Here is a 143,459-nt window from a genome sequence, read left to right as displayed (position 1 = left end):
ATATGTTGTTAGTCCCCTTCTTTAAGCAGCTGTCATCTGGTAAGCTCAAGAATAAGCTCAGATGACCTGAGCTCTTCAGGTCACCAGTTCTTGTGGGTTACCAGAAGGAGGGCTGTTGAGCCACCCTTGCTCTCTCAGGAAGCTTGCACCTATGTGTGAATCCTATACAGGTCATACTGCAGCCCAGCCCCTCTAAAATGACAGATAAAATCCCTTTGCACAACAGATAAGGCATCACTACTGCTCTACTGGTGACTCTTTAGGGCTGTATCCCTTGGAATATCTACTCTTCTACTCCATCTTTTGCAGAGGAGGATTTTAGGTGGAGCAGAGTAAGATGAAGCCTCTGAAGGAACAGTGTCATGAATCAGAAGATTTTGTTGACTTAGTCATTAAAAACCTTTTCCTCAGGGCAAGACCATGTTCTGAAAAGAACACCAGGAGAGCAGTGGTCTTCCTACCACCTTCACCTCTCATTTTCATCCAAAGACATTGGATGAAACCAAGGCTGTGGTGGAAGAGCAGAGAAAGATGGGGAAACCTCCTGTTGTTTTGCCAGCATGAAAATTCATGCCAGCACTTTTTGCCACCACTTCCCCCCTAATCCCCAAGCTTCTCCTCCTCTCTATTGTGTTTGCAAATGCCAAGGAAGCTCAGCCTCAAAGGAAAAGAGCAATAAGCACATCTCCTCACCATACCACATCACTTGGCACAGCACGGCTGGCCCGCGGCAGGAGGTGAGCTGAAAGCCAACGTCTCGGTGCTGCAGCACGTTAGCATGTCAAGCTGGGAGGCATTTGGCTTCAGGTCAAGGAGACAAGCGTTCCCGGCAGCATTTGAACAAACACACCTACTCAGCTCCAGGTGTGCTCCCATAAACACTTCCGCTGGATGCACCCAGATAGTCACCAGCTTGACTGACAGCCCTGCTACAGCCGGCAGCGCCTGGCAGGGCTTGATGGAGCCCTTTGATAAGGATCTCTGGGCATTCCACCAAAGCCTAAAGAAAAAACCTGTATGAGTCAGCAGAAAGGTATGACCACAAAGGGCCTCTGGACATGATTTGTTGACTTTCACCCACCGAATGAGCGGGAGGGTTTTCTTATTGTCTCTAATGAGTTTTGGATCAAGGTTTAATCACAAGGAAAAGAAAATAAATAATGTCGATTATAAAAGGCTCTCCTCCCCCCTAGCTTCATTTTTTAATGTGATTTAAGAGTGCCCAAGGGGAAAACGTTCAATCCAAAACCCATTTGGGATTTGTATTTTAAGAACATACAGGAAAGTTATGAGATGCAGCATGTTTTGAGCTTCTAGCAATTCAAAGGCAGATTTTCAAAGGCAGAGTGAAGCTGAGAGCATGAATTCCTTTAGCCAGTGCAGGAGAAATACCTGCATATCCTGTGCACCCCTATATGGAGTCAACAAGATATAAGAGATAATAAAGCCATTATCCCATAATATGCATGAGAATACACTTACGGCACAGATCTATCAATGACAACTACTTAGTTCTCTGGAAGTTAACTCTGAGAAATTTCAGTACAGGAGTATCAAGGATAGGAAATTGAAAATCATCATGCTTCCCAAGAAGCTGTGACACACTTGTGATTTCAGCCCACCCAAAATGCTTGTGATAAATTCACTTCAAATATAGCCATCTGGTGTAACTGTATGGCCTAAAAAAATGTCTCAGTATGCTCCCAAAACAGCAAAAGCAGCAGCCTGTTGGGTGCTGCAAAGTTTTATGATGTAAAGCAAATTGAAAACAAAAGCAAGCTGGAGATCAAAGATGACCCTGAGGCTGATGGACTCTAGCATTCATACAAAACAAGGCTCCAAAGGACCTGAAGGGGTCATCCAGTCCATCTGCCTTCTCCAGACCAGGGTCTGACTCCCCTGCACTGTCCCTCAAGGACTGCAGAGAAGAAACCCCTTGAAATACTTTGCAAGTGTTACTCACAAAGAGCTCTTTTCTCCTCTGTTAAGATTGCTATAATGGAATACAACACTCCAGACCCCAAAGGATTCCTGGCTGCACATGCAAAAATGAAGCTTTGTGAGAGGAGCAGGCTGCCACACTCCCATTGCTCATCTAGTCCATTTGCATCAGGAGTCCATTCAGGTTTGCATCCAACACAGCAGACCCCCAATGCCCCCAGATCAAGATCAAGAAGGTGAGATGACAGATACTAAAAGACACTGACATGTTGCTTTTGGGATGGTGGAATTCTTCAGGAATTCACAGTGACACAGTGACATCAGTTGAAACGAGGAGGCATAACATTTTTGATGGGCTCAATTGAAAGCCCATTGCTGTGGATAAGGAATGCTGCTGCTGAGTTTGTGTGAAGCCTTGCACAGTGTCCTGAGCTTCGGTTAACAGGGGAAGTCCAACTGCACAAGACTGAGATCAGTATGACAAAAAATACACATTATGTATATATTTTTATATATAGTATAGTTTTTTTAGTATGACAAAAAATATATATAATATTAGTTACAGAGTGCCACATCTTTTGCATCCTGACCTTCAGTGGTTCTGGTTTTACTAATGTGCTATGGCCTACAAGGTAGAAAATATTTGTGCATTAGTATAGTTCTAGCAACACATAAGATGGCCCTTGGCAAGAGCAGAGCAAATGAAAGCCTCACTGAAACCAGGGACAAAGATCCCTTTGACTTCCCAGTTGTCTGTTGAGACCATCCCCAGCTGTGGCATCCCACAGCACCTCCTGGACTACTGCGGATAATCCCCTCTTATAATTTTTATTATTTCTGGATTTTTTCTTCCACATTGACACATGCTTTATTGACAAAGGAAAAGAGCTAAGGAGCGTATAACTTTAAATGCCCTATAGGGACAGGCTGTATTTTTATGTGGCGTTTATGTGGTTTGGATCAAAAATCAATGAAGCAAGTGGTTTTGAAATCAGAAAAATTACTATGTTGTCTTAAAAAGTGAATCTTTCCCTTCTTTAAAAATGCATTTATTTAGCTTTATTGTTTTCCAGTTTTTGTCTTCTGAGGGTATAAGAAGAGTTGACTTGAGATTTCTAGCCAGTATAAAGATGTATTGTCCCATAAAGAGTATATTTATCTTGGATTTTACCTTGGTCTATATTTACCTCCTGGGTCAATATGGATGAGCACTGACCTCAACCACAAGTCAGAACGGGTTTCTGCTGGCAAGTCACTATAATATGCTTTGAATTAAGTTACTGAAGTTACTTTTTTTTTTCCCTGCAGTGCAAACTTGGGAGGAGCTGTGGGTAAATCAGAACATTGCAGTTAGAGCCTGAAATCACTTTGAAAACAACTGGAAACACTTCATGCCAGAAACAAGCTCAAATTGCTTCACTATCTGTTGACTCTTTTACAGAGACACTATTTTGAGAGGGTGCAGTCATAATTCAGCCCAATAAAGGAAGATATTCCCTATTTCTTGGCACTGGTTATCAGCATCACATCTAGTGGCAGGGTAGGGACACTCTCAGGTTCAAAGGTGGCCCTGTCCTCTGCAGAGAGGGGGCAGAGGTGCAGGTAGGGACCTGACTGCTCTGTGGTTGGCATGTTTACATCAACGCTGGGGGAACACAGCACATCCCAGAGGAAGGACAGCAGGTTATGTTGAACAAGGAATGTGGGATTTGAACAAAAGGACTTACATTTTTCTGGCTGGTGGGAAGATCATTGATGTGAAGTGTATGTGCAGTGACACCAAAGGTTGTGACACAGCTGTCTGCACTAGCACAGCTTTGGGCTTGCTGAGTCATGTAGACCACCTAGTCCTGTGGTCCAGAGTCATCATCACTATAATGCAATCCATGATCCATGTTTCACCAATCTTTCCGTACAATCTGGATCAGAAGGAGCTCTCAGGATGGTTAACATTGGGTATTCCATAGTAGTGAATCAAGCTCAAAAACCCCATGACAGTAGTTAAATAGAATAAAAGTTGGGATTTTATTTTTAATACCAGCTTTTATGGGTTATGCCTTTGGGCATTTTTTGGTGATTTTTTAAAAGATTTTTCTCAGACAGCCTAGGCATTTTTACAATGAATATTGAGATTTTCATGCAATTGTTTACCCCCCGTTGCAGAAGCTTTAAAGGAAAGACCGAATGTTGCATGATTCATAAGAAAGGCACCAGAGCTGTCAAGACCAGAACTTCAGACCCATGAATCACCCTATCAACTACATGGGATTTATCAGCAAGGACAGAGCACAACACAGTGACAGACCATGACAAGCAAGAGTTGGGGGTGAAAACACACTCGCAACACAAAATCGGGGGAGCAGAGAAGTGATATGACATAAACACCCCGTTTGTGGTTGTAAACACACAGTAATCACTGCCATTAGCATCATAACAGTTTCCAGCCCCAGGAGGAGAGCAGTGCTTGCTAGCTCTATTAATTTATCCCAAAAACTTCAGCCTGCCCCTGCCAAACACCCTGGCTGTACATGGCCCCTGAAAAGATACAATCAGAACAGGCCCTTATTGTATTCCAGGGCTGAAAGGCCAATTCCTGCTTGAGAGATGAAAAGCAATTAATCTTGAATGACTGTTTGTACAGTAACTCTCCCCCTTCCCACCTCCTGGCCCTGATAAGTGGCTTTGTGCTGAGCAGACAGGAGCCCATCGGCTCCGGAGTCCCTCCTGGCAGCTCTTAGACCAGGAAAAAGAGCCCTTTAGCATTAAATCTGCAGGGGCTGTACAGATTTTGCCTTCCTGCTCAGTGGGAAGAGTGGGGGCACGATGGCAAGGGTCTGGCAGCAGCTGCTGCTGCTGGCGAGGACCTCTGCCACTAGCATGGCCAGCAAAGCATGTCACTTCTTCCAGAGAAGGGCTTTTGGCTCGTTTTCAAGCCCTTAACTTTGTTGATGGTGATTCAGACACCGAAGCGATGGCTGAGACTAACAGTCAGTGCTCAGATCAGCAGGTTAGCCTCTGTGCATGCATTTGTATTTCAGCATTAGCAGTACTTGCTCTCACCTGAAGCCAAAAACTGCCTATAGACACACAAGCATACACAGATACTGAGCAAAGGATCTTGCAGTCTTAGATGGAATAGAAGAATAAACTTCTCTCCAAAAGCAGGTGGGTCGTCTGAGATCCTCATCATGCCCTGTCTTCTACACTGTGCATGCTGTTGTTTATGCAAGCAAGGATGCTGGAGAGGGTCTCTTCCTCAGGGAATGCAGTGATAGGACAGGGAGTAATGGGTTCAGACTAACACAGGGGAAGATGAGGTTAGATATGAGGAAGAAGTTCTTTACTGTGAGGGTGGTGAGGCACTGGAACAGGTTGCCCAAAGAAGTGGTAAATGCTCCATCCCTGACAGTGTTCAAGGCCAGGTTGGACAGAGCTTTGGGTGACATGGTCTAGGGTGAGGAGTCCCTGCCCACGGCAGGGGGTTGGAACTAGATGATCTTAAGGTCCTTTCCAACCCAAACCATTCTATGATTCTATGATTCTATACCCTGGTTTGGCTGGAACAATCACCATCAGCCCAGACCTAAGCCATTCTTTCATTACTACTCCAGGACCAAAGGGTGTCCTTATATCTCTCCAGATCCATGTTGCCTTTGCTTGGTGTCTCAGGTGTTTAGGGACATAGGACAGATCCATCCTGATGTTTGACACCAGTCTGGCCTCTTGGTGTCCAGCAATAGCCTTTCATAAAGCAAGAAAGAGAACCATGTTAAAAGTATACTTTTTAAATCTTGGACCTTCATCACCCTCTTTCTAAGGCTTGGGCCCAGGAAGAAAGAAGGGCCATAACTGGCTTCTGTGTCTCACACCTAGGAGGAAGCTGGATAGAGCTAGGGATTTCACAGATCAGATTTTCCACAAATATTTCTCATTTTCTGAATTCTCTGCATTTTACACCGGAGGAATAACCTGAGTCCCCAAATTCTTGTTCCCACACTCCCTTGCTATCATTTCCACCAAGCCCCAAGCTCTCATGATGGGAAGGCACAACACAACGTTGTCAACAGGCCATCCTACTCCTTAGGGCAGCCAGAGGTCGGGCAGGGTATGTTATTTGGGGGCTACCACATCCATTTCCATGGAGCCAAGGCCTGGGAACTGCAAAGCATTAGTTTGGTGCTCAAAATTTCCCATGGTTTGCATGTGCACTCAGTACATGTCAGAATTTGGCCCTTAAATACCCAAAGGAAAGGAGGTCATTTCTACGGCTTTTACCATCATTTAAGTAGTGCTATGAGTCCCCAGAAGAATAATTCAGCATTGAATAGTCATGAGAAGACAGTTGAGCTAACCTTGCCAAAGGCTCTTTAACACACTGATTGGAATGTTTCTAAAATATTTTAAAGATAATAAATAATATATACTCTTGCTAGGTGAGTTCTGCTTGGCCAGTGAAAGGGACCCAAGCCAGCAGCATCCAACTCCTTACAGATTCTGCAAATTCTTTACGTTTCAGCAATGATAAATCTCGACGGACTTGTGGAATTTGTCCCTTTCTGTTTGCTGATGATAAATTTCTAGAGGCAGATCATTTTGCCACTGCCTGCATCTAAATTGACTTACGTGTGAGCTGGGTAAAATGTGCTATTCCTGGAAGATTACATTTCCAGCTATCATTTTCTCCCCAGATTTCTTCCCCTTGTGTAAAGGAAAGCCAGCCACGCAAACGTGGGAAGTCCCATGTGGGACGCCCCTGTAGCCTAGCTGTCCAGTAAGTTGTATTTAGAAAGGAATCAACAGCCAGCCACCGATAGGAGTTGGACTGCCTCCAAACTCATTTATTTCCAGTTAGTTCATCACACTGTGTGGTAGTGTTCACTGTTGACTAAAACCAATTATTTTTCATGCTTTTAGACTGAGCCTTCTTAAACACCCCAAATGCACATGCTGTCAGACCTGCATTGCCTTTCTCACAGAGGCTGGGGATCCTGGACCTCTTTGTGGCTTTGTGCCTGGAGAAGTAATTGGTCTTACAAGGGTGTGATCTGTGACAACAGGAGCTCATCGGTGCACAGCCTGGGAACACGAAGGAGAGGGTCTCCTCTCCTTGCTGCTGATTTCTATTGAAGAGTATTAAATATCCATCAAAAAAGCATGTCCCTCCTGCACTACATGCTCCTCAGGCTATGCCTTTTCCAGAATACACTCCCATTTAAATTTTTCTTCTATTTATACTACCTTCTCAACAAATCATTATGAATTCACAGAAATAAGAGATCCAGAAGGATAGAAAGTCATGTATGTGAATCTTTCAGGGTCAGATTTCTTCCTATGACATGAAATTTTCACCATGGCTTTATTATCTCTGCTTTCTAACTCCTGCTGCACTGCTCCAGAGCGTGCTTCAGCAGAGTCACTGCTGAAGCAGTGATAAAACTTAGCTGAAGTCACGGGAATCCAAGTAGCCCCAGACCAGGAGGAATGGGGTAAATCTGGGGGGAATGGATTCTGCTTACCTTAGCAGTTGTACCTTGTAAGTGCCAAGCAAACCAGGCTTCCTAAAGCAAGTGTCTACGCACCTCCTGTGAGGACAGAGAGGAAAGTACTTTAGAAGTCTATGATGTGAGGGTCTGCACAGCAAAGAGAGGTAACTGTCTTCACTGGCTATGCAGAGCCATTTTCACCCAGTGTAGGAGGATTAATCCCCAACATGCTTTAGGCAGGTGGACTGGATTCCTCCACCAGTGTTTCAAATGAATTCAGAATTAATTACATGTATTACATGCATGGATCCTTCCAGCCAACAAGTGTTACCAAGAATCACAAATTCTCATTTTATTTCTGTCCCCAAGACATCAACGGGAACCTTTCCATCAGCATCAACAAATCTTGAGTGCTTTATATCCCCATAATGATCACAGCTATTTCTCTAAGATTCTGAACCAGAACATCACTTGCTGTCAGCTCTCCAAAGTTTTACTACCACCTGCAAGCCCCAGCAAATTCCAGCCACAACTGTCTTTCACAACATCCGTCTATGCATCAGTGAAACCTACAGCTTGTAAAAAGCAGATGGAGCTCAACAAAGGCAGATGAGACATCTGAGCAGTGCCCAGGGGCTCTGCCATTTCCAAACTGCCTGGTTTCCCTTTCCAAGAGCTTGTCTCTTCTGCACGCTCCCTCTGCGTGGGACGTCTTTGGGGTGGATGGCTTCCAGCTCCTGCGGAATACAAAGGGCAGGCACATCTGGCAGAGGGGCTGCAAGACATTCATAAATCATGACCGATCATGGTGTTGCTGTGACGTGCCGCAAGGATCCCTTTGAAGAGCTGTACCCAGCTATAATTTGATAAACCCGGCATCGCTTCTGCTGCTCGTGAGCGGAGCGAGGGCTGTTTCGGCGCCTCACAAGAGCTGCGGCTTGCATAGGGCTGAACGATGGCGCTTTCCTAGTTCTCCTTCTCTCCAGATGAACTTCCCACAAGGCAGGAGAGGCACCCTCTCCACCCACCACCACAGAAACATATGAGGTATCAAAAGAAATCGAGACGACAGCCACACTAATAAACACTGGGGCTTTCTGGCATCTCTGTAACCCTCCTAGACTGATGCTCATTTTTCCTGATGTTCAGGCAGCCTTAGGAGACAAGCCACTCTTGCTTGCTGCTTGGAAATCAGTGGCCTATTCTGCTGAAAGGAATGAAATCTGTCAATAAGTCATTCCCAGCAGGACTTCTGAAATGGGACTGTCTCTGCATAGTCCAAAGGGTTGAAAGCATGAGGTGGCCCATGTTTAGCACAGATCCTTTTAGACTCGATCTACACTATAGGGGGAAAAAAAAAAAGTTTGAATAAATTTGAAGCTTCGCTTTTGCACAAGTATTAAGCACCTTCTGCCTGCCTATTGTCTCCTGATGTCAAAGGTTTCTCTTGAAATGGTACTGGTATGTCTCAGTCTTCTACTTCTCAGTGTCCTGTTCACGGCTGGTCAAAACAGAGAGGAGTTCAGTGAAAAAAATGCCCAGTTTCCTGGAGTTTCTTGGAAGGAAATTTAAAATTCAAGTGATAAATGTTATCAATATTTAGAAATATGAAATATTTCAACCAGCTGTCACAGACTTTTCCCTATCTGAAATGGAAACATTTTTGTGGTGCATAGTGGTGAGAAGAGTGGGTAAAAGAAAAGTAAATAAAATAAAGGCAGGTAAATAAAGGTCAGGGAATAAAAGATAGATAGATAGATAGATAAATAAAGGTCATTCTCATGATTCAGGCACTGAAATGGGCACCAACATGGGTGGTTCCATGCCCGACTCCACTAAAGACTTACTGAGTAACTAACTCAGGGACACCATCATCTGTTTACCAGGGACTCCGTCCTTTATAGCCTTTAGAAACACATTTTATGCCCCCTTTCTTTACTGAACTGGTGTGTGAATAAAATATTTTGTTGATGCTTAGGCCTTGCAAAAGAAAGACACTTAAAAAAATTTCCTAGGTCTAAATGTTGGTGTTGACACAATCAAATGTCTCTAAGAACAGAATATGCACAAAACACAACATTTTTTTTCCATGGGAAACAATGCATCAGGGTTTTGGGGGTTCTTTTTGCCCCAGTTTAGCAAGGACTGGGATGCTGCACTCTCTCATTGGCTTTATATCTGGTTTCAGTGGTCTACAAAACAGATTTGAAATTCAAAGAGTCAGTTCTCTCCACCTCCACCACACCTCTGCTGATACAACCTCACTAACTTCAGAGATGTTGCTCAGAATTGCATCCAGAGCAAAGAGAACTGAAAATGGCCCACATTTTAGCTGAAACAAACAGCTGTGATTATTTCTCTTTAGAGCTCTTGCCCTCCTCTGAGCAGTAACACAGTGCACGTTGTGGGGGGTGACTCCCAGATCTTCCCTTCATGCATGAACTTTCCACTCCATTTAGCTCCCTGACTTGTTTATATTTTTGCTGAGAGTTTGTTAAGCAAATAGGTATGGATAAACAATATTTTCCTCTGTGCCAACAGTTGTATCTGGATCACTGGTGCCTTGTACCTTGCCAAAGACAAGAATGTTAAAAATACATATATATTAAGAATGACTTTTCTGTTCTGAGATGAAAGAGGTGTGTCTGTGCCGGTACTCCGGCTTTCCAAGTTTTACAGACCATGTGGGCTGTGGTTGAGATCAAAGATATATTTTTCCCCAGAAAGCCAATAATGGGAGGTTTCCATAGTGATGGAAAAGATAATTCTACAAAAAATAAAGTCTAAATCCTCCAGGTTGCATCCAAGACTTCTCCTCACTCGGCTGCTGCAAGGGAGAAGTCAGCGCAGCTCTGCTGAGTGGCAGAGGAACCACTCCGTCATGTGGTCTAATTATGTCTTTTTTTTTGTGTACACCACTCAGTCATATCGTCTAATTATGTCTTTTTTTTGTGTACTTTCCATGTATAAATGACTTTCAGGATTGCTGTCAGGAATAAGCGACGCACTACACTGTAGTGGTGCCAATTCTCATAATGTCATTATGTTTTGTCACAACTGGCACTCTTCCTAAACATCACCTCTTTGACTCGGCCAATTGAGCAAGGATCTCGGCTTTCACTGAAGACTCAGATCTCTGGCCTTCAGTCATGCAGATCAAGGCTGGCAAACACGACCTGAACGGACCTCTTTAGGGCTCAAAAAAATGGACACAAGCAAAAAAATCCATTGTTTTTCAGTGACATATTTTCTGCACCCACATTGCAGCAGGAGACACGGCTCAAGGGCTTGGCATGTCCAAGCGGTCACGGGAAAATGCCCATTCAGGCAGCGTGCAGGGCTGCAATCACACGTGTGCATGCACCCCGTCCACACCGTCCTGCAATTTCAGTGTCCACATCACTGTGTTCTCAGCTGCTGGAAACAGATCCTAACTGCTGCTGAACAAGGGGTTTCCATTGCAATGTTTTTAATTGAAAACATTGATTCTAATCAACCGGATAATTTGGGAATGTTTTTTCAGTGTGTTGCATTCACAAAGCTATTGAAAATTTGAGTTAGACACAAGAATATTTGATTTTGGTGCTTTCTAAAGAGAATTTTATACAGTTTTTGGTTTTGATGATTTACAGCAGATGGGGTGATTTACCCTTTGGAGCTGCCTATCTTTATATGGACTGCAAAGAGAGCTTGTCTTTCAACAATTTAAGTTAAATGATTCTCTGTTTAAACAAATTAATTTAAATGAAATTATTCTCACTCTGTAGCTACATTTCGATAATTCTAAAGATACTTTAAAGCCTAAACCATAACACTACATGCAAGCCAGAGCCAGCTGTTTGTCACAATGGCTTTTTAAAAGAAATCAGAATTTCATTTGAGTCAGTTGAATGAAATCTTGATATTTTGGCTTTCATTCAGAACAGAAACATCACCTTACCACACAGCCCTGCTCTTTTCATGGCTATTGGATGCATGCTACCCTCCTTGCAATAAAGAGTACTCATTAAAATGGCATTGATGTTAACAGGTTGAGTTCCAGTTCTTACAGCAGACAAGCCCGACACCTGGTTGTCTTTTCCAGGCTTTTGGCTAGCAGGCAAATAAATTGGAGAGACCAGCAGTATTCTGAACAGCTAAAGGTCTTTATATACTGTGCAATGCATCTGTAGAAGCTAGCTCAGAAGTAACGGGCTCAAACCTCAGCAGAAATGGTAGTCAGAGGGCTTGCAGGGCATGTGTCCTATGCAGTGAGATCTGCCATCTAACAAGAAAGTTTCCTGTGAGTCTTGAACAGAGGCAGTTAATCAAGGATTACTATAGGGCACGGTCACATCCAGTGGATGGTCACTGCAAAGTGGATGGAGAACTAGCCGTGCTCTCTTCAGCCCACTGGGGAGTGTATCCTGCACAATAAGAGACATTGCCCCTCACAGGACTTGTCCGCAATACAAACAAGGACAAAGATTTCTGTGCCTGGATGTGCAGTGTGGATCCAGACATTTCACTCCTGAGGTTGCCATGAACATTATGGATGCAAAACAGCCTGCACGGAATTTCTCTGCAGCCAGAAGTTGCTCCCTGGCCTGGGTACTACTAACAATAGGGATTAATCTTTTTTGAGAGGCTGACATCTGTCTTCATGCCACATTAAAATATATCCTCCCTTTCCACCACTCAGTAAATGGAGAAATCTTCTTCGATTGAAGAAATAACATTTAGGATTGATTACACAGTGCCAGTTCGTTGGGGTTTTTTATTTGCAATTGTGTAATTTTAAAAATCCAAAACAAAACATGATTTATGAACAACAAAAATCATGTTCTATTGAGGTTCATTTAGAAAATTTGAGAACTTCATCTTTCCTCCAGCATTTCCTTCAGGATTTTTAAAAATACCTGTGTGACTTAGTGAAGTACTTGCATTTCAATGGGGTTATATTTCCCAATGAGAATGTTCCTTGGCATTTGTCCAGCCGTATCTAATTACTTCTGGTTTATGTGACTAAGGAGGAATTCAAGCCTGTACATCCTATTAGTGATGTCTTTCACTACCAAAGTTTAATCCCACGTAGCTTTCTACTGTTTGTTATTTATTTTCAGCCTATGCTGAATAAACAGCAGAAGCAGCGTGTTTTCACTGGCATTCTTTGGTATGAGTGTTTTATTATTCAAAGCATCTGACACTGTACTCTGTTCTGCTTCAAAGCTTATTACCTGACTATAATTTCTTTTGCTGCGTATTAGGTATGCCATTGCTCCTGAAAAGAGGTGCCAGGCTACAAGGTATAACAGAGATCTTAACATGGTCTGTGCTGTGAGATTCCTCTGCTTTCATTAGCATTTAAGTTGAGATTTTCAGGATCCGAGATGGATGGTGTGTAGTTTCCTTTGCCTTTACCTCCTTGTTAAATCATGTGTAGAAATGACCTTGCTTCCAGTTCCTCTGTGAAGTTAAATATTAATTGATGCTCCTCAGTTAACAATTTGCAAAGAGTTCCTTACACTTCAGTAAGGTCAGAGCTTAGTTTTAAAGCATGAGGAGAGGGGAAACGGAACTAAGGCCAGTTTCTGCCCAAGATTTGACCTCTGACGCAGTCCAAGTCTCTGTAACTCAGTTTCCAAATCTCTAAAATTGGGATAAGCATCAGATCAAGATCAAAAGAAGGGGAAAAGATTTAACGGGCCTTTTCTTGGGTCTTTCCAAAGTGCAAACTTCATCATTTCAGTGATATGGCAACGCTTGAAGCATGTGTAATACTCACTGATCTCATAAGACTCAGTAAAATTCAGCCCATTGATGTCAATATGCTGTTCTATGAGCTGTGAAAGAGCTGCTGAAATGTAAAGTCCTATTTCAAACCACAAGCAGAGTGATCATAAATAAGTGTTTCAGGCGTATAAAAGGCAATTAAAGGATACTTCCACTGTCTCAATTGCTGTGCAGCAAAGCGGCTTCTCAAACTGCAGGTCAAGACCCTTAGGGAGGGTGGAAGAGGCAGGGAAAGGATAGCAAAGGATTAGGAGAGTCATAACATGATAGTTTATCTCCATTTTTAAGCATTTAATTTAGTATGAGCTATGTTAATCATAAAAAAACCCAGAGTCAGTTTAGGAGGAAATAACAGGAAAATAAATACTAAGGACTCAGACCTCCTGCAGTTCAGAGAAGTGGGCAGCTGAATTTGTCAGCTGCTGGTTCTGCAGCAACCATTACAAGAGACCGGTCAGGACGTGCTGGAAGCTTTTGAGCTCAGGAGGGGCACGTAGAGAGTCAGCAATAAGCAGGTGCTCACTTTCCATCCTGAAAAAAGAACAATAAACACTACACAAAAATAGTGGGTTCAAACAAAAGACACTGTTAAATTGTGGGACTCCTCAACACTGGGTGCTCTGGATATTAGACCTTCACCTGAGTTCAAAAAGCCATTAGGCAAATTCACGGAAAAGAAAACAGAGCTATTAAATATAAGAGATACCTTGCAGATAAGCTGCAAATTACTGGCAAGAAGGAAAATGTTATTGAGAAGCAACATCACATCTCCCTTCATCATATGGTCCTCCCCAGATCACTAAGACACAGGCTTCTAACTCAGTGGATGCTCTCTGACCACCTCTTCCGACAACTGATAACCTTTTTCCACTAGGAGCTACTCCATGCTTTCTCAATATAGGACTGAGAGTTTACACCTACAGACAGAAATTACTCAAGGCATGTCTTTCACCTTGGGATTATTATACTGCTACTGGCAATTAGAGGTATTTAGCAGTTCTTGGCTAATGTAATGACTTTTATATCTGCAGTGGAAACAGCTGTTGCTGCTCTGAAGGCAACAAGCAAGATGTTGCCAGCAGCAAACAGAGGAGCTGATGTTGCTAACAAGCAGAGTGCATCTGCGTGGAGTTAGATAGAAGCTGAGCTGCATTCAGAAAGGCTCTATGGAGGCAGGCGTGTGTATGGGAAGAGGCTGGAGCAGGTCCTGCTTGCAAAATGAATCAACCAACCACGCTCCCTGTGATGGAGGTATGGTTTCATAGAAGAGTTAGCACAGTGCAGGGAGGTGGGGAGGTGTGTGCAGGGTTGTGATTTTTATTTGGAGACAAACCTATAATGACAGGACAAAGGGTGATGGGTTCAAACTAAAACAGAGGAAGTTCAGGTTAGATATAAGGAGGAAGTTCTTTACTGTGAGGGTGGTGAGGCACTGGAACAGGCTGCCCAAAGGAGTGGTGAATGCTCCGTCCCTGGAAGTGTTCAAGGCCAGGGTGGACAGAGCCTGGGGTGACATGGTCTAGTGTGAGGCGTCCCTGCCCATGTCCCCTGCCCACTAAATGATCTTAAGGTCCTTTCCAACCCAAACCATTCTATGATTCTATGCAAGTTGCTGATCACTATAATGTGCTTGGGTGGCTGTACACCCTCACTGGCTGAAAAGGCTGGTGCAGTGGGTGCTGGACCACAATTCAGCATAGCGGTATTTAATTCCTGAATCTAACATGGTTTTTGCTTTTGTCACTGAGTTGTTTATTCTTTTGAGGCCTCAATTTCCATGTGAGAAAATGAGTCTAACAGTGTGTCGTATGGTGTCCTGCATGTTCCTTGTAATGTATTTTGGCTGTCATGGTATCTCTGTGCAGTGCCCAGCACAGTGGGGGCTAAAATTTATCTAGCATAACTAGGCACTGGTGCAATAATAAAGCAAATTTCCTACCATAATAGATAATTTGTATATGTAAAACATAACTTGGTTGAGGACAATTTGGGGTTTTTTAATTGCCCCCTTTCACCTTTATTGCGGGAGATGCATTTTGATTATTTCTTATATGAACACCCCTGTAAAATCTAGCATCCATAGTAAAAGCATACAGAATACTAGGCAAATTATACCTCTTTCTTGTCTGTGTTTTAAGCACTTCTATTCCCACTTGAAACCTTTGCAAAACCTTCTCCTCCCACACAGGAAATAGGGTTTTTCAGCTCCTCAGAGGCTCAGACTTCCTAAGAACTGTGCACCTGGGTAAGTTATAATTTCCATATAGCACATGCATTTCCAGCATTTCCCTAGGGCCTTTTCTCTGTGGTCATGAGATCTTGTAAGAAATGTACATGTGCATGGTCTGAGCTGCCAACAGACTAAGCACGAGGGGATAGACTGTATTAGAAATTTAAGTGTTCTTTCGGGAGACCACAGTCTGATTTTGGGTTACGTTGAGCTAAATCAGAAGGTGCTCCTGTGAAATCACTCCCTGTGAAATGAATGTACGAGTTGGAGAAAAATTAGGCTAATGGGTTTAAGAAAAACGTAGCCGAGTCAGGTTAATGTCCTGTTTGTGCCTCAGGGCTCTATATGGGAATTCTCTGCAATTTCATCCATCACAATAATGAAGGCACAATATCCCAAACCCTTCTGTAGACAGCAGCTTCTGTCAATCAAGTGTTATATTCGTCCTAGAGTTATCTCAGTAATGGTATCTTTTTGTTGTTTTTCGTCTGTTTGATTCAGGGAAATTGCCTTGAGCTGAGCTGATCCTAATCTCCTGTTGGTGCAACTTTCTTTGCTCCAGTAAGGTTGCTCCCAATAGATGTGGAGTAAGGGAACACAGAACCAGCTCCTACGTGGGTTGGGTGACATTCCAGGTTCTTGGCAGCTGAGAGATTTATAATCAAGGGAGGCAAAAAGTTAGAAACCACATGTTGGAACAAGAAGTAAACATCCTGGGTTGTATCCGATCACATAGATGTTGTAGGGATCTGGTCCACAACGGACTTGGAATCAGGGACAAAAAATGAGCTCTTAAGTCCACAAAGCACTGATGTTTTCCACCTATTATATTAAACAGGAAATTAGTGTTGAGGGGAACTTGCAGAATCATTAATAACTATTGCATTTTGTGGGAAATCAAGTGGATATCCATCTCCCTCGCTGTGCACTGTTCTCCTGCTTGCATGAAAATTTTCACGCTGTGGTCATGTCAAGAGCTCAGCAGGTACATTCCCGTCTAGTGTGTGATGAGATGGTCTGGTAGGTGTTAGAGTAGAGTCAATATTTTGAGGAATAAAGTAAATGGCAGCCTGTTCTCCCCACAAGACTTTCTGTCTGAATTTGCAGACACACACTGAAGAATGACTCCATAAAGAAGATGCAGAGAGCTGCCACCTCTGTGTTTCTTTCATGGCTCCTGTGTTGTGAAAGCTGAGAGCTGGGTCCTGCCACCCCTGCCCTTGGAGCAGCATCTTGCTCTGGGAGCAGTCCCCAAGTTTCAATCATGCTATTCATGCAGAATAAGGGGGCAACATCTGGCCTTATGTTTTACAAGGGCTTGGGGTTGGGGTTTTTTTGCTTTGCCCAAGCTTGCTAACAGCCCCAATACCAAGAAATCAGCATCCTAAAGCAACAATTCTGCAGTTTCTGTTAAAATGGCTGCTTTATAAATAAAACTTGCTCAGTCTCAAGCAGTCTCCATGTTAATGATGCAGTTACTTGGAGGAGAGAGGGGGATGAGTCTTCTTTCTTTGGCCTGGGAGTAAACATAAATTGCTATTTCATGTAATAAAGCCAGCCAGATCAGGCCCGAAGAGAGTGGGTAACACAGGAGATATGGTTATAGTTGTACTAATGAATAGAGATGGTGAGTGTCACGACAGTATCTGAGGCATTTACCTACCTATGTACAACTGTAAAACCATCCTCTAGCAAGAAAAATCATTCTTATTCTGCTTCCCTGGCCGTTAAAATGTTACGAGGCTTGCGAAGCTGACCTGTGGAGCAGGGAAAACTGATAGCAAGAGTCCCTAAGTAATGACAAGTCATTATGAAGACATTATTTCTCCAAGTATTTTAGAGAAGGTTACCATAGAAAGGGAAGTTCAGCTCCATCCCTTCCTTTAGTTACACGAATGATTTAGCATCAGCTTTTAGCCCTGGGAAAGCACCTCCTTTAAATGGGTCTAGCAGAGCTTTATTAATGCTCTGTTCATGTTCAATTTCTTCATGCAAACTGTCATTATTAGTCAGCAACTGCTGCAGACGTGGGACATTCATCAGGTTCAACTAGGCAGAAAAAAATGAGTTTGCTATATTAAACCTAGCTCTTTGAAGCAATGTGAAATGAGGTTGCTGCCACCTCGGGTAGCTCAGGGCAGCCATGTCAACATCCTAAAGTGCTGCAGAGACTGGCAAAGTGCTGTCTGCTTGCTCCTAGCCACAGCACGGTAACGTCATCTCCCCCAGGTCCACTGTGGTGCATACCCATCAGCACTGCTGTCCACAGCTCCCGTCCTGGTCCCAGCAGGTCACCTGCAGCCTGTGGGCCAGTCCTGACCCTGCCTCAGCAAGGAATTGGAATGCCTGGCAGCAACACCAGCATTTCACTGGGCAGACTTTCCCTTTAGTCATCTGACATCGAAAGATGGGAAACATACGACTGCAGAAGCTTACTGCATGCATTACTGGCTCCCTCTGGTTCTTGGTTTGTCTGTCCTGCTCACTGAACATAGTCAGAGCTCTGCAAACAGCACCATTGCAAGCCTCCATCACTAGAGAAAGGATTAAAACACACACACCTCCCCTACTTTATTCCTAACCTTAGGTTTCCATCCCTGATGACTTGGCATATGAAGGCAATAGCATCTTAATAGCTAGTGCCCTCCAAATATAAGCAAGGTTTGCCATCTGGAGGAAAAGCGAACATCTCTTTCCCTCTCCATCCATCTGAACAATTGGTTCAGCAGCTGTTTTAAAGCTCTAGTGGAAGCATAAAGGCCCAAGCAACAAGATTATGTAAGGAATTGGTGTAGATGCTCATCTCTGCCTGCATCTATGCACGGTGTATTGTCTGGGCTAGGGCAAAACATGTGAGCCAGGAGCAGAGGCAATGTCAGATGGTCACAGTATGAACTTCTTACAGCACTGCTCAGGACAAAAGGCCATGTGGGATTGATTAGAGTATAAATCCTCCATCAGAACTGGCCAGGAAGAGGAGCAATAGCAGATGAGTCCTTAAATTCACTGCTGGATCCCTGCTGCTATGGAGAACTCATCCCTTGATTACTGTGAACATCTCTGCAGGCAGCAGGGTCTGTGCAGACCTTACAGGTTTCTGTCTTCCTGAGCTAGCAGGACACACTGTGATCTGTACAACATAAGTGTATGTTATCTCACCTTCGAATTGTGCACCAGTTAAACCCCTCAGCAAAGGGTCATCTGGTTTCTTGGGTAGATGCCAAAGACAAGAGGGGAAGTATTATTTGGATGGAAATCCCACAGAATAAACCCCAGAAACTATAGAGAATAACAAGAACAACCTTCCCCCCAAATCAATCTCCTGCAGTCACCCTCCACAGCATTCACTTGGAGACCAGCAGGCTGCTTGAAGTGACAACTTTCCTAGGAGATTTAAAACCAAAGTTCCTTCTGACAGCTTAATCCCTCACATGTATATAACACTTCACATGCCCGAATATTAACTGATTCATAGTTAATTAACTTGTGGTTATAAATTTCCCCTGGCACTTTTTGCAAGACTCAGGATGTAAATATTAAACCAAGTGTCCCAGGCAAATCACAGCACTGTAAGAAAAATAATGGGGCAGATCATCACCTGGGCTAGTGCAGCTATGTAGCTTTACTTGAGCCCAGGGCCTGACCCACTAGTTCTTGAATTCATTAAAGCAAACTGCAATGAATGAACTGCAGAGCCCCCTCCTATACCGAACTCCGGTAATTAGTTGCCTGCTAAGGCAGGGGATGTGGTATAAAATAATATGTTCACATTTATTCAGATTACTATCATGGCATAGTAATCATGTAGCTAAAGAAGACAAGGTGGTTCAATTGGTGGAATTGAAGGTGTATTGCAAAAGAGACCGCTCTGTATGAAGGCTGATGTTCATAGCATGACTTAGCCCTTTGCTTGAGCAGGATGCAAAGCAAAGGGAATAACTTACATCCAAAAAACCCACCACAGGGTAGCTTGTTTTCATTTTATTGAAGCTCAGGTCAACTCCCTAATGGGCTTTGAGAGGGAAGGTATATGATCTTAGCTGCCTACCTGTGAGGACTATGAGCATACCTCCTCCATCTTCTGCCTTGCCTCATGTCTGCTTGCTTCTTTGGAGACCTTCAGGAATTTTCCAGAGATCTAGTTTCCCTTTGACAAGTGCCAGTCCAGTGAAACCAAAACTATTCATAAGGATTTCCAATCCATGTTTTTTGACCTGGGAAGGAAAGATTTTTGAAAATATTAGACAGCTACACACACACATATGCCCTCCTGCATCTCTATAGGCATATCAGCCACATTTTGGCTTGTACCTCTACACTGTTAAGCCTACTATTTAATGAACCTGATAAATACTTTCCAGTAGTTCAGTGGTTTCTCTTCCAAAAGTAATTTGTGGAGGGGTCTGATAAGTACCTTTGGCTTTCCAGGCATCTAGTCCCTCTGCAGAGTGCTGCTCCAGTAAACCTAAATAGTTGTGTGCAACCACAGCACTGCTGAGTTTGATCCTTGGAAACAGTCTCCTTTCTTTGCTGTGACTTCAGAACAACTCTGAGGCTGAGGCACCCTTTGGGTATCCACCCTGACATCAGGCTCTGGCTTACATCAATTTGTGTCACAGGGGAAGAGTTTGAAGTCTACCAGGTGCCATCAAGGACTTGAGACTCCTTTAGTATAGAATGGATTTCCAAAATCACAACAATCGTTTCGCGGGGCCGCACAGCAGACTGATACTGTTGTTCTTAATTATGGTTTATTCCCTTTGTACAGTAGGTTTTGCACAGTATTTCAATCTATAGTCTCCCCTTGAAGTAGCCTTCCTTCTTCCATGCCACCTGCCTGGAGATATCTGTGAAGCTCTTGTTTACTGACAAATGCTTACTGAGGACGGTTGGACAGAGCCTTGGGTGACATGGTCCAGTGTGAGGCGTCCCTGCCCATGGCAGGGGGCTTGGAACTAGATGATCTTAAGGTCCTTTCCAACCCTAACTATTCTATGATTCTATGATTCTATGGCAATAAGAATGGATATAGGAACTAGAGGGCTTCAGACCTGCGTAAATTACTAGAAAAACAGAGAAACATTTTTAACAAGAGCAAAAAGATTTGGGGTGTATATCTTAAAGGAAGGATGCATGGACCCTGGTCAAAAAAGTTTTTATCTTGGGGTGGTTCAGGGTGGGTGAGAATTTCATTGATCCATCAGCACAAGACCCAGTTCAGGTGCAACTGTGCTGGTATAAATATGTTTTAAGGAAGAGATGTGTGTTTGCTGAGGGAGGAACTCAGTTTTTTAACTGTTTAAGATGCTACTTTGCATCTGCTTTCTATCACTCCTTTATGAAGATAACATCAACAGAAGATCTAGCCAAACAGACCATGCGGACACTGCTCGCCTGCTTTGTCTGCAGCAGTTTAAATAACCATCCAAAGTAAGCTGAACTCACCATGCTAACTTTGCATCAAAACCAATGAAGGGCTTTCACATACTGATTTGTGCCAGATTTGCTAGTGGAAACACTTGCCAAAGAGCAAGAGGTCTTCAAAATAGTAGTGTTGCCATGGATGAACCCTAAATTTGGACTTGGACCTTCTGCTAGTTGCTGTGGCAAAAAAAATATGACATTTGCTGCAGACAGTTTCTACACCAAGTATGTTCTAAGTCCAAAGTAAGAGGCAACAGGGAGATGTAGGCAGAGTGGAAAAGGATGAGACATTACCAAGCAGCATACCAGAAAGCAATCTCTATGTGTTAATACTCACCAGTTATCAAACTCTCTGGAAGAGCCATGGCAAAAGTGAGTTATAAGAAGGGATTTCAGTGACAGCTATAACTGGCCAATGACCACAGCTACTTCCTCACTGGGAGGAGGAGGATGGCAACTCTGCAGCCCTAATGATAGTGGCAGAGCTGATAACGGTTCCCTTTTTGTGTGGAGACAAAGTATAAAGGAATATGGTATGAAACAATGAATGGCACAGAGATGGCACACACTCTTATCCTCTCTTAAAGTGCAAATGCATGAGAATAAGACAAAAGAAAACAAAGACCTTTAAAGGAGAAACCCCCTTCTTTTTATATATGGGTGTTGGTAATCTGGGAAACTTACTGTTGCGTGATTTCACTGGTTAAGACACAACAAAACTGAGAGAAACAAAGAAGGATTCTGATATTCTTACTGCACAAGGGAGCATCCGGTGTTGCTGAGAAATGAAATGGTATCAAGTAAGTATCAGATAAGGTATATCAGGAAGAAACACGTCGTCAGGGCAGTTTGCTCCATAAGCAACTGTCTAGTCCCATGTAAAAGAAAAAAGTCTTTTCCTCGACATGGGACAAGGGTGAACACTGATATCTAACAAGGCATAAACAGGAATAGAAATGTCCTTTGCAATTAAAACAACGGAGTGTGCTTGTGTGGATTCTCAAGTGTCTAACAAAGCCTGAGGTCCCAGTGCAGTCTATCAGTAACCTTATTAACACAGCTTCTCGTTATCCAAAAACTTATTCATATTTGTAAGAACACAATATGTGTGAAATTTCTACTTTTCTCTTACATTTGAAATTGACTTGTGAGTTCAAAACTAGTTAGGGAACACACCTGCTATATAAACATACACACACAACTCACTATGCGATGGCACAAATATTGTTCTGTCATGAGACCAGACTGAAACACAGTGTGGGCACAAGAACATCACCCCTTTGGCCCCTTCCCACAACTGGGACCTGAATTCACAGCAGCATTTTACACTTACACACCCAGAGGGCATCCATAGCTATGCTCGGGCCAGGGACTGGGATGGCAGGCAGGGACCAGATGGCTTCTGATATCCCAAACCAGAGGGCTGGGGGCATGAGAGACGACACACGAATCTCCCTCCATCCGCACCTGAGTGTTTCTTTGTACAGAGCAATTTTGGGGTGAGGGACTTCAGTCATCTCCCACATCACCGAGAAGATAATTTTGTCCCCATGTGCTCGGGGGACATGTGCTGGAGGACACAGGCTGTGATTGCCAAACCCTTTGCAATCCCTCTGCATAGACAGAGGGATTGCTGCATAGACAAACCCTGGCACCCACCACTTTCACAACAGGGCTCGCCAACCTCCCCTTCAATCTACACTGGAGCCATCACTCAGTGATTTGTGATGTACTGAAATACAGTTTACATTGCAAAAAGCTCTAACATGTCCCTGGAAAGCAATTAAGAGAGAGTTGCATATGAGCGTTAAGGGGTTTGCTTCGCAAGCAGATGTCCTCTTGGCGGATGCACCACCGACCTCTCGCTCTGGCAAGTTTAGCTCCACCTTGGAGCCACAGCAAGGAGAGGGACCATCTTGCTCCTGATCAGCTAGGCTGACTTTTATTAGGCCTTTCTCCGGAAATAAGCAGTATGGTAAAGCGAGGTGATCTTCCCCCGCGGCTGCTGGTGTGGATTATAGAGCTGGCAGCAGCAGGAATGCATTAAGGAAAGCTCCCAGCAATGGGTAAGTTTTAAAATGAAAGCTGGCTCAGTGTTAATGCACAAGTAATGTGTCCCAGCTGTCTTTAATAAAACAGCCAGCTGAAACTCAGCATCATAATAAATGGAGCAGGGATTTCACAAACATCCTGGCTGCTCAGAAAAAGACTATCTTTTTTTTTTTTTTACTTCTCTTTTTTTATTTTTTCCTCGGAGCTTTATTGAATATTTCCTGTTTTCAGCTTTCCAGAAAAGTCCTCAGAAGCCTCCCTCCTGATGTTTTTGTGCTGGCAACCTCATTCTTCAAGGCTCTCTCCTGGTCCTGGTGTGATACAGAAATGAGAGGATTTGTGTGGACCTGGTGCCTGGGCAAGAAATGCCTCTGCTGCATCTGTGGCCCCATCTGGTTTGATGCCATCCCTGAAGGCATGGGGTGGCACAATGCTGATGGCAGTCCCAAACATCGGGTAGTCTCACAAGACCCCAGAGAGGAGTCTTCTGACCCATCGCATTCTATTTGCAGACAAGATGTGGAAGAAGTTTTCTATAGCTGGGAAATCAACCTTGGAGCATCAGTGATTTCTGCTTTTGCCACTGATTCAGGCAAAGTCACCCTGAGGTGAGACCATCAGAGCTGATCAAGGGTTCAATAACTCACACAGGAACAAGCCCCTGAAGCAGAACCTGACAAAGCAGCTGGGCTGCATTTCATCCCATTGAACTCAGGTTGGCCTTTAGGTCCTCCCAGCCAGTGGAGCAAAATAGGCACCTTTGGGAACAATTAACCTGAATTAATTTGAGTTTCTTTTTTAAATCAAATCTAACACATCCTAGAAACATGCAGATGTGACTGTGCACCTCTTTTGTGCCAACAGCTACATCCATCCAATGGCTGTGTCCAGGCCAAGTCTGAAGAAGGAGAGTCTCCAGCCGTGCCGGTCTTTTTGATCATCCAGGGTTCTACAGCTCTGTCCACAAACTCCTCTGAATGAAGGAATTGGAAGAAATAACGTGCTTTTTCCTCAGCTTTTTTTCCAGCTTCTAAAGACCAATCAGAACTTGAAATCCAAAATGAGGGATGGAAGCTGCCTCGAAATTCTCACATGCTCCTGCCTCTGCCTAGCAAGGAAGCAGGATGCCTGACCTTCAGCTGAGGTACATGGGCATTTTGCCAGTCAATAAAATCAAGTTTCACCAATTAACTTTCAGTAGTGGAGGGTCTGGCTAGAAGTACTCAACTTTAATCTTAGGTAATGTGTGACAACTTTCAGTGTGCTCATTCCAAACGTTTAATGGGCTTCAGTATTTCCTATAGCTCTGTAATATCTCCCACAGACATATAAATCATCTCTGTGGTACAGAAAGAAAGAAAAATCTCAAAATGCTGACTGTAGCAGAAGTAGAAACATCTCATCACCATCTCATGGTTTCAACGGCATGTGTCCAAATATTTGTAGAATTCAGGCTTTGCCTATTGTTTAGAAATGCCTGTGATTTCTATGTTGTTATCTAGATAGCCAGCTAGGGATCCCTTCATGATTTGGAATTTAACTTCATCTTGTCTTAACTTTCCAGATCTGACAAGGGTGTTGCAAGGCATAGTTAATGTCATAAGGTGGTAATTAATAAGTCTTTCAAAACACAAAATGCCACCTAATGCTGAAGATTTATGGGAGCATTCCTGAGGAGCTAGTCTCAACTTGACCTCTCTAGATCATAAAATTATCATACACATCAACATGAAATGGAGGTGTTCTCAAGTGTTCATATTCAGTAACAGACTGGTGAATGGTGAAGGCTTCAGTTGATGCTTTTGGCTACCCATAAATTTCTGCACGGTCTGTACCATTCTGAGGGATGTTCCAAGAAAATAGATTGATTTTCTTTCCCCCACAGTCTTGTTTTACTTTGACTCCTCAGCATTTTCTTTTCCTAAAACAAGGTATCAAAATATCTTGGGTGGAACTATTCAATACCTACTGTGAAACAACTTGCCAAAAAACATTCACTTCAAACAGTATTTGTTTGGAGTACCTGAATTTTCCTTCAGCCTCAGGAATTCTGCTTAGCACAACTCCATAATATTTTGAAATGGAAACAAAACAACTTCAAGATTAATCAGCCAAACACAGTGCATTTTTTACATTGATCCTGAGTAACTGAAAATAAGTTTTTCTGGAGTTTTCTCAAATTTTTTTTTTTTTTTTTTTGCATGGGTTCGTCCTTTTTTCTCCTCTCTAAAATCTTCTCTAATACCCTCTTCGAACTTTCAGAAAGGTTACCTTCCGTTTATGAACAGACTGAAGATAGTGTAAGTACTTAGCTCTCCTCAGTAACACATGCCTTGCCTGTTACCAGTATTTCTAAAATAGCAATCAGTGAAATATTTTATATTTCAGGATCTTTTCCAAACACAGTATAGCCATTCCACAGGGGTGATTTAGAGTAGCTTGTACTCTTTAAATTTCTTTAGTCCATGCAGTAGCCTGACCCAAAAATACAGAAAAAAAAAGGTATTTCAACTACCAGCTAAAAATATTTTCCCAAAAGAGTTTCTACACAAGAATGACTTTATGTCAAAAATATGACATTCTCTCAGGAAAAGGAAAAACAAGACAAAAACAACAGCAAACTCTTTTGAGAAAATTTTCTATTTCAAATTTTAAAGACAATATCCTTACTCACTGTTTGAGCTGTTTCCACCTGAGGACTAAAGAAAATAATCATTTTTCCTGCTGGAAAAGCATGTTGGGGGGGAGGGGAGAGAGAACTCTTTTTTTGTCTCTACCTTAATGCTCCCACTCTAACAAAAAAATATGCCAAAATCAAGATGAAATACAAAGACAAGAATCAGAGATCATTCCCTCCATTTTCATTATGTCACAAGGTATAAATTACCTTCCCAAATGTGAGAGCACTTCTGATAAAAAGCAAGTCCTGGACAAAAAATGACTTAGCCTTAAAATGAAATGTTGTCTCAGAAGGAAGGTTAGATTTTGCTGAGGTCAGACTTTCTCTTTCAGAGCTTTGCCAATCAAGCTACTACTTTGCTCTGCAAATTGCCATTGAACTCACATCTCAGGCAAGTAAAACATTACAAAATCAGCCTAGGAGCCCGCCTGGGACAGGTGGACAATTTGACCTTTGGAACAGTTGGGTCTTTTCATTTTCCATTTCTAAAGCCTAGAATTAAACACTGGGCTCAACGAAATAACCTTGAAAGAGGCCTTCAGATAGCACAACCTGTGTCTGTTGTACAGTAACTCTTACAGGCCTGAAAAGGGAACAAGCCTCTATTGTTTTTGATGCTGCCCCTTCCCCCAAGATTTCTGGTCTGACACATACAAAGCCAGGATAAAGGAAAGAGGCTGTTATAATCCTCCTCTGTATCTCCATTTTATGGGCTGAGAACCAAGGTCCCATGACTTATTCTTGGATGCACACACAAAGTCTGTGCCAGTAATGGTATTTAACCGAACTCTTTGTCCTAAGCCAGTGTTTTAGGAATAAGACCCATTTTTCCCTCCATAGATTTTTTCCAAACAAATACACATCTTCAGACTGTCCCTGCTCTTTTGCTATGGCACACCATCCCTGTCAGCCACTCCTTGGCATCTGCCCAACCAACATGGCCATCACTTGTCAGCAGCTTTGTCCCCCTGAGAACATTGTTATTGTCATCTGAGATCAAAGGTCCCAACTGAGAAGGACGCTTGGTTGTTTTAAACATCACCTAAAATTACATTTCTATAAAATAAGCCTTCTCATAACGTGAAAATTTTTCTAGGGCTGGCACGTAACCAGCTTTAGGTACAGTACATCCTTGGCTGTGGATGAGTAATTGCTGTTCACACAAGTCATCATTTCTGGGAACAGGGAGACAATGGTGCCCTATGGCACCAAACCGTAGTTCTTGGGAAAAGTGCTAGTTGTGATTGAGACAGACACACTTCCTTTGCCAGGCTGGAGACAACGCTGCTAGTTCAAAGCACTGTGAAGAGCAGCAGTATCATTCTCTAGTGAAGACTTGATTTGGCAAAGACAGAGATTAAGCTGATGTCTCTCAAACTCGTACTAAATAAAGACAGACATGAGTGATGGGAGTACTTGCTCAGTCTCCATGATGTTTATAACATTGTTTTTATTGCAGGAGATACTGCTAGTTTTAACTCCATTCATACATAGTTAATGGTCAAAAATACTTTTTCCAGATTCTCCAGCAGTCTAAAGGGGAAAGCTCATACTTATTTTCAGGAAATTAAAGAATGGGATGGCCATATTAAGTGATTGTTTAGATACTTCCACATTCATGTGTCTTGTCACAGTTCATCTTGAACCTTCATATATCCATACTAACATTAATGGGATAGAAACTGGCCTGGGTCCTGTCATAGGAGCTGTGCTGTGATTATATCAATAAACAAGCCCATCTTTTGTAAGTTTTTCTATATTTGTTTTTGTTCTACAACTGAACAAAAACCAAATTTTCTAAATTTGTTTCACTCACAGGAAGAAAAATATATAACAGCTCATCCTGGACTACAAAAACCTCCTAATAAGAACCATAGCTCCAATAAACCAGCTTTTAGTGACCTAAAGAAGACAAAGACCTAAAGAAGCACAGTGAAAGAAAAGCTGGTCAGAAGACTTCAGACAAGCTGCAGAGGTGAGACCCTCCACAAACAGTGCAGGGGAGGACAGTGCTGTCACTGCATCATCACTCCAGTGGCATTTTTGACTTTTGGGCCAGTGTATTGGGGTACAGACTCCATCAGTAGGGGCAGAAGGCAAGGAAAAGGCAATTTCCCCTTATGCCACTCATATTTAGTCAGGGGCATGGTCTAATCCAGGGGAAACAGTTGTGGGTACTGTAGTAGCAACATCATAGCTGGGACAGGGTCTAGCTTCAACGCCAAGGACAAAGAGTTTCAAGTAGACCTTCCTGTACACTCTCAAACCAACTTTGCCTGAATTGTCTTGACTACAAGGGCTTTTATTTTTTGTTTATTTGCATGGGTTTGTACTTCCAAAGAGTTGGGTCAGAAGTGGGAGCAAGGAGAAATTACACACAATGCTGTCCTAGCAGCGTTTCCAACCACCAGCTCAAGGGAGTGCAGGAAAACTTTCAAGAAGCCCAGTTTTTAAGAATAGAAGTGTTCAGATAAATACTGACCGCACCGAGGTTTAATCACTCTAGTGCAGAATGGGGAAAACAGGAATGGAAAATGCCTCTAAGATAATCCAAGTTCATTGCCTGCCAGGATAGGATTGTGCCTCTTCTCTGTACTGTCCAGACCTGGTATAAAATTCCTTATGAAGAAACCTACAAGCTCATTCTGGGAGGACAGCAGAAATCCTCATGTTCTCAAGGAAGGCAGCTGCTCAAAGCAGGGGCTTTTATGCGTTTGATGCAGCAATTAGCACTGGCAGTCCAGCCACAGAGTCCCTTCACAGAGTTATTTTCTTCTGGAAAGGGACTTGTGTTTTATTTGTTTTCCCCTGTGCTTCTTCATTTTATACCCAAGTGAAGACAGTGCCTGTTGAACTGAGCTGCCTTTTCTATTACTTCACCATTTCCATGTCTTTTCCTTCTGCATATTGCTGAGAAATGATCATCATGTCCTCATAGGGAAAGATTAACACCTCACTTTACTAGCAGTTGTCCCGAATTTCCCTTTCCTAATCTTTTCTCATTGCTCCTCCATGTACCTTCACAGCTCCTGAGGGAAGCTATAAAGAGAGAAATATTCCTTTCCTTCCAGAAAAAAAGCCCAAATTAACGTTTTCCATTGTCTGTATGACCCGTTGTCCAAAATTTAGGTCAGATTCTCAGCCAATAAAAAAAACTCACAAATTCATACTCTCTGTCAGTCATTTCATGGCAGCTGAGAATTGATGTAAAATGGGTCTGAGCAGAAAAATAAGCTTCTGGTTTTGGACTATCCTGGCTGCACATAGACCAGTCACTTTCAATGCTGCTAGAAGTAATCATCTCTCAGCCAGGATGGGCAAAGAGATTGTCCAATGCAAAAACCTGGGTGTTGTGTATATTAATATAATCTCTAGACATCCGAAGTAAAACAAGATGCTGATGGAGCAAGCCTAAAAAGCTCTAGGGTTAAAAGAACAAGTAATCGGTCTCTCAGAAATGATTTTTCTTTTCATAAATCTTTGTGGCCACATTTATTCTAACAAACTACAAGGCCATTGACATCTACCAAAAGCATTTCCTGCCCTTCTCTCTCAAAACACACACATTTCTGCTTGGAGTGGAAATGCTGCAATGAACATGTGTTGCTCTGAAGCAAATATACTGAGGATGTATAAGACATATAAGCAACATGGAAGCCAAGAAACATGATGGATAAAACAGGCTGGATTTTCATTGCTGGTGGCCATAACAACACACGATAGAAAGCGTAATAAGTACAGTGTTTCCGAGAGGATGTGATGTTATGGATCCAGCAAAATCGGTAAATGGCGTCTGCTCTTCAGTTTGACCACATAATAGCTAAACTGCCCTATTTTCCACACTGCTCAGCTAAACAGCTTAAATTGGACCCTCTCAAAGGCTAAAAGGAATCAATTTCATCCTAAACAATTCCAAGGCCAACCTCACCAAAGCCTTTTATTCATGCCAGTTAAAGCCGAAAGCTTTATGTCGCTGGTTATTGTTTTATATTCGCCAGCAAAGTGAAGTGTGATGGTCTCATTCCCCTTGATCTCCTACTGCAGAGGTGGCCAGCAGATGATAACTGGGATTACTCAAAATTGGGGAGCTCCCTGGGTAAAAGTCCTCCATTACTGGTTCATTTCGGTGCAGCTCTGCACCCTTCTCATTACGCGGAATCTATTCACTCCCTGGTCTGTGCTCCCCTTTCAGGGGCCACTGTGCAGAGCATATTGCTGACCAGTTCCTGGTATGTTCTTTCAGCTGGTGAAAGAGCTTATTTAAGAAGAAATTTGAACATTTCTGCTCTGCCAGGCACTGGGTGAAAATACGCTAGTAGATGCTTTGTCATGAGCAAATCCAGACCAGAGTTTTCCTCTAGGTTCCTCGATTTCCAGTTATGAGGTCCTTAGTTTTCAGACGGGTAGGTAAAAAATCATTCACATTTTACAGATGGGGAAACTGTGGTGGAGAAAATAGTGTAAGAAACATGCCCAAGATCAACAGTGCTATTTTTTTGTGGTGGAGTGAAGCATCAAGCTCAGATCTCCTGCCACTCAATGGGGTGCTTTCACCACACCACCCTCCTTCCTTTGCAAGCCTGCTAGAGCTGGGTTAATGGACAACACTTCAAATCCAGTGGCATCCCACAGAGAGCAAAACAGTGCCCAGGGTCGGCGGCTGGATTGCTAAAATGCAGAAGTGAGACACACACATCACACACATCTCCTGCAGAAAGACAAGCATACGGTCAGGGCTGGGGTGTCCCACCACCATCTAAGGCATAAAAAGCTAAAATCTGGCTGCAAAGGAAACTACGCAGACAGCTCATGGAAACCACTTGCAAACAGTCCTGTCATCCAGTCCAAGACCTGACAGATCAGACCACCCAGTCCACCACATACCTGATGATCAGTAGGGGAGGAATTCATTTCACCTCATTTCAGATGCCTACAAGGTAGAGCTGGCCACCCTCATGCTCTTCAATGGGTGATTTTTAAGGAGGCACTTGTCTGATCTACTCTAGAGGTCTATTTTAAGAAAAACTGAATTATACCCTGGATATAAAAAAATAGAAATGACAGCTGCAGAGTCCAGCTCAGATGGAAATATCTATATTCCATGCATCCACTTTTGATCACATGTATCCCACCCAACATGACAAATGGGAACAAACACACATTTAAGCAGAATTCTCTCAAAAATCTGTGAAGTGATGCTTAGTCCTGAGTGGCTTGCTTTTATTTTATATATATTTGTATATATCTTTCATATATATCGAAATGTAGTGCCATATCAGTTGGCCACAGAACAGAGATGATACTTAGGATCATGGGCATGCTTCCATTATGAAATATGCTAATCCAGTTGAGTTGCTTTGATGCAGTCCTGCTTATCTGTGGAAAAAGTTCATTTTCCCCTAGGCATAGAGGGAATCAAAGCATAAAGAAGAACATCTCCGGATCTTCTTGGTATCTTATTCTGGTTAACTCTATGCTCAAAAAACCCTATTTGTGGTCATTTGGGGTTACACACACAGCTGATTTGTGGCAGCTCTGGGCTTTCTGCTACCATCTCTTTACTTCTTCTCTGGTGTTTCTGGCACATTTGCTTTTACACACACAAAATTCAACCAAAACAATACCCTGACCCTGGGTTTGCCTTCTGCTGCCCATGAAACACCCACCTCAGGCAGTACAGATGGGTTTCTGAAGAGCCTCGGTATTCTTCTGTTACTTGAACTTAGACCTATCTGTCTGGAGCAGAGGATGACTGTAGTAGCCAGAAGTTCAATGATACTTTGCAGAAGTGATCAGACATGGGTAAAACAAGTAGCAGAACTTGTCCTCTTCAGCTCTCGGTCTCCTCCTGAATGGTCCTGGAACAGACCCTACCTTCAATCACTTCCTATTCTGCCAGACTTTAACTGTGTGGGCTGAAATGTTATGCTCCGGATATCTGCTGCAGGCTAAATGTTTCAAGTCAATTTGAGACAAAATGTTTCAGGAGATTTTGTGCACAAGGCAAGAGAAAAATGCATTCTTTTGCCCACGTTAAGTGAGCTGTTCCTTGAATAGCAAGACTGAGGAAATGTGGTTTCACCTCAACACGCAGCCTTTGGCTGCTAACATAACCCCCCTGAAATCCCCTTAATTACACCCATGCCTTCTGCTCTGCCCCACCAGAGAAGCAATAAAATACACCATGGTTTGTCCTGAGCCATATGCCTACGGACAGACTGGACATGATGGATTTTGACCTCTTCTGCCCATTTTCAGGTCACTTATGCATGTCTCTATCCTTTACTCGGCCATCAAGTTTCACAGAACTTGCAGGAAATTTATTGTATTGGAAATATTCCTCTTTCTCTCAAAATTGGTTTGTAATTAGCCAAATGATTAAAAAAACAGGAAGATGGATGGGCAGAGGAAATGATCACATAATCCTTCTTTTCACATAGGTTAAAATCATTATTGGACCTTTATTAGTGGCATTACTATCTCTGCTTACAGCCCGTTCAATAGCACGTTGGTGTATTAATGTGTACCTATATACTGAGGAGAAATGGAAATTAACAAAAGACCTAATTGAAAGCCTCTTGGGCCAAAGGTAATTATTTCAGTACCTCTGTGGAACTTTAGATCAGGCCCAGAAAAAGGAAAAAGGCTTGGAATGTGCCTTCAATTTGGGTTTTATTTTGAAGAAACAAAACAATAATAAAAAGAAAAAAACCCAACAAACTAAAAACCCAACACCAAAAAAACTTCAACTGATTTTTTTACCAAGACAGTGTTTTCCATAGTGTTTCTAGGCTCATCCTTTCTACTTGGGTAAAACCACTCTGTGTAATTATTTTCAAAAATCCAGGAAATTATCTCTATTAGCATGATGAGATGCATTAAAGTGTGATGAGTTGCATTAAGGCGAGAAGTTGTGCCCTGGGGCAATGTGGGGAAGGTGCAGAGGTGAATGCATTTAGAACAGCTGTAAACAAAGATGCTAAACAACTGTAATAGATTCCATGTTTACAGCTTTGCTGGCGTCCACAAGGGGCTGGGAGGATGTGTTCATGACAGTGACAGAAGAGGTGTTTTTTGGGAAAAATGAGTATATTGCCTTCCAAGTTTAATGGCTTTAAGGAGTCCAGCCCAGGTGTTCGTTGTGGGGGATTAATGTGCCACGTGAAACCCAAGCAGCCTCTGGGAGTCTGCTCCACACACTCACCTGGTGACTTGGGGCAGGACAAAAGAACCAGCAATCTGGTATTTGTTTAAGTATGGAGATGCCATGCTGGATGTGGCCAATGAGGCTAAGAGAGTGCTGAGGGGCTGAGGGAATGTCAGAGAACACCTCAGTTTTACTTTGAAGTGGGGACCCATTTTTGATGTTTGCAATAGGAAAAAAGCAGGTATAAGATACCCTGACTCTCCATGCAGGTGAGGATGAGGAGCAAACACAGCACCAACTTCTGCTTCACTTCATTGTGAGAGGAAGGTAGGAAGCCTCACTCTTCCAGCACTGAGGTTTCCTAGCTTTAGCAGGCCATGTGCTACTAGGAATAACTGATCTTATTCAAAGCTATTGTCACATCACAGCACTGGACTTACACCGTACTTCAGAAATAGTGGGAAGGATATGCAAAAGGTGAAAGCAGAGTTAGACATGAAGCAAGGATTTTCTTGCTTATGATTCCTCTACGTTTGAGTTTCACCAGATGAAAAACTTTTCCTATGTTCTTCACCTTAGTATCTGTAGGTGATTCAAATGGAAACTCTGTCCCACTTCATCTCTGAATTTGTCCTACATTCTTCATATTTTCTCACAAATCTATTTTGAGCAGCAGCAGAAAATAGGATATCACTATCCAGGGTCTTACAATACATAACCCTGTGCTAAGGCCAGCAGATCCCTTCTTCTGTAGTCACCTGGCTGCATCCAGTCTTTTCCAGCAGTGCATGAAAATGGAGAAGTCAATGAGAGTCTATGAAATTGTTTGAAGAAATAGAATCATAGAATCATAAAATCATAGAATAAAATATGAAATGCCTTGTAGCTTAGAAGAGGGAAGTTAGTCATCACTGCTCAGCCCAGAACAGATATTCCCATGTAAGATACCAGCTAAATATCTTTTGGGCACTCAAAGATGAGGCACCAGTATGAAAGGAATTTTTGACCTTTGGGTTAAGTTGAAACAGGTAGATGAAGTGCCATGGAAAAAATGTGTATTGACCACTCATCCCCTTGCACTACTTGTAACGGGTGCCAGGAAGACAACAAATTCCAGCTGGTCATCCAGCTCGGTTAATGAGCCACAGAATCCCACTATACAAACCCATTGCTCTGTACACATTATTTTGGCTGACGAAATACCAGCAAATTAGTTCAGAAACTCTTGGAGAGCAAATTCAATTCTCCTTCCACCGTCACAAGAATAAACACACAGGCAGGCCGTTTCATGTGCCCCACAGTGCCTGAGATGCTCATCAAAATGAACAATTCATCCTCCCGGTGTTGCATGAAGAAGTCCCTGCTCCCTGGTGACTGCATAGACTTCCTGAATACAAGAACATGCATGTAATTACCAGCAGCCCTAAGGTTAGCATAAATCAAAGTGAGAAGTCAGCTGCCAGTGGCACTTCAGATGCAATGCCCACGTCTCGAATGGAGCTGAGCTAAAGCAATAACCCCATCCAAATCCCTGAATGGGCCATGGCTTGTAATGGGCTGGCACAAAGCTACATTATGCCACAAACTGCACCTGCTTCTAGAGCTGCAGTAGCAAATAGAGATGCCACCTGGCAAGATGGCATTTCCTGAAGCCTGCAATGATGGGGAGAAAAAGAATTCCCAACCAACAGATGGTGCCTACAGAAATGGGAGCTATATGAGAACAACAAAGGGCATTACAGCAACGACAAATACACTGCTCTCAGCCCTCTCTAAACTGTCACGCACATCCTTAGTGGGTGGTAAAGACAGGCCTAATTTCAGGTGCCTTCTCACCCAGGAGAAAGGGATCTTGTTTTTCAAGTTCATTGCTCCTCAAACTGTATGAAAAAGATTAGAATCACAAAGACCCACTGAGCAGTGTCTGTCCCTCAGCATAAAGACGGCAAAAAATAAAACCCAAGGACTGACAGTGCTAGAAACAGGCCATCTGCAAAGGGATGTAAATGTGACTGTGCCCCCAAGTCGTGGCTTATGGTCTTGGAAAGCAGAAACACACTGACTGAAAGCATGCAATTAGTGCCAAGAAGAATATAAAGTATGGGAATACAAGAAGTGGGGAGATGGTCGAATTTGCAAGATGAAAACAAAAGTTTGTTTATCCCAATGAATCCATTGCAAAACTTGGAAGTGACAAACAATCAGAGATGCCTCTGCCATGGGTTATTGATTCTGACAGTGTCCAGCTCCAGTTGCAGGCACCAGCTACAGAATAAATGGCCTGAAAGGAGACTTACTTCCTGACCCACAATAGTTATGTCCTGAAACATGAGAGTTTATGTCCTTCCCATAGCTCTTGTTTATCTAGTCTTTAAAGTGTTGTGATTATAATGCTGGATAGTCCTGTCATCTACTGAAACAGCTCCTCTTTCTTTCCATACGGCCAATTATTTCTCCAGGCACAACCCTCAAGATTTCACAATAGTGTTGAAATAAGAACTGTATCTCAAGGATCTGAAAGAGCTTTTCATGTCATGGACAAGATCCTGCCTTCCTTGGCAGGAAATGACCCAAGTTCATACTGATGGAGCCTCCAGAGTAGCAGTCTCCTTGGAGACTGAAATTACCTTCCCATGGGAAGGAAAGGAGAAGGTTGCTCCAGGTACCCAAGGGACAACTGGTAAATATCATGTCTCTAAAATTGTCCACAGAAAAGTCAATATTGGTTCATAAGTGGCAAGATACTCTAGAAATTATCCCTGGAGCATCATCCAGAAGAAGATGACCATTACTGCTTAACCTCTATTAGTGTCATTGACCTGCAATCCCATGGGGTTCTCTGCCCCATGCGGCAGGCTGTGATCCCAGGACCTTTATGTTGGCAAAACAGAGGCAGACACAGCTCAGCTCTGCTCACCTTTTGATCCCATTTCCTGAACTCTGGTAGATCATTTGGGAATATGGCAAAGGATTGCCTTCTTTTTTTGCCTTACACTCTAGAGAAGGAAAGCATCTCAACAGGAAAAGCTGGAGCTGCCTGGTCAGTTCTAAGAGCTGCAGGTCCTGTATTTGTAGTGGCATTATCTGCTCAGGGGGGTCAGTCTCTATAACTCAGGCAGAAGCTCTTCCCACTTTGACCTCCCTTTAGTGCAGCAATTAGAGTACCAAGAAGATCCAGCTCCCCATTGTCCAGTTGGCTTTAAACCCTGGGAAGTGCCAAGCTGGAGAAAACAATGGCAAAAGAAGTCCACAGAATGTCATACTGAATCCTGGTGAGTGAGGCAGCAGCGTGGTGCTGTGGTGATAGACGCATGCTGTGCAAGGAAGGGACAGTAAATCCCTGAAGTCCAGGATCTGGTGTCACTTTGTGCTGTGTTACCCTTTTGTGATCACTCCATTTCCAGCCCATTCTGACCACTGGGCACTCACTTTGGAATGTGCCTTATTTGGTTTCTGGCTCTGTAATAACCACAGATGTCTTTTCTGAAACAAAACAAAACAAAAAGGTGAAACATCTATGCCATCATCTCCACAGGTTTTAGCTAACCCCAAAGACCTATGCAAAAAGTGCAAAGGCCAAGTCTAGATATTTCCTCTCTTTTTCCCCCTTTCGTGCTATGTTTTGTTGCATGTTCCATATGTCCAAACATCACTGGGAAACCTTTGAGCCTTCCCTTTCAGCTTCTGCCTAATCCATGAAACCAGTTAAGCATGCTTCATCCCAACCTCTCGGGTGTTAGCAGTGGTCTCCTTTTGGATGGATGACCCTGGTGTCCTATTAAAGAGACCATAAAGATTAGTGTGATATTTACACATCCTGCTTCCATGTGGCATGCTACAGACTATGCATAATAAATACAGCTACATGTATCCTCATGTACATAACTTTCCTCATCTGGTTTTCTCTCAACAAGGAATATCTATTTGTTGATGTCCTCACTGCCTCCACGTGCCACACACAAAGCCTTTCTGTTCAGCATTCACACAGACCAAAATCAACAATCATCTACAGCTTGGGTTATGGCTTTGGAGAGACATCTCACACGTGTCTGGGTGGAAGACCTAACACTAAATCATTGCTCTTCCCAGAAGGATGCCAAGGTTTTCTGTATAACTCAGTATATGTCCTGCTGGGGAAGTTTCACATCCTTCCATAATAACTGAGAAGAATAATAATAATTATTCTCCATAAAAAAGAAGCGGAGAGGAGAGGAGAGGAGAGGAGAGGAGAGGAGAGGAGAGGAGAGGAGAGGAGAGGAGAGGAGAGGAGAGGAGAGGAGAGGAGAGGAGAGGAGAGGAGAGGAGAGGAGAGGAGAGGAGAGGAAGGGAAGAGAAGGGAAGATAAAGACGAGACGAGACGAGACGAGACGAGACGAAGAGAAGAGAAGAGAAGAGAAGAGAAGAGAAGAGAAGAGAAGAGAAGAGACGAGACGAGAAGAGAAGAGAAGAGAAGAGAAGAGAAGAGAAGAGAAGAGAAGAGAAGAGAAGAGAAGAGAAGAGAAGAGAAGAGAGGAGAGGAGAGGAGAGGAGAGAAGAGAAGAGGAGAGAAGAGAGAAGAGAGAGAAGAGAAGAGAAGAGAAGAGAAGAGAAGAGAAGAGAAGAGAAGAGAAGAGAAGAGAAGAGAAGAGAAGAGAAGAGAAGAGAAGAGAAGAGAAGAGAAGAGAAGAGAGAGAAGAGAAGAGAAGAGAAGAGAAGAGAAGAGAAGAGAAGAGAAGAGAAGAGAAGAGAAGAGAAGAGAAGAGAAGAGAAGAGAAGAGAAGAGAAGAGAAGAGAAGAGAAGAGAAGAGAAGAGAAGAGAAGAGAAGAGAAGAGAAGAGAAGAGAAGAGAAGAGAAGAGAGGCACTTCAAATGACAAAAATCAATCCAGTTCATGGAGTGGAATAAAATAGTAGGAGCTAAAGACAGAAGAGTTGGCGTAAGGGCAAAAGGAAAATTATCACAGCCCCAAAAATGGATCCAGTCACAATGCCAGATGCAACACAGGAATAGTTCAGATCCAGAACAGAGCTTTCCAGTTCCTATCTATTTCTGGGATAATCAGTTCCATGGGGGAAAGGGAAACAGAAACATTATAAAGTTTATCTAAGGGTTGGAAACACACCCAGCAGTTGACATAAGACAAGAAAATGTGCTATCATATACCAACCCCTGTCTCTGCTGGCTGATCTTAACTAAAATTCACTGTCTCTGCTTTTCACTTCCAAGCCCAAGCTGCATGACTATACAGCATGACAACCTCTTTGAATAGGGAATTGGCTCCCATTCTGGGTGGATACCTCCTACCTAAACTTAGACATCAATAAAACAGGTGTCACTAGCTTCCCTTGCAGATGGTGAAGAGAAAAAGGCTTTCTCATGAGTTTTAGGTGACTGTTTCATAATGTCTCACTCTATTGGAACTGTATTGTCTGTACTCTTTCCATTGCCTATAGCTCTGATGCAGGCACCCACACTGTAAACTTAAACACTGGGCCACCTAAATCCAAGCCTATATGACTGACTGTGTTCCAAGGAGCAGAGTTTCCATCCAGGACCTCAGTATACAGCAATAGCACAACTAATGTTAGATATATCTGAACACACTGAGGCACTGGGTTCACAGCCACCATTTAGGGACCCAGCTCCTAACCTGAACCAGCTAGGAAACCACTGGGAATCTGGGGCCTAAATGCCTTTGTGAATCAAGATCCAAATTGCTGACTTACTGGAAGCACCAGCAATGAACTTTACCCACCTTCCAAAGGCTTCAGCGGAGTTGTGGTTTCATGCTCCCTCTAACATCCACTGCTGCTGATCTGCTGACCTCAGGGGTCCTGGGATGCAGCCCACATTTGGGGCAGGATGAGAATTGTTACAATGGCCTTTTTCCCGTTCCCAAGAACCAGCCTATAATCACAAACTGGCAAACCTCAGGAAGTTTGGTGTGCCATCCAAAAAAGTTCATATGAAAACATTAGGGACAGGAACCAGGATCCAAATCTGCTGAGAGCAAACAGGGCTTCTTACCATAGCAGGGCAGAAAGCGCTAGTAACAATAGGCATTTTGTGGTGTTTCACTTGGAGCCCCAACTGGAGCCAAGGAGCACACACCATCTGCAGACGTATTTTAGACTGCAATGAACCTTTTTTTTCCTTTCTACATACCAGAGTGAAAAAAAGGCTGGGAAAAGGCTCTGGGTTGTCACTTGCATCTATTCAAATATAGCTAGTCAGTCACTAATGACAACCTACATTGAGACATGTCCAAAACACAAACCAGCCCTTTGATGGAGGTTTTTAGAAGTCTGAATAATAACGGTTTGGGGTTCTTTCTTCCTCTCTTCTTTTTTCTTTTCCCCTCAGTTCTTCAGGGTCCCCAGATCAGAAGCAGGAGTGCCAAAACACGAGGGGAACTCCCCATCCTGCCAGGTTCCCTCAAAGCAATGAATACTGTTATTCTTCATGCTTTCACCAAGCCCTCTGCTCGCTTTAATTCCCCCTGTCCAACGGGGGCTGCAGGCACATGTGTCTCCCCAGCTATCAAGGCAACATGTTAGTTTGCCTGTGTGTTAGTTGTCACAACCAGTGACAGGCAAACTTCAGAAAAGTGGTAACTGGTAAAGCTGGAATTAAACATCATTGCAGGGCATACAGCCCCTCTTGTACAGCTGACCTGACGTGTTTGGGGGGAATTTAAGTCCTTCTTTAGATCTGTCCTGAAGAGGGACCTGTGTGTCCAAATAGTTGTTGATATATTTCTATCTTAAAAGTAATCTAATAAAAAAATCTCTTTACTCTACAAACTTGTATCTTCTGTTAAAAACTAGACTACCACCTCTCAACCTTCCAGGCATATAAGGACTTTGATTTTGGAACAGAAAAGCTATTGAGGTACTGCAGTCTGGGGTACTCCATTGGATGCAGGCATAGCTTCTTGTTATGCTGCTGGGTCATCAGTCCAGTGAGAAAGACACTGGCACAGGTTGCCCAAAGAAGTGGTCAATGCTTCATTCCTGGCAGCGTTCAAGGCCAGGGTGGACAGAGCCTTGGGTGACATGGCCTAGCGTGAAACTTCCCTGCCCATGGCAGGGGGGTTGGAACTAGATGATCTTACGGTCCTTTCCAACCCAAACCATTCTGTGATTCTATGATTCCATCTGTCTAGAAACATCTGAGAATTTCCTCTTTTGCTGTTCATAATCACACTCACGCTTTGAGTACAATTCAGAGAAACACAGAGTTGCCACATTTGTCAGAGGGTCCTGAATGTGAGGGGAGCCTGTTCCTGCCAATGGACCCAGAACTCCCCACTGAAGTCAGAGAAAGCCAAAATCTTCCCCTCCATGGCCTCTAGAGAATAAGGATCACCTTCAAATCCCACTTGCACATGGAGGTGAAAGCCAGAAGCCAGGCAGAAGGTGGTCTTTGACAGCCAGCTCAGCCAGTGACTGTTTCTTGTAGAATCATCTCAGAATTTCCACCACTCTAACTGTTTCCTGTAATTGTGTGAGGGAACACAGAGACAGCAGATACTCCGGCTGGCCTGATAAGATTAAGCAAGTTCCTAAACAGCATCGTTCCAAGAGAGAAATCAAAATGCCTGACTTTGTCATCTCCTTATACCCTCTCCCTGAGTCTGAGTAGGAAAAGAAAGCCTCAGATATTTCTAGTTAGTATTTTAAACTTTTCCACTACACTAGCTAGGAAATGGTGCAGAACTGCTCCAGATACTCAGTGCTAATTGGGCCACTGAGTGCAGGAGAGTTCACTGAACCAGACTGAGCCAAGCAACAAATTGAGGCCTGCATGACCTACTGAAGAGTCTTTTCATCTTTATCTTTTTTATTCCACTCTTCCTTTTAATTAAACAGTTTATTTTTCAGGATAAAGAGGAAATCCCAAATGCCATTACTTGGGAATTTTCAAGCAATTATTGTCTTGCAGATTCTATCCCTGAACCCTCAAGGATTTAATATGGCTCAGTATTGGCTAATGAACATTTGTAGACTCATTTGTAGAATAAATGTAGATTTGTAGGAAAGTCCTATGGGTCTGAAGGAAGGCCTGCATGGACACTAGATCATCTGAAACCAGTAATAAGTGGACTGCAGCAGGATCAGGATTAATCCCAGTATTTTATTCCTGAAAGCAGGGAGCTTTTCTCCTCCAGCTTTCCACAGATGTCATGAACTCATGCTGTAAGGATTTTGTTATCCCAGCAGACAGTCATAATGGCAGTTGGGTAGCTACGATTAATAGCAATAATACAAATAATTCTGATGGACATCAAATTAATCACAACCTCATAAAAACACCTCTCAAACTGGAAACAACTTTGCACCAGCCAGGTTAAAACTAAGAAATATTGTCCAACTAGTCATGGTAGGTGTTGATTAATTCTGATAAACATGGAAAATGTGGCTTCTCTTTCCATCATGATCTGGGCCATGGTCATAAGTTCAGACAAGCAAAGCTTTGGTATAAAACCGCACAGGAGTCCTGACAATTCAACAAGAGGTTTTTCCTTCCACTCTCTATGTTTCTATGTCTATTGCTTTTTCTCCCCACTTATATTTAGCACACTTAAAAGAACTGCAAAATAAGCTTTATTTATACCCATAAAATAAATCCAGAGGGAGTCAAAGGGCTGATGAAGAAAACTGCACAAGGCTGTAAAGGCAGCAGATCTCCTTGAACACTGTGAATCCAAACCAGAATCAACATGTTTGTTAGTCTCAGACGATGCATGGGCATAACATGAATGAACTCTAAACAAAGAGTGCAGTGGGACATCTATGTGTTAGGCACAGAGGATAATAAATCATAGCTGCACTTATATCATTATGGTCATCCCAAAGGAATTCAGGATTACAGATTAACATATGGAGATATTTCCACCTTCCTCAGTAAAGAAATTGTCTCAGCCTACATTATGTCAAGAGAGAATAACAGAAGTATGGAAAAAAATTGTACCCAGCTGAAACTAGGGGAAAACTCGGTACAGAATCATAGAAAAGGGCTTAAAATAATCCCAGGAGTCATGTCCCACCTTCTGCTGCCCCAAGACTGCAGCCTGGCAGAGAAGGACTTGGGGTTACTGGTAAATGAAAAGCTGGATATGAGCCAGCAGTGTGCACCCACAGCCCAGAAAGCCAACCATGTGCTGGGCTGCGTCAAAAGGAGTGTGACCAGCAGGTCGAGAGCAGGGATTCTCCCCCTGTGTTCTGCTCTAATGAGACCCTACCTGGAGTCCTGTGTTCAGCTCTGGGGCCCTCAGCACAGGAAAGACATGGACTGCTTGAGCAAGTCCAGGGGAGGCCACGAAGATGTTCAGAGAGCTGGAGCAGCTCTGCTGTAGAGTGAGGCTGAGAGGGTTGGGCTTGTTCAGCCTGGAGAAGGCTCCAGGGAGACTTATTGCAGCCTTCCAATAGTTAAAAGGAGCTTATAAGAAAGATAAGGACAGACATTTTAGTGTGATAAGACAAGGGGCAATAATTTTGAACTGAAAGAGGATAGATTTAGATTAGATATTGGGAAGAAATTCCTTACTTTGAAGGCGGTGAAGGAACTGGTTGCCCAGAGAGGTGACAGATGTGCTGTGACTCAGAAGTAAAAAGCTTCAGGCAAATATTGCTGGGCTAAAGGGGCAAAGTCCCAAGCCAATATATCCCAGGATCTGAAGGAGGAGATTGCTGGCAGGAGGGAGGAAAGGGGCCTGGAAATTTTCCCAACTCATCCATAATACCCTTTCTGCAAATATTTCAGGGCCTCAGAAAACATTGGATGCAGTTTTAGCCCTCCATAAAAATAGCTGAAGCAAGGAGTAGGCAAGAAAGGGTGCTGCTCTGTTCCGCTGTGCTTCTTGCCATTACCTGGCAGAGTCCTGGCCTGGCCCTTCTCAGTCCATACCAGGATTTGGCAGATAGAGGCAGAAAGTGACATCTTGATAACATTCCTAATGTTGTTTTCTTTCAAGGCTCTGTTACAGCAATCTATGCTTTTGCTGCTTCACTGCTTTAACTCCCCTATGAACTCTGAATCCCCTAATTATGAAATCACAGACAATACAAAAGGAAGCTCTTGAACCAACAGCAGTATTTTGGCTGCTCCAGCAGACATGCATTTAGACCAGCAGCTAATCCTCTTAATAATTTCTCACCACTTCATCTACAGAGTGTCTGTCTAATCCTCATAGTAGGATCTCTAGGGCCGTTCACTTCAGAAACCCTGTAAAAACAGAGCAGTTTAATATGCTTAAATCCCCAGCCAAAAAGAGAGCTAGAGAGACATTCCATGTCACCACAAGAGCCCATCTATTTTGATTGAGACAGGAGTGGTGACTGTGCTGCATGAGTGCTCACCAGTGCCTGTCTGGGAAGGTTAAGCAACGATTTCTAACTCATTAAACATTATTCATCTATTTTGGTGGCAGACGCCTAGCACAAAAGTCACGGCAAAGGTTTGTTTTGCCTGTCTAATCCAAACTTCCCACCTTCCTCCTTGTATTTTGGCCTATGCCTCATCCCCCAAGCTGGAGATGCTCCTTCAGGAACATGATAAGACTTGAAATGGGGAAAAGGGCCCCAGGGCTGTGCTGGTCTGATCGGGTGGGTTACCTCAGCTCCTGGTTTGAAGTCTGCATTACGGAGCAGCTATCGCTGAGCCCAGCCAGAACACAAGCTCCAACTCGATCTCAGTGCTCAGCCAAGCTGGGAGAAGTGAATCAGGAGGGGAAGGATTTGGAAAGGAGTAAGTGGAGGCTGGAACCAGCTCTCCACCTCTGTTTAAAAACATTGCCACTTCAGCCGATTCATACGGTACCAAAGTCCATCTCCAGTGTCTGCTCCTCTCACTCCATCACCCTGGGCCCAAGCTTAAAACTTGCATCAGTCAATTTTACCCTCCCAGCTCCTGCTGGGACTGCTAATGTCAGCAAGATGTCATGCATTCCTACCAGGGTCTCAGGTACCTCCTTCGGAAGAAGTGACAGGACCCTGGGCAGACATCACTCATTCATTTATTGATTCTTCCATTTCACTCTTCTTTTGATACGTCCACCCATGAAGGCAGTTTGAATGGTGTACAGGTCAGGCTTGGTGTACAGATCAGGCTTAGCCCACAGCGCCCCAGTAGGTGCCTATCTACCACAGTGGCCAATACTCAGCAAGTGATGGGCAATTCAGGGCACTTATTACCTAGCTTTTCTGCCCCAGAGAAGCTACTATGATGCTAAAGCTGCTTCCTGTAGGTAGACAGTTTGAATACCGCCCATCATCAACACTATCTGGAAGATGTGATGCTCCCTTCAGTCTCTGAAACTGGAAAGAAATTTCTGAGCCTCTCCACAGTGTCCTGTGTACCAACCCCCTTCACATCCAGGGCAGTAAAACAGAGCAATCTGCACCTTTCACCTCAGCCATCTGTTTTCCATTTTCTCCTTTAATCACAAGCAGATTTTGGCTATCAAGTGTGAAAGTTTAGCAGAGCCAGAGACCCCTGCAGAGGAGGAGATCCAACCTCAATGCAAAATTCATTTTGTGCCTGCTGATATACCTGATCCCTGGTTTGAAAAAGGGGATTTGCTGAATGTTTTACCCCCACCGAGAGAAAGAAAGAGGGAAGATTTACACTCGCAGGAAGGTAGTTAAGCAAATACCAGCAGTACTATAGACAGTCTCCCCCTGCTTCAGGAACAAAAACCACCTTCTCTGTGATAAAAAGAAACACAAACCACAAAGAGAAGTGTGCATGGTCCCTGATTCACCCAGCTCAATGCCAGCTGACCTCTGCTGGCTTTCCTACGTGCTCTGCATTTGCACAGCACCTCGCACCAACATCCTACAGGATGGGTACCAATGGCTTAAAGCCCACCAGCAGAAAGTAGTGAGGGAGAAGCAGGGATGCATGCTGACTGCACAGGCAATCCAAGTGTAGATTCCCATTGAAGTTCCTCACAGTGGGATCTGTGAACACGGGATGTGTCACTAGCTGGAGGATGCACATGCATAGTCAGTGCAGTCTTTGAGGCAGAGGGTGGCTTCTCAAAGCCAAATCTAACACAGGGAATAATGCAGAGCTTTCCAGCCCAGCAGGAACAGCTCCCCAGGTGGGACAGTCTCCCCTGCAATTGTTTTCATCTCCCCATGGACTGCTCAGTCCACCAGGTAGGAGCAGGATGACGCGTACATGGCAGGACAGGTCTGCTCTGAATCATGCAGCAGAGCACAGAGGGGAGGCTGATGAAGCAAGGAGCAAATTCCTCCATGCCTAAGGGAGGAACAGATATGTTAAAAGACATTGGGATTTTTTTTTAGTTTCTTTCCCAGTTGTCAGTGTCAGCTTTGCTTTCTCCACTCTTTTTTATTTTAGTCAGGTTACATAGCTCCAATCACTGCTCAGCTGGGCATGTCCATACACAGGGGAAGAAAACACACTTTCAGGGTGGTGCATTTGATCACAACCCCTCACACACACACCTCATGCCTGTGAGAGATGGGGGAGCAGAGGACCCCTCCTCCTGGGACAGGCTTGTGCGAGCAAGACTTTGGGGACTCACATTCTCCTCCCAGCAGTCTGGTCCCCTTAGGACAATCCTGCAGACAGCGATAGCTGCTACTACTTGTTTTCTCCCACCGTGCCTGGCAGCATCCCATGCATTCACTTTTTGAAGTATATTCCCAAGGCTATGTTGGACATATCAGCCACCACCCACCCCTGGGCTCTTTGAATTTGCTGACACGTTTTTCATGCTCAGCATACCAATATCTCACAAGTTCTATCCAGCTTAAAAAGCTTAATTCCTCTTACTCGTGTGTGTGTTCTTCTGATACTTGAACTATTTACTATTTTTGCATCTGGCAAATGCATTGAAACCTGAATTCTAGAAGTCTCAAATCATGGAAACAAATATCTTCAATAGTATATCTATGTGATTTCTAATAATCATCTCCTCTGCAAAGTGTCCCTTCTCTGAACCATTAGTTAGCATCAATATTATTGCTGTTAGCATTATCTCTGTACGAAGTCAGTCCAGATTAGGATCTTATCATGTTAGACACTGCTTTTTGCACAAAAGAACAACTAGTTCTTGGACATTGAATAGAAAAATGTGGAAAATGTGAAGAGACTTGAAAGGGACTTGGCACAGCCACTTGTCTCACTGGCTAGACCATGGCAGCAATGATCTCAGGGTGTGTGTGAAGGTACTGTCAGCAGACACAGGGTCACTCATTTATCAGATCTGCCCTCCTGGCCCTACCACACCTGAGCTGGGGATGAAATCTCCCCATGTACATGGAGTTTCAGAGAAGTTTAATTAATCTGTGGAAAAGTTTTAATCATCTTGTGCTTCATCTAGCATTGACCACCCATTGCATTCTAATGGGGTGAAGGGTGAAAATAGTCTAACAGTTTAGTAAATCTGTGCCTCAAATTATTTTGCCATGCAGTGAAATAATCCCACAGGACTAAATAGTTTTTACTGCCTGACATTTCCTAGGGTTAACTTCTCCTGAGAACTGCAAGGACTGAAACAGGCAGGTACAAGATTATCACTGGTGTAGGTGGGAAGGATTATTGTAGGAAGCTGAAGTGGCCATGGGCAGGGAGATGTCTGTACTGAATTTGCTGCTCTGGCTAATGAAAGTGCTGAGGCATCATGCCAGTTGTTGTCAAACTTACACTGCTCCTGTGTGATGAGCACTTCCCATAGCAGCACCTCCCCTGCACACAATGGCATTCCTGAAAACTGTTTGCTTGCTCTTCTGCAAAGACAAGACAAATGGCTTGTCAGCAATGAAACAGCTTTATCACCTGCTGATGTGATGGTCTCAATGGACACTGATCCAGGAAAACAGCAGTTTGCTGGAGAGGGAGGATGCTGCAGAGCCCTACCAACAGGCATCACCATGAACCACCCGCCCCTGCAGGGTGGGACTCTGGCCTGCTTTAGGCATTGACCATGCAAAAGAGACTCTCTGGCTTGACTTCTTGGCTCAGACACATCCCTTTCCCAGCTTTTCCCTTAAATAACCTGTCTGTGCAATGGTCGGTTCATTGGCAGCAATAGTCACCTATGGAGCAGCAGTCCCCTATCAGTCTCTAGAGAAGGGCTCAAAAGTAGCTGTGCCTTCTAGAGCCACCCCAGTCCCTTGAGAGGGCTGTATGCCCAAAACCACTTGCTCAAATTACCACAGTATTGGCCCACTAATCCCAAATTAAATACACAGGAAGCACAAAAAGCTTTCGAGAGAATCTGTGTGTGCAAGTGGACTCAAAGTCACTTGGGAATGTCACCTCTCTGGATCTGTGCTGGTGTGGGGCCATGGCCCCACCAAACATACAAAGAGACTTAAGTGCATTTCCTTCTGTGTCTCCCCATGCTCCCCACACTGTGAATATTGTGCTTATAACCTGTAGCTATTATGAACCTGGGACTTTGTTCTTAAATGTAATGTTTTCCTTTCCAAGGACAAACATAACAAGCAAGTTTCTAAAATGCTGGAAATGCTAGGGAATAGTCTGTGCTCAAGGCAACAGTCCACTCATGTTGAGTGCTGACCATCCTAAATTGGTCCCTTGGTTCCAGGCTGGGAAAGACTCACTGATTCTGGGGAGCTCTGATGCTGGAAGAATGGCAAAAGAAGGGGACTCATGTGGCATTGAACCACCCTGATAGCATAGATACCCCCAAACTCACCCCATTCAGAGGGCCACTTGCAAACTCCAAACACAGCAAAGATGCAGAAGTTTGAGAGGGATATCAAGAGATGGAGATGCAGCACCAAAGCCTTTCCCAACCATGTGGCCATTCAGTAAAGATGTGATCAGCAGATCAGAGCAACTTATATATGTAGAAAAGCGCTGGCCAGACACAGCTGGGGTCCAGCTGCTAGACAGCCACACACTGCCAGTTACGACATGGACAAAAACATGCCCTTGTTAGATGCTTTGCTATTTGCTGCATGGAGTAAAGGGGATAATGATCTTGCTGCTGAGTGCTAGAGAGGTTAAGGGTCCTTGGCTGATGGGAAAGGCATATTCTGGAATAAACATGACCTCACAACTCACTAGTATTTGTGAACACTGAGGCAGAGCAAAAAATCAAGATTGACCCTCAAACTAGGAATCTCAGAGGCAAATGAACTAAGCCATTTGTTTTGTAAAGCCCTGATCTGGTGTTAAACTCTTGCCAAACAAGGTAACGACAAACACACCAGCCATCATCACTTGGGGGCCATGAAGGAGGAGGAAGAGGCCCACAGACGAACACTAGGGCTGGCGAGCACCTTGCTGGCCAAAAGAAGCCTCCCCTCAAACCTCATTGAAATGTGAATTCTGCCCTTGTGCAAGGCTTGAAATGTGAATGTTTCCTGACGTCCCACACTGCTATTAAAAATAAACCAAAAAGGTTTTCAACAAAGCAGCACTTTTCATATATGCCAGGAAGAAAATGAATTAAAAATGCTTATCTTTGTTTCTTCCTGACAGTATCACATTGATGCAAAGCAGCGAGCAAACTAGAACAACAATCAGTGCTCTGCAAAGAGGTGCCCATAACCACACAAGGAGGAGGTTTTGTTCCTCACCCTTGGACTACACTCACTAATAATCTGGATTTCCACCCACATCTCCCTCCCCACCATGGGAAAATCTCAAGGTCTATTTGCATGCAATGGCTTTTGAAGGGAGCAAGCTCTTTAAACCATCCTTGACACTGTAGAAAAAACAGGAAACTTTAATTAAGGGAGAAAACACAAAAAACCACCCACAAGGCATTTTTTGTATTTACCTTCACTAAGTGCAGAAACGAATTTCATCCCACAAGAATTTCCAATATTTTACTATTTGTTTCTCTTATGACTTGAAGCTTTGAAATATCAAAGCAATTTCACAGAATGAAGTGTTCTGGGAAGCAGCATTTTCTACGTCATTTTGACGTGTTTCAGACTTGAACTTGCACCTGGCTGAGCTACCAAGAGGTCACCATGTTCCTCGTGGTCCCAAGCTCCTTTACAAACCAGCCTCAGAACATCCAAGACTTCCCACTCAAAATACATCACCAGGTCCCGCAGCACAACACAGAAATACAAGGCAGAGGGCAGTAGTTCATCATGGGAAATGGAGTCCAGCTAATGATATGGACTATCTGAGAGAATGGGACATCAGGTCTTCAGCCTGGAGAAGAGAATGCTCTGGGGAGACCTTATTGTGGGCTTTCAGTACCTAAAAGGGGCCTATAAGAAAGATGGGGAGACTTCTTAGCAGGGTCTGTTGTGGTAGGATGAGGGGTGATGGTTTTAAACTAAGAGGGCAGATTCAGGCTGGATGGAAGGAAGAAATTTTTTACAATGAGTGTGGTGAAGCACTGGCACCACACTCAACTAGACTATGACACCTTCAACTAGACCAGGTTGCCCAGAGAGGTGGTGGATGCGCCATCCCTGGAGACACACAAGGACAGGCTGGATGTGATTCTGGGCAACCTGGTCTAGTTGAAGGTGTCATAGAATCATAGAATCATAGAATGGTTTGGGTTGGAAAGGACCTTAAGGTCCAGGTTAGTTCCAACCCCCTGCCATGTCGCCCAAGGCTCTGCCCAACCTGGCCTTGAACACTGCCAGGGATGGAGCATTTAGGACTTCTTTGGGCAGCCTGTTCCGGTGCCTCACCATCCTCACAATAAAGATCTGTAGCAGTTGTATTGGTCTGTCAGCACTCCAGAGACATCCCCACCTCAAACTGCCCAGCAGAACTGTATCCCTCCTGCCTTCTCCATGACAGAGATGGGCAGGAGAGGGGGGCTGTGGTGGCCAGTACTGGGAATGCTTGTCCACACCACCGTGTCCTTGTCCTGGATCCGTTCTGGAGGCTGGGTTTATCCATCTCTTCCCTTCATCCCCTCAAGAGATCAAGCTTCTAGATTAAGCTTGTCGCTTAAGCTCTCGCTAAATCTGTCCTCCTTTTACAATCATTTGTCCCAGTCCTCCCTCGCAGAGTTTTCCAGAGGAGATCAGTGTCAGGGAGCAGAGCAGTGAGGGGGACCACCAGGAACAAAGTCACCTTTGGAGGAAAGGGGAAAAATCTCATTCTCAGCACAGAGCTGTAACAAAAAATCCCAGTGGTTCAAGGGCTGTTGTGCCTTTTCCAGTCTCAGCATCAGATCTCACACCACCTGGCAGAAAAAGGTGTCAGAACTGATTGTGACTTTTAATTCTTCAATCATGTCTGGACTAAGAACTGCTATTGTACGTTTTCCATGTCTGATACCTCCTCACACATTGTTTCGTGCTCTCCAACCATTGCCTTTCTGGGAATTCAGGTGACCTGTGGCTTGTGCAGGAATTTACTTGCCAAACTTTATTCTTCCAGACACTTTTGGTATCAAGAAAAATAAGCCCCACTCCACACACTCAGCCTTTTTACCTTTGAAACCTCAATTTCTCCTGGAGCAAGCATGGATCTGGAGCTGGCGAGGACCACACACAGCTCTTCTAATATCCCAGCCTGATGAACAAGAGGGGGATGGAGGAGACAACCAGCACACTGTGCAGAAAAGAAGGAGACAAAATACAGCCATCAACAGGAAAGGACTGTGAAGCCCTTGCTCAGATCAAAAGACCTATGAAAGTGAGTGGAGCTTTTGAAAGAATAAGGACAGAGGCCCATGATCTGCATCCTGGAACTGTGAATGAGAGATTCCTTCAGGCATGAACCCCATTTTGTCTATTGCTTCTTCCCAGACCCCTTGCAGGTCTCTCCATGGGCCAAAGTCCTTCGGGCAGCCAGGGACAGAGGTGGGCTTCCCACTGCCATCTCAGCCTCAAGCCTGGTCCAAGCCCCTTGCAGAACTCCTGGTGGGCTTTGGCGACTGTCCGCAGGGCTTGGGTATAAACAAATGTGTTGCATTTCTATGAGTTTCCTGGCAGGCTGAACAATCACACCCTGCTGAGTTAGGATCACAATTGTTCATTTATTATGGACTTACCTTCTGATGTAACAGAAGGCTTAATTTCCATCTTAACTCATAAGTCAATATGTCACTGGCTGCAAGGATGCATCTAGCCAAGGGCTGGAAACAATGCATTGGACATCATTCTTGCAGAAGTGCATCTCTTGCAGCAAGTACTTTCTCTGCTTACAAACAAGTCGTGCTTTTCCTGGAATTTTCAGGGTGTAGGAAGGTCTTTGATACACAGTCTCCATGATCACAAACACACTGCATGTTAGGGGCTTAATAAACAACAAGAATCTGTTTCGCTTTCCATCAGATCATTTCCATCAAGATAAGACACATTCTTAGGTCCAACCAGTGGAAGGTTTTACTTAAGAAAAGACTGGGAAAGATGTCTGTTGCAGCAAATATCAGCTGATATTAATTGGGAGAAGACCTTTATCTTCTACAGTACTATGCTAATTTAAACCAGATGAGATTTCCTTGGACACCATGGTGGCAGGATTGTTGCAAGAACCAGGACTGTTTGTAAGAGCAGACTCGCCTGACCAGACCTATATCCTATAAATGATGTAACCTGGCCAGAAAGCACCTGACTTTCTGACAAGGTAGGTTCAACTGGTCCCAGTGCTGTGAGATCTGCCCACTCAGATGTCTGACCCCATGTCAGGCCAGGACTTCACCTCTCTTTCTTTGCCATAGTGCCAAGAACACTCAGTCTTCTGTGCTGCAAAAAAGCTGAACCACATGGCTTTCTCTCTAGCCAAGCATCAAGGAAATTGTGAATTCTCAACCTTTCAGTAACCTTTAAATAATGCACAACTTATCTAAGTTAGGACAGATCCTGTCATTTTACATCACAGCAAATTCATCCTCCTGATGAGGAGTCATTCCATGCAGGGAGTAATTTGCTAGTGTCAGGGCAATAGAATTACTTTCCATTCCTGCAGTAGCATGAAAAAACATATTTGTGGCATTGGGTCCAGGGTTTTTGGCTCCAAAAAACTGTTGTCTCAGTTTGATTGAGACACAGGGAGTGAGTGAAGACATCAGAGAATCAAAAGATGCTTCTCAAAGTATGTGATCCCTCAGGACAGTAGGAATCAGGGTTTCCAGATCCAAAGTCTCCTAATAAACTCCAGGAAATAAATGTCCAAATACACTTACAGACAGGGACAACAGCAGTCTGAGCCACCCTGCTGACTGCTGGGTCCAGCTTTAGGTGGGGGTCCCCTTTGGTATGCAGTCATGTAGAGAACGGTACCATGTTGGCTGACAGAGTAAAATCACTCTTGTCATCTGCTCCCTACCTACAGTTTTCCAGCATAATATTACCTCTCACTTTTTTTACTCTCTCCCTAACTAATCTGTTACTTACACAATTGTTTCCTACTTCTGCTCCTAGACTTTAACAGAACCTATATTCCCACAATGCTGAGTGCCTTCATCTCAACTTTGATGCTCCATGCTAAATGAACTCTTTCCCTGGAGTCCTAAATGACAGTAGAAAACATATTTCCTTATATTGGTTCTTGAGATTGCCAGTTTTCAGGTGTAAGGAGGGTCAGCCTGCAGTGAGGACCACCTCATTTGCAGAGGCAGCACTAGGAACAAGAGCAGCAGAGATGGAGGACAATGAGGAGACCTCACAGAAACCCTGCCCAGTAGCTGAAGGTGGCACCAACACCTCACAGCAGCAACTGCCACAGGTCAATAGCAGCATTTGTAAGAAAACTCTGTTTCCCATGTATTTTCCACCTCTGAGTTCAGGTGTGTTGTTGATGGCCACAGTATTACAGCTAAACAGAATAGAACATCCTTCGGTAACTTTAAAAGCAGAGCCCTTTGACCCACGTATCTTTTTATCTGTCATGTCTTCCTATATCATCTCCGATACCATCAAACAACAGCATCTACCCACAGGCAGGTTCTCTCACTGCATCTTTAAAAAAGAAAATAAAGAACTAAATTCCCAGGGCAGGCACAGAAGCACCAGAACTAATTTTCCAGCAGATGCAAGAGACCGTCAGCTAATGTAGGAAATTAAATGTTTAAGGAAATTATAGAACGAAAATATAAACTCTTGAATGGGATCCAAAACCTACAAATTCCATCATTTATCAAAAAAAAAAAAAAAAAGTCCAAAATAAGCCTGAAATGGTGTGGGGATGGCTGAATGAAAGGCTATATTCAGGCAGCAGCACTGTTTAGCTTACTTTTTGGACCTTTTCCCTTTATTGATGCTGTTGGGAGGCCCTCATTCCAAAACCTCTAATGCCGTCGTGTTCTAGGATGAGTTACTAAAAGCAACCATTCTTCTGCATATGAAAACATTCGATTATTTGCATGTTTGGTGTCTTTAATGCCTCTTTTGTGCCTCTGTTTTTTGTAGAGGGAGGCAGATGAGGGATCTTGAATTTCAGCGGTATTCTGATATAAACTCCCTCTGAGAGAGAGAAGGCACAGAATAAAAAGTCTTTGCAAGCCTGAAATGGAGTCGAGGAGGGCTGGCTTTCTTGCTTTACTTGAAGGAACCAATGAAGGTGTTTATTCAGGATCTGTGGAGTCCTGCCAGCCCTTAAATAAAGACTCAGCCCTGAAGCTGCAGCATTACCTAGCGTTCCTTGAGCCATGTGACAAGAAATGCCCAATCTGAACCATCCCAAACTGTTGCTGTAGTGGCACAAATACCAGCGCTGTGCAGAGGAACAGATGAAGGGCTCAGAAAGCTGCTCCATAAAGCATCTCCACACAGAAAGGGGTGACGTTGTGCAGCGCTAGGCAAATGGTAGGTCACAGCAGTCAAGTCCAAGCCTCCATGTGGTCATCTTGGCTCTCTCTTACGTGGGCTAGAAGGTTACATTACAGGAAAGCTGGAGGCACTTGGCCAGCTGTAGACATGTTACTGGCATAGGAAATACTTCAAATACTGTGAAACTTGCTGCTACAAGGCATTACCAAGACTCTGGGTATAAGCTTGTTCCTTAGCATGTTGGATGATGTTGAAACAGTGGTGGTAGGGGAAATCCTACCCTTCTGTAAAAGCAAGTTAAATCTCAGTTAAAACTACTGCTGAGCTCCATTGTGCAACTGCAAAGGGGTAGGAGCTCACAAAGAGCCAGCGGCCACAGATCAGTGGAGAAGTGGTAATTCATTATGCCATGATAATTCAATTGCTTGTGATTTTCTTCCCATAACCAACAAGCCTAGCAGGAATCCAAGAGAGAACTGCTTGCATTTATGGCTGACAAGATTAGCTGGTCACCAGAGCCAATATTAAACAAACAAATAATAAGAGGTTTGGAAGAAATAAAAATCCTCAGGGCTTAAGCCAGTGAATGGGGATTAGGCAGAAATTTTTCTGAGGTTCAGTTATTCCTAATCTCTTGTGGCTTGTTACATCTGCTGCCAGAGCCTCTAGCTTTTGCCCAAGAGGTACTGGCTTAGACAAAGCACTATCCAGCTTCACCATAGGCAGGAATGGGTCTGCAAAGGACAGATGAAGAACACCTTGTCCGTGTGAATCCTCAGTGGTCCTCAATCACTCAACCCTGTATCTCTGCATCCCAGTTTTGACTCATCAGCGTTTAGCGCTCAGATTTACTCGTCAAGGTGCTCCCACAGCGTTTTCTCAGCCCCTCTGACTTGCTCGTTTAACATCGCTTTTATCGGAGCTCCTATTACCGGCGAATAGAACCCGGCTTTGCTTTCCTGGGCCAGCAGCACCATCTACAGCTTGCTCCGATATGTGCAGCCTGCTTCTGCCTGTGGGGAGGTACCTCCTCCTTCTATCCACAGCTGAGAACAAAAAGAGACAAAAATAATTTACACGTGTTTAGTGGAAAAGAGAAGGTGGCAGACTGAACAGCACCTCTGGGGATAGAAAAGCTGATATACAGTCATCTACAGCTAGTGTATTGTACTAAAAGAAGGAAGGTAGTCTTTGTACAGTTAGAGGCAAAAAGGATGTGATCTGTAGCTGTTCTCTCGTTCTGAGGTAGCACTGTATGTATGTATGTGGAGAAGAAAGCTCTTCAGCCAGGGGGTATATGAGCCTTGCGTACTGCTTCCATGTTGTAAAGAAGAGGAAACAACTTGGGTAGAGTTATAGAAGCAGCAGGTGACAGAGCCAGGACCAGATCTGGTGGGCTCTGCTTACAATTTCCCAGCCAACAGCAGAGTCGTTGCTGCTCTTCCAAAGGGTCACTGCCTTCAGTGTCCTAAAAACATCCATCCAGCTCAGAACAAGGGCCCATGGCATTGTCCCTCCATGCACCTGGTGCTGTGCAGTGCTTCCAAGGGCCACTTACAGGGCAAACATGACCTGCAGGAGAAAACCATGTGAAATCACTCTAACAGGCCACTGGAAAAGAGCAGGAGAAGACCAGGGCATAGCCTCTTGTGGCTCCCTGCAATAGGAAGAAATTTGTAAGACAAAGCTCTGAGATTATGCTGGCAAGCAGAGCATGCTCCATATTCACAGAGGAGAACAAAAGTGGGGGGAAAAACCCAACTACTTACTTCTGTCTTCTGATTTAGGGGAAAAACCTTCCTTACGACCCATCACTTTAAACTCACTAGGCTGGTCTTTGAAGGACTCAGATGGATAGGGGACCTGGTACTCATGAGGTAGTGTGCTGCTTTCCCAAAAACGATCTGGAAACATCATATCCTGAAAAACGGGTTACCCAAAGCACTGAGGTTTGTACAGGAAAGGACAGTCCTACATGGCCCCGGTGCTACACGCCACCACTGAGGACATTACAGCAGCTGTGTACATCTGCATCATGATACACATAGCAAGGCAGGAGGAAGAGCTGAGTGCACACACATGAAAAAAGAACAAAAAGTGTCCTAATCTATCCTGCCTGGTTTTGCAACAAATCTATGTTTTGCTTTGCTGTTGCAGGAGACATGGACCAGCGAACCCAAGGGAACAGATAGATTTCTCCCTCGTCTCCTCTTCCTTCCTCTCCTCCGCAGCAAGTAGGATGTGCTGTACTGGCAGCAGCTGAGCTAGACCCCATTGGCACTCATCAGACAAAGCTCTTGGGAGCACAGGTTGTATCTTGTGGCTACATCCACACTAGTAACCTAGGTGGAAACAAGACAGCCCATAGTCCCATGGGTGTCCGTGGCCTCCCGCAAGATGCTGCGGCACAACAAAGCAACATGGGCCAGGAACTGCTTTCCCAATAGGCAGTTTGGATGGAAGCCTCTGCCACTCCTGAGGAATTGCTTTAAACACTTTGGGGAATGCTGCTATATGCAGTAATACACTGCAGTCTTGAGTAGCCAGGAGTAGCAATGACCAGGTCCCACAACTAAAACTGCAAAGTAAAAGTTCCTGGCAGGAGGGAGCAGAGATTTCCCAAGAAATGCTGAAGTGCCAGGACCACACATCTTTGATCGTGTTCACTCTCTCTCTCCGAGTAACAAGGGACTGTATGGGAATAAATCAGCATACTAATGGGGATGCTAATTGCAGTTGAGTCTGGGATGGACTAAAATCTGCACATTCCTTTTAATTATGAATTCTACAGCCCAATTCAAACCACACTTGGAATAGTTTGTGAGAGCAACTATTCTTTTAAAGATCAACCACCCTTTCAATGGTTTTGATATTTTGATTAAAATACAAAGGCAGATAACAGGACAGATCTCAATCTCTGTACCACAGCATAATCCAAACTACCACCCTTATAGTGGAGGAGTCATTCAGAATAACTGAGGTCAGGATAGGGCCCGGTATTTGAAGTATGCCTTTTTAAGCAGAAATACACTGCTGTTCCCATTTCTCCTTGGCTGAACAACGCTGCAGTGACAGTAATTGGCATCTCAATGCCTGTGTGCAGTGACCACATTCTTGAGTGAACACAGGCCTATGAAGTGTCTGTAACTACTTACCAGTGTGTGGATATGTATGTATATGCTGCTTTGTTACCAGTCCTCCCTGTGCAGAAGAGCTGAGGGATTACCAGTTTTCCCATTCCAATTTCCCCAGTCCAGAAGAGCTCCGCAATGGGATTTAAACACCTTTTGCTTTTTCTTTTCTTTTTAGGCAGCTTAATGAAGAAAGTCTAAAAGAACTGAAACATTCCCTCACACCCACAGTGTAATACATGGCCCAGAGCCTTGTCTTGCATCTCTACCACTGAAGACTATATGAGCAAACCAGTATCAAAGATCTCTCCATCATGGGAGCCTGTCTCAGGAGGGGATGATCGACAGCCACATTTATGAGGGTGAATGTCTCTTACAGGATTCTTCTGAGGGCAAGAGGAGAAGTGAGAAACCAGATTCTGGATCTTCCTCACTTCCTTCCACAGTCTTCTCATTTACTTCTTCAGGCTGAGCTTCCAGCCCTCGTGGTGTCTCGCAGCAATGACTTCCACAAGTCAAACCAGCACTCCTCGTTCAGTCCACTGCTTTCTATGAATTACCCACAGCCTTTGGTTATTTAGTGTAGTCTAAGTGTCCAGTCTGCTTTCTCTTGTCAGGCCATCCTCCTGACAGTAGCTTTTTTCCTACCTTTATTATGATGGTCATTATTCTCCAAAGAGTGAGGGTGTACCGACTGGAGACAGATTATCTCATCTGTCAATGCATAATATCTGAATCTGCATTGACTGAGAATTTCTTGAGCTGGAGATATTTCCAGAGGCAGAGAAGCTGCAATAGCCTGTAGGGAATCATTTTAATTAACCACATGCTTTCCTTTTTTTCTACTGTCTTTCCATTAAACCCTTCATAGGTCTCAAAAGCACCTCACTCGGGTCCTCTTCAGCCTTTGGCTGTGAGGTCTCAGCCTCAGGGCCAGACACTGGTCTCACTGGCACAAGAGCAGCATCCAAAGCTACTCCCTCCAATTTCTCCAGCAAGAGGCTGCTCCAAATCCCTTCTTCCCCGATGCACATGTGGTCTTTTCTAATGGCTTTCTGTATTTGTCCTACACACTTCACACCTTCATTCACCCAAAACATTTGCCTGCAAAGTAAGCAGTTGCTTTGGCAAGTTTCCCCATTATAGCCTGTTCTAATTCCTTTTATTCAGGAGAGAGTAGAAAGCTCCAGGGTCTTCCATCTTGGGTCACAGCTCAATCCTGAAGATGATTTAATTGTGGCAAAGACCAGAGCCCTTGTAGCATCTTAATTTGTTAAATGGAGTGCTAATCTTCTTTAACAAGGGAGCAGTAATAACACTGGGGTATGAACACGCTTATGCACTTGAAACATCTAAAGTCACATCTCTGTAGGTCTTCTCCCCTTTAGAGAGTCAGGGTGGGAAGTTATAGTTCTGATACACTACATATGAATGCCTAGGAAAACTTGCTCTTCAGTTTTGTGATATGCAGGTATAGGCAGAGTCTGGCTTTGTTTCTTTGGCAGAAACCTTATGGCTGGCTGAAACATCCAGATGGGATCAGAGAGTCCCCAGGGACCCTGGGACAGTGGTCTTTGGTGACACTGCTGCAGATAGATGGGGCACAGCCCCATGGGGACATGAGAAGGGAAAGGCTAGAGGGCAAGAGGAGTGCTGGGATGGCTCTGGATTCCCCACTCCAGTCAAACCTCCTCCAAGAACTGTTTGCAGGGATGTTTCAGATGATTATGGGACTCAGCCCTGCCTTGGAGCATGTTGCAAAAACTGTCTTTGAGTTTCCCCTCATCCCTTCTGGTGTTGTGATTCATCCCATCCTAAACAAGGATGCCAAACAGGATAAGTCCCCTCTGGAAATGTCTTTCTCTCCCCAGTGACCAGGCAAGGGGCAAGACAACTAATTCACGTCAAGCATGTACCCAGCAAGATTACCTCCCCACATCTTCACTTCAGCTTAAACGCGAGTTGAAAAGCATTTGCTTCCTAACATCTCACCAAAGAAAAACTTCAGCTGATTAAAAAACATTAAGCAGAAGGACCTCACCTCCAACCATGGCTTCAAGAGCTTGCCCTGCCACAAGCATGGATGGAGAACAGGCTCCTTCCTGCACCCAGCCCACCGCTTCCCCAGGCCCAACAGCTCAGGACACGTTTACAGCATGGATGTACCCCAAGCATTCCACTAGCAAAGTGCAGTGAAGTGATTTAACTCTCGAGCAGTGATTTAACTGGGCAAGCATTCCATAAAGTAGCAAATAAGTGGGTCAAAAGTAAATAGTAGGGTTTATATAGTTGTTATGTTTATTCTGCTGAAGTGTTTTGATGCCAGATTGTAGGGGAAAAGGGGAGGAGAAGTTCAATTCGCATAATGGGAGCTGGCTCCAGTATAAACACCCTTTCAAGATTTGTCAATCACTGTTATAAAAGAGGGTGGCAAGGTGGGTTTACACGCCAGCTTGCAGATTTATGTTCAGTTCACAGCCGTGCCCTGATTCCAGCTCTCACTAGTTTAACATGCACTTTGGCATTGGGCTCTGCTCTTCAAGCCGCAACCCCTGCAGTCAAGTACGTGGGTGAGACGCTCAGCTCGTGATGAACAGCTAAAACTTCAAGACTTCACAATGGGCAGAAAGGCTCAAAAAACATACAGTAAAGAATCCCAAACTGATTATTTCTTTAGACTCTGAGAGGGTTTGGGTGCATTTGGACATTTCCCAAACCATGATACAGATTTAAACAAACAGGCAATCTGTGCTGGGACAAAACCCCCACCAGTGTGCCCAGCACTTCCTCTGGGGAGAGGCTGAGAGAGGAATGAAGGCGTGTATGCGGGATGCTGGTTGCATCCTGCCCGCAGCGATGGGAAATGCACACATGTTAGGAGAGCACTTTTGCTGTTGGTTGCAGTTTTAAATCCTCAAGGATTGGCAGTTTGGGATTCCTCAAAGCTGCAGACCTCACTAGGTGCTGTTTATAATGTCTATCAATATAAAGACCCAAGGGTAATGCGTTGCACTGCAGGTTATTATACCTCTTTAAATGAAAGTCAGTTTAATTTCTACCTGTGTGTATGTCTGTCCCCTGTGATCATGGTCTGTGCGATGAAAATCAGGGCTTCCCTCTGAGATTTCCACACTGCTATCATTTTACCACAGGTAGCCTGGAGGGGGCACAGAAATGAGGCTATTTGAACACACATCCACCACTACTGAAAGCACAAGTACCAATATACAGAAACACCAGTCACAGAAACCTTTGATGGTAAAGCTTTTCTCATGATTACTGGCATTTCTACAAGAGGAAACACAATAAACACAAACAAGCTCCCATTTAACTGCAAAGGTAGAGCTTTTAACCAATGGCACTACACAGCATACAGAAGTCAGCAGAGCTAAAGATCCTAAAATGTTTAGCCAGGTCCAAGCCTACACAGCAAAGCACCATGGGATTTTAGTTCCGTTTAAACCTTTACCAAAGAGGTACAGAAGCAAGTGCCTAAATTATAGCACAGTCCAAAAAAAACATGAGGAAAATATGCGAAAGTCAATGGAAACACATTGGGAGCTGAAGGGCTCATTGCCCAACATTGGCTGCTCCCTAAGAAATGGTTTCTTGTGTTTTCAAATGTGCTGCAGAAGCAGCCAAAGAAAACTGATGGGTTTTCATGAAGAAAACCAATGACAGCAAACATCTCTCCTCTTTTTGGTTCTCCCACATGCAAAGAATTTTGCATTCAAAGCCTCGTGATAGATTTTTCACATCAGGTGCCTTCTTTACCGCTTTGACTTGCTGATCTCCAGCCAGGCTGCCCACAGAGACATTAGATATTCGTGCCCCATCTTCTCTAAACAAGCCCTAGGTGAAGGTGTAAAGGAAGCTGATGCTCAAGAACAGGAATAACAGGAGTTTGCTGAGCCGTAAGCTACTAGCCCCAGCTCCTCTGCTCTCCTGGCCAGGTTCAATGGACAAGAGGCACCACGGGCTATCCTAGAGCTGTGCACCCACTGATTGCCTTGCTGGCAGCTCTCACTCAATATGTGTGGACACTGGGTGGTCTCTGCTTTCACATGCGTGGCTCCTTTCCTTCTCTGGGCACTCAGACATGGAAAGAATGTCCTTGATCAGATCTGCCAGCTGCATTCACAGCAACAGAGACACCTCTGCTTCTTCACAGAAATCCCATTAGCTACAACGCATGAAGATGTGGCTCTTTGCTTTTTGGTGGGTTAGTGGATATCATAAATGACACAGAAAGATACCTTGATGGAGCCTGTGGCTTGCCTTAATAGGTATGTTGCTGTTGACTTGGTAGGGAAGAAGACCAACTTCACAGGTCAACATGACAGATCTGAAGCCTGGTAGCAAAACCCAGAAGTGTGTGGAGAAGAAAGGAGGAGGAGAGATATTCAGTGTGTGGCTGGGGGCAACCCAGTAAGGCTTTAAGAAGAAAAATCTCCACTGTAGAGCACATAAGTTACATCAGCCCGTGTGTATGTCCGAGATGTGTTGATGGAGGTCAGGCTAGAGATGCCCTGGAGCAGTGTGTTAGCAGGCAAACTAGTGCCAGGACTCCTGGGAGTGACAGGTTTCTAAAGAGAAAAAAACCTCAGACCAATGTGGAAGCAAGCACAGTGTATGTAATGGGCTGATGATGGGGAAAAGTGGAGGAAGTGAAAATGCAACTAATTTGCCTGTATCGCTGCGATGAAAAGCGTGTGAATTGAGTGGGGCATTGGAGAATAATGTCCAAAGGAATGCAAAGGCTGAGGAGTCATTTGATGATCACTGAGACTCCAGCAACTGGAAGAATGAAAAGAAATACAACTGTTTGGGGGATTTTGGTTGTTGGTTTGGGGTTTTTTTACCAAGGAATGGAGGACAGAGAATTCTGCTCCACAGCTGAGAACTTTGGCATCAGCACACAAAGCAAGAAGCACAAACACTTCCTGGCTCGAGACAGAGCTCTTCAGGGAGCCCAAGATTTTCAAGAGGAATTACTGAAGGCAGCAGAGCTAAACCTCCAAACAGAAATGTCCGGGGGAGGATGCGATCGGCAACCACTCAAGCTGAGCAAGGACACAGCTTCAAGTGAAAGGAGGCTGGGAATCAAGGCAGAGAAATAAATGGGAAGTCACCTGTCGCAGCGCAGTGATGTAGAAAAGAAAGAGGTACTTAAATTCTGGACAACAGCACAGGGGGAAAAGGGCTTACTTTGTGTTCCCAGCTAGTCCTTCCTTGCCAGAAGTCAGGCAAGAAACAAAGCAGTTTTGGTGACTGAAGCTTTGGGGCTCTTCAGTGTAATGGCAGGTACCCAAGCAGCTCTCAGTGCTGGGTGGAAATAGACAGAATTAGAGGATTTTGCCCTCTAGTCCTTTCTCCTCCATGGAAAGGTGCTTTTACTCCAGGATAAGGATAAGTCAAGGGAGAGGCAATGCATGCTTCTGAAACTGTGCTGCCTCCCCCATGGAAGGGAGCAGAGCTGAGCAGGCTGATCTGGTGTCCCCAGCATCCTGGGCACTAAGGAAAGATCCTGCACCCTAAATGTAAAGCATCTGAAGGCCGACAGCCCTCTGAACATATACTCACAAATAACTCCACGGAGACAGTCAGGACCCAGCAAGGATGTCCTAAGCAAGAGACCAGCCCTAAACTACTGCAACAGTGCAGAGCAACCAAGGACTAGAGTGGGAAAGAGGCATAAGGACAGCTCGGTGACAGCCAGCAGCCCCCAGGACCTCAGGCAAGGATGGGAGACATCCCTGTGAATGAGTCCAACCCGCTGACTCCATAAATGTGGACCCATGTTACCTCCTCACCACACCAAACATGGGACATGAGCCTGGATGGCACAAATACCAAATGTCTCAGGTGTTGCTTCTGAGGTACCCACAGATAACCACCTAAGGAGCTGGTGGTGGTTCCCATCTCTCAGCTGGCTGCCTCCTCCCCTTCTCAGACATCTCTGCTCCAGGAGACCTCCCAACACACCACATTTCACAGCACACAAGACCAAAACAGCAGATGCCGATTTCCCCAGCATCCTATTATAAATAGCATCACGCTGCAGAGGAAAAGTAGCATTACTGCTACTGTCATCCTAAAATAGCCGTGCCCTTTATTTGCTCCTCATGGCACATCAGCTGTGGCATGTTCAGCCTGGAGAAGAGAAGCTGCATGGAGACCTCATAGCTGCCTTCCAGTGTCTGAAGGGAGCCTGCAAGGATGCTGGAGAGGGACTCTTCATCAGAGACTGTAGTGATAGGACAAGAGGGAATGGGTTTAAACTGAAACAGGGGAAGTTCAGGTTAGATATAAGGAAGTTCTTTAGCATGAGGGTGGTGAGGCACTGGAACAGGTTGCCCAGAGAAGTGGTAAATGCTCCATCCCTGGCAGTGTTCAAGGCCAGGTTGGACAGAGCCTTAGGCGACATGGTCTAGTGTGAGGTGTCCCTGCCCGTGGCAGGGGGGTTGGAACTAGGTGATCTTAAGGTCCTTTCCAACCTAAACCATTCTATGATTCTATGTTAGACCCAGGACCATGGTTTCTGGCATCGCTCAGCCACTTGCTGGCAAGCCTATAGCAGCCCCATCGCTGGACATCAGGGAGCACTTGAAAACATATTCAGCTTTTTTATATGACAGTGGCTTTCTATGCACATTACAGTGTAAAGGTTTTTATTTGTTCCTGTTGTTGCAATGTTTATTCCCCAAACTCTTTTAATAGTGGGCTTTGACAAAGTGTTTCCCCAGTAGTGGGAACTACATCTACAGCACAAAGCAAACACTCGCAAGATAAACATCCTTCACATCCCGTGCTGGTCCTAACCCCTCGGAGCTCGCCGTTACCTCCCTTGGAGCAATTCAGCACAACTTAATCAAAGTTAAAAATGATACCGTGTGATGTTATTTCTTGTACTTGCTCAGCGAGCTTTTATTGGCAGCTGCTGCCAGGATCTGGGACTCTGCCAAATTCCCTGCTTATATTGCTCCAGTGTGGACAAACAAAGAAAGCCTAGTTCAAGTTTCTTGGATGCAAATAAGGTAAAAAACATAACAAAATAAAAAACAATGTGTAATTATTTGTTTCCTTTATGGAGGGCCCCCTTTGGAGGCCTTTGAAATCAGTTCTGGTTTCCACTTACGAAAGTCACCCAAGTGAATTATTTAGTATTAATAGACGTTCCTGAGCGAGAATGTTACAGCCAGAGGCTCAAAAATCCAGGGGAAAAAGGGCATCTACCTTTGCCTTTCATATTACACTTCCTGAGCCAAAATAACTTTAGCTCCTTGCCTTTCTCGGTAAGTCTTGTTGTTTCTAATCAAGACTCAAAGTTATTTTGTAGTTAAATTATTTAAGCACAATAACATTAATGGAAACTTTTATAGTAATTAAAGATTAAGGCCCCCATGCCTGCCTTTAGGTGCATGTGTTGATCTCCTGACCCTTGGTGTTTCTGCATCAGGGCTGCCACCTTCTCATGCTATTTTGGAGGCAATCGCTGCTCATGTGCGACAGTGAGGGCCTTGTCACCTTGTTAAGGTCACTGCCATTGCACTGGGTCCTTCAGAGCTTAGAAAGTCAGGAATACAAGGAGCTGAATGCACAGTCTGGAATTTGTCCCTTTGCACAGAGCAGACTCTGGCCCCATAGCCTATATCAGGGGGAGAGAGGTGCAGAGAGGACAGGAGAGAAGGAGAGGAGAAGGAGAAGCAGAGAGAGAAGAAAGGAGAAGGGAAGGCAGAGGAAAGTCTCTCCCCATTTGACAAGGCTATTTGGCAGTATTTTGGAGCCAAAGTGCATCCTGTCAACAACACACACAATGTGCTTTTGAAAAAGCAGAAGCGTACACACAGTTCCTTGGCAATTGGAAATAACAGTCAATATACAGACAAACAGGTTTTGGAGCATATGTTTTTTGAACTCCCAAGAAACTGCAGCTTATCCATTCGGGCTTTTTTCAGGTCGCCTCCAGTTTATTATGCAGAGTCAGTCACTTGCTGGTGTGTGTAGTCCTGAGTCATAATAAGCATATGAGAAAAATCCCACCTTCTCTCCCAGCATAACAGTCTGACAGGAAAAAAGAGGGGAAAAGAAAGCTTCTTATTTCCTCACCAGTGGCTGCAAAAAGGAGATTAGGGAGGAAATAAAATCCCTGTTTTGCTTCTCACTCACTCAGCAAGTTTGTGTCTGAGAGCGCCTCTTAGAACTCATTTGAGAAGCTTGAAAATTCCAAGTCTAAGTAAAATTCAGGTCATGTGCAAGAATTTCTTGTGTTCAAGAAATGTCTGAATTTCCACCTATAACAGAAATCAGGAGCTGAGATTCCTGCCTTACTTGCTAGACCACCTTCTCTCCACCCTGGCTCAACAAGTACAGCTGCATCAGGATTTATCACAGAATGGTTTGGGTTGGAAGGGACCTTAAAGCTCATTCAGTTCCAACCTCCTGCCATGGGCAGGGACACCTTCCACTAGATCGGGTTGCTCCAACACCCTTCCAACCTGACCTTGAACACTGCCAGGGATGGGGCAGCCACAGCTTCTCTGGGCAACCTGCGCCAGCACCTCACCGCTCTCATAGGGAAGAACTTCTTCCTTATATCTAACCTAAACCTCCCCTGTTTCAGTTTAAAGCCATTCCCCCTTGTCCTGTCCCTACATGCCCTTGTAAAAAGTCCCTCTCTAGATCTCTTGCAAGCATTCTTTAGGTATTAGAAGACCATTATAAAGGTCTCCCCGGCACCTTCTCTTCTCCAGGTTGAACAAGCCCAACTCTCTCAGCCTGTCTTCCTAGGAATGGTGCTCCAGCCCTCAGAGCATCTTCAAGGCCAATGGACTCACTCGAGCAGGTCCACGTCCCTCTTGTGCTGCAGTCCCCAGAGCTGAATGCAGTAACACACACAGTATAACTCATGTGTGTTACTGGTTGTCAGCAGACTCAGCCAACCTGTCTGGGCTGGGAGCCACCCGCCCGGAACTGCCTCTGCCCATGGACACATTGTGTGCTTTGGGCAGCCACAGGGACACGGGCTGAAGAACACAGCTCCTCAGACCCTCACTGCTGCAGTTTGGCTTCCTCCACTCTTGGAGAAAGAGAGAGCCCAGCTACTGTGGTGTGACTGCAGGGGACATGCCCCAGGACTCTATGGAGCCCTGCCGTGGCTAATAAAGCTACTGTTAGCTTACTCTACAAGGCAGGTCTCTTAACTCTGACCATTTCTGTGCAACGAGGTATTAGCTCTTCATTACTTTTGTCAGGGTGGATGCGACTTGGAATAGGATGGAGGGAAATAATTCAGACTTCACCCTATGGAGCTCATGGCTCATGTGTTAGATAGAGCCTGTCAGGTAAGACCATTTGGAGTGAAAAATCCTGAGTATGTTCTGCACACCTTTAACATGGCACCAACCTTCCACTCTTTAGAAGTCACAGTCCTTAAAACCTACTAATTCCTTCCTGCAGTTTGTTCTCTGCTCCTGCTGTGAGCCATCAGTGGCTCTAATTCAGGAGGATTTCTTGTTGCCTCCCTAGTTCTCGTTGTAAAGGAGAGCTCATCCCTCCACTGGCCTAAAAAGAAAGCTGAGAGTTGAAAGTGGTCCATTGATCCACCTGCAGGGCTGTGACGAGGGAGATGAAAAGGAAAGGAAAGGCAATTTGATGTGACACCAGTCTCCTGCACTGAAGAAGTGTGTTTTGTGCTGGGGGAAGCAGCTGGGGCGCAGGTTAGCTCTTGGCCAGAGGAAACATTTGATTACACTGGTGTGACACCAGCTTGCTTCAGCCATATGTTTTTAAAGAACCATAAGTTAAATTAAAATGTATTTCAGCAGATGGAAACTGCAGCAGAGGGCAGGTTAATGGCAGGGGTTCATCTCAGCTCTGCTACCTTCCCATGGGCAAAGCACAGCATGTAAAGGAGGAATAGGGCTCAGGTCTTCGTCATGAGTAGGTGCCTCATTCTGACCAAAACCCATGAGAATAACATGTTTACACTCCTTTGAGGATCTGACCAGGATAGCACCAGGATATTTTTAGCTTCCCATGCATGAATAGTGTTGAAACATGTCTTGGATCCAGTTATTATCATCGAGATGGTGCTGGTTTCTGTTGGTTCTGTAAGTTTTGTAATGGGGATAAAGCTTTCACGGAGGTCCAGCTGTTTGCAAACCACAGGCTTAAAATCATGCTGGCGCATTCTGCCCTGTGTCAAACAGACAGCATGCTGCCTGTGGCCTTCCCTGAGCTCTAGGATCTATCACCATCACCTAGAATCACAGAATCATAGAATCAACTAGGTTGGAAAAGACTTTTAAGATCATCAAGTCCAACCATTACCCCACAACTGCCAAGACCACCACTAACCCATGCCACTGAAGGCCTCATCTACACGGTTTGTGAACAGTTCCAGGAATGGTGACTCCACCACTGCCCTGGGCAGCCTGTTCCAATGCCTGAGCACCCTCTCAGTGAAGAAATTTTTCCTAATATCCAATCTAAAGCTCACCTGGCGCAGCTTGAGGCCGTTTCCTCTTGTCCTGTCACTTGTTACTTGGCAGAAGAGATTGATCCCCACCTCGCTACAACCTCCTTTCAGGTAGTTGTAGAGAGAGATAAGGTCCCCCCTGAGCCTTCTCTTCTCCAGACTAAACATCCCCAGTTCCCTCAGCCGCTCCTCATCAGACTTATTCTCCAAACTCTCCTACCATGAATTCTACCATGAATTCATGGCTCAGATCCCTCTTGGCATGCTTGTATGGACCTGGAGACAGGTCACTGCTAACACAGGGACCCACAACCCTCCCTGAATCATACCAGAAGACCTGGAACTCAAATTGGCTCATCCAGTTAATTTCTCTGCAATCTCTGGGTTACACCACTTCCCTTTATATTTTACTCATTCTTAATCAAACTAATACCGAAGTTGCAGTTCACTTTAGTTGCAAGAATGCAAATGCAAATCCCTTTAACCCATTTCCTTAACATCCTCTGAATTTCACAGCCACAAATCACAGGAAAATCCAACTGAAAGATGCAGTCTAAAGTAATTACTTTGTTAGTTGCCAGGAGGATAAAGTTCCCATAAATAATATTCCTTACAAAGCTGAGAAACTGAATACCTCTGTGAGCAAAGCAGGTAATTAAGTTCACAGCAGTTTCACACCTGGACAGGGAGTACAGGTAGCCTAATTCCTTGTCTACAGCAATCAAGCTGCTTCGCTCCCTGTGCATCCATGTGAATCAGCTGAAAAACACCTGGCAGCCACGCAAAGTGCTTTCCTCTCGATGGATCAAGGCGCTTGTTTAGCTATGGCAGGACTTCTCCAAGCTGGCAACCCCTAAGGTGCTGTGAGGGGCACTCCACAACTGCAGCAGTGTGGGGCATTGGTAGCTGAGACCAGGCTGCATGACAGGAGCACTCCTGTTTTGTAGTGGGATCTCTAAGATAAACCTATCATCACCTGCCTGTGAACTACTCTTCTCTACTGCACATGGCTCAAGGCTGGTGGCTTTGAAGGTCTCTCTTTTGAGTGACTTAAGCTTCTTGTGCTTCAGTTCTCTGCAGCCAGCCTTATGCTCATAGATCCCCGAACATAGCAGGGACCACCAGCACCAGTTCTGTGTAACACCACAAGTGGCAACTTGCCCAGGTAATGCTGGGCTAAAAATTAATAGATAGATGTTAAAAGCAACCCTCAGCTGCACTTCCCAACAGACATATGAACACATCATCTGCTGCTGCTGTCCGAGGAAGCTTTGATCAGATAGCAAGGAGTGCAACTTAGAGATTTTCATATACATATGGACATCCATATACCTATATATATACATATGTAAATGGAAAAAGACAAATATGCTGCCAACACTACCAATTGCAGTTCTTTTCATGCTCAGGTTATGGATCCTGGAAATTAAGATTAGGTACCCCTAACTCCAAAGGAAACTGGGAGACTCATTTCCTTCCAGATGGGACTCTCTTCAGGATCCAGCCAAAAACACAATCAGTGTTTACTCTCAAGTCTACACAGATACTTCCTAACTCTTTTTGTGCAGTCTAAATGAACACAATATCCTCAGTCCATACCAAGGACATTTCACGGTATGTTGATCCAGCTATTGATCAGTCACAGACATTTCTCAGTCACCTCGTTCCACACCACCAGCTGCTGTCACCACCAGCACCTTCCTTCTCTCTGCACTCTGTCATTACCCAAGTGCTTTCCCAGGGCTCCTCAGTTGGGCTTTATGCTAAAAGATGAGAGCAGTGCTCTAGGGAGCGCATTACAGATCCTTGCCAGACAAACTGACTCCAGGCTGCACCTTGCATACTTGCCTCTGGAAGGACTTTGGGCACATAAAGAGGTTAATAACACTCAGTGCTTGTGTTGAGTCAATCCAAGCATTGAAATGTCATGAGTTTGAGCAATAGATTTGTCAGTGCCAGCTAAATAAATGGTGTGTGATAACACACCAGTTGCTGCGGGCTCTGCAATGGGCAGTCCTCTGCCTCGCTGTCATGGATGGAGTCACACACTTCACTCGTAAGAAAGAAGTAGCAACATGTTCATTGATATAAAACAATGATTTAACAAGGTTTGGTGATTTAACAAGATTTGATGGCCGGGTATGCTTGATTATCTACTGCACAGAGGACAGGGTCAGGCAGAACTATGAGGGAGACCCTCCCATTGAGTCATGAGGTTCACACAGGACCCCCATGCATTCTTAGAGTCCAGGTGCAGCTGGATCCAGAGTTAGTCTCAGACTTGATCAACAGCTTATGTCTACAGGATTATATATGTGCAATCAATCCTTTATATCACCTAAGATTTCAAGGTTTAACATGCCATTAATCACTTACCATGGTTCTGTTGCAGCAAGGAATCTCTCAAACCTTGAGGGGCATCCCTGCTCAAGGGGAGATCCTGGCACGCAGCCCACTGCCATGAAGGAGAGCTCAACAGCCCCTGGGCTGTCCACTAGTTATGGAGTGAAATAATTGACTCATTGTCACATTTGCACATCAAAAACAGAAGTGAGATTCTTCCAAACCTGGCTTGAGCCGGACCTTGACCAGCACCACGGTTAAGGGGTACGCGTTGTTCAGATTAGCCCCTGGCTGTTGTGTTGTTATCTGTCTTTCCAAAATCCACTTTGAGTTGGATGCAGCACCTATTACGATCACCACTGGTGGTTATCACTTGAGCAGGATTACGGGAAATAAAGGTCAGGTTGGGGTGGGAGCACACCGCCGCACTTGCTCCCAGCACTAACCACTAGTGGTGCTAACAGCAGCCACCACTTACAGACTCCTTAAAAGTCCTTGTTTCACAGAAGCATAAGGCTGATTCAATTTTTATTTAGAAACAGCATATTTTCTCCTTATAAATAGATGATGTTTACTGCGCTGTCTGGTTTGGAGGTACCGTTGCACTACGAACAGAGATAGCTCCTACACCACTTGTCACAAGTAATGCAAAAAGCACTGGATCAGTTTAAATCAGGTTTCTATTTGGAAAGGGAAGTTCTTGTACGTCACCTACATTAAAGAGTTAAATCCACAGCCCTGATATCCCAGATTCCAATGGGTCTAAATCTCGGCTGGAGACTTTAGATTTGGGACTCAGATATAAGCTCCATTGTTTAGAAACAACTGCTGATCAAAATACTGTTTTGGAAAGGATTTTATTTATTTACAGAAATCCCCATAGAAACCACAGCAGAGATTCTTTAACCAGATGTGATGCTTCATTGTTAATTAGTTCATCTATCGGAACAGCAGCGTTCCTATCACGAGATCTGGGCAGCTAAAATTGAACCACTAGCTCCAGGCTGCCCATCAGATGGAAAATATTACTAACACTCAGCTTTTGGAAGTGAAAACCTCCAAGTGCATTGTATAAAAGCAGCAGATACTGTTAACCTCTAGCCATCACTGAAGAAGCAGAGGCGCAGAGCACCAAAGTGGTTTCTCCAAGAGCACGCTACTACCCAGCACTCAAATTCAACTCCTGTCACCTAGATCATTACACCCTGCAATGGACTAAACTCCATCTTTACCACAAGATCCAATAAACAACATTATTGATTGATATTATTGATTATATCCAGTGACTTTCTGCATCTAGGCTCTGGGGCCATGGTGAATAGCAGCAATTAAATCAGGGTAGGGGCCATGGTGAATAGCAGCAATTAAATCAGGGTAGCAGCAGATGAGAACTATGACTGGGAAAACAAAGCAGCCGTTGCATCCCTGTCTCCTCAGTTTAGGAGCGAGGCTGAGGATCTATTTTTAGACTCATATTTACCTCTTCTCCAACCCAAACACAGCTCTCCCTTGTAATACCAACGATGCTTTCAAATGGAATAGCAAACTGTGGTGCCACGATTATAAATAAAATGATCAGTTGTTGGGCAGAGGCTCCCACACAATCCTCGGTGCAAGCTGTGTAACACTTGTCTCTGGCCTCCCAAACACAGGCCAGTTGGCTTTGCTAATGGAAAGAAGGGCAGGGAATGTTGCTTTAAGTGCCAAAAGACAGACAAGTGGTGGAAGATGCTGCATGATGAAATGTTGCATAACTAACTTCCCAAAAAATCTTCAGTTCTTGAGTCTATCAGCCATTGCTGGTTTGGGGGTTTTTTTTTTGCCTTTATGGGACCTGCTCACTTAAACTGGGAGTGAATTCCAGGCAAGAAATTCACAGGAAACATTTGGATTCCCTCACCACCTGGGCTTGACTGACACCCTCCTTCACTCCAGGATGCAAAGCCCATTCACAGTGATTAATACATGCTGCTTAGTTCCCAAAGTCAGCATCACCTTTGTTAGCTTTGTTCCTTTTTTGGCTGTGCATTCCCCAGAGGAAATAATGGAGAACTGGCTTGAAGAACTTGTACAGAAGGAAATGTGTTCATTGAATGTGATAAGCACAACATTTACTTGTGTTGGGAGGGAGCAATATAGGACTTTGATTTGGGAAAAATAAAGATTAAAGAAATGGCATGACACTGCAGGGAAACTATTTCTTTGAGGATCAAGTTAAATCAGACAATATAAAACAATCATCTTATTTTTAAGACATTAAAAGGAATGAAAACCAAAAGTAAAGCAGTTACCTGGGTTGTAGGATGTAATATTGCTCAGCAAGCTTAGAAAACAGAAAGAAAAGTTTAAGTGATTCACTAGGTAGCTCCATGCCATCCTTCACCACTTCCTCCAGCAGTCTGAAGGCAACCCTGGCATTGTACAAAAGGACTAGACACCACATTTGGAGCTAAGGCAACATAGAAGTGAGTGTTGGAAGGGTTTGAAAACCTTCCCCCCAAGTCTTACACTGCAAGTCTAAGTGGATTTAAAGAGATGCGGGGAGGAAAAGTCAGCACATGTTTGTTTCCCCAGTGGATGTTTCCTCAAGCCTAACAAGCCATACAACACGTGAGCACACTTGGTGCTCTGCTGCAATCCATAACATGTGTTAGGCCCATTAAACGGTCACAGCTGCTTCTGGGCCACTGAGACCTGTCATACAAACACAGTCAGACAAGCTGGTCCCCAGCTCCTGTAGTGCTCTGACAGGTGACACCAGCCAAGGGACCGTCCTCTCATACACCAAGAGCCAGGAGAGACTCCATGGAGATAGATAAAGTTACTCCATAACCTTCTTAAGGTCAGCAGAACTTCACCACTGGGAAACTCTCTGCCAACACAGAGAAACATCGGGGTCTGACACAGGTTCTGAGTTTGCAAACTGCTAGAAAGACTTTCAAACAGCAAGACATTGGCGAAAACCTGACAGCAAGCACTGAAAAGCAAGTATCTGATGTAAACTGCAGTTAATTTTACTGGTACTATGATAAAAAACAGGACAAAACTCACAGGGAACTTCCTTCTCCTTCACTCCTGCAGAGTATTTAGTTTATCTGTGTTAGGTGTGCTGGAAAGGAAAAGAAATCTGTAAGTAAGTAGAAGCTGTGACTGATTCATTTGACAAAGCCGAAACCACATGGGTCTTTCAAAACCATAAAAAGATTAGTCATGTAGTGATATGATGAATTTGGAAAAGATAGAGAGCTCCTCATACAGCCCAAACAGCATGCTAAGGTTAAATGCTTTATAAGTCTGTTTTCTAATAGAAAAATAATATTGATTTCCCTTTCCTGATTTAATTTGCTCTGTTGTATTCTGGATCAGGTAACAAATCCATCCTCCAAACTGAGGAAAAATAGGAGATGGTCCATTATTTCTCTGGTTTTCTTCTGTGCAATTTACAAAAATGATGAGTTATACCTGCCTTGGAAGTATAAACTGTGACCTTAGGAGTGAAGCTGTATGTTTAGATGTCCAGCTAAAGTAATGGAGTTTGATTCAGCCCTTGCCTGGTTCCAGTTGCACACCAAGATGACTCTTAAAATTCACTCATGTCAAACTATGACACTTCTTTAGTTACTCTGTGCTGTCAGAGCAGCACAAAAGGACTAGAAAGTTGGTCAGAATCCAACCCACTGACTCTAAGACCAATCTGGAGACATTCCCTGAATCCAGGAAGGTTTAAGCCATGGCTTCTGAACCAAAATCTTTAACTATGCAACAGACTAATGTCTGTCTGTGCTTGGACCACGACAAGTTTTCTGCTGAAAACTTGTTTTGGCAGAACAGGAGTGGAAATGTCTGCAAAGAAGGTGACTTTGGATCCCAAAGGATGCATATGCTCAAGACTTCCTGGAGAACCCAAAAAATGCCATAAAAAGACATTAAAAACACAGACCTTAACATAAACACACCAGTGCTATTAGATCATGCAAGCAGGTACAGTACCTTTGAACCAGCCTGATCAGCTCTGGCATAAAATGCATCCTCCCATATAGTTGAACCAGGAAAAGGCTGTCTGAAGCAAGAACTGTCATCCTGTTTGCACAGCACTTATTCATATAAATAATGTTAAATAAAACCAAGCAAGCAAAGGCACCAAGCAGTATCAGTTTTCCCCCTGATTATGTGCTTGCAGAGGCCAATTCATATCAGATGAGGCTCAGTAAGTAAATGGCAATAAGGTAACAAACCAGCCAGCTTGATTCTTGTCTCAGTAAGCGTAGACTAACTAATCCCACTGAAACACACATCTGTTCTGCATACAACAGCTCACACAACTTCATTAATGTGCATTTAACACCTATATTGTATGTTGTAAAGGTGAATTCTTCTGAAAAGGAATTAGCACTAGAAGGATAGTAACAAGAATAATTCTTTAAAGTAAGGTAACATTTAGACAATACTAAACAATACTTTTCAGCTACTTTTATAGCTACTACAAAATACTAAATTCTTAGAAATGGTATGAGTGTTAAGTTGGAGGTACATATTGCACCTGCAGAGGAAAATAAGCCATCCTTTCTGAGCAGTCTGAAAATGCAGAGGCTGTCCAGGCCCCCAACCTTTGGCAAGCAAAATATAGTTAATCCAAGCTGAAGGCTAAGCAATGCTTGAAGTTAAGCCTTGCAGACTCACACATCCAAAACCCCCTCACTCATCACTTCAGGGCGCAGGCATTTATAGCAACCTCCCATCCAAGCATTAGTTTTCACATGCTGTCAGTTTTCTTGTAAGTACTGACACAACCAGCAAACAGGAGAGCCCTGATCAGATCTCACAGGCAGTGGTCACAGATTTCTGGAGGAGTGCAGTGAGCTGTCATTCCACATGACACTAAAGTGCAGTTTCCAGTATCTAACATCAACAGGCAATAACTGGCCACTCAAGGTGTATTTCTTCATAACTTGTGTGGTATCAGACCCAATGAGAACTGTCAAGCACCAACATTACCATAGCGCATGTATTTAGTATGCTGGTCTCTACTGGTCTTTTTCTGTATCCACCTCCATCAGACTGGGAACAGTGATGTTTTTAAGGCTGCTATATTCAAACAACAGAACAAAACAGGGTGTAAGTCTCCCTTCCCTTCTCCACCTAAGCAGCTCTCCTCCCTTCACCCAGCAAGCTACTGGACCAGAGATATTTTGCATGAACAGTAGGAATCCATTTTACCCTGAAAGAGTAGAGGAAGGTAAGGAAGATCTCAGTCCTCCCTTATGCAGCAGTTATCTAAAGGCACATGCAGTGGTGTAATACTTGGGCACCTGTAGCACAAAAGCTCCAGATAGCATTGTCACTATTTACATGCAGTCCATTGGCATACATCACTCTGCAGCTCTTTATCATTTCCAACAAGAATCCATGAAAACAATTGTCTTATTAACATTAAGCACAGCTAGAAGCAAGGGACAATCTCCAGCTCCACCAACTGCTGTAGCACAGCCCAACCTCGTACAGCCAGTGTTTCAAAGAGCAGCAGCTACACCTTGTGGAAAGATTTAGCATCGCAGGCTTATCCCTAATAGAATCGTAGAATCGTTTCTGTTGGAAGGGACCTTAAAGGTCTAGCTCCAATTCCCTACCATGGGCAGGGACACCTTCCACTAGACCAGGTTGCTCCAAGCCCCTTCCAGCCTGGCCTTGAACACTGCCAGGAATGGGGCAGCCACAGCTTCTGAGCAGCCAACCTTACTATTACTTTTCTGTCCTGTGAGAACTCTTCCAACATCAAGTCAGACACCCCAAGGAACAGTATGGCAGTTCTTGACAGTGAGTGGCTCCAAACAAGAAGTTCCCTTTGAGCTTTACTCTGTGGCAGGATAAATGATAAAGTAACAAGTATTTCCTCAACCTCTTTGACACAAGAAAGGACTAGGCATCACAGGAGTCCTGGGATGGAGACAAATTCAAAATGTAGCACAGCAGTTAATGCAAGTTCAGCTTTGTGTTAACCGAGCCAGGGATTAATCTATCTGAAATACTCTGCCCTTTACTACTGTTCTTTTTGTATGAGATGCACAAAGTGAACCTGCACAGCACAGTGATCAACCGCAAAACTGCACTAGCATCCAGTCAACACCCTTTCCGTGAGACCAGTTTGGTTCATCGCACCAGCAATTACCCACCGGGGAGGAAAGAGGTCTAACCCTTGTGGCTGTGCTGAGCTCTATCCAGTTGTAGGCTTAACAACCACCTGAAACCTCAACACTCTTTGAGCACTTTAATTGAAATTAGTTTCTATAATTAAAGGCACATGGATAAGAGTTCACTAATTACACCAAGTACAAGGTTTCCCATATGTATGTGTAAGTCAATATACAAAGGAACATTCAGAACCACAGTCTGGAACAATCCCTGCTATCTGAAATTGAGACAGGGCATACACTTTTTTGTACAACTCTGTTCTGTGAATGATTTTTTTCTCTACTACCATCTACACTTGCCTAAGCTGTAAGTTAAAGAAACCACAGAGCAGTGCAACTTCAGCAGAAGCCAGGCATGCAATAACACTGCTACTGATGTTGTACTGACTTTCTCAGCTTAGCGCAGAAATCAAAAGAAAAACCCACATACCATGAAGGTGAAGCTTGTTAATTAACCACAGATCTGCTCTGCTCTATAGGGTGTTTCTGCCACTTACACTGATCAGTAGTCCCCTAACCAAGGGGTAGACCCCACTCCTTCAGCTCTACTAGTCATTTTTCCACCAGCCCTAGCAGACTACCCTTGTATGTATGGAAAGAGCTCCAAGCACAGGTAAGAGTGCACCCAGCAGCAACAGCCCTTCTGAGAGGAAAACACAGCTCCTGATCAGGCAAGTGAGGGAATGACTCCCAGTCATATTATAAATAAAAAGCTGCAGCTGGCAATGAGAAAATGCTGTTAATGTCTGTTAGGTAATAACAGCTTATCTGAGATGTCTGCTACTGCCCTAATTAAAGCTGACTTCATTACAACCTATGACCTGCAGCCTACGTCTCTCAAGGCTTTCTATTACAGACAAGTGGCAGGGAGCTTTTGACCAGTGACTGGAAAAGTCAATTAGCTTCAGATAGGCTAATGATATGGAGACAGAGTAGCAAGAAATCTGTTCTGCTATTCAGTATTCTTAGAGTACCATTAGCTCCTCTTAACAAAAAGAAAAATCTGAAGTTCCAATTTTTTTCTGCATCCCTAAATACTTTATAGTATTTGTAACAGGTCAAGTTTTACTACAATCTTGTAACTCTGAAATGTTTTAAGTGAGAGAGCAGGAAGTGCAAAATACAGACATGGCCCATGCTGACCTTCACCAGCAAAGCCAGATCATGAGTACAGAGTCCTCGCGTTCTTACCCAGGGAAGAGAGGGAGGGTGAGATGATTTAAAGTTTTCATATGTTGCTCAAAGGAAAAAATGTTATGCAAGACACCATTATGTACTGGAAGCAGCAACTGAACCTCAGTTTATTGACATTTTCTACAAAAGATACATGAAAGACAAGTGCAAATCAAGACTTTTATTTTCTCCCCACATACATAATTAAAAAGTGAGTGAACACACAAGACAGGAAGCTGAGATACTACACATACATACGTGACAGTTAAGCTATCAATCTTTTTTCATCTTCGAGATCAAGTCATCACAGAGTTTCAGTAGTTCATCATTTTCTTTAATCTGTTGAAGACAGGAAAAATAGTGAGTTTCAGGTATTATAGTGAGTTGCAACTACTCACACTTGCCAAATTATGGAATAGGAAGTCCATTTACATGCTAATGACTCAGGAAAGTGGACTCTAAACAGTCTACTTCGTAGAAGGTCACATGGCGCCATTAAGAGCTTCAGGAAATGAGCCAGAATCTACTACACTGTCTCTATATCTTCCATGGAGTTTCCCCATGATACATGGAGACCAACTGATCTAGGGAAAAGACTTTTCAGACTCAAAGTCTTTGTTAGATACACTGAAATTCAAGATAGTGACAATTTAGATTTTCATCTTCACAAGACAGACAACTCTGTAGGATGATGCTTTCATACTTTTAATGATGTGTGCCAATAGTTTCCAGTTTGTATAATTCCTTACATGGTCAAAAAATTTTAATAAGAGTTCTTAACATAAAATGCCACTGTATTTAAACAGGAACAAAACTGATTCTGTGTTAAATGGCTTGTGCCACGTCTCCAGTTACAGGCCTACTGCTGCCTCAGCTATGCAATCCTTAGCCATAAGCCTGAAGATGAACACTAATACAGGACTTTTCCCTAAGAGGAATGCATCAACATTCTGTACCTTTGATGCTGGCAAAGATACAACCATGATGCAGTAAAACTAATAGCATGCACTTTTATGACTTTTATATGACTTTTAACCCTAAAAAGGAAAAAGCTTTGAAGGTTCTAACAAGGGAAACTGATCTTCCTTTACAAAAAACATTCTAAGACTTGATCTATGCAATATGAAACAATATTAAATACAAGGATTATGAAATACAAGGGTTAATGTCCTGAACAATATTGAAAGAGTTCAGTCAAGGCAAGTCTGTACTAGTGCCAATAGCTTACAAATCATGTTTATGAGCAAGCTGAACAGACAGTTAGTAAGATTCATTCCCAGATTCTGCTCTAGGACATGTTTAAGTTTAGATCACTATCTCCTTCAGTAGGTCAGATAACCTCCCTGCAGTAATGTGGATTGATCACTTCAGCAACCCACCTAGGAGAACAAACCTTTTGTTCCAAAGAAAAAAAATCTAAATATACAGATGAGTCTTGACATAATATAGTTGTGCCTTAAGTTTCAATTTCCCAGCAGCCATCAAACCCAGCATGGTTAGTATGACTATTTCTAGCACTGGTACAAGGTAATTCTTGACCTAGTTAGTTTTACAGCAAATACATTGAAGAAAATCACACGTGGCATTTTGACTAACCTTTTGTTCAAGGTTCCCCTCTAAAGTCTGGTTCTTCATTTGTTCTTTGCGGAGACTGGCTTGTAGTGCTGTAGTCTCTAACTTAGCTTTGTTTCGTACCTGGGCAATTTCCTCATTTGCTCTGAAATGGAAGCAAGATGGTGTTTACATCCCCTTCAGACAGCACAGCAAAATGGTTCATAGAATCCCACTTTGGATTAATCCCCAAACTAAAAATGTTCAAGCCAAGTTTTGGTAATAACAAACAACATTTTGCAGCAACTGTCAAAACCATGTATTTCCCTTCCAGTACTTGGCTTCTTGACATGGTACTCACCGAAGCAGCTTTTCTTCTGCATGTGCCTTTAGCGCCTGATACCTCTGCTCCTCTTTTTTAATTCTAGCCAGATATTCTTCAGCACATTTTTTCAGAGCTTCTTCATTCTGTCCCAAAACCCAAGAACATTACTTAGCTTTTAATGTGCTAGTAGGTGGAAGTCTTTCCACTTCACAAACAGGCTATTTGATTACCTCAATGTTTGTATTTGCTCATCAGAATATTTGTATTTGCTCATCAGAATAACAGGAACATCTGTGAAAACCCCACAGACCTGCATAGAAACTAAAACTCCCCCTTTCAACTGTCTTAACTTTGCAAACTAAGATTTATTTACCCCATTTCCCCCCCAATACGCTATTTATTTAGTAGCAAACTTTAGAGTGGAAATGTCACTGAAACTAAGGTCACTAACCAGTTTTGTGTATTTTGGGGTTTTTTTTCTGGGGGGAGTGGGGAGATCAGGTTTAAAGAAAGAAATCAGCTTTGTCTTAGCTTGCAATTGTCCCAAGAATAGGTAGAAATCCAACTACTTCAGAGAATCCATAGAAAGATTCAAGCTTTGGACACTGATGTAAATTAATCCATTCACAGCAAGAAAGTTACCTTGGTAGGCACAGACACTATGACACCTTATTGTATTAGCTATGATGATAGCAAGTTGAACTGTTTGAAACAAGTGCTACGATACCCTACTAATTCCAGCTCTTGAATTTAGCAACAATGTTCTCAAGTGACACTTGAAGTCTGTGCTAAGGAAAGGGCTTCTGAATTTAGGGTGAAGAGGTGAAAAGGAGACAAGATGAAGGAAGTGTGACATGTGTTAGCAAAGCAGAAACTTAAGTTGTAACACAGACATCATGCCTGTTCCTCAAACCTAGGCTGCCACAAAACTTGTAACAGGCTAGTTCTAAGCCAGAGTAAATAGGGGACATTAAAGGATAACTGAAGGAAAAACTCTGAAGGCACTTCTTTAAACACTAACTGGATCAGGTTTTATGCATCTCATGCAATAAGAAACCATACTTTAATTCCTACTCTGAAGATGCTGCAGAATGAAGGCCTGACTTTACTAAGTTGGGTTTGGGGGGGGGAGGGGGTTTAAGCTAAAGAACACCCAACAAAACTATTATCATTTTGACTTGTAATAGCAAATTCTCCTCAGCATCCATTCAACATGATATAGGGGAAACAAGCTGTCCTTATGCAGCAGTTGCTATGTGAGAGTGTTTCAAGTCTGTCTAGCAAAGAAAAATTAAAGGTATGGATATAATTTCTTCTTCTGTTTGAAGAAACTTTGGCTTCTAACAGAGATTATCATCATACTTTAGGCCAGCCACTAAAAACAACAAACCAGTAATCATTAAAATCTTTACACAAAAAACAACTTAGCACCTGGTTTTACAGGTAGTGCATATACTAGCTAATAAACGACTGCTCGACGAATTCATCACTTCCTCTCCACCAAGTCTCATTTATCTGGGAAGGATGGGATTTGCATTATGGCATCTTACTTTGCGGTAACCCTCTAGCACTTCTTTCTGTTTTTCAAATCGTTTGAAGAGTTCAGAAAAAGATTTCTCCATGGAGTTCAGATCTGAAATAGCTTGTTCCTTCTCTTCCACTATCCTCTGCATTTCTTTACTTGAGGATTCCTTCTGCTTCTGAGCATCCTCTAAAGAAAGTGGAGGTAACTCATTATAGTTATTGCATTAGCATAAATCTAGTTCCATAGTATAGACAGATAACCCCCACACCTTCAATTCTTCCTCTTCAGCAAAAAAGGGTTCCATAGCCTTTCCTCTGAAAGGACAACACATCTTTGCTTTTAAGGAAGCAGTCGTATTGTCTTTATATGCTACATAGTACTGCACACCAACCCATTAATGACTTATTGTAAGATGTTTGCCCAAAGCATTGTTTCTCCTGCAATGCAGTCAAAATACTACACCTGAGTTTACCACAACAGGAGCTTCAAATGTTGTGATAGAAGGAATCTGAAAACATTTGTTTTCATTCAATATACACAATAGCTAGAGGTCCTGGAGACTGGTATAACAAGCCAAACTAGCACAGCAAACTTTTTCAGGAGGTTTTTGTTAGCACACCTGAGCTATGTTTCCTATAGGCGTAAAGAAGTAAAAAAAGCTGACATAACATTCAGTCTTCTTAAAGAACTAAATTTAAGCAAGGCACAGATTTGGCTATTAGCTATGAACTAGGAGAATGGACCTATACAACAAGTTTCACTGAAGATCTTCCTAGGTTTGATGCCACAAATTATTGACATTACTTAAGTGGGGTCAGGTAACAAACAGCTAAACACAAGGTGCAGACAACTGATCTGCCAGTTTTAATAAACACTCCGCTGGAGAATAAGAAACTTAGATGTGTTCATGCCTGATTCAGGAAGTCATCATTACCTATCAAGTGATATCGTGTCTGTATGAACATAAAGTGTTACTCTAACCACCTTGCCTGCAGCCTGACACTCTGGAAGCATCTGAAATATTAATGTTATCAGAAGTGAAAGAGCAGTAACTTTAGGCTAAGCATGCCCCCACAAGCCATTCAAAGTTTAAATATGGAACTTACCCATGATTTGGGTTATGGTATTTTCAAACTCAGCAACTATTCTTCTAAAAACATGAAAGAAATATTGAATATAAGTTAGAAAAAGCAGCTGGAATAAATGAGTAGATACAAAGGTCAGGACAGATTCATACCCCATTTCCTTGTATTCCATATGAAGCTTATCATACTTCTTTTTCCATTCCTGAACTTCCAACTGTTTCTCTTGAACCTTTGAGGGGAAAAAGTAAGCCTTTACTTCTTGCACAGGAAGAGATACAACATTTCATACTCCAAACAGTCTAAAGGGCAGCTTAGGTATACTTAAAACCTGATACACAGAAAAAGTTCTAACTGCTTAACATAATCAAAATTAAGTGTTTCATTACAAATTTGAGTCAAATAAGATGTAGACTGATGTGTAGATTTTGCATATGTGATTCCACTCAATGTTACCAATATCTCTTCAAAAGGCAAGATCAGAGCCAATTCAGCCAATCTCTCACTCATCACGTATGTAGACCACTGTTCCTTTGTCAGTTATGTTCTCTCGAAGTAATATTTATAAGGTAGAGTAAAATAGCCACACAAATCTGCTAATCTTAACACGGGAAAGCACAAATACCAGACATCTATTCTAGCCAAGATCAAATTGCTGTTAGGACTCATTTATATTCAACGCTCAATCCTCCCCCTACCATATTTCAAATTTAAAGACACCTCTGTCTTTATAAAAGACTAACTACACCTACTCCACATCAGCTGAACTAAACCAGAGATAAAACAGTATTAAGCAGTATAAGCACTCTCTGCTAAATTCTTGTGCAAACTCCATCCATTTAATTTTGTCCTGGGGTTTCTATTAAGAAGTGTAACACTGATAGCTGACTGCAGTGTGGGAGGCCTTCAATGACAACAGGGGCCCAAAATATGCAAAACAACCTGGAATTTCAAACAAACAAAAGGAGGTGAGAGCACATGGTTACGGCTCATTTGCCCTTGAAAGTTGCACAGTATACTGTAGTACACTGATTTTCAATAGCTAAACTCATTTGAAATGGATTGCAACATTTCAGATGACAGGAAGTGGGACAAAGTGGAAAAAAAAAAAAAGAATATATCAACATATAAAAAGAATTAACGATATTTAGGCTAGAAACAAGTGTTACAAAAGCAAAGATGTGTGAAAATGGAAACTGGTTAACCACAAACTCAACAGAAATGGTTCAGTGACACAAAAAAGCATGCTTTCATGTAGTGCTATATTTGCCCAGAGAGAAAAGTTTAGGAGGTTTTTTTCCCCCCTTTCTTCCCCACTCTGAGGCTGTTTCACAAAAAAAAAATAATCTTATAACTTAGCCTGTCTTCCTTTCAGGTTAAAATAGCAAGTATTTCTATTGAAGTGACACACCACTGGAGTCATCCAGTTACACCTGTCTTGCTTGTTTGCATGTTTAAAACAGTTCTTTGAAATAAGAGATTAGAGCACCAATTTTGAGATATTACAACCTCTACCCCCTGTTATTATAGAAATTCTTCATTTTAGATCAATGCACTAGGAGTTGTCCCCTGTCAAAAGTGCACTTGTTTTCCTGTACTAGACAATACAGTGGGTAAAAGTGTCTTCCTAAATGACAGAAAGCAAGAGTTACTCCTGGAGAAGCTAGTATCTTTGTACTCTAAAGAGAATGAATAACTTAAGCAGCAAATGATCACAGGTCATCTTTGTTCGGTGTCCTTAGTGTCACTATGCCTGCAGTATAACTAGTCAGGAATTTTGAATGCTCCATTTTCTTCTTAAGTCAATTTTGAAGTGTCATAACTAGCTTTAAGGAAATTTATGCTTAAGTACTCCTCTTACATTATCATTTTAATGTTACATAACCCAGAAGCCATAATGAATCAAGTACCTCAATTTTTGAAGTGAGTAGATACATAACTCTTCTTGCATCACTAAGATGACGCAGGTTCAAAAGCAATTTCTGTAGTTACAGAATACACTTGAAATACCACTAACTACTTCTCTCTCCTCCACTACATTTTTTTCTCCTCTAGAGCAAGCTCCAGATCTCATTTGTATTTTATTAGCTGGACAGAGAGAGATCACTGCACTGAATTGGCACTAGTTTTATCTTGTTTTAAGGAAATAGTTACATAAGAAGCTTCTCCCTCCCATTGGCAAGAACAAGTATTTACTGCCTAGTTTAATAAAGAGCATTCAGATTACTGATACTAAGCCTAACCATTCCATCTGATAACAGATCCTTTTTAATACTGCCCAGTTCTAAGGCAGAACCTGACTAATAGTAAAGTTTACCATGTTTCCTTACATATTAGCTCTGAAAAATTCTGGAACAGGTTGCCCAAAGAAGTGGTAAATGCTCCATCCCTGGCAGTGTTCAGGGCCAGGTTGGACAGAGCCTTGGGCGACATGGTCTACTGTGAGGCACCTCTGCCCATGGCAGGGGATTGGAACTAGATGATCTTTAGATCTTTTCCAACCCAACCCATTCTATGATTTTATACCTACTGCTCCTATCAAGTGCACACCAAGCTCTTCTGAGAGAGATACATATGTTAAATAAAATAGAATTACCAAGTATAGGGATTTATAACAGATAATCAAAACAAAAAGTACTTTCAGGGCTATGCAAAGTTCTGCTGTGGAAGGGTCACCATACCTCTCTCTTAACCAGTTCAACAGCTGCATCCATGTCTTTTTGGCTGTATTTTAGCACATCTATAATAGCACCCACTGCAGTGCTTGTGGAAGCAGCAAAAGGGAGTGAAGGATTATCATTAGTCAGGGAGTCTGGTATTAAGGGACCTGTGTCCTGTGAGGAGAGGAAAAAAATAAGTTTCTACAAATTCTTATTTTTATGCCATTAATTAGCTGCATGCAAATTAAGTAAAATATGTTGACTTAGCACTGAATAAACACTCAAAATACCTCCAAAACTGTGTTACCATAACTTTCTTACTTTGTAGAAATCTTTTACAACTATGTAGTTATCTTTAAGGTGTAACAAACTGCTATCCAGCAATTATAGCTATCCAAAACAAACGCAGATGACACCACGCTGTTCCCCACCAGTAAAAGACACCATTTCAGGATGAACTGCTGTGTGCTGATCTGTTTATAAAAGGCTTTTCAAACTACAAACCTTAGACTATAAGTATTTTAAATACTAAAGAAAAGTCTAATAAAAAAGGTTCAATTTTGATTTAAGTACCTAACCTGGTTTTTAAGCTGTTTAAATAAGCATTAAGTACTCTGCAATCCTTTGAATATCTGTGTAAAAGACCAGTAACTAGTCTCCATCCCTTTCCCAAAATATCAACATGAAACCCAATACCATTCCAGACACTCACAGAAGTTGTAAATGTTCCCAGAAGATCTATTCTTTTTGGTTTTTCTTCATTTTGAAGACTCACTGCAGGTTTTTCAGCTTCCTCAAGCAATTTACTTGAATCAGCAACAGGACTAAAAATAAGCAAACAAATATAATGGTGTAAGTGCTGCCTTTTTTTGTAAAGCTCTTGTATCAGCAGTAGCGTGGCCAGTAGGACCACGGAAGTGGTTGTCCCCCTGTACTCAGCACTGGTGAGGCTGCATCTCAAATACTGTGGTCAGTTTTGGGCTCCTCACTACAAGACAGGAAGCTGGTGAAGGGTCTGAAACACAAATCTTATGAGGAGCAGCTGAGGGAACTGGGGTTGTTTTAACCTGGAGAAAAGGAGGCTCAGGGGGGACCTTATCACTCTCTACAACTATCTGAAAGGAGGCTGTAGTGAGGTGGGGGTCAGCCTTTTCTCCCAAGTAAAAAGTGACAGGAAAAGAGGAAGTGGCCTCAAGTTGCACCAGGGGAGGTTTAGATTGGATATTAGGAGATGTGTCTTCCACAAAAGGGTTGTCAAGCATTGGAGCAGGCTTCCCAGGGAAGTGGTTGAATCACCATCCCTGGAAGTATTTAAAAGACATGTAGATGAGGCCCTTAGTGATATGGTTTAGAGGTAGACTTGGCAGTGCTGGGTTAATGGTTGGGCTTGATCTTAATGGTCTCTTCCAACCTAAGTGATTCTATGTACTACAGCCTAGACTAAGCCAATACTTACCCGTGCTGAAGAGGATATGCTCCAATATTCTTATTTTTTCCAAGAGCATCAGAAATTTGTTTTCTCGGACTGTCTCTCAATAGAGGGTCAAACTTCAGATACAGAGATTGTTTCCTCAAGGCAGATTCTTTGAACTGAGAGGAAAGAGGCATAAACTGGAAGATATGCTGCTTCATAGCATAACACACACATCCCACACACACACATAAACAATTCTCTAGAGAGAGGGTGAGCCTATTCTTCAGTGGCCAGAGCATTGTTCTCAGGAGAAAAATTACATAAGAGAACTCAGTGCCCACATGCTTAAGTCCTTATGTAACATCAAATGAACTCAATCTGCTCACAGACAGAACCAAAAGGGCAAGTGTTTATGAACTATTCAAAACCAACAGAAAACACTGAAAGGGAAAGACAGTATTGTGAGCTGAATGAGCAGTGTATGTCATGCTCTGTCTTTGCTCTTACAACAATAAGGACAAACACAGCATGACCAAAAAACAATTTCAGTTCAGGGTATTCACTGTATATTCAGAGCCACTTCTACTCTGGATCAAAGCAGGAAAATGAGTAACTAAGATGAACTGATGAAAACATTACATGCCCAAGTTGGAGACAGATTTCCAGGAACTGCCCATACACAAAAGAGCTTTGAAAAACATATTTTCAAATCAATGTTCCCACACAAAGCACTATGTTCTTCCAGTTTTGGCAAACAGAGATGAAACGTCATCCATCTCAGTTTCAGCACTATTAAAGAAAAAGAGCACCTTCGCAAACTGAAAGCAAAAGACCTCTGATTAACTGCATTTCCTTCCATCACCAGCCCCTGCCCAGCCTTGCCAACACAATTCTTTGTAATAGAACCTGTATTTCCATGTGTAAGTTCAAAATAAAGTTATTTCATGGAAATATTTAAGGTTTGACAGTTTCATTTCCTTTCCTCTCCCCTCTGCCAGGGAGGTAAACAAAACATTTCAACATCATACTTACTGATGAAGTCCCAAACTGTTCCAGATAGTCTATTTCTATGTCCATACCTAGAACTGGAAAAGAAGTGATACAGTGAAGATGCAATATTGTCATACTGTTTCTGTCTGTGGGTGCTTCACTGTAAGACAAATAGGTAAGTGTATAAAGCAAATAAATCCCTGCTCTCATCTCATCAGCTCTAGCTTTTCATTTGCTAAAAATGCTGTATTCCTATCTGAATATGAAAAAATAAGTCAGGCAAAGATTTCTAAGATCTTACAGCTTCCATTTGTCTCCAAATACCTGTAAAGAATACATAGAATTTACACACAGTTGAAGAACTTGTTCCATGCTTAAAGTGGAAAGCACTCAGATACTCTATTCTTTTATATGATGCCCCATAAAAGAATAAAATGCTTTAAAATTAGCACACAGCTCAGATGTGAACAATGAAGTTACAGCCATTTCTCAATATACTAATTCCACTCAAGTATTAAGTGACAGATTGCACTGCAGTTAAACCATTTGCTCATCCCTCTACACAGTGCTCCTGCAAGGAATAACCCTTCCAGGTGGTTAAGTCACAGCTATGCAGTAAGCTTTCAACACAGGCATGCAAGTGCAGAAAGACCATCCACACTGCAATATGAAATCAGTATTCAAGTAGTGTGAAGGCCTGCAGTAATCTGCAAGACTCCCAAATACAGGCAGTTAGTCGCATAGCTGTAGCGCCCTCCATTTTAAAAGTCCTTAATACCAGAAGTGATTTTTAGGAAGCATTTTTTCAGCACAGAAAGCTGTCATTGAAACTTTTAAAAGACTCTCTATCAGTCTAAATTTCAATCTTCCAGGAAGCTGAATGCCAACAGCCAGCTTTCTGAATTTGGCTTAATGCAGAGAAAGTCAGAAATACATCTAGGTATGTTTCCCACTAGTCACTGTAGGTTTTATAGTCCTTTCAGAAGGGCAAAATGAAAGACACAAACTACAATCAATGTCAAAACTGAACTAGAGAAATACATACGCAACAGCTACTGTAACACTATTTTTTGTGTCTGTTTTAAAGAAACGCCCTTACCTTCTGATGACGGTCTGAAGGTCTGTTCAGGTTCAGCGTTAGCTGTCAGCTCATCTGCTGTTATTTCAGTTCTCTGGGAACTAGGCTTAATTTCTTCTGCAGACATTGACTTTTTTCCACTGTCAGCAGAAATCAAATTATCTTGAGAGGGCACATTAGCTGGAGACATTTTAGATGGACTCATTTGCTTCTCCTGATGAGAAAACACACAATTCTTTTTACTGTTAAAGTAATGATTAAAGTCACATTAATGATCAAATTGGTTTGTCATAAACTAGCTGGGCAGCCAGCATAATAAAGCAAGAGTTCACAGGCATAGAAACTAAACTACCAACACCGAGTACAGCTTGTATTATACAGGAGTCACTTTTTTAGCCTCCACACCCCTATATTTGTCCTTATGTGTGACTGCTGATCAAAAAAGATACTAAATACCAAGTTACCAATTTGGCTGTCTCTGATGTTACCTTCAGAAGACAAGTCTGCAGAGTTGACATTCATTCAGAGCTGCTGAAGATGCATAAACACACTAATTCTTTGACTTAACCTTGTCAAACCAATGTTTGATACTTTGTCTAAGAACTCCATTTCACGGAACAACTCTTTAAAGAACTGGCTATCTTTCCTATACCTTACCATGGTGCTCTCTCCCGGGAGTTCAGCTTCCGCTTGACGTCCTGGCTTGTCCTCTTGAGTTCTTGGCTTGTCTTTTACCACACTCTGTTTGCTGATTTCCCTAAAGAAAAAAAATAAACAAATCGAAATCCAAGTCAGATGACAGTTCTGAATTCTGTATTCACAAGTACATACTGAAGCACTAAACAAAGTGAGCTTCTTTGAGAGTTTCTTCTGCCACAGTACAGGAAGCTTTACAGAGGGTGGGGATGTAAATTCACTGTCTTGCCTGGTGACAACTTAAATGACAGAAGGCTCTCCCACCATCAGAAGCAGTGTTATCTGTGAAGCAGAAAGTCACAGCAATACCACTTATTCCTGTTCACTTAACACTGTTCTCTTATTTCCATTTGTCAAGCTATTTTTTTATTAAAGATAAGTTTTTTGTTTAATTACAGAATTACAAGCAGCCTGATATTCTGTCCAAAGTAATCCAGTGATTTTTTTTTTCTGGTGTAAAACACAGAGCTCCATTAGAGAAAGACAATACCTTATTTACTGCTTGCAGCACACACTTAACTTTTCACCTTGGTAAACAGTAGCTGATCATGTTACACAGACAGCAAAAGAGCAAACATTTCTGTCAAATGAACATGTTGTGCCAGTCTAGTTCTGGCAAGCACCTGGCTATCTATAGTAATGCTGACATTTTAATTTCTAGGAAAGGCAAACACAACATATTCCATTAACAAATCAAAAGTTGTGTGATGCCAAAAAAATGCAGCTTCAGTGACAGACCTTTTTATTGGAAATAGCATTCAAATACCTAGAACATGCAGGGAAGAAACAGCACCTCAAGAATTCAACCAGGAGACTAAGCAGAGAAGAGAATTGCCTAGTCCCTCCACATGCTGCATGATATACAACACTGCTGCCTACTTACCTCTTTTTTGAAAGGCAGCAGCAGTCACCCGAGTCTCCACATTTTACTCTGGTCTTGGAGGAGTGGGAAGAGCCACTTGAACAAGGCACTAATAGTCTTCCTATATAAGCCCGTTCCTTCCCATTCCTCCAGGTTTAAGGACACCTTTTGCCCAGAGCTAGCCATCTTGAGATGGTTTCCCCAGTGAGATTTTTCCTGTTGCAAGATACTGTGTTAAAGATTACAATGTGCAACAGACTCAGTCAACCTCACAGAGAGGAAGGAGGTAAGAATCGACTAGTTACAGACAACATCTATCTTTCCCTGAGTTCAAGGTGCTTCTACATTCAGCTACACATTTACTTACAGATTTTGGAGTTCTCTTTTCTCAAGAGCTTCACTGGTACTCTGTCTGTTATCCTGCTCCGCTGGAAGAGGCTCCCTTTCTGATAAGGTACTATCCTGCTCCTCTTGCAGGCGAGCTTCCTGAGGGCTAGGTTCAGAACACTCAGGGGAGGTGGAAATTTTAGCACCCCCTCCAAAAGGATTAAAGTTTGGATCATCAAGTTTGTCCCAGTCAACCTTATAAGATGCTTTAGGAACAGGGATTTCATCTTCCACATTATTTTTATTTTGCACTTCAATATTCTCAGTTTTTGTTTTAGTAATAGGAATTTTTCTGGAAGGTGGCTTAATTCCAGGTCTTTTACCTAGCTTCTTAGGAGGTGGCTTTCTAGCAGGGCCATTATCAAAGTCAAATTCCAGTTTTACTGGTCCAGCCTTGATGACATCGGGCTTTTCTGCAGGTTCCCCTTTGGAGATAGCCAGCTCTTCTGCAGAGGCTTTTTCTGCTACTGAAACATTCTGGAGTTTCGATTCCCCACTTTTGGAAGAATTCCTGACATCAGAACTACTGGGACCCAAGTTGCCAGATAACGCTACAGGAGGTGTAGCTGCTTCTGCTAATCCCACTGATTTACCGGTTTGGCTCACATCTGTGGAAGCAGATTTCACATCCTGCGCAGCGTCACTGATTGCTTGCTTAGGCGACAGTCTGGGTTTGTCAGACTCCAGCTCTCCCAGTGGAGATTCTTTTCCAGATACAAGTGTCTTCTCTTCACTTGAGCGCTCTGTACTTGCTGTGGTTGAATCCAAAGGAGCCGTCTCATCCAGCATAGGAGAACCACTACTTTTTTCAGCAGTTTTCTCCGGGCTGCAAGATACTCTCACAGGAGGAGACTTTTGCAGATTTCCAGGAGAATGCTGCAACTGTGCTGAACTTTGAAAGGGATTGATGTCATTTAAGTTATCAAAATCAAGATTGTAGGAACCTCGACTCTTCACTGGCATCTCATCATCTGGGTAAGGAGCTGCACTGACCTTCTCTGGCATTTGTTTGTTTATCACTGTACTGTTTGCTTCAGCTTCAGTCTTTTGTTCACATGTGCTGCATTTAAAAAAATAAAAATAAAAAAGATACCACATATGCTATAGCTATTTTTAGGCATCATTTCAAATCATCTTTAGAAAGATACTTGCACAAGTAGCTTTGCATGCTCAGAGTAATCTGGGGTTATTTGACATAAGGCAGCTGACAGCAAAAGAATGTAACACCAAGAATTCAGTTGCCACCTGGTCAGAAGTTATGAGCTCTGGTACACATGAACTATAGGGAGATCAATACTTGAAGCTAGTCAGTATTCTTATGCTATTTGCTCTACACAGCTGTGTTAGCTTATACCAGTCATCACTGGAGACTGCTCTCCCCACTACAGCATATGGACACTTACATTTCACTAGACAGTGAAATATACATTGCTTAGGAAGAGCGATTAACAGTAAGCAGCTCAAACACAGGCACAACTAGTACATCTTCATGTAGATTCCTCTATGAGTCATGACAGACTCACAAGTCTACAACCAAACTGAGACATTATTCAGCTTCTCCCATTCTAGTCATTATTCCGTCTGGTGATTCTGGCAGATACGTTTCCCCTGAAAACATGCACCAGCATTTCATTTGTGAGGGCCTACATACCAAAACAGAACCTGGACTTCAATCACTCTAAACTCTGTACAACAGCAAAACCGAAGAGCAAAGTATACAAGAAAATACTTCTCCAGTTAAAGATTCTCTAGCAGAAGAAACAGGTTAAAGAAAGGGTGTGTGTACTCACTACAGCTGAGTATTCTACAAGTTATTGCTCCCCCCTTTATTTCCCCAAACTCTACTCAACTTTCAAGGCTTAGCCTCAGACTACAGAGAGTTAAGCCATTACTTCCTGCAACAGGATTTCCTCCCATTGTTTTGTCCCTTCATAAAGTTATTAAAGTTATTATTCTTACATGCCACCCGTATCTGCTGTAGAACAGAACACGATTAAAACCAACTCACTAAAAACACCACTTTGATAAACCTGAAAGCGAAAGCAAAGATAAAGAGTTCAGGAAGTCCTTCTCACCCGGTTTGAGTGCCCCTTCCCTGCAATAGTTCAGCCCCAGGCTCCTTCAACTAATCAAGCCCCTCCCATTCTCCTCCAGTGTTTAACCTAATAAATGCCAGTCAAGAGCAAAACACCTGCTTGAAATTTGAATTACTTAAGTCCGAAGCAACACCCTTCAGCAGCACCCAGTTATACAGCTTATGTGCTACTTATATTTCAGAAGTAGAAAGGATGTGTATACTAAAAGCAATGTCTTGACACGCAATTATGCCTCAACCAAAACCAATTCTGTGCTAGCCCTTTTAACTCACTTTAGCTTTTTATGCATTAAATCTTTATTTATGTGAACAAGAAGTTTGAGGCATAAATGTAATTAAGCAATTGTGGTGGCTAGCTCAGTACTTTTCTGAACTAGAGTATATATGCAAGTTAACAGTTGAAGCAAATCTATACATTTAAAGAACATCTAAGTGTTCCCACCTTTCTCCCTTCTCCCTCTCCCAAAGCCAAGAATGGGGTTAAATTAAAGTATTTGGTAGCTAAAAACCAAACTACCAAAGCTTTGTCTTTTGGTAGTCTGAGACTTCTTGCCACTGGGAATTACAGATGTCAGATGTTCATACAAGTTTAAAAAGGGGCAAAAAAAGTCAGTAACAAAAATATACATTGAAACCTATTAAATAACACTGTATTATTGTACCATTATAACAATATTCCTACTAAAGCAGACTTGCAAAACCCCAAACTGGAACACTATAGACTTTATGCTCTTCTCTAGACAGCTACCATGAGCCACTTTGAGACCCAGGCTGTGATACTATAAAGGTGCACAAACTTGTTCATACTTGGGATTGATGTTATCTTCACTTTGTGTTGCTAGATTTTCTTTAATCTTAATGCTCATTGACTCAAGGTGTCAATTCAGAAGATGTATCTTAAGGAAAAAAATCTAAAGAGATAAAACTGTACTTTACATATAAGAGAAGAGATTTTAAGGCTTAGCTTCAGAACAGTTGTAGTGTCACATGAAAACCTTTCAGTGGGAAACAGCTTTGTATTCTCTGACCAATGTGTTTCTTTCCTCAAACTGTTTATCCATGTCATAAGTCATCTCCACAAAATCAGTTACTGGGGAGTTAGAAATAGATTTCAGTATTCAATATTACAACCAAGATAATTGTCACTACTTTTAAGAAAAATTTCTCTTTGAAAGAGTTTGTGCATCAAAGCCAGCATTAATTTTGGTCCTTTTGTGCAGTTTAAGTCTTGTTATAAAATACAAAATTACATTTTAACTATACAGGTTTATAATGGAGAAAAATTAACTCGAGCATGTCCCACACTGCTAATACTACCAGCAGCGACTACATTACTTACTCAGCATTGACGGATGTAGGTAAAACATCATCCACCAAGTCTTCACAGCAATCATCAAGTGTGAAAGTAGTTTCAAGTTTGTCCATCATAGTAGGACTTAAGATTTTTCGAGTCTGAGGATCTCTTAGAGGAGTCTGAAAGGTTACCTTTAAGAAAGGGGTGGGGGGGGAGAAGGAAGAACATGACTACCACAATACTTTCAAGGTCCAAACAGTATCTGCATTCAGTAGCAGAGATCATAAGAGGAGAAAGAATATAATCAATATAAAAGCAGAAGTTTACCTTCATAGCTTTTGCCACACTTTTTGGTGGCAAGTTCTCTTTCTGGGACAGGCGTAGAATGGAAGGTCTCCCTGTAGGTTCGGGTGGCGCGAAGAAAAAGCCAGAGTCTTCCGCCGTTAGGTCATCCTTGACATTCCCGTCATTTTCCCCGTTTTCTGCATTTTCTGCATTTAAAATCTGCAGACTCATTCTAGAACATCAACACATACAACGTCGCATCGTGAATGCGGGGGTGTGGTCAGCCAGATGCAATTTCAGATAACGAAGAACTTGGAAGCCTGACACAGGCTAGCAAATATTAACAGCTTCAAAAGAAGTTTTGAAAGTACTGAAGCTCTTTATATGGAAAGGTGCCTCTCAGAAGGCTCTGAAAGCATTTACATGCAGCACTGCATAGCCCTCTGCTTTTGTTAGGGATCTGAGTAGTTGTTGACATTACACTTTCCACAGTTAGCTTTATACCCTTTATTAAGCTGCCCATCCTTTAAAGGGAGCTCTGTCATCTGCAGGTTCTTCATTCCCAACCCCTTAGAGCCAGCAGGGACACAGTCATGTCTCTTGTAATGGTGGCATCTAGCTAAGCAAAATTACAGGTTTTGCAAGGGGCAGATGACAATCATTTCTCTATTTTATTCACATGGTCTCATTACTGCATTGTACTTCAGCAAACATCAAACCCAAATTTGGTTGGTTGGAGTGTTTATAATCAGAGTGCTGAAAATTATTTAGCTTTTCCTGCTGTTTTCAGACACATAGTACTTAAGAATCCTTTGCAGCATAGACATTACTGGTATGCAAATCTGAAAAAAAATTGTAATTAAAAAGGTATTTCTCAAATACTGCTCTTACACTGAACATACGCAAGCTTCAGTAGACCATATAGGCTGATTTAATCTTACTAGTATTTCAAGTGTGAAGGACTTGAAACTACAGCCTACCTCACAACTAAGATTAAGGATGAAAATAAACTAGAAAAAGAACACATTTGAAGTACACAAGCCAGGTCAGCACATGACAGGTACTTGAACTCTGTCTACCTTTTACTACCATTGGAGCCTCCGCTGTTGTTAAAGGTTTAACAACCAATACTCAGTGATGCTACTGCTGTTTCTTTAAAACAGAAGGAGACAAAACGCAAACAAGTACCAGAGTACAGAAGGGCATGATCTAGGTATAGCTAAAACCTAGGTATAAGTGCCATCCATGAAGAATGACCCCCAGAAGCTCAGTTAGTTATCTAAACCACTAACAAAGCAATTTATTTCATAAGAACTGATGTGTTATCTTGTACCACCCCTGCAAGATAATCACTATCAAGTGGGAGAGATGTCGGCTTTCTGCAATGGATAACCATTCCAAATGATTTCAAATGCTCAATTTGACCAAACAGGCAATCCTTAGCCTGTTTTTATATCCTCCATCATGCAGTCAAGATTAAATGAGAAAATCAGCTGAGAAAGACTCCAAATGATTGTGTTCATTGTCACAAAGAGGTTACAAGAACACTCCCACTGAAAATTTTAAGTCACATTTTCAATCTCATTGTCCTTATGTATTCAAATTTCTGTATTTAAGCCTCCATACACATTTCCCCAATCTTACATAAATTCTTATGGGAAAGTTTGCTTCCTTCTCTCCACCGAACTCACCTGCTTTGTCTGCAAAGCATTTTTAATCAGCAGTGGAATGCAAACAATGGCTACAGAAGCAATGGCAAGCAAAGCATGCCCATATTAGCTATGTCTTCATTCCTTCTTTATTCTTCATCGTATTCATACTTTAGCCCAAGTTAATTTATGTATAAAGTATTTTTACATGAAGTTTTAGAACTTGAAATGAACTTCATTGCTTTCCTTTATTCCAAGCCAACATTGAGACAGCAGATCAAGTGAATCTTTACAAGCTGTAGGTGTTTATTGGAGTTACTTTACAAATAAAGACTAAGACATGAAGTTGACAACACGTTCCCAAACAAACTTCATAAGCAGGGAAGGTTTGTCATTGAGCTATTTCTGCACCACTGTAAACCAGATTCAGATCATTAAAATATCTCAAAAATTTATATCATATATACACACACTTGCCCAGCATTTTATATATTAAAACTAAAAACCAAACTCCTTTCTACAATTAAATCAAAGTAATTTCACATTTATTTAAAATATTCACAACTGAGATAGGATCTAAATTGTATTTCACACGTTCATTAGCCAGGATTTGTGACAAGCTGAAAGGGAAAGGGAGCCTTTATGAAAGACATCTTTTTGTTTAAAGGGGTCAGTGTTGAAGGTATGCAGGCATTGTAAAAGGCAGCAAGTTTCCCACTATGGCAAATCAAAGCTCACAAAAATAAAACTGCTCCTACTTTTAGAATATTTATCCAGGCACAAGCAGCAGCCTGTCATTCTGTATCCAAGAATGAACACAAATTCAATGGCATCAGATAATTAAACTTCTAGTACCTATCATTTGTAAATTGTGGTCTTCATGGCAACCACCTGTTGCTTAATGAACACTGGGGCACAACATCCTGGTCTCAAATACCCAAATAAGCCACTGAACTTGCAGGGCAAATAATGGAATTTTTTCTACTTAATTACCCTCTGAACTCCTCCCTGAGCTCAGATGCAAAGCACTTACTCATGGACAAACTAACAGTATGTGCTGTGAATATTTCCATACAAACTGATGCAGAGCTGACCACTGTATATATATTTTTAGTGCAAACATCTCAATTCAGAACAAATATCAATCTCAATTCAGACATATAAATTCAGAACAAACTCAGAAATCTGAAGAGGGGCTTTTTACAAGGACAGGTAGTAACAGGACAAGGGGGAATGGCTTTAAACTGACAGAGGTGAGAATTAGACATTAGGAAGAAATTCTTCCCTGTGAGGGTGGTGAGGTACTTGCACAGGGTGCCCAGAGAAGCTGTGACTGCCCCATCCCTGGCAGTGTTCAAGGCCAGGTTGGACACAGGGGCTTGGAGAACCTGCTCTAGTGGAAGGCATCCCTGCCCGTGGCAGGGGGTTGGAACTGGATGAGCTTTAAGGTCCCTTCCAACCCAAACCAGTCTGGGATTCTATGAAATAAACACTCTCCTGGTTAACTGACTCTTTCATAATCACAACCTTCCCCTGACCCAACCCTCAACATACCATTCAAGGAAGGGGAATTCCCATCAGTTTTAGCCAAAGCCAAGCTCTGGAGCCCACAGATGTGGAGCCCCAGCCCAGCCAGCCCCATGAACCCCTGTTGCAGGGGCCAGGGAAGCAGCTCATGGCAGGGGAACAAAAGATGGCCTTGGCCTTCAGCAGCAGCAGGCCATGAAAGGGCTCCTCCACCCCAGGCTGGGGAAGGCTCTGCAGGCTCTTGGGGAAAGCACCGTCCTTTCCCATCATTGCACCCTTAAAGACATGCTTTAAGCTAAAACAAACAAACAGCAACCCTCCCCCAGACCCCAATTCACCAGGGTGCCCCCAGTGCTCCCTTGCCACTCTAGGCCACAGGAGACCCACATCACTGCCCTAGAAACGCAGTGGGGTGCCCTCAAAAACCCCCACCACCCCCCACCGGCTGCCAGAGCCTCCCTCAGGCCCATTAAAACCCCCAGGCTCACAGAAGTACCCATGTATATTTCCCTCCCCGTAGTCAGAGGGCACCCAGAGACCCCATCAGCCCCCTATCACACTCCAAATGCATAAAGATGCTCCCAAGATCCTCCTGAAACCCCCTCACCCCTGACCCATTAACCCCAAGCTCCTAGCTCCACTTCATCCCTAAACTCACAGAAGATCCCCCCTCCCCAAGTCTCTTGGTCCTAAGCGCACAAAAGTGCCCCCAAGACCACTCGACAGAAGCTCCCCCGCCCTGTATCACCTCCAACATCCAGATGGGGTCCCCCCCCGCCCTATGTTACTCCCAAGCTCACAGATGGGGATCCAGAGCCTGTCGCCATCCCCACCCCACCCCCAAGCTCACGGATACGATCCCTGAGCTATCGTTGTCCCCCCCGCCGCACACACACCACGCCAAGCTCACAGAGGGGTCCCTAAGCCTGTCGTTGTCCCTCCCGCCGCCCAAGCCCCCAGAGGGGGGCCCCCAATCCTGTAACGGTCGTGTGCGTCTTCCCCCCCACTCCGGCCTACACCACCCCACTGCCCGCCCTCCAAACTCACCAGAGCAGCTCTCAAGTCCATAGACAATGAAGCTACCCCCCAAAGGACCCCTACCTGCCGGCGGGGCCCGGGAGCGAGCCCGAAGGACGCTCGACCAAGACGATGCGAGGCACCCGGCAAGCAGGAACTCCACTGACTGGAACCACCGCCGGGCAGCGCCCCCCTGCCGCCACCACAGGATTTCAAATTTCAACGGCAGCCCCGGCCAGCGAATGAGGAAGCGGCATTGGGACGAGCCCGCCAATCAGAAGAGCGCCCTGCAGGAGGGCGGGAGCCGCACGAGGGGTGTTGGGTAGCGCAGTGTACAGTCCATCATGGCGGCTGACCTCAGCTCGGGCGCGGCCGGTGGGGGTGTCTCGGTTCAGACCCGCTTCGGACCCACTGCTCGGGGAAGTGCATATGGCTATAGGTCCTTCCCTTTGGGAAGGGCTTGAGGTGTTACTGCCTGAGGTGGCAGGTCAGGCCCCACTGGACTTTATTGTCTCGGGGGGCAGATATTTGTGTCTACAAATCCTGAGGTAAATAATGCCGCCCCATGGCATGAAATCTTATTAAAGGAAATTCTTAACACCCAAACCCTTTTGCAGTGGAATAAGAGGGATGGGACAAAGTGCTGAAGGCGCATTTGGATCCGTGTATGGGTACTCGCCTCGCTGTTGGTGCGTTTTGTGGTCAGGGGAAGGTCAGGCAGGCACTGGCCCATCCTCACTGCTCTGTGCTGCACACCCACTGGTTTCCACGCAAAGCAAAACTGGGCCAAAACTTAAGATGCAGACTTCAATATTACTCTTGTAGGTGCCTGCTATGGAGGAATTGTGCCTGTCCCCTACACAGTCTTCATAAGAGAAGTCAATATCGATATGTGCCCCTGTACTCAGCACTGGTGAGGCTGCACCTTGAATCCTGTGTCAGTTCTGGGCCCCTCACTGCAAGAGAGACATTGAGGTGCTGGAGTGGGGCCAGAGAAGGGCACCGGAGCTGGTGCAGGGCCTGGAGCACAAGTGTGATGAGGAATGGCTGAGAGACCTGGGGGGTTTAGTCTGGAGAAGAGAAGGCCCGAGGGGGACCTTATCGCTCTCTGCAACTGCCTGAAAGGAGGTTGTAGTGAGGTGGGGGTCAATCTCTTCTCCCAAGGAACAAGTGATAGGACAAGAGGAAACAGCCTCAAGTTGCACCAGGGGAGCTTTAGATTGGATTTTAGGAAAAAATTATTCACCGAGAGGATGCTCAGGCATTGGAACAGGCTGCCCAGGGCAGTGGTGGAATCACCGTCCCTGGAAGTGTTCACAAACCGTGTAGATGAGGCCCTCAGTGACATGGTTTAGTGGTGGTCTTGGCAGCTATGGGGGTAATGGTTGGACTTGATCTTTTCCAACCTAGTTGATTCTGTGATTCTATGAATGTAAGTGAACTTGGAGTGTCCCCTGGGAGTCAGTCCTGTGTTTATGAAATATTTTGAAAGAGTTTATGAAATACTGTTGATACCATTAGAACTCTTTAAGGGAAATGAAAGTTGCTGATATAGAAATTCATGCTTAGAAGCTGGAGGTCTTTAGGTCCATATTTAAATTCTTCTTCTATTCAGAGATCCGTAATGATAAATAAAACCACATGAACTTCCACCATCTTCAGGACTTTTGCACAACTGTCCCACGTAGCTGTTAGAGCGTGTTATCTCTCTTTCCCCCTCAAACATAAATGCATCAGTCCCTTGGGCATTCCCAAGTACATCCTCGTAATACGTGTTATTGAACAACAACAGCAACATGATCAACAACCCATCTGCCAGTGTTGGATTTCACATGCTGGGGGTGGCATTTCCGATTTACTTAGTTCCCCATCAGTAGCAGCACGTAACGTATGTTGCTTCCTCTGCTGTGCTTTTCCAATTGCGCAATTTCTCCTTTCCTTAAAAGACACCAATATGGCATTTATGGTGATTACAGGATGCAAGCAGGGGTTTTGTTGCATTTTAAGAGAAATGGTGATTATTGTGGCTATTAGTTATTATTTGTACTTTAGTAACCAGAGATCCCAGCCAGGCCTCTCCCTTTACTGTGTTTGGGAAGTGCACAAACATTATCTTAAGATCTCTGTCCCTTTAACGCCTTTTAAGATCTGACATCCCTGTCTTGATAATTCTCTGAAGAAAATACTACACAAAATACACCAGGAAAAACAAGGAAAAGGCTTTTTCAGACCCTTAAGTAAAACAGGCCGTTTCCCTACTTCAAAAGGACGCTGCCCTCATCCAACAGGGCTCTTTCAGTTCAGTTTAGAAGTTGCCAGCCGTTTCTACGGCCTGAGGCTACGGGGAGGGCTGGCTACCGGGAGATGCGAGTCCTGGCCAGCCCTGGAGAGACCGGGGCTGAGCGGGATGGTCGGTTCCCAGCTGGAGCAGGGCCACAGCCCCAAGGCTCGCCACTGTGGAGGGCGGGACGGCGAGGCTCCGCGCAGAGCCCATCAGCGGGAGGAACCCACGGGGCATCCCCATCAGCCCCGGGCATCCCGCGGCCACGCCTCCGCCCCGCCAACCGCTACCGGCTCCGCCCCAACGGAACTGCCGGCCGTGCATCCGGGGCTACGGCGGAACTACCGCTCCCAGCGAGCCGGGCCGGGAGCGGGCTGGGCCGCGCCGTGCCCGGCGGGGCGCAGCATGGAGAGCCCGGCGGTGACCTTCACGCTGGCCTATGTGGTGTTCGCCGTATGCTTCGTCTTCCCGCCCGACGAGGTGCGCTCGGCGGGGCTGACAGTGCAGAGCCTGCTGGCCGCATGGCTGGGCAGCGAGGACGCGGCCTTCGTGCAGTACCATCTGCGGCGCAGCACCGGCACGCTGCTGGCGCACTCCCTCCTGCCCCTCGGTGAGCACCGGCGGCGGCGGGCGAGGCACCGGCGGGAGGCGGCAGCTTCAGCCCCGCGGGGAGGGGGATGAAAACCCGCTGCGGGGGTCCTGTTGTGCCCGCCGGGAGGTCCTCAGCAGTGCCCGTCTGTCCGGTGCACTCAGGCGTGGGTCAGTCGGTCACGCTATACATCCTGGAAATACCTATAGGAGGCCTATAAGGAAGCTGGAAAGGGACTTTTGACAAGGGGTTATAGGGATAGCACAAAGAGTAACGACTTTATACTGAAAAAATGATAGCTTTAGATTAGATATAACTAAGAAGTTCTTTACTGTGAGGGTGGTGAGGCACTGGAACAGGTTGCCCAGCGTTGTGGCTGCCCCGTCCGTGGCAGTGTTCAAGGCCAGGCTGGACAGGGCTTTGAGCAAGCTGGTGCAGTGGAATGTGTCCCTGCCCGTGGCAGGGGGCTGGAACTGGATGAGCTTTAAGGTCCCTTCCAACCCAAACTAGTCTGTGATTCTATTCTGTTATTGCTCACACCTCTTTGTGATGTTCATACTGAGCTTTCTAACTAGTTGGCTGCAGTTACAGAGAAGTAGCATTTTATTTAACTGCTGAATTAAAACGAGCTTCCTTTAGCCATACAATTCTGCTAAAACTATGTGGCATCATAGGTAATTTTATTTAACCTGCAAATTCAAATCAGCTTCATTTAGCTGCGTAATTCTGGTTAAAATCGGTGACAGGTAAGAATTTACCTTAGGTTGGTTATGACAAGAGGCTTGAATTTGAGTTGTCATCCAGAGGTGCAGCAGCTCTCTTGGAGATGAGCTCACTGGTTAGATAACTATGATTCAGGGTATGTGTTTATGTATGTGCTTAATTGCTTTCTGAAAGTAAGCCTTTTTCCTTGCAGGTTATTACCTTGGTATGTGCTTTGCTGCACCCGAAAAACATCTTTGCTTTTTCTACCTGGCTTCAAAAGGATGGAAAACTTTCTTCTTCTTCGCTGTTCTCTTTCCAGCAGTCACCAGCGCCCTGGCATATTACTGGTCACGGAAAGGCTGGAATAATCATCCGTTAGCGCAAACGCTCGCTATTTATGCTCTCCCACAGTCGGGTTGGAGGGCAGTAGCTTCTTCCATCAATACAGAATTTAGAAGAATTGACAAATTTGCTACCGGAGCCCCAGGAGCAAGGGTGATAGTCACGGACACATGGGTGATTAAAGTAACCACCTACTGTTTACATGTTGCCCAGCAGCAGGACATTCATTTGACAGTGACAGACTCCAGACAGCACGAGCTCACCCCAGACTCAAATATGCCTGTGCAGTTCCTCACCATCCGTGTTGCCAGTATTAATCCCTACGTGAAGGCATTTGATATCCGGTAAAACAACTACCCTGTTATGTTACATCTGTGCTATTTGATAGTGCTGATGGAGTGCTTTTGTGGCAGAGCTGAAGACTCCCCATGTCTCATCCCTTCCTTTTTGGTCCCTGCCTGGTGTTCAGAGATGCTGGGTGTGCAGTTCTGCCACACAGTGCAGTGAAGAAAGGTTGTTTAGAAGGATTCATACAACTACAGTATTGAAAACACAGTGGTTAAACAGAGGGACTGGCCTGTTTGATCCTTTCTTAGGAAGAGGACTGTGCTGGATGCAGAAAGAACTGGAAAACCTTAGGTGAAAGATGGAGAACAGGAATGAAAGGCAGAATCTTTGGTCTTCCAAATTTTGGGGGAAGAGAAGTAATTATTTGTCTACAACTGGCTGGTTTTCACCCATGACTCTTTTTCCCTCTGCTCAAGGCTTGTCATTTTGTCAGTACTCAGAGTTCTCTCTGAGCTACTACAAACCAACTTCCTTAAATCAAGGAAGTAATCTTGGTCTGTTTCTGTGTTCTCATAGCAGCAAATCATAGCAAACATGCTGTAACCTGTCAGGGCTTGTTTTCCAAGGGCGCATGCTATTTTTTTTCAGCAGTGTCTGCGTAGTGAGGCAAAAGTACCAGTTCTTCAGAAACCTGTAACACTGGGTAGAAGGATGTTAAAGTCCCGGTTGTCATTAAATTGAGCACACAAAGCCATGTTAGTGCTTCTAAAACTATATTTGAAAAGGCCTTTGAGTGTCTGCTTGCTGTGAATTTGTATGATAGCAGGATTTATTTACTATGTAATTAGAAGTAGGCAGATCTCCAGACTTGTAGGTGAACAGAGGGGTCCTGGCAATGTGGAAGTCATACCAATGATTGCATGAGATGCCCAGGTGAACAGAGCTCAGAATGAGAGATTAGTGAAGGTAAGCGTGAAAATCCTGAGTAGACCTGTGGAGTGGTGAGCAAATAAGTATTAAATAATTAATGATTTTTTTCTCTAAGTGCTTCAGTGCCAGAGTGACAAAACTACATACCCAGCTTAGAAAATCATGGCTTTACAATTCCTTTTTGGGGGAAAAAAATCTAACCCCCAAAACTTTATTTTGTAGCTAAACAGAACTGGACCAAGAACAGTGATTGAAAGTTCATGTAATAAGATATGTCAGAAATAGCAAGTCTCTGCTAGAAAGCAGTCATACAGGATTTAAGAAAAGTGCCATAGGACAGAATTCCCTTATTAAGGATAAAGGATTATTGTGTATATCCAGAATCAGATTACGTACAGTGGGATGCTTCTGGAAGAAGAATGCTTTTGTGTAGGCAGGCCACGTTTCCCTGAGTGTGCAGTGTGAATTTTCCCTCTGCATAGAACAATCTCTGTTATTTGCACAGATAATAGCATCTGTTAACAAACAACATTATCCTATAGTAGTTGAAACAATGGAGACCACCAGGTGCTTAAACTAAGCCAGCATTGCATTGTACTGGGCTCCAGGAAGAAAAAGGAATTTCAGGATGGTGTTCCCAGGGCTTCTCTGTGAAAGCTGTTTCATGAGTGGAAACATCAAGCTGGAGAGTTCTGACTCTACAGCTCAGAACCATTACAATAAAAAGGGGTAACAACAGTAATGTGTCACTGCCGGATCTGCATAAGGTCTCAACGTGCCTCTTGAGGTCTGTGGGCCTCACTTTACTTAGCAGAAGTAAACCTAATGTGATGTGCAGCTTGTTACAGCCTTAATTCAAAGCGTAAGTCACATTCAGCATCTCTTTGTAACATTCATGAAATTTCAGTTTTATCTAAAATTGAATCATAAAATCACAGAAACTGACACCGATTGACATTATTCTGATACTTCTGTGTACTATATCACCTTGTGATGCATGCCACGTGATAGAACTCTGATTTCTGTCCTCAGGAATTTATAAATTCAGATATGGTCCAAGTAAATAGGAATTAAAAAGGTGGACAGAAATTAAGCATGCAGTATTTTACAGTTAATGCATGATTTAGGTACCTGTATTGCTTTTCTTCATGCTGATAACTTCAAACCTTTCCTTTATTTTTTGTATGTCCGAGTTAATCTCTGGTATATCCTGTCAGATATGAAGGAGGACAACGTGTTCTGTTGTCTTAAGTTGTGTCAAAACCAGCAACTAAAGAGCAAAAGAAAACAAAATACTCAACACTTATTTATTGACTAGTATGTACCAGCCTAAATAGCTTTTGTGTGGGTTCACTTCTCTGGTGGTAACCTCTGCAATGTACTATCGAGGTATTTGAACGGATAATCATGGTAACCTTTTGTTCCATCTTTGGTTCTTCAGGTTGAACTCTACAGAGTATGGGGAGCTCCGAGAAAAGCTCCATGCTCCCATCAGCAACGCAGCTAATGTTGTGATCCATCAAAGCCTTAGTGATTTATTTCTAGAAACCTTTACATCTCTGGTGGAAATTAACCAGACGTATTCGGTTCCGAGCACGCAGGTGAGATTTTCTATCCATGTGAAACTGTAATCATTATACTTTCAATAGAGCTGAGCCTGTGATTACTGTGTCATTGATAACTCTTTACTTAGGGCTATTGAAGGTGAATTTTAAGATACGCCATTGTCATGGGGTTAACCAAAAGGTTTTATGGTTGAAAGCTGATTAAATGATAATTATTATATGGTAATTAAACAGTAATCAAATGGTAATTAAATGGTAATTAAACAGCAGTCACTCTACTGTACTTCTAGTAATTAAGCTAGCCTTTATACAATATGCTTTAGATCTGATACAGAATGTTGCTTACCTTGCTGTAGATAACAGAGGCTGGGTAAGGGATCTCTCAACCTCGAAGAGTAACGATGAGAGGTGTCCTGCCTCAGGGGAGATCACTGCTGTACAGCCCGCTGCCGCACAAGAGAGCAAAATGGGCTTGGGGGGTATGGATATTTACAGTGCAAAGTGATTGACTCATAATCAAACTCCCCTTTGGGGCATGTGCAGCCACTTTAGTTTTGTCTAGTTCAGATCAGGCTGGCACCATTAGCTCCTGATAAGACATGGTCTACATTCCTTCACATTCCAAGAAGGTCTGGCCTAGGTCTGCTCAAGGTCTGCACAGCAGGGCTGACTCCAGTGAAGCCTCTTCTTCGGCGGTGCTTGGACCAAAGTGCTGTTCACTCAGCTGGGGTGGGTGCATCCATCACAGGGCTCACCTTCCATTTCAGTAAACGTGTAATAAATATAGTTCTGGCTGCTGCTTCTGTTCCTTCTATGAGGAGATGGACTATATTATGAGCATGATATTTTTGAGATGTGAGAAACAGCATAGTGGAAGAAAGTCCTCTATAATAATTCCCATATACAATGTTACTTGAAAACATTGGAAATGATGAGGTGATGTTTCCAGAAGGTTTATGGGGAGCTAGAATCACAGCTGTTGTTACTGTTCCTTAGGAAGTTTGCTCCATTACACCTTGCTTTTCCAGATAGCCAGGTTTTGCTGGATCTTGTGCTGAAATTAATTACTGATTCTTAATTGAGCCTTGCTTTAATTGTAAATAACACCACAGAGTCTTCCTTACAGTAATATTTGTGATCTGGTCATTATTATACTTGTGCAGCAGTCAGAAGTGTGACTAGAGCACTGTTCAATGTACCAGGGGTAACTAATTAAACTAGTTCTGGTGACCTTGTGGTGAGTCTGTATGAGGTGTTCCAGCTCATGGAGTGAGTACTTGGTATCTTTGGTAGCGTTATGCAGCTTTTATGGTGTTTTCACTGTCTGGTTACGTGAACTAGCTAAAATCAAACTGGATCAGATATGTCTGCATGGAATGTGGTTGTGCATTCTGGTAGCTGTGGCAGTATACGGTGAAGAGAGATGTTCAAAATAAAGAGAAGATACTATTAATGTGAGAGTTGCTTTCTTGCAGGTCTTTTCATTTGCGATACATTTACGTGTCAGCTGAGCTACTGAACTTTGGTTTGACATTGAGTGATAAATAGTATCAGAAATTGATATGGAAAACCTGGCATTTTCCCTAATCTGAAGCTCTATGAATAAGTTGGGAAAGTTAGTTAACCTTTCTATGCTAGAGTTTTTTCTGTGTAAAAAACTAAAAGAAGCACTAATTTCACAAGTTAGAGCTGAGCCAGCTTCCAAAAGAAGCAATCCTGCTTCCTGCACACTTCTCATGCCATGTTGACCCAAGACTTTGTCTGCAGTGAACCTTGTTGGGAGAGATGATCAAGGTGAAAAGCAAGATGACTGGTTTTCATCTGGATCTGCTCCACGGGCAAGCTGCCAGTGTGGTTGGACAGACACTTGAGCTGACAAGGGAAGAGACACTGGAGGTGGGAACTAGAGACCAAAAAGCAGAGCAGCTTTTTGTTACACCAGTAGCAGTATGAATAGGATTCAGGTGTCCATGCTTGTTCAATGTGCTGTCTTTTGAGCTTTGTCAGATTCTTGGAGAGCTTTGGCTGGAAGACACATGGGAAATGCTAATTACTGTTTATTATTTGTAAAACACTCCATAGCAAGATGACGTCCCTATATGCAAGTTTATGTGGCATAATTAACTGTGGGGAAATAGCAATTATTCCAATATTAGCCAAGAAAAATTAAGTACATTTCTGGTCCTTGAAGATGAGCACCCACTGTGTTAAGTAGAGCCCCGATTTCCTCTGTTATTTATGTCTCTCAGGAACATGGAAGACAGGAACAGCCATTTGCTGTAGTAAGTGGTAAGAACTGTTTGTTTATTGTCCTTACTTTATATTGGTATGGTTTTTGAAAAACACACTGTCTAAATGATGAAGATAGCTACTTGCTTACCTTGCCCTGGCTGCTGTGCTCTGGAAACAAGTGGAGCTCTTCAGAGAGAGAAAGAATGGGTTTTTTCAGTCATTTTTGCTTATTCAGTGTCACGCAGCAGTTCTGGGTTTTTTTGTTTAAAGAGATATTTTGTCCTTATTCTAACAAAAGATTTGTTCTAATAAAACAAAGCTATGGAGATTGAAACTATTTGGTATCTTCTGGTGGGGCAGTTCTGTCTTGAAGCTCTGCCCAACTCCAGGCTGTGCAGTTCATGGGTCAGGGTTTGATGATTTCCTCTTTCTCTAGGAGCTGGAGCCATGCATAGGGTGTATGCAGACTATTGCTAACATCAAGCTCATCAAGAACTGCCAGGAGCCAAACGAAGGGGAGTGCCAGCAGTGCTACTGTCGTCCCATGTGGTGCCTCACCTGCATGGGCAAGTGGTTTGCGAGCCGACAGGATCAGCAGCGCCCGGAGACGTGGCTGTCAAGCCAAGTGCCTTGTCCGACTTGCCGAGCCAAATTTTGCATTTTAGATGTTTGCATAATCCGATGAGTAATAATTGGGTATGTTTTAACTTTTTAAATTTCATTATTTCATAGTGGGTTCGGTTAAAAGGCCTGTTAGATTTGTTTCTGAGACTTCATGTCCTACAAGGGTGCAAGCTCCAAAGCTTACTTTTTACAGTGTTGAAAACAGATGTAAATCTTTTAATTCCTCTCAACTTTTACCTGTTTCTTTGGGTTTTATTCCCTAGATGTCAGTTTCTGGTATTTTATTTAATCCAGACTTCGCCTTCTTATGTCTTGGTTGGAATGAGGATGTACCTTTACACTTACAGTACTGTCCTCTTTTTTAAGTTTTACCATAGGTTAAATTCTTTCAATTTTTAAATTGGGTTTTGATTCTTTAATAAAGGGCTAACTGAGAAAATTACTTTGGTTAGACTTCATTGGTACTTTTGTTCTTCAATCAATTTGTAAAGTTCTTATTAATCTTTACAAGTGTTCACTGAATAAGTATACCGGTTGTGTTCCTTCTGCTGCTCCCCTCCACTTAGAAGGGGGACCATTTTCTTTAGGCTAAGGAATTTAATCCCTGAAGATGTATAACTCCCACAGTGATCTTTTATTCCAGTAATCTGCTTCTACCTTATTTTTTGATGGATGTATTTATTTCAGATAACAGAAGGACTCGGAAACATTCCCCATTTACATACACTGCTAATGCTATGCTTTGTTAAATCTGTTGGTTGCTAGGAGCTGCATAGCTTAGGGTTTCAATGCTCTTTAGGTGATGGACGTGGGTTTTTTATACATTTGAATAGAGTGCAGCAAACATCTGAACTATCTAAATACTCTGAAAGAATGCTCAGCTGTTCCAAAGCCCGTAAGCTTTTTCTGAGGGGTAATTTTGCCTCTAAAATTGATGCCAAGATCACAAAGGTAGAAGTTGCCATGCTAGATGCCTGAGGAATGACTATCATTAACACAAGGTTTTCGGGCTTGCAATTCCAGGACTGATCATAAGCAGTAGTTGCTGTTGTTAATATTCATGGGGTACTGGTGCACACTTGATCTGATCTGCATGAGAATAATCTGAAAATTAAAATCAAAGCATTTTCCATACATTTAAGAGAGCCTTACTCCTAGACCTGAATGCAGTGCTTAGTCTTCTAGCTGTCCATCACACCCTTAAATGAACAATTCTTTGGCATACTGCTTGGTGGAAAGCCTCAAGCTGCTAGAGAATGTGGGAGTTGTTACACTGACCTGTGCACTGCACGGGCTGAGATGCATGTATTTGGTTACTTGGGTTGTCCCTCTTAAAGGGGTGGTAACCTCAGGCAGACAGGTGGGTCAAACAGTGAGAGGAGTATTTTAATGCTTTGGTCTAGGAGAGTAAAAGCTCTAAGATCTCTCACCTGTGTAATCAGAAGGATCTTCTTAGTAAATTGCCCATGCTCTTGCAAGAAATCCCTTTCCAGCTTTCTTGTGGGCCCCCCTTAGGTATTGGAAAACTGCCAGTGATTAGATGAAAACATCTTAATTGCCATGACAGGAAACTGTTTTGAGCAGGCACAAGACGCAGGATGTTAAAAACTGCACAAGCACTGGAAGTACAAGCATGAAAGATTTCCTTAGTCTCAGCCCAGCCACAGGTCGTGTGGTGAACACACAAAACTGCACTCAGAGGCAGCCAGCTGGAAGATGGTTACCAATGTGTCTGCAAGCATTGTTTTGGGGAGGAATAAGAAATTGAGAACAGATTTGACAGCATCATTTGAGATATGTTTTATTGTTGGTGTTTTTCAGTAATATGCACTTATAAAAGTTCAAAGTGTTTGGGTTCAAGGACATGAATTGCTTGAGGGTGTCTCGGTTGTTACATACTTAACATCAACTATGCAATTAACTGTAGTACCTATTAATAAGGGTGATTTTTCTGGTTTTCATTACATGTTATTTTGGATTGTGTAGAGTGAAAACTGGACACTGAGACTGGTAGTATGGATTTGTCTCTGCTTCCCAAAGAGATCTTAGGTGACATGTCCCTCTTCATCAGGATAGGATTGAGTTCCTGAGTTTCAGACAGATTTGTTGACAAGTCTGAAAACTAATAAAAAGTCAAGGAGCTGCTCTGTGGTTTAATTTAAAATATTTTCCAGTACTTCCGTCTGTGGGAAAGTTATTTGGAAGTTTGAAATGTTCTCTGCAGAGTTTTTCAACCTTGGGAAGATTTTTACAGCGCCAGGTGGTGTGATCAAACATGCACCTCCTCACACACAGCAGCCTTTACAAACAAGCATTTTGAACCCATTACGTCTGGGGAGTTGACATAACGTGGCACACACAGAAGGGATGTTGTCCTTGAAACAGCTGCAGAAGAGAGGGTAGGATTTTGGAGCTGTGGTTTTGCCACTGACAGACACGCAATTCCTACAGCTCTTCTCATATTTGGAATAAAAATATTTACTGTAAACATCCAGGAAGTTAGGATGTAAAGGCCTTGAGAAACTTGGATAATAGATACATGTAGTTGCAGATGGTTTTATACAAGAAAAACAGGTCTGTTTCCAGTAGTATCTCACGTAATAAGAGCTTTAGTCTCCTGATTTCTTGTGCTGTGGAGTTGTTCTTTGCAGAAATCTACTTTGAATTAATTGGAAGATTTCCTTTCAGTGGAACTTTGCTTTTATTCATCTTACTTCTTTTGCCAGTGTAACAGTATGACAAAGTAACAGCCATAAATGTATAATACGCTTGCATCTTTTAATAGTAGTGCTCTATCCACAGAAGTGCCTGTTAAAACACAGTAATAATTACCAAAATCAAATTATGATTTATGTTAATAATAGTGCCTGGCTTAAATTCCTTAAAACAAGCATTTTTTTCCCCAAGTTTAAATTCTCAAAATGATCTGGCATGCCTCCAAAGTTTGTAAGCTGCTTCTGTGTTAAAAACCCAACTTGTTAAAAATCCATAGTCTTAGACACAGCGGGAGGAACTGTGACCTCTCCCTGCAAAGTCATGTGATATTTATCTTGAATAAATCACTGAATATGAAAATAATACAGTATAAGAATAGACATTTATCTTCATGATAGGTTCAGATCATCATCTGAAGAACCACAAATATGTATAGGACTGTTTCCAGACAAGATCCCTACTTGCAGTAACAAGAAATACACTGTTTCTTAAACATGAGGATAGGGTTTAGAATTGGTCTTTTTATAGCACTTTTCAAAGGAAAACGAATGAACCAAGTAATGTGATGGGCTAAAATACTTTAAGAATTTTCTTGAATTATCAGTGATTTAGTGTTGCTTTTTCAGCTGTGTGTATGCTTTTCCACATCACTGACTTGTGGGTGGGCAATGTTAGTAATCTGAAGTACGTTATATAAATGTAATGTCATTACAATAAGACAATCTATCTGTGGGTGCACAATGTCAGTATAAATACTCCATATATGTGTATACATGTAGAGCCCAAATGTCCCCATGTGCTGCAGCTGAAGAGGTGTTTCTGAAAACATGGGCTGTGGCTGTATTAATTATTTCCACAGTTGTGTTATTTCTGTAATTGTAGCATTCCAAAAAATACTGGCAAAATATGTTATCCATTGATTTTTCAGGTTAACATAGTTTGCTAAATAAAAAAGGCATTTTGACCAAGCAGGATGTATTTTAAATCCATGATATGAATGCAGTCATTTACCACAAGGCTTGCCATAACTTGAAACCAGAATACCAGCTTATTATGTGATTTCTTCAGTATATTTTTATTGTGTTGAAACTTGGTAGACCGCAGCTATATACCATTCCAGTCAGGCTACACCTCAGTAAGACATGACTGACTAAAGTTCCGAGTGCCGTTTCTTAAGAGATGTTGACTTTGAGGTATTTAAGGAGTTGAAATATAAACATTCAAGCTTTTACATGCATTACAATATATTTTCTTCCAAAGATGTATCACAGGGTTTGTTGTTTTGTTCTTCTTTTGGTTTTTGCCTTTTTTTTTTTTTTACCAGGATAGCTAACCTGTTTTAAAACATACGGAATTATTTGGATAGCCTTTAAGGAAAAGGCTTAATGAATGTTTAATGATTAGTTAATCTTAAAACTCTCTGAAGAGCTGAATAAAAATACAATTGATTTTATGTGTGACTTGTGGTTTTCATTTTAAATTTACCTTTACCAGTTTATATAACTTTATATGGGTGGGAATCAGCCTGAGTTATCTGTATACAACATTTTACCTGAGAACAACTGAATACAAAGGGGGCTTAAAATCTTATGAAGGCGCACCTGATAATTCCTTCTTTGATGATTTTTCCTACTCTAACCGGAATGGAGAGGGTGGCATAAATGAAAGGTGTGTGAAATCTATGTATATATCTGAGGAAAAACAAACAATAAAAAAACCCAACCAAAAAAACCCACAAACAACCAAACCAACCCACAAAACTTTCCATAACTGGCAGAGGAAGGAATGACATTGAATGTCATGAAACCAGCACGGGCAACGACTAGAAGTTTGTCTTTCCAGGGTCTCACTGGCATATAGCAATGATGTCTCTGTATAAAACAATTATAGCGGCCAAGGCATGCTAAGAAGCGCAGGCAGCAGAAGAACGTAGCGTATGCCATTACTGGCATAAAATGCGGACCGCATTTCTCAGCGGTGTATGCTGTGGTGCCTGTACACCCCTTTGCGGAGCTGATTTACCTCACAACACCCAGCAGAAGACCAAGCTGGCCAAAAACGAAGGCTATTTGTGCTCCAGCACCTCCACCCTCGCCCCTCCACAACCCCTTCCCGCCCCGCCTGCAGCACCCACAGAATCACCTCACGCAGGCGGCTTGCGCGCATGCGCAGCCGCCGTCCCGGGTCAGGGCGCAGCCATGTTCGGCGGCGGAGGCGCCGCTCGCCTCAGCCATGTTGGGCGGGCAGCGGGGCCTGCCGCGCCACGGCGGCGGCGGCGGAGAGGAACAGGCCGGGCTGCGCAGGTGGGGGGCACCGCGGAGGGACGGGGCGGCTGCGGCCTGGCGGGTGGTGCTCGTTCGGGGTTCCGGGGACGGCTGTTGTGGGAGGAGGCCGCAGGGTGCGCTTCATCCGCCCTCCCCGCCTCTGAGTGAGGTGCGGGCCGCAGCGCCGGCAGCGCTCGGGTGAGACGCCCTGAGTCCGGCTGGAGGCCTCGGGGCTTGCCTGGAGGTTGACTCTGAAGCGGGCTGGCAGTGCGAAGCACTGGGGGTAAAGAAACGTTGAAACATTTCTAAAAAGGGATAATTTTAGGCTAGCATTTTTCCCTAGGTTTTCAAACAGTGTTGTGCCTAAGGCACAGTACGTGGTGTGTGTTCCCCCCCATTTCCCTTGTCTTTCAAGTCTTTGAATTGAGTGGTTATTGTTGAAGCTAGTTTTATCCATTGGCTAGCTTTGGAGAAACCAAATATGTTGAAAGTGTCCCTTTGCCTAGATCCGTGATTGGAAGTAAGCTGTTTGTGCTGTGTGTTATAAAGTTTGAGCTCTCTGGGAGTAGGAAACAAGCTGTATGTGCTGTCTGTTAGTATGTTTGAGCCCTCTGGGACCAGGAAACTTTGGCAGCCAGTCAGGGTGAAGGAGGAAGGGAAAGAAAGCATAAATTGTTAATGCAAGATTAAAATAACCAGAACCTTTCTTCCCTCTCACTTGTTGACTTAAAACCTGCAGAGACCTTGCATATACAGAGCAGTGTGTTCACTCTCAATAAGGAACAGCAGTATGTTTGCTTTGTGGTCTGTAATGCAGGATCATTCTCTCAGGCAGGCAGAGGTGGATTTGCAGGTCCTTAGCCCAGAAGCCAGGTCTGATGTCAGTAGATGCTGTGACAATGGTGTGTTTAGTAACCTATCATTTAAAATGTCAGAGCTGCCAGAACCGAGGAGGAAAATGTAGATAACTTATTAATCTTTAAGCAGTCTCTGGTTGTCTTTCTAGCATGTTGCAAGCACCGTAGTCTAGCTCCATGTCCCATGCATAATGCTGTATAAAAGTGTTTCCACATAACTGCTTAATCTACTTCTGCTTAGACATATTGTTTTTGTTTTGCCTCTTCTGCAAATTAGGTACTGGATAGAATAGCATATAAATGTCAAATGTGTTGCTGACAGATGACAGTCTGTGAGTGTTGATGCATGTCAGCAGTTCCATAAACACTGGTGACAGCCCTCTGTTGATTTTTTCCCTTTTTCTATTTGCAAATTACCTAAATACTAATGGATTGTTTAAAATAGTCATGTCTTAATTGCATTTGTCAAAGACCTTTTCTTGACAATTGCATTGTCTAACACCTTTGGTAAGTTAGTATTGCCCAAGTAAGTAAGTTGACATAAATCACATATCTGCATGCCAAATCAGCATTTTGTAACTACACATAATGAAACTCAGATTGTCTGTATCTGTTTTGTGTAGACAATGTTCAATGACTTGATTTCTGATGATAATGCTTGTTTTCTAGTTCTGTGCAACATCCACACTGCTGGCGTCAAGAACAGGAATGTAGGAGCTGGAATGATTCAGATTCTTTGGTGTTGGACGAATATCAATGTAGACATTTAGACCAGTGGCTGGAGAGGTAAGGAATAAATGTGATATTTGTTTAACTCTTTGCTTTGCTGCACTCTTCTCTCTAGGAATCCAAGAAAACCTTGGATGTGATTGAATGTTTTCTAATAACACCATAGCACAGGGTTAGAAAATGATACCTGCATTATGCAAGAGTAGGCATCCCTGCGCATGGCAGGGGGATTGGAACTGGATGATCTTAAGGTGCTTTCCAACCTTAACTATTAAATGATTCTAGTATTCAGTTTGGCTAATTGAAATATATGCCATAATATCAGCAAGTATTCCATATGAAAGAGAGAAATGGTATATTCTGAGGCAGTGGTTTAAGCCTTTGTTGCTGAACTCTTCAATGTTAGTATAAAATTTCCATTGAACCACTGTGCTGTTACTTTTTACACTTTGCTTACGCATCTGGATGTGTAAGTGTGGGCAAACCATGATGTTTGTCTCTTCACTTGACAGTGCATTTCGTATATTCAACTGTACTACAGGTTTGAGTAAATACTGAGGTTTTTTTGTAGTCTGAGGAGAAGTGGGTGCTTGGATATGTGTAGAAAACTGAGTAGAATGTAAGTTAGAAGAGGTGAAATGTTTTACTGAGGGCACAAGAAAACTTTTTAAATATGATTTAAACATCTTTATGTGTTACACTGTATGAAGGCAATTGTCATTTCTGCTGGCATGTTTAATAATGCTTTCATTAATGAATCTGTTGAAGACCTTACGAAAGCCCTTGTATTCAGGAGTGTTTTCAGGGTCTTTGCTATCATTAAAAAATATTAACACTATGTTGTGATTATGAGTCAAACTGGATGTGCCAGCAGCATTTTGTGTTTCTCTTTTGCTGAGAGGTATGTTCCTTCTTAGTATGGCATCTTTGTTATGTGTTAAAATGACATTGGCAGCGTGGATGGTGGTTTCATCTGTTGATGTGAAACTATTTAGGGAAAGTAAGACTCTAAGCTAAATCTACTTCTGTATTACTTAAGTATTGAGGCATGAGCATTGAAAGAAGTGGACAGACTGAAAGGAGAAGTTTTCAGTGCTTCAGAAGAGTATAGTGTTATACAATTGTCACTTACTGCATTTGAGAATGTCATTGATCCAGCTGATTAGTTAAGAGCTTCTTGACTCCCTTTTTGGCTTTACACAACAGAGTTTACATTCTTGAAATGATTGTGTTAGGATATGATGGTGTCTGACAAAATTCTAGTTCTGCTCATGTGATGGACATTTTTCTATTTCTTAAACATCAAGCATCAACCCTGTCCTCTTGAAGGACAACCCTGTGAAGTCTTTTGCTGATGACAGAGAGCACTAACTAGACTGATTTTGACCTCAAGTAATTTCATGAATTGTGCCCTTTGAGAAGGTTCTCAAGTAATAGGGAGAAAGGTTTGCATTTGCTGAGCTCAAGTATATTAGGAGGTAGTCAGGTCTGTGTCCTGACATGAAATTCACTTCATGACCATTTGCTTTACCTGCAAAGTAAAACTGATAATCTTACATCACTGCTGAAGGTGACTTAAGCTGAAATGTTGTCATTTGTTTGACTTTGAACTGAAATAGAGTAGGGACATGCCCATTGTGTTACAGTTATGGAACTGGTTTTGTCCACTACTGAAGTTTCTGCTCATTAAGTATGTTGCAAGCAACAAATGTTCATATTGAATTCCCCATTGTTTTCCAGCTCTACAACACCAGAACATTCGAGGCCTTTTTCTAGTTGCCCCGACTGGGAAGACAGAATTGAAGAAGGCAAAGCAATGAAAACATCAAATAAAAAAGTGCCAAAGTGGGTATTGAACAATTATTAGCTATTAATTATTAATTCTTCCTGTGTTGGTTTTAGCAATAGCCGTCTGGTGATCTCTGACTGCTTTACATGTATTAATGAGGACTTGAAAAACAGCCAGGCTGTTTGATTTCAAGCCTGAAGGAAGCCCTAAGGAGACAGCACCACTGAGAAGTCTTATCTCAACAGCTACTTATATGATCATTTCAGATTCTTTTCTTTTTCAGCTTAAATTGCATATTCATTACAACTTTCCATAAGAGAAAATACTGGAATAGTGAAAGGAAAAATGAAAACCAGCTATTGAGGCTAGGAGAGAGAAATGGCTGTTAGATCATTCAAGATTGCCTCCATTATATTATCCATCTTAGTTTTACTGAGTTTAAGCTTTTTCATATTTGTATTTGGAGGTTATTACACATACATGCAATAATTATGTATCATTTGATTTGCTTGTTGTAGGACTAGCAGTAAGCTTCTAGTAAGGCAGCTCTAGCACCACAACCCTCAGGTGTATGTTTACCGGTTACAAACCTGAGCAATTGCATCAACTTGCAAAAGCTAATCATGGAGTGATTCATTTGCTTAGCACAGCTTTACTGTCTGTCAGTAAGAATAAATACAGTTCTAGAGTATGTGTTTATATAACTTGTTGTAAAGCTATTGAGGTTCTTTCCAACTTAATTCTAATTTTTATTTCTAAATTCTGTTTCAAGTTATTCTGCTAATCCAGCTGAAAGGGAAACAGATGAAGTGGTTCTGCGGAGAAGACAAAAACAGATCAATTTTGGCAAGAACACTCTTGCATATGACAGATACATTAAAGAAGTTCCAAAGTAAGTTGCACTATGTTGCATATTTCCATATAAACTCTTACTTGGTCCTGCCATGTGTATAGATCAGTACACAACTTTAGTTCTCTTAAAATTATATGAAAGTAAGTGAAGAAAACATAATTGATTTTGATCGAAGAGAAGCCAGATATTTTCTGCACACGAGCAAATTTAGATAGAGAAATGAATGTTCCCTCTGTATATTGCTGTTGCTAGTAGCAAATATGCTTTAAATAAGTTCTGCATTAATCATCCCCTTGTGATGCTTCTGGTGACTCTGTTGCTAGGCCAGTGTGAAGTTAGTTGCTACCAGGAAATGTCAGCTTTGAATGAGGCTTGAGCAAAGCCTTGCCTTTAAGTATTGGTAAGAGAAACCAGTCTTCAATGATTCATCAGTAACTAACAAATCAAAACTTGGATTTTTTCCTTTCTCTGTCACTACCCTTTGGGCTTCAGAGTCTGTGAATTGTGGCACTTTAAGCAAGATTTTTTAGCCAGCCCCTTCTGCTTACTGCAGAGCTGTCAAGATTCAGAAGCTGTTCTGTACTCATGTGTGGATATGCATTTGTGGCAGCTGAGTGCAATGGACGCTGCAAGCATGCTGTTGAGTAAAACTTGAAAGACTAGATAAAATGGCTAAAAATCAACAACAAATGCAGTAAATAATCAGATATTAGACCGTATCATGGTAATATCTTCAGTAAGATTTTTTTCTTCAAAGAGCCTTGGATTGCTTTGTGAATTGTAGTTTTGCTTGTCACTTTGTCATCAGTGGTAGGACTGCAGCCAGTCTTATGGTGCCTGGCACTTCTGTAGCTTTGCTGTCATCAGTTAAATCACAGATGGAGAATAGAAAAGGATGAGAACAATATTCAGAAAAAAACCATGGGATAAACTTTAAAAAAAAGTGTGTTGGGTGGTATTTTAACAGGGTAGTTTATAATACTGTTCCTTAGCAGGGATCTCTTTATCTTGCAAAAAGTGTTATAGCTAAGAACATTGATCTGTGAAGCTGGTAAAGGGAACCACTTGAGGCCAAAGTACTTGGTATGATTGAAAACATTATTGTAATATGCTTCCTCCCAGGCATAAAGCTGGCTCCAGTATGGTAGGGCTATAAACAGGATTGGTTTGTTCTGAAGATAGTTTAAGTGAGCTTGCCAGTGATGTTTAATTTGCAGGGTCCAGATTTGAGATACCTTCTGAGAAACAGCACTTTCAGCCGTAGGGTGATCCCAGGCAGCATTGTTACACTGTCTGCTCTTTAAGTGGGAAGGGGTATCATTTGCATGTTACCCAGAGAGTGGAGTGCTTTGTTTTCTATACTCCCAAGAGGCAAATGCTGGTTAGAATTACAGCAGTCCCCATTGTGGTAATGCATGGACAATGGTGGAATAAAAGTTCACTGAAGATACTTGTGGGTTGACCACGTACCCACACAGCTACTTGCTCCCTCCCTCTCCCCAGTGGGATGGGGAAAGAATAGGAAGAGCAAGAGTGAGAAAAGTGATGAGTTCAGATAAGGGCAGTTTAATAGGTGAAGAAAAGGGAGGAAAAAAGCCAAGCAATGCAAATGTAATCACTCACTAGCTCCCACAAGCAGACTGGTGCCCCGACAGTCTGAGCAGTGGCCACTTTGGAAGACACATCCCCTTCTTCCTCTGCCCCAGTTTTTACTGCTGAGCATGACATTATATGGTGTGGAATGTCTCTTTGGGTAATTCAAGTCAGCTGTCCCAGCATTTTCCCCTCTCAATTTTTTTGTTCATCCTCAGCTTAGTAGCTGCAGAAGGGGACAGAGGAGAGTGGGAGAAAGAGAAGGCCTTGAGGCTGTGCAAGCACTGTTCAGCAGTGGCCAGAAATTAGAGTTATTAGCACTGTTTTAGCCATAAATCACTACAGGGACAGCTGTGAAGGAAATTAATTCCATCCCAGACAGACTCAGTACAATGCTAAATACAAAGAAAGTGTACCTGACTTAGGAAAACTGAGGTGGAAGTAGCTGGAGGCTAGGATACTATGGAAGGGGTATGAGTTATGCTGCTTCTTTTTGATATTTGTCCATGGGCAGTAGGGATCTCCTTTTGGCAGATGTCGGAGTGCTGGACTGGATGAACCTCTGGTGTGATGCAGTGTGTTATTGTTAGCTGTTGCCTGTGTGGTCTGTTTTTAGCAGTGTTTTAGAATATACACATATCAGTTAAGTGTTAAAAATATGAACATTTTATTTATTAGGCCACTGATGTCTGTGTGATCTGATGGACTGAGGATTGGGGGTTTTAAGAACAAAAATCATGTTCTGAAATAATAAATGTCATTGTGTATTTACAGGAATCAGCGAATACCAGGAGTTCATCCTAGAACTCCCAACAAATTTAAGAAGTACAGCCGTAGGTCCTGGGACCAGCAGATCAGGCTGTGGAAGATAGCACTGCATGCCTGGGATCCTCCTAGTGAAGAAACCTGGGATCTCCAGCCTGTGTGTGTATCATAGAATCACAGAATGGTTTGGGTTGGAAGGGACCTTAAAGCTCATTTCTTTAGAGCATTGCTGGCTGGGAGCAAGAGAGATCAGGCTCAGACATGGGAGTCTCCTTGAAAGCCTTGTTTTCCTTCTGAATTCTGTTAGTCTTTTGAGATACTTCCATTATTTAGTCTAAACTCATCTGCAATAAGGTGCATTGGGGAGGAGGTCATTTGGTCTGTCTGTAGTAGCACACTCCCTTCCCCTGTGGGTTTATGCTGATGAGCACAAAGCAAGAAGATACTTCACTAGAAAAGGATAGGCACAAGCAGAAAATCTGTGATTACTGTTTTTGACCTTGATAACCTTTCAGTCTTCTTCTGATGTCTGTGGAACTCCTTTTCTCCTGCAATAACAATTATGTTAGAGACTTTGAGAAGTGTTAAGAAGGTTAGAGAGAGATTTCTCTGCACTCTCTACAGGGGAGTGGCAACTATGTTCAGGATAGAAATTGGAGGGTTTCTTATCTTTTAGAACTATGAATTTCTGTAACAAGGCTAGCTAGAATTGATGCCACCTAATACTTTCCAAGATTTGGACTAATAAACTGGGAGGAAAAGAGTGAATGGAATTCTGTTAACTCTGTTACTGCACTGTATAAATAGTTTTAGCTGTGGTGTAGTTGACCTGTGGTGGAAATTGCAGTTGTTTGCACCATTTGGATGTCATATGAGTTGAACTGTTAATTATTACTGCAGCTTAACTGTCTTCTGCTTGGAGAAGCAAGTCAGGTGGCTGGTATTTAAATATTTCTTTTTATTCTGATTTTAGAAGTACAGAACCCTCAGGCAGTTCCCAGGAATGGTTCTGCAAAGATCAGGATGTTTCTGGCTCCTTTGTTTTTGATGAAAAGCAGAAGAGAAATGAGTGTGAAGATGAGTGCGGACAGACCGACTACACACCAGGGAGGTATGAGAGAAAACTTCTATGGTTGACTTATGAAATAGTTCAGTGCATGTTGATGCTGTCAGGTTTTTTGTAGGAAGTGTTTAATGATAGAGGGAAGTTAATGCTCAGCTTCAGAGTTTGGCCCTTTTGCTATGGAATGTAATCCATCGCTGGTGCAGAGCATTTAATGAGGAAAAATTACCAGCATTGCAGAGTTGCATGATTAACAGCAGGAAAAAGCAGTGGTTTTTCAGCTTCTCTGTTCGTACAGTGAACTGAGGTTTCTTTAAGCGCTGCTGGCAAGTGCTGAAAGTAAGAAACCTTTTTCAGAAGCAGGAGTGACCATCCTCAAGTAACAGTATTACACCTACCTGCAGAACAGTGGGGAGACTGACAGTGAAGCACCTCATGGACTTCCCTGTTCACTGAGATGTCTTGATCTTGGGGCATGTGTGTGGAGCTGAAATGTTTCTGATTCAAAGTTTCTTCTGTGATTGTGACTGAGTTCACTTTCCAAAATACAGTGAAGTGGTTACCAAACTTTGAGCCATTTTCTCAATTTCTTTGCTGTGACTGAAGAATCATACCTCAAAAAAAGTCTTCCTATATAGCACGTGTCATTATTTTGCAGAACACTGATAAGCATTTAAATACAGATGGAAAGTGGTGTGTGTGTAAAATCTGTCTTTTCTCATAGTCCCTGTTCTCCAGATTCTTCTCCCGTATGGAAACGCAGAAAAAGAAACAATTCTGACTCCTCTGTGGTTTCAAAGAGCAAAAACCATTATGTGCAGATGTACCACACACTGGGAAGGTATGAAATGATTCTTCATATGGAGATCGATATTATGAAGCTTTGTGTATGTTTAGGCTTTTCTTTGCCTTATGAAAGATGGTATGGAAGAAAATACTTGTTGGAACAACAAGGAGTTCGTCACCCAATCTGGGACTGGGACAAAGTGAGGTTAATATTCAAAAATTGCTAACAGAAGGGTTGAGGTTTTTAGGCTCCCCTTTCCTAGCTGCTGCGTAGGAAATCTTTCTATAAGTGAGAAATGATAGGCTGTGTAGAGGAGAGCATGGCTTAACTCTACACAGTTTTGTCAGCTCCACTTTTCTAAGGGAACCAAGGATGGAAGGTTTTTGGGGATGAGTAAACTTTTCGCACTAACCTTAGTAAAAATGTTTATAGAGGTGTGTTTTTCTCTCTCTGCTTAGCCCCCTTATCTTCAGAAGAATTAAGAGGAACTGTGTTACAGAGGTCCATGGTTTCAGACCTTTTCACTTTCTTTTTAGTCTTACTGAATCAGGACATCAGGAGGCTCTTTCAAAGTGCTCAGAGTGGGAAGCCTTTGGTGAACATGATGAAGTAATGGCAGTACAACATGGTATCGAAATAAGGTAAATACCATAATGATTGTGACTTTCTTTTTATTGCTTGTGCTATTAATGTCCTATCCTTTGCTTTTTTTATCTTTTCCTTTGCTGTTTAATACTACTTTTTTTATTCCTTACATTTCCTCCAACGTGTGGTATGTCTGGTTGTTATTTTTGTTCTTTGAGTTTACTTGGCTTTTTCCAGTCCAACTCCCATCTATTGCTTCCTGCTAATTTTGCCATTAAGTAATGCTGGAAGATGAAGAGCCCCTTTCATCCTCTCTGTTGCTTGGAAAGCAATGGCATTTCACAGAATTGGTCCCTATTGTTGTTACTGGCCTCTCACTTCCTCAGCCTAGGAGCTAAAAGCTTCCTCTCTGTCTCCCCAGAGATTGTTTTGTAGCTGACCACAATGATAGTTATTTGTCTTCATGCAGTGACCCAATTCCAGCCAGCTGTTCTTCAGGATGGAACAATCAGAAACAGAAAAATCCCAACTTCTTTCTGCCTGACAGCAAAACTTGGAGAGATACAGACTGCAGGCTCGAGAGGTATAAAATGCAGCTCATCAACAGGGGGCTTTTTTTGCATATGGAGTTAGAAGCATGGTTGCTTTATTGCTGTATTTCAGTCCAAGCTTTTATTATAAAGAGGTCTGTATTCTTTTTTTCCCTATGTTGTTTAGGGGTCTGTTGGCTAATATTTGTATGTCGCATGCTAAAATTCAGTCACATTCTCACATTATAGTCTGTATCAGAGTAAATAGCAGGTTGTGGCTGTATTTAGTATAAAAAGGTTGCCGTAATAAAGTCACTCAGTCTGGATTTTTTTTTTACTTGTAGGCTTAAACTTTGTGGCAGTTTATTGGAAGGACATCAGTCAGAATACCCTGAAAGGGTGTGGGGAAGTGCTGAAGAGAGAATAATGAGGAAAAACATTTAAATACCAAGGTGAGTTCAAGCTGACTACTTATTTTACCTGTTCTGGTTCAGTAGCCCATATCCAGTATCATTCTATGGAATCCAGCTGTTCAGTTCAAGCAGATCAGTTTCTCTTTTTATTCCTTCATTATATTAGTATTTTATCCCATCCTTGTGTATTTAATGCGTCACCTTAATTAAAAGTTCTAATACTTCAGACTTAGTAAACTGAAATATTTACCTGTTCAGCCAGAAAAGAAATGTTTTATCACCCAAATGAAAAGCACCAGGTTTAATTATTTCAGTAGCAGATTTTCTGCCTGTTAATATTTTTACGATTAAATCACAACTTTGCATTTGCAGCTGTTGATTTCAATGTAAATTTTCTCTTGGGCTGTAGATTCCTGTGTGGATTCATAGGATTGGTAGTAATCTTGAGTTAAGCAGCTTTTCTTGGCAGATAGTAGAACCATAGAATCACAGAACGGTTTGGGTTGGAAAGGACCTTAACATCATCCACTTCCAACCCCCTGCCACGGGCAGGGACACCTCACACTAGACCATGTCGCCCAAGGCTCTGTCCAACCTGGCCTTGAACACTGCCAGGGATGGAGCATTTACCACTTCTCTGGGCAGCCTGTTCCAGTGCCTCACCACCCTCACAGTAAAGAACTTCTTCCTTATATCCAACCTGAACTTCCCCTGTTTAAGTTTGAACCCATCACCTCTTGTCCTACCACTACTGTAATTTGGTTGTCTTTGATCTACATTTGGTGCAGGTTCTGAAGCATTATGGACTTGGATATAAATGTCTGTTTAACAGAGATCTTGAAATACTTTTGCATTACAAAACTCATTAAGAACATGCACACAATTAGTTTTACACTACTTTAGATTTTTGATTTCTAGCAATTTGAAGAAAAAGCAGATAGAGCTTTTAAGTTGTGCTAATGACATTTTTCTATTGACTTTATTGATCTTTGATTTAAATTCTTTGAACATGAATAAGGCTTCTTGTGGATTCATTTTCCTAAAGTGCTAATTCAGTATTTGAACATATCTAGTCTCTCTTTGTATATAGAAGTATCGAAGAAGGACTTTCTCCTGTGACGGAAAATGATTTGAAGGATAGGGATGTAGTCTGAGATCAGCAGATCAAGTCTTGGAAAACTGGTGCAGTCACATAAGACCTGCACTGAAAGAAGAAGAGATTTACAGTCAGCATATGTACAATCAACATAAGGTGAAATGTGCAGGTAAAGGAAGCATTTCTCTACACACCACATTTAGGAGAGCCTCTCTGATCTTCTAGCTAGTTGATAGGTAGCTGCTTTGCAGTTGTCTTTGTTGTAAATAAGGCTCTGTTAAGGAGCTTGTTCAGTGGGTTCATAATCACTTGGTCTAATTAAAAATACATCTTTGTGACATGTAAAATGTAAGGTAATGTTAAGTGAATTAAGTAGCTTCTTTGTAGAGCAACACATTGGTTTCCTGGCATGCAAAGATCAATATTTAGAGAGACGATGCCTTTAACCATGGCTTTTAGATGCGATGAGCTCTAACTCTCAAATGGCAGGAACTTCACATGTGGAAGGTGAATATTGCTTGAAAACCAGATAGTGGGTACATGGTAGAACTCCACACACCACCTGCCTTTTTGCTAGAAGAAAATTTCTGTCTAAAACAGGAAAAAGAAGTGTGACTGGTTTAGAGCCCAGTTAAATGTCCATAAGTTTTAATGTATTTGGTTGCTTTTTAAAGGAAAAAACCTTAGTAGGACACTTAAGATATAGCAGAAATGTGTTAATTAGAATTGAGAGAAAAATGTGTATTATGAATTAATAATGACAGGTGAAAATGATGCGAGGGGTTGGGAATGATAGGCTCAACTGCTTCATTTTTGCTCTGATAAATACTTCAGGACTCTAGAGTATGTAGTACTCTGTGTTTCCAATAACTTAGGTTCTCAAAATGTCCATACTATCTGTAACACTTCCTTTAGTATGGACAATATGGCATTGTCTTTTATACTGTGCTTTAAGCTCACCACATGAAGTGCTCTGTTCCATTTACTGTAACACTGTAGCTTAAAAGAGTAAATGTGCTGTTAATGACTGGATATTCTATGATTTTCTGATACATCATACTTATAAAACACTGTTATCTACCTTTTTGTTTAGGTTTCTCCAGATCCTTAAGGATAGATTATACTTTTTCTGCAACCTCTGCCTCAAGTGTAAAACTTCTGATTTCATTAAGCCTGTGCTACAATGATGGTGGATGTTCCTTAAAGCTTTTGTGAGAATGTTTCTGCTGTACCTGCATTGGCAGATGACATGTGCATCATATTGTAAAGGCTGCTTCAGTTGATGGATCCTACTGTTGCTATTTGGAGATCATGCTACTTAGAGTGCGCTGATGTTACGCTGGTGAACTGGTCCAATGTTGAGTTAAACTGAAGAATGCCACCCCTTAAACCAAGGAGTTAACCTGTTTCCTCTACTGGACCAGAATTGTACATCCAACCTGAAGAACTGCTTCAAAAGAATGTAGATAACTTCAACCTTTCTCCAGTTGTTAAAGACAATCTGTTCTTAGCTTTTGGATTGGGTGATCCTCTGTTTGGCTTATTTACCGTTCTCTGAGATAAGATGTATTAAGTTAGCATTTGCCTAAGCCTAGTGAGAGAATAGAAAGGAAAGGCAGATGGTTTATCAAAAGCAGATCCCTCTCTTTAAGGGGATAAACAACTGTTTGAACAGCAACACAGCCTCAATACCTGAATTTTGCTTTTATGTATGTTGCAGCTTAATGCAAAGAGCCAGTCTACTGCTAAGTGTAGAAAAGAATGAGTTCAGTGCCTGATGTTCCTGAGGAATTGGAGGTGAACAGCAGCACTTCCAGGTTTAGAGCTGCTCTTGTCCAGACTAAAGGTTGTGATGGTGTTGAAAGAGTTCTACTTTGTTTTATTCTTCTAGCACTGTGCTCAGTGAGGGCTGTGGCTACAGTGGTGTTTAGACCATATTCATATGCCAGTTACAAGAATGTTTTACAGTGCTTGTGGCACTTTATGTCGCATGTACTGGGACACAAATGTCTGTTAGAGCTGGGAACTGGCTCTTGGCAGGAGTTTGGTTTGACTTTTCACAAGGCCACTGCAGAACTGTGGCGGTGCCAGGGATGTCACACAGCAGCCTTGTACAGCCAGTGTACCCGAGGGCCTAAAGCCCATTGTGCTACTGATGTGGAATTAAACTGCTTCCCCAAAACTACTCCCAGTTCATTCCAAAACACTATTTCCAGGCTGCTCGGGCATGGGGTTCAGTAGTGTCCCAGCACAAGGGTGGCTCAGTCACGCACCACAGAGCATGAAGTGTGTGTATACAAGGAACACACCTGTACAGCACTTTTTAAAGAAGTAATATTTAGCACCTTCTTGCTCCAGTGTGCATGCTGTCATGTGGTTTATGATGATTGTAAATAAGGGAATGTTACATTTTTGGCATTTTGTCTTTATGCAGAAGAATTAAAGACTTTAAAAATTCCTGTTACTCTGCTTTTCCTGTTACATTGTCCAAGTTCCATTATAAAAGCAACATGTGTGTTCAGAAGTCCTTTTTATGTTTGCGTGAGGGTGTTTTGTTTATTTGGGGTGGTTTTTTAGCCCTTGCCAAAAGGGGGAAGGAGGAGGATTCAGAGATGAAATCAAACTCTTGAAGTGAGTTCACACCTTGGTTTGTATCCAGCCCCTCTGTTTGTATTTTGATACCTTGTCATGAAGTTGTGTTTAGTGCATTGTAACTTAGTGGAAGGGAGCAGCTGAAGCCCCAGTGCTCATCTCTGCCATGAGGAAGGTGTCTTCCTCAGCAGTATGGAGCTGTTGGGTGAGAGTCGTAGGCTGTCATGAAATACTTAAGCTCAGCTGTCAGAGCCTTAAGCTTTTGCCTGTGATGGACAGGGCCTGCATGGATTTATGGACATAAATCCATAGGATTTGTAGTTCAGCAGTCCCTAAAAGATCTTGTACTTTTTGGTTGAAGATACTTAGACTAGAAATAGGATAACCTGTGGCAGTTAAACTTGCAGTTAAACTGTGGCAGGTCTACTCCTTCATCCAGGTTCTGTACTCTTGGATAAGCTATAGTAGCACAAGGAAAGGAATGAAACTGAGCAGGTGAGGTTTGTGGTCTGCGAAAGTAATTTCATGCTGCCACTGGATGTAGAACCATCATAACATCTTCTAATCTGTAGCAGTAACCTCATCAGTCTGAACAGAGCAGTTAAAACTGGAATGCAGTCCCTCCACTTGCTTATCTATCCAAGGCGATTTGAGATGAGCTTACAACAGGTAAGCAAAGCTGAAGTCTGGCACTCTACCTCAGGTTTGTATTTGATAGACTTCCATCAATGTTACCTACTTTAATTAAATCCATTTTGCATAAATCTGTGCTCAGGTCATAATTAAGCTGAAATAGACTCTGAACTTCACCAGCCAGGTTTAAATTTCTTCCAAGAAGTGACATGTATGTTCTGTTGGCATGCTTGCACTGGGAGAATCACTCCTCACAGGTGGTATGTTATCTGTGCTTGTAGGAACAGTCATTCCCTAGCGGAATGCCTCTGGTTATGTGTACTTTGTTTTGGCTTTAAACTGCTCTTTGGAGGTCACAGCAATGAGGATATCTCCTCCCTCTCCTTAAAATTCCCACTGTGGTGAAGTGCTTTTGAAGGATTTTCTTTGCTGACAAGGATGGCAAGATGCAAGGCAGCTGTAATCCCTGCTGTGTTACAGCAGATAGTTCTGCTGGATAAACTGAATTCACCTTGTATGTAGCATTATGCTAAAAGTACTGTGTGCTTTCCATGCTGGAGCTGTCCTCTCTCTGGCCCCTTGGATACGTTCAGGTAAACATGCTGTTAAGCCAGCTTATCGCCAAGCAAGGCTGGAGGAAATGGAGTTTGTTTGTACGTGTTTTGAACCTATGCTGTACTTCCAGCATGTCCTTGGTTCAGGAACACAGTTCTGTTTTCCATAGCAATGTGTGGGAAAGGAGAGGTGCTAACATAGCAAACATCCCTGCCGGAGCATGGATGTTGATGCAGATGCCACGCAGAGGATGTGTGAGTTTGTACAATTACAGGCAAAGGGAAAGAAATGCCCAAGATAAATTCCTTACACTGTACTATTTTCAGATCTTAAGTGTTGCACTGAGTATAGATCCAGTGACTGTTACCACCCAAAGGCAGGGGTTTTGGAAGCATTCTACTAGAGAGATCTCTGGGGCAAAAACTACAAGAAAACACCATTTCCAAATACATACTTAGCAAGTCTTTGAGATACACACATATAATGAGAATGCAGATGCAATTTGTAGAAGTGAAACACTTTGATGGGGGGGGGGAAGTATAAAACCATTGAAAAATTGAGGTAAAAATAATGAAAGTAAAACAATAGACAGTAAACTGGCTGGTGAGACTTCAAAGTGTTCAATTGCTAAAAGCCATTGCAAACCATTGTCTGAAGATCCTTGATCTGGCCTGGTGCATTTCCCAAGGCAGGCTGGCAGGGAGCAGTCTGATAATGGCTTCTTTATCTTGTGCCTTTTCAGAACAAAGTGTGAATTTCTCTCACTTAACAAGACAATGTGCAATGGGCTTTGTGAATTCACCATGAAGAGGATCTCCAACACATCTGAGCAATCCTGAGCCTCACTGAGCAGCAGGTACTTCCTTTTGGCCTTCAAACCTCATGCGTAATGCTGCAGTGATCTCTGGTACAAGAAAATTCAGCAGTTTTTACTGAGCTGATCTGAGATTCTCATCTGACCTCTACCTTCTTACCCTTGCTGTTGTGCTCAGAGTTAAACACAGCTGTAGATGCTGTGCTGTGTGGTTTTGCACTGCCTTGAAGGAAGCCCCTTTCTATATCTGCAAACTGAAAAGGGGGTAAGAAAGGCGAGTTATTTGCCACATTTCAGCTGAGATGTTCCTGTAGGTGTTCTGTTCAACTCTCAAGATGAATCAGGAAATGGGAAGACGTTCCTGGAACTACTCAAGACTTGAGTCTAGAAGCCTGGAATTCATGGGAGTATGTGGTGAAGAGGCAGAAATACTAAAATGTATTGCATATTGCAGGTGCAGTTCCTCTGAGGAACTGTCTAGCTGACTTTAATATGGATCCAAAGCAACATTTGTTTCGGCTACAGTTATGCTGTTCAGACAATTCCTTCTTCCTAGTGCACAAATGTGTATACTGTCACCCACTTTGCCTGATGCCTCTGTCCTTTCTATGCAGCTTGTGGACAACAAGAGCCCTGAGTCTGTGTAAATTAAGACCAGAAACACAAGCCAAAGCCAAAGATATCTTTCATTTCTATAGCTAAATACATGACAGTTGTGAAACCATGCTCCATTTCACCAGTAGAGATGCAAATTCTCCCTTTCAATATCTACTTCCACCTTGCTACGCATGAAATACCTTCATAAAATCAAATGAAAACAAATGCCACGTGTAAATATTTGCTCAGAAAATGTCTCCAAAATCGTTGATGGACTTTGGTAGTTATTTTTGTGTTAAGCTGCTAAAAAAAACCCCAAAACCACTTTTGTTTGCTACTTCTGCCATCCATCCAACATATTTCATTGATGATCTTGCAAATGTTAATCAAATACAGCCTGTCAGAGTAATGAAAATTAGCTTCACTTCACCCAGGTTCATGTCAAAACTGCTTCCATAGAGGAAAAAAAGTGGGTCATGATCACAGGAGAATCGCATCTCTGCAGGGAACAGAAGGTCTAATATGCAGCAGACAGGACCCACTTCAAGAAGTCTGCTGCCTCCCTGGGGCCCAGGTTAAAGATGTGAGGAGAAAGCCTCCCACCCCGGGTACAGCCCTTACTGCCATCTGTTACTGGTTTTTCAGGTGGGCAGTGATGTAGTTACAAGAAGTCTGAGGGCAGTCAAGAGAGACTCCTGTGAGGTCTGTATCGGTCTTTTCTGCCACGTAACAGGTGATAAGACAAGAGAAAATGAACAAGTTGTGCCAGGGAAGGTTTAGACTGGATAGTAGGAAAAATTGCTTAATTGAAAGGGCTGTCAAGCATTGGAACAGGCTGCACAGGGAAATGGTTGAATCACCGTCCCTGGGAGGTATTTAAGACGTGGGTATGGCAGTGACATGGTTTAGTGGTGGATTTGGCAGTGCTGGGTTAACAGTTGAACTCGATGATCTTAAAGGTCTTTTTTCAACCTAAATCATTCTGTGATTCTGAGACCGGAAGGAGAAAACGCTGCTCAGTTGTACATGTCCCAAGTGTCCCACTAGTCCAGGCGGGTTCAGGTTGTTCCCAAATCACTGATGTAAAACGCGGGTCCACACCACGTTTCTCAGACGGACAGGATCGCTCTGCGGAAGCACCACGCGTCTGCAGTAACTAAACCCCCCTAATTAAAGCACAGCCGCCTTCCCGCCCCTCGCCAGCGCGCCAAAACCGCGCGCCGCCGCGCTCGATTCTCCCGCCAACACGCCCCGGGGCGGGGCCAGGCGCGGAGGGGCGGGACCGGCGGGAGCGGGCTAAACCATTGCACCGCCGGAGGAGGGGAGGTATGGTGAAAGTGTCCTCGGGGCTGCCTGCCCCACAGCGCCGCGGCGGGCAGCGTATTTGCTTCGCGCCCGGCACCGGGCTCGGCTCGGCGTGGGGAGGACGCGGGTTGACGGCTGCCCTTCCCCCTTTCTCTCCTTCTCCCCCCCCCCACGTACCTGTCCCCATGGAGGGTCCGGCGCAAGCTCCCCGCGGGGAGGCGGGGCGGGCGGCGTCAGTCTGCGCCGGCGGGAGATGCGAAGGGGCTGAGCGGGAAGGAGCACCGCACCGCTCCCGCGCAGCCCGCTTCGGTCTTCTCGCCGCCCGCCTCTCCCCGCAGACACCCCGCGCCATGTCCTTCCGCCAGAGGAGCCCCCACGGCGGCGGCGGCGGCACCAAGAGCAGGTAGGGCCGCGGTGGCTGGGGGCGGCGGTACCGGTGCCTCAGGCGGCTGGAGAGCGGTGCGCACCTTTGCGTGGCCTCCCCGTGCCCGGTTGCGCGGTGTCCGCCATGTCGTGCCGCTCGGGGCGGTGCGGGGCTGGAGGGGAGCGGGGTGAGGGTGTCCCCTTGTCCGCAGTGGATGGTAGCGGAGCTCTTAACAGCGGGGGACCTTCCGTGGGAGAGCCGCCCGCTGAGGGACCCCTGCGGGCCGCAGCTGCTGGTGTTTGTGGAAGTAAAGTCGGTAAAGTGCGCTGTCTGCCCGCGGTGGCGCTTCGGAGAGCGGGATAAAGCGACCTGGTGTGCTCATCTCTTGTCTTGTCCGCTTCCAGCCCGCAGCCCCCGCCGCGCTGGTCCCAGGGAAGGAAGCGTGGCGCCGATGGGAAGCGGAGAAAGCAGAACGAACCCGAACCATCTGTCTTCGATGAAAGCAAGTGCGCGGGTTCTGACAGCAGGCTGGCCAGGTAAGCCATAGGAACCACCCTCTGCTCCTTTGTTCATCGAGAGCTGCTGAGCTGACCGTTGTACTCAGGTTTTCAGGCCCTGCCTATCTATAAATCACTCGTCGACCATAAATAGCTGGCCTTCAAGGAGGGAAAGAATCTAGTGCAGTGTTCTTATCTTGGCGCCACTTAAGAATAAACGGTTTTCATTCTTAGGTCCTGAATTACGTTCTTTGTTATTTTCTGTCCTGTTTCATGCTTGCTCACAGCCATTTGTCATGAAGCAGTAACTGCAGGAGCCCATTATGTGTGTTTGTGGGTATAGGCTGTACGTACTGTTGTGGCAAAATTAAAGGAGATGAGAAATTAAAAACTCAAGTATTAAAAGTCATCTCTTCATGTTTCTGAGGGCAGCACAGGCTATCTTGAGTAGTTGTGTTTAAAGTGTCTGAAGCATATGTGTGGTGAGCTTCATCTCTGAGGTCACTCACTCTGCTCATAGTGCTGCTCCCTGCTTCCTTACTGTTTCCCAGCACAGGTAAACTTCAGTTACGGAAAGGATCTTATTTTATATCACTGTCTACATCTGAGCTATTCCTGCCACAGTCTCTTTTATCAGTGGATGGGAGCTGTGGCCTGCCACCCTGCTGATTGAATCCAGATTTCTAATCTAAAGTAAGATGGATTGAATCTAGATTTCTAATCTAAAATAAGAAGGTGGTGAACTGTAACTACCCATTTTTCTGTGTTGGTAATAAGCAGGGAAGACATTGGTCAATGGCTCAAATGATGATATCCAGCGTAAATGAAATTCATTTCAGGAAGCATGTTTGAATAGGAATAAAAGGAAGAAACTTTACAGCCTGCTTCATCGATTTCAACCTCTAAATAAGCAATGCTTTTGAGTGGCTCCCACTATTGAACTGACCAGGCATACTTCCTGGTTTAGTTTGATTCAGCTCTGATTCAAGTTGTTCTCTTCCTGCTCTAAAGCTACTTGCTGCTTATGCCAATTCAACACTGTCAAAATAAAGACTTTTTTGAATGGGAAGAGGGTCAGGATAGAGGCTGGGTCATGCAACTGGTTCAGTTGGGGTTGTGGTGGTTATAGGCTTTTTTTTTCTGCCCCACGGCAGGGTTTGAGCACCATTTGCAGTCCCAGCACAGCCCCAGAGCTCCTCAGCAAGGGTTAAATGGCATGTAGGGATGAGAGTCTTGAGAAAGACAGCTGAGCTATGCATGTCTGGCACCAGAACAAGTTTAATCAAAGAGAAAAAGCTGTAGACCCTCTCATGTTCTCCCTAATTCTGTGCATACACAGCACAGGTACAGAATCAAACAAGTATAAAAAGGCAAGATACAGTGTTGAGGAAAAAGCTCAGGTGGTGGAACTAACCCATCACTTCTGTTCTTCACCATGGGAGAGCAATAATTGAATGTCGCCTGCATTTTCTGCAAAGTTAGAAATCAATATCAGCAAATGCTAAACATCCTCGGAGGCTGAACAGATATTTGCAGAGGGACCTGGCACAGGTTGCCCAAAGAAGTGGTAAATGCTCCATCCCCGGCAGTGTTCAAGGCCAGATTGGACAGAGCCTTGGGTGACATGGTCTAGCGTGAGCTGTCCCTGCCCATGGCAGGGGGTTGGAACTAGATGATCTTCAGGTCCTTTCCAACCCAAACCATTCTATGGTTTGCTCTGGACTTCTATTTTTACTGGGTTGGTAATTGGGTTTCATCTAAAAAAAACTTTTAGTTTAGATTTAACAGAAACTTCTAAGTAGTGTAAGCTGATTTCTGACCTGGGAGCAGGGAGTTGGAACTGGTTTTAGCACAGATGGATCTAATTCCCTGACTTCAAGGGACTTCTTTGCACAGAATCCTGGTAAGCCTGCAAAGCGTTGCCAGATCTACTGGTTTTGAGTTTGTGCTTTAGGAGGAACGCTCATCAGGAGGACAGAAACTGGAAAACACATTAAATAATCTGAATGTAGGCAACCGTTGATGGCTGGGAAGGGTTTTAAACTTATTCCCCTGCAACAGCCTGAATCTGCTCGTGATGCTAATGGGCTACAATAAAGTTGTTAAATACCAATTTGCAAAGTCATAGCAAATCTCAGTTTACTAGCTAAAAATTCCCCTTTTCTATGCCTTTGCCTTCTCTATTAGGTATATTTTCACATGGAGAAACTCCTGCCATCGCGTAATTTTAATTGTACAATTTAATTGTGTTCTAACTTCTGTCTTTTATGTAAAACTGCTTAATTTTAAGTGATGTCATCTTAATAGAACAATACAAGATTTCCACAGCCCTTGTGAGTACTGTAAATGAATACTTTAAATAGCGATCAAGCTGTGAATGGGGGAGATGCTGGGCAATACAATACAATAAACTAGAATTTTAATGTAGAAGCTTTTGTCTTTTTCCTCCTCTTTCTAGTTTTACAACACCAGAAGGCCCTGGACCCCTTTCCCGGTGCTCAGATTGGGGAACTGCAGTGGAGGAAGATGAAATGAGGACCAATGTTAATAAAGAAATTGCAAGGTACCCAGGGGTATTTAAGATAAAGTGAGGAAAGGAGGGGTAATGACAGCTGTCTTGTAGAATCTGTATTGACTTTGATTTTTGACTTGTTAATTGTAATAAAACCAGACCATCCTCAGCTTCTCACCTACTGCTATTAGGTCAGCTTTGGCCTAAGTCCTGCAGGAATGACAGAGCATCTCTCTGTAGAGTTGATGTTCATCACTAAATATCTCCCTTTCGGATAAACCTTTCCTGAATCTCTTAGGCTGGATTACTTTGAATGTCCGTTCACTGATTACTGGGGGCTTATGTCAATGCTATAAAACAATAGCATAAAATGCCATAAAACAATTTCCCTTTTAGGGAAAAGACTTCAGGGAAAAAGAAAGTCCTCAGAATTCTTATTTTAGAGGAAAACTGAAACACCCATTCCATAGTAGAAAGGTGTTTACAGTGTCTGGGTTGACTTCAAGACTGCTGCTTAGCTGGGAAGTAAAATCACCTATGAGCTGTGACAGTGCAGCTTTACATGTTTTCTTTGTGCATGTATATTCTTAATACTGCTTTGAACTCTTACAGATACAGAAGAAAACTCCTGATAAATGAATTTGCAAGAGAAAGGAAGTCCTCCTCTGGAAGGTAGGTTAAATTTCTAGCTTAGATGAGGGGAATCCTGACAACAGGCCTGAACTTTCACATGTAACATATTGCTTCTTAAAATGCTGAGTTTGAAATGGTTCATCTTCAGGCTGCTCCAACATCACAGTTCAGTAACATCCCAAGCGTTTATTTGAGAAACTTTAACATATTTCTGTATAATCTTCTAAAAGTGGATTGGTTTGAGTGTTGCTTGTTTTCTATTAGTCCCAAATCAATAATGTTTTTTCTTTAGTTCTGATTCAAAGGAGTCCACTGTGGCAGTAGAGCTTGAGACAGATGAAGTGGTTTTGATGAGAAGACAAAAACAGATAAACTACGGAAAAAACACAATTGCATATGATAGATACATTAAAGAAGTTCCTAGGTAAGCTGCTGGAGTTTTTGGAAAACTCAACATTCAATTGAAAGTCATAACTGTTCTTTATAAGAATATTAATGTACTAAGTTTAATATGATTTAATTATAAGGAAGGAGTTCTTTACTGTGAGGGGGTTGAGGCACTGGACAGGCTGCCCAAAGAAGTGGTAAATGCTCCATCCCTGGCAGTGTTCAAGGCCAGGTTGGACAGAGCCTTGGGTGACATGGTCTAGTGTGGGTTGGAACTAGATGATCTTAAGGTCCTTTCCAACCCAAACCATTGTATGATTCTATGAAATTTGTTATCCGAGACACTTTCCAATAGAAGACATCTATAAATTAAACTATAAATTTAAACATTTTTAACCGTTAAGCCACACTAACAATCAGATGAGATGTGGGTATTTTAACTAGTCAGTCCCCTTAAATGAGGAATGTCCCCTTAAACTTTCTTGTGCTGCAGAAATGGAAGTGAAAGTTCTTGTGGTTGTGCTCATCAACTAGAGGAAACGAAACTGCTTTTTACAGTCAATTTTCTTGTTAGTAAGCTAAAAGACAAAATAGACTATGGTTGCTCTTAAGTTTGCAATGAGGTTTTCAGGCCTATGACTGATAATCCCTTTTTTTCAATTTGACTCCAAGATAAAAAAGCCAAGAAGTTTGTATGGCACTGGCAGCAGTCTTTTCTCATAAATCATATAATAACTTGGAATGTGCTGTGTTGTAACGAGTTTGTGGCATCAGCCTTAATGTTTACATGTTATGTATGTGTGTGCAAAACACTAACGAATTTCTCATGTCTAATCTGAATAGATGCCATCGTATACCAGGTGTCCATCCCAGAACTCCAAATAAGTTTAAGAAGTACAGCCGTAGGTCATGGGACCAGCAAATTAAGCTATGGAAAGTTGCGTTGCATTCCTGGGATCCACCTACTGAAGAAGGATGTGATCTGCAAGACATGTATGTACACAATATTCAAGATACCTTTGTAGAAATTAATATATTAGAATCTCATGTCAAAAGAAAAGGGAAAACAAAACCACAAGCCTTGCCCAGCACAGCCCTTTCTGAGACAAGTCAGTGATTGCTGAATGCTTTCATTAATTACTTGTCCCCACTTAGTGCTATCCATTTCCCTCTCAGTCAAAATATCTAGTAGCTTTCTGGACTTACGTGGTGGAGCTAGACTTAACCTAGTGTCCTTTCAAGGGTATCCCTCACTTCTTTCATATATGTTCACTGGGTGAAACTTGAGCTCATTCTGCAGTGCTGTCTAAAAGAAAACGCCGCACCATCAAGGTGAGCTGGCTCTTCCAGAGCAGTCTGCAGATTAATCTGTGGTAGAAGCAGTGTTGGAGAGTTCTTACTAATTGACAGATCTCATGAATATTGAGCTTGGACCAGTGCAGTGTGTGAGAACCTGCCCCCAAGCCTTCTCCCTTGCTAGTTCAAGAACAGTGGTATAAATTCTTGTTTCTTGAAGAGAGGGGAGGAAAGAAGTACTTGTAAAATCATCTCAAGGTACCACTAAATTAAAAGCATGGCCACAAGTGTTCACAGTCCAAGCTTCTGTGGTATTCTGGTGGAGAAGATGTACAATAATGTAACTAGTTACTTTCCTCTATAGAAAGCAATGAATTTCCTGATCAGGAAATATCCAAAATACAAATATGGGACAGAATGAAGGGGACACAGATATAACTAATTCCTCAGGCAACAGTTTTGTGGTAATTAAACTACTGTTTTTCCCTAACAGTGATGTTGATCTCAAGACTTTAAATTAGTCCTTAGTCACTTGGGCTGCATTGAGTTGACCTGTTGTTCTGTTTGGTCTCTGCAGTTTGCCACCACTGTCCCTGTAATCTCTGTAGGTGTCTCTGCTCTTGTTTGGCCATCATTCCATTCTTTTTAGAACTGCACCTACAAAGTGCAATTTACTACTGGAAAAAAAAAAGAATTTATTTTAAGCTGTATTCTTTTTAATTATTTTACAGTCGTCCTGTTGACCTTGGTGAGATGGAGACAGAATCTGTTGGAAGCAATTCTACTGAATCTCAAGCGAGCTGTCAAGATAATGATGTAAGCAGATGTCATTTGCATAAATATTTGGTCTGTTACTTAGAATTCTATCTTGGAGTAGCCTTAATATGTGAGAAATTCCATAATGTGCTGTGTTTGGGGACTGTTTATAAAGCTGAGTGATCAGACCCTAAAGCAGCCTTCCAGTACCTAAAGGGCCCTACAAGAAAGCTGAAGAGGGACTTTTGATGAGGGCATGTAGTCGCAGGACAAGGGGGAATGGCTCTAAGCTGAAAGAGGGTAGATTTAGATTAGATATAAGGAAGAAGTTCTTCCCTGTGAGGGTGCTGAGGCGCTGGCACAGGGTGCCCAGAGAAGCTGTGGCTGCCCCATCCCTGGCAGTGTTCAAGGCCAGGTTGGACACAGGGGCTTGGAGCAACCTGCTCTAGTGGAAGGTGTCCCTGCCCATGGCAGGGGGTTGGAGCTGGATGAGCTTTAAGGTCCCTTCCAACCCAAACCGTTCTATGGTTCTGTGATATGATTCAGACCTTTTCCCAGCTGTAGCCATTATGTCCGTCATTTGAGTTCAGAGTTAGAAGTGAAGTGACCATCTCAAATGATAAATCTCTGATAGCCTGCAAAAGCACCATTTATCAGTTCAAAGCATGTCAGTTATGAACTGTGACATACAGTGGAAATACTACTTTAGATTGGAATATCTGATGTTCAAGTAGGATGTAATTTTCTTGGCACAGACTTTTTGAAGTAGGTTCCTTTTATAACAAGAAAGCATTTAGTATGGCTGAGCAATAACCTTCATTAAAGATCTAGTAATGTTTTTCTTAGTGGACTTGTTTCTCTGATTATTAAATCTGTATAATGTTTTAATGTATGCACATATAGATCCTTAAAACATGCAAGAAATCTTAGAATGTGGTCAAATGGGCAGAAGCTTTCGCTTAAATTTCTAATCTTAAGACTAGCCTTGGGGTTGTGTATGGCCTTTAAAATGTGCGTTATCCTATTATAGGGTGGTCTAACTGAATTACAGAAGTGAAATGAATTGTTGCATAACTAAACTGGTATTTAACTGCTAATCATTAACTGACTTTGTATTCCAGGATACCTGTTCTGGCACTCCCACCAAAGTTAGACACATTGAATATCAAGCCGAAGGTGAATTTGACTTGGAAGTGTGTTTGAGTGAACCACTTAAAGATTTCGATACTGTGAGTTAAATAGTCCCATGCAAAAACTGTTTTAGAGGAAGTTTCTTTTAAATTTGAGAGATTTGCTTGGTTCATAAGCTGTTGATAGTAAGAAAGTTTAAGCAAAGTTGAAGACCGTTCTTTTAAGTTGTGGTTGGTCTGTGTATTCTCTGGGCCAAGCTTATGTAAAAATACAGTTATCTGTGTGATTTTTTTTAACTTCTTATTTATGTATATCAGATTTTTTTTTTATCAAACCTTTCAGTAGAAAACTAGCCAAAGGCAGTGCTTCCCTCAAGTGATTATAAATAGTTAAGCAAGATCTTACTGATTCCCCCCCAGTTGTGTCCATAACCTGATCAAGAGCAACATAGGGAGGTATTTTTGAGCATCTGTATGCTGCCTTGCTTTTCCATCTAGCTCTTCTACAATGATCTGACTTAAAGTAATACAAGTGGTACCTGAACCATACTGCACATCGGTACCAGTAAACTCATCTCCTGCAGTTATGTACTGGAAGATTAACAACAACAAAGGTTCTTTATGTGCAAAAATGCTTCAAAACAATTGAACATTTAATAGCCTCAAGAAATTGGAGGTCGATATGCTAAAGCCTGGGCAATAATGCTTTTAGAAGCAGTAGCCTGAATTTGAAACTTGTAAATAGTCAGGAGTCATTAATACAGTCAAGACAACAATGCCTGGGAGAAGTGCTTGATTAATTTTCTGATTTTAAATGTAAACCTGTTGTAAATGATCACACTGTACAGATTTTCTGCTGAAAGCAGTTAATGTTTCTATTGCTTTTGTATGGGATGTTCCTGGAAAATAAATGGAACTGCATTTACTTATGACTCTTCATTTCCTATTAGTGATGTTCTGTGGATAACAAAATGTGGGAAAATACTGAAAGCCATGGATCTGGGACTGATACTCCTCTGAAGGAGGCTTTAAAAACTATTTGTTTGTGAATTTAAGACTTTATTATAATGGGGTAAGCTTGTTGTTCACCTCTTGCAGATTCCTCAGAAGCAGTTTAGTTTTTTGTAGACGTCCCTTAGCTGGTTGCCAAGTTCTGTTCCCTAGGAAAACTGCTAGAAGAGGCAGGTTGGCACTTCAGTCCTGTTCAGTATACAGGACCTTTTGTTAAAGTCACCTCACCTGGTTTTATCTCTAAAATGGAATTTCTGGTGTTACAACACTTGTCAGGCTCAATGGAGACACACACTTTTCAACTCAAGCGGGTATCCTAGCTGTAAGCAATATTATTAGCTATCTGTCAGGCACTCTCAAAATCTGGTAGCTTGATCTGATGGGGAAACTTCCAAGAGGAAGCAGTGGTGTAGGAAGGAGGTTGAAGCTACACCCTGGTGTTAAGACAGCCTTCCTAGCATCTATTTTTTCCGGAGAAGGCAGCAAAGTGATAGTCTTGCTTACTACCTGGAGTAAGCCCTCTCTGCCCTCCTGAGATTGCTTTCCTTGTGGCACGCTTTATAGCCAGTGTCCCTGCTTGTTCTTAAGTGTTTCTGTTGTGTAATACCTAATTGTAGTTTCAGCTACAACTTGCTTTGGGACTTTTTTTTCCTATATGCCTTTCAATAAAAATGGTCTTAAGGTCAAGCCAAACTCTCCCATGTCTTAACTAGAATCATTTGGTGCCTTTACTTCAATCTTCAACATAATGGCTAAAAGGGGTTTAAAGTAGACTTCCCAGGCAGCACAGTAACTTCTGAGTGTTGTGGTTTTTAACCAAGATGACAGGCATGACAGACATACCAACTACCTGGGAACTATGTCAAATCATGGCTACTTCCTGTTAGTGTTTAACAGTTAATGCATCTGAGTCAGCCACTCAAAGCTGAACTCAAGTTCTCTCTGTGCTGCTTGACTGTTAGTTATTGGTAGCAGTAAACTATTTTAATACAAGTGTTTTTTGAGGATACATATGTTACTTCTGAATGTTATAAAGGTTAGTAATGAGTAGCATGAAGCCAAGAAAAAAACCATTCATGTCTTAAGCTATAAATAATTCATGCAGCTGGAAGTTGGTCTAGGATAAAGTATTAATGTAAAATGATGTGTTTCTACCCAGTGTGAATTGAGTAATGCAAGATTTATGTAGAAAACTACATACTACATACCTGGAACTAGTATTTTGTGTCAACTTGAGTCTGTCTTCATAACTTTGAGGTGCAGGTTAGTACCTGACACTTAGAGGTGCCACAGTTTGTGGGTTATCAGGAGACACTGGGTGCTTGTGCTGCTTATGCGCTTACTGCAGTAAGTAGGAATACTCAAGCTGTCTAGTTTGTGGTGTTACACTGGAATAGTGATGCAGTGAATTAGGTGATCAGTGAATTGGCTTCTGTTCATGCTATCCTTAACCTCAGGCTGTACCTAAATTTTGCACAAATTAAATAGTAGAACTTTTCAAGGGTATTCAGGCTGTTCAGGATAACTTAAATGCACTTAAGTCCTCAGGCACTAACAGATATATGTAACCTGCTCTCCTGAGTAACACAGGTCATAAAATACCACCTTAAAAAAATCCCAGAGTAAATCAGTAACTTTAATGCTTTATGTGGCAAACTAGAATGAGGCAGTACTGGAGTCCCTATGCCAGAAGAGAAATAATTAGATTAGATTTTTAACGGGGGACAGGAGAGGGTGGTGTGTTAATCTGTACCTGAGTATCACAAACCAACCGTGTCCCAGGCTGCATCAAAAGGAGTGTGTCCAGAAAAGCAGCTCTGGGCCCCTCAGCACAGGAAAAACATGGACCTGTTGGAGCAAGTCCAGAGGAGGCCACTCAGCTCCATCTCTGTTCCACCTTTTCACCTTTGTGAAAACATACCTATGTTGTGTCACTTCTGCTTCACAGTGTAATGTTCTATGTTACTGTTCCTTTTTTTATGCTAATTTGTCCCTTTATCTAATTTATCCCTCATTTTCTTTCCCTCTAATGTGCTCCAGCTAGCTTACAGATACCTCAATCCTGTTGCCTTCATTAAAAACAAACCTTAGGTGCTGTTAAGCTCTTTGGGTCTGTGCTGTTCAGCGAGCAAGCTTACCCAGGAACTAGCTATGTGTAGTAAAACATTTCAGCCTAGAAATGCAGCCAGAACAGTGTTCAGTAGCTGTTTGTGAAACAAGTTCAGATATTTGGGTTTATCCTGAAGAAGTTGGGCATCCATAGTAGTGTCTTTAATCCTACAAATTATTCCCCTTTGCTTCAGCTACTTAGAGAACTTAGTTTTTATGGATTGCATTTAAAAAGAGCACTCATTTTGTCTGAGTTTGGGTGTTTTTACAAGGCTGCTGAATGGGGAAACAACTTTCTTTTGCAATATAATAAAGCCCTCTGGTGGTTAAATGTGGGATAACACTTATTTAGGTTAATGCCTGGTGATAGACTACTGATCTTACAGAAAAATAACATCCATATGTTGCATACAATGGAGTTTGGTTCACATGGAGAACTGGCAAGTGCCGCTGTCAAGCATTAGACTGATTAGGTTAAATTCCATTAAAAGTAAAAATGAACAGGTTGTTACGTGGGCAGCAGAACCTGTCAACACGGCTTTTTATAGATCTGTGCCTTCTGTTTTATGTTTCTCTTACTCCCTTAATGCTGAGTCTTGTCCTCTTCCAGCATCCTTCATGCCATGCCTGGCTGACTGACAGCAGTCTTAGCTGTGGTTAATTTAAAGCTCCATCTGTTTCGTCTGGGTAGCTGGTGTACGTGTGCTGATCAGATGGCAAGCAGGACGTTCAGGAGCTAAGGTGTCCCAACTTGTCCTTCACCTGGGCATTAATTGGTTATTCCTTCATTCCTTACTCATTGTCACATAAAACTTAAAGGAACACAGGTACCTTTTTGTTAAATACCTGGGGAGCTTGTTCAAAAATCAGAGGGGGCAGGACAAATGTTTTGAAGAAGATTTGACAGTATGACTTAAGCCTCTTTAAGAAAGCCAAACTAAAACCATCTTTACTCCATGAATCCATTTCAAAGCCAAAAATACCATTCAAACAACATTTTGTTCATGTGTGTATTTACTAAAGTCATTTTCAGGCTTTGTTGTGTTGCTAATGCAGATAAACCCTCCAGTACAGAGGCAAGGTGTACCTAGGGCAGCCGTGTGTGCAGGGTATGGGTCTCTGGGGAAGTCTGTTGGGGGACCAGGCCTTTCTTTATCAACACTGGGTGGCTAAAAGAGCCCTTTTGAAAGGATTTTGACTCAAGTTCTTACTCTTCTGTGTTTTCTTCTTCTATATATGGTTTCTCAAAATGGGAGAAGATTGGTTACTAACTGTTATAGAATAAGTTTTTGAGTGCTTCCTTACAAATAGGGATCACTTTGGCAAAATGTTATATAAATAGCTAAGAGGTTGAAGTCACTTAGGAAAGTGGCAAAAATGCATTTTATTTTCAAAGAAAAGTGTAATGTGGATGTAGTGTATACACTGAAATTGGGTAGGAGAGAAAGTATTGCTGAGCAGAATCTATTCTATACAAGCAGTAGTTAATTTTGTGGCATCTGGTTAGTGCTGAAGCACAAAACATGCAAGGAATGAAGATCTAACATCTGTCACTTCTGGCCCCACTGTATTTCTGGATGACCAGTGCTGCTCATTCTTTGAGCTTGCCACTTACCTCTCTTGGATTGTGTTTAAGCATGAGAGCAAACTAATTTCTCCCCAAAGTGCTGATTCATGCGCTTGAGAATAACTTAGTTTTAAGTGGAAAGTTGGAGCTTTGTGGGTTATGTTGGGATTCTGCTGCCTGGGCACTTTCTATCTATTCAAGTTCCTGTTGAGAAAGCTCCTGGGAGGTGCTGGAATGGCTCTACTTATTAGCAAAATCGACATTCCCTTTTGTGTCCCTTTAGAAAGGGGCTATTCCATTTCTTGTGAAAAATGCTTTGTTTTCAGAAATATGAGTGCAATATAGAGATGAAGATTTGTGCCTGCTCTTTCCATCAGCTTTCATGTGCTGGAATCAAAGTAACTGCAGCACTGCAGAGGGCAGTAAAAGTGCATGTTTAATTACATGCACACAAAAGAGATCTCCGAGTTGCTTTACATTTGTTGTAAATGCCAGGAATCTAATTATCCTTACTGATTCTGACCTCAGGAGCAACCCATAGTTCCAATAAACCCCCTTCAAGTCTGTCATCTTTCACTGTTCTTTCCATTTCCAGTTTCACTTGATCTTAAGCCCATTATTACAGGGAATGGAAGATAATAGTAACTTCACAGCAGACAGAGGAAAAATGGACTTTGGTGGGGGGGAATAGTCCTCCTGACAGACAGTACTAGCCTGCTCGCATTTAAAATCCTTAGTGCTATATGGTGGCAGTATCTGAAAATACTTATTTAAATTGCTTGATGAAGACACTTTCATTTCACTTTTTGCAAAGAACTAATTTTTTTTTCTCTGAAATTTTGAAATTTCCCAGAGAAAACTGATTTCAGGATTTTATCCACAGCTAGCTAGTTTTAGAATATTCCTGGCCGCTGGATTCATATTCCTTGATAGTAGTTAGAATGCGTTTGTCTCTTACACCTACTAAATCATCAGTGCTTTAAAAGCATTGCTGTCTGAATTGAAATTACACATTGTAGTTGGAATGTTGGATGTGAAATCAAAGCAGGGAATTAATGGCAACTGGAAAGAGCATGTTGGTAAGGTTATGGCATACGGTGCACAGAGGGGAGAGCGCTGGAAAAAGGAATTGAGAGTTGGTCCGATCTAGAAGCTGCTCCTAGCCTGAGTAGCTGAACGTAGTAAGCAAGGACATGGCAAAGCTAGAATGAGCAGATGTATAAGGAATAAAATGACATTCCAATGGTCCCCCGCACTTGAGCACTTATCCAGAATGAAAAAAGAAGAACACTTAAGCCAGCCAGGCTTATCTGGAAGCAGACTCATGCCTCAGTTTGCTGCTAGAATGTTTGGAACACAATGTACTGCAAAGATAAGGCTAATAAGAAAATACACAGTACTGACTACAAGGAACTGTCTGAAGATGCTTAAAAGCATTTGACACAAAGTTGAGCAAACTGTCAATTTACCAGAATAATCCATTACAATTTTCCTGACATTTGACCACAAAACTCCTTCCCCTCATTCCTAGTGACAAACTAAATTGGCAGGAGGAATCTTTATGCTAGATCAAGTACAGCATGAAGGATAAAGCACAGAGGTGAGGCTTACCTGATGCTTAATCTATTTTTGATGGCATTCTGGCCATTCTGTAGAGGACGTATAAAGCAGCATCTTGACTTGGTCAGTTTTATTGTCCCAATAGTAAATATAAAAACATTAATTATTGGGATGAAAATATTTTTTACATATTGTATTTAAAAAGATCTCCTGAAATGTTGACATAAGTGCTTCCAGCATTACTGGATGCTATTATTTCTCTGAATAAGAATCATGCCATGGGTTAAGCGAGAGCTAATGCAGCTTTATTACTGGGAACTAACTAAAGGGTGGTTGGATGGAATTGCAGCTTTTGCAAATCATCATCTGGGCTGGCTAAAG

The 143,459-nt window shown here is 42.8% G+C and overlaps 4 protein-coding genes across 7 annotated transcripts; 3 read left to right on the top strand and 1 right to left on the bottom strand.

Annotated features, from left to right (window-relative positions):
- Window positions 1–76,829: 76,829 nt before the first annotated feature.
- On the bottom strand, window positions 76,830–97,352 carry TACC3 (transforming acidic coiled-coil containing protein 3). Of its 3 annotated transcripts, XM_030492693.1 has the most exons (16): window positions 97,250–97,352; window positions 93,015–93,204; window positions 92,733–92,878; window positions 89,279–90,358; window positions 88,011–88,110; window positions 87,375–87,567; window positions 86,318–86,370; window positions 85,328–85,461; window positions 84,584–84,695; window positions 83,893–84,045; window positions 81,367–81,443; window positions 81,236–81,279; window positions 80,155–80,315; window positions 78,641–78,747; window positions 78,325–78,445; window positions 76,830–77,067 (listed from the first exon to the last, which is right to left on the bottom strand). In XM_030492693.1, exons 2-16 carry the CDS (start codon window positions 93,201–93,203, stop codon window positions 77,002–77,004), a joined length of 2,736 nt encoding a protein of 911 aa, XP_030348553.1. In that variant the 5' UTR covers window position 93,204; window positions 97,250–97,352; the 3' UTR covers window positions 76,830–77,001. The 3 variants fall into 3 exon arrangements, with proteins under 3 accessions (XP_030348553.1, XP_030348554.1, XP_030348555.1); XM_030492694.1 differs by lacking the exons at window positions 92,733–92,878; window positions 97,250–97,352 and having other exon boundaries at window positions 93,015–93,093; XM_030492695.1 differs by lacking the exons at window positions 76,830–77,067; window positions 78,325–78,445; window positions 78,641–78,747 and adding an exon at window positions 80,398–80,443 and having other exon boundaries at window positions 80,235–80,315.
- A 2,406-nt stretch (window positions 97,353–99,758) lies between these two features.
- TMEM129 (transmembrane protein 129, E3 ubiquitin ligase) lies at window positions 99,759–110,116 on the top strand. Of its 2 annotated transcripts, XR_003992324.1 has the most exons (5): window positions 99,759–100,056; window positions 100,952–101,426; window positions 103,742–103,901; window positions 105,549–105,761; window positions 106,534–106,617. XR_003992324.1 is itself a non-coding variant. In XM_030492704.1 (4 exons), exons 1-4 carry the CDS (start codon window positions 99,852–99,854, stop codon window positions 106,780–106,782), a joined length of 1,089 nt encoding a protein of 362 aa, XP_030348564.1. In that variant the 5' UTR covers window positions 99,759–99,851; the 3' UTR covers window positions 106,783–110,116. The 2 variants fall into 2 exon arrangements, 1 of the variants encoding a protein (XP_030348564.1); XM_030492704.1 differs by lacking the exon at window positions 105,549–105,761 and having other exon boundaries at window positions 106,534–110,116.
- Window positions 110,117–111,605: 1,489 nt separating this feature from the next.
- On the top strand, window positions 111,606–125,286 carry LOC115610735 (histone RNA hairpin-binding protein-like). The gene is made up of 12 exons (XM_030492702.1): window positions 111,606–111,739; window positions 113,227–113,343; window positions 115,027–115,131; window positions 115,848–115,967; window positions 118,296–118,445; window positions 119,260–119,397; window positions 120,074–120,190; window positions 120,673–120,777; window positions 121,191–121,304; window positions 121,596–121,703; window positions 122,738–122,929; window positions 123,854–125,286. Exons 1-10 carry the CDS (start codon window positions 111,669–111,671, stop codon window positions 121,693–121,695), a joined length of 1,137 nt encoding a protein of 378 aa, XP_030348562.1. The 5' UTR covers window positions 111,606–111,668; the 3' UTR covers window positions 121,696–121,703; window positions 122,738–122,929; window positions 123,854–125,286.
- A 4,078-nt stretch (window positions 125,287–129,364) lies between these two features.
- SLBP (stem-loop binding protein) lies at window positions 129,365–137,756 on the top strand. Its single transcript, XM_030492705.1, has 8 exons — window positions 129,365–129,659; window positions 130,025–130,156; window positions 132,576–132,680; window positions 133,242–133,301; window positions 133,555–133,686; window positions 134,493–134,642; window positions 135,677–135,761; window positions 136,823–137,756. The coding sequence occupies exons 1-8, from the start codon at window positions 129,442–129,444 to the stop codon at window positions 136,937–136,939; spliced, it is 999 nt and encodes a 332-aa protein (XP_030348565.1). The 5' UTR covers window positions 129,365–129,441; the 3' UTR covers window positions 136,940–137,756.
- Window positions 137,757–143,459: the final 5,703 nt, after the last annotated feature.

Source organism: Strigops habroptila, chromosome 7 (assembly GCF_004027225.2).
Source record: "Strigops habroptila isolate Jane chromosome 7, bStrHab1.2.pri, whole genome shotgun sequence".
NCBI lineage: Eukaryota > Metazoa > Chordata > Aves > Psittaciformes > Psittacidae > Strigops > Strigops habroptila.
Note: the sequence above shows the minus strand (reverse complement) of the source record. Positions and strands in the feature narration are given on the sequence as shown.

Bases quoted from the DNA above. Each gene is read 5' to 3' on its own strand.
- TMEM129 (XM_030492704.1), top strand. From the start codon at position 99,852: ATGGAGAGCCCGGCGGTGACCTTCACGCTGGCCTATGTGGTGTTCGCC. The intron at 100,057-100,951 runs GTGAGCACCGGC...TTTTCCTTGCAG, and splicing joins GCACTCCCTCCTGCCCCTCG to GTTATTACCTTGGTATGTGC. The intron at 101,427-103,741 runs GTAAAACAACTA...TTGGTTCTTCAG, and splicing joins GTGAAGGCATTTGATATCCG to GTTGAACTCTACAGAGTATG.
- LOC115610735 (XM_030492702.1), top strand. From the start codon at position 111,669: ATGTTGGGCGGGCAGCGGGGCCTGCCGCGCCACGGCGGCGGCGGCGGA. The intron at 111,740-113,226 runs GTGGGGGGCACC...CTTGTTTTCTAG, and splicing joins GAACAGGCCGGGCTGCGCAG to TTCTGTGCAACATCCACACT. The intron at 115,132-115,847 runs GTGGGTATTGAA...TTCTGTTTCAAG, and splicing joins TCAAATAAAAAAGTGCCAAA to TTATTCTGCTAATCCAGCTG.
- SLBP (XM_030492705.1), top strand. From the start codon at position 129,442: ATGGAGGGTCCGGCGCAAGCTCCCCGCGGGGAGGCGGGGCGGGCGGCG. The intron at 130,157-132,575 runs GTAAGCCATAGG...TCCTCTTTCTAG, and splicing joins TCTGACAGCAGGCTGGCCAG to TTTTACAACACCAGAAGGCC. The intron at 135,762-136,822 runs GTAAGCAGATGT...TTTGTATTCCAG, and splicing joins CGAGCTGTCAAGATAATGAT to GATACCTGTTCTGGCACTCC.
- TACC3 (XM_030492693.1), bottom strand. From the start codon at position 93,203: ATGAGTCTGCAGATTTTAAATGCAGAAAATGCAGAAAACGGGGAAAAT. The intron at 87,568-88,010 runs GTAAGGTATAGG...TTTTCTCATCAG, and splicing joins TCCCGGGAGAGAGCACCATG to GAGAAGCAAATGAGTCCATC. The intron at 81,444-83,892 runs GTATGGTGACCC...TTCCCCTCAAAG, and splicing joins TTGAACTGGTTAAGAGAGAG to GTTCAAGAGAAACAGTTGGA.